The 144,179-nt window shown below is 45.8% G+C and overlaps 2 protein-coding genes across 5 annotated transcripts in view; one reads left to right on the top strand and one right to left on the bottom strand.

Annotated features, from left to right (window-relative positions):
- Positions 1-34,496: 34,496 nt before the first annotated feature.
- Positions 34,497-112,491, top strand: LOC142564070 (17-beta-hydroxysteroid dehydrogenase 13-like). Its single transcript, XM_075674900.1, has 6 exons — positions 34,497-35,027; positions 86,422-86,664; positions 88,671-88,777; positions 89,819-89,959; positions 101,237-101,362; positions 112,082-112,491. Exons 1-6 carry the CDS (start codon positions 34,800-34,802, stop codon positions 112,188-112,190), a joined length of 954 nt encoding a protein of 317 aa, XP_075531015.1. The 5' UTR covers positions 34,497-34,799; the 3' UTR covers positions 112,191-112,491.
- A 21,782-nt stretch (positions 112,492-134,273) lies between these two features.
- The window catches only part of LOC142564068 (sulfate transporter-like), a 74,355-nt gene continuing 64,449 nt past the window's right edge, over positions 134,274-144,179 (bottom strand). For 3 of the 4 annotated variants that reach the window (XM_075674893.1, XM_075674895.1, XM_075674892.1), the window contains 4 exons: positions 144,021-144,157; positions 142,282-142,378; positions 138,364-138,418; positions 134,274-134,503 (listed from right to left, as the gene is read on the bottom strand). In XM_075674893.1, the coding sequence (XP_075531008.1) occupies positions 134,352-134,503; positions 138,364-138,418; positions 142,282-142,378; positions 144,021-144,157 (441 nt within the window). In that variant the 3' untranslated portion in view covers positions 134,274-134,351. Of the gene's footprint in view, positions 134,504-138,363; positions 138,419-142,281; positions 142,379-144,020; positions 144,158-144,179 lie in introns of those variants that run through there. The other variant, XM_075674896.1, reaches the window with a different exon arrangement.

Below are 144,179 nucleotides of genomic sequence, written 5' to 3'. Positions count from 1 at the left end.
TAGCGTGTCGAATTAGTAAAGGAACGCTGTGTACAAGGTCAAAGCCAGGACCCCCCCCCCTTCACCCCAGTCTGTCAACCCACGCGCGTTAGCCGGCGTGTCAGGGACGTCTGACACGCCAGCTGACAAAAAAAAAGAAGAAGAAAAGGAGGGAAGAAAAAGGAAAAGGGGGGGGGATACGCCAAGAAATCAAACTAAGTGTTGTTGCCTATAGCTTAAGGTTTAGCATAGCGAATAGAATCTATTCGCTATGCTAAACCTCAAGCTGAATATAAAGCATACTGGGGACTACCCCATTTTTATCTAACGTAGACATTGCCGCAGCAAAAAGGCTAGTGAGCAGGCAGCAAGAATGAAAAAATGCAGCTTTACGGGATGGTTCGCTACGAGCAATAACAAAGACGCCTCACCTCGAAAACAAAGCTCTTTGTCGAAACAAAGTTCTTTCAGCCAATGTTATGCAGCCACTGCTTCCGTCCCAAACCGTCGCGCTTTCCTTGTGATATCATAAAGGTTGCATGACCATCTTCAGGATTCTTGCTGCAGCTATATGTGCAACAGCACGGCATATTGCTAGCACAGAGAGCAGGAAACACAGCTTCACAACTTTCCCTACGCCGAGCCAGCCAAGCTGAGGAGAAAAATGGCGCGAAGTAAAAAGAAAAACACAAGCAAAACGCAAGATCTGCGCGTTTCCCAGGGCAACGCTAGGGAGGCCAATCGCGGTGCAGAAAAACGAGGGCAAAACTGGTTGCCGTGGGGGTACACTCAAGGGGCGAGGAGGCCGCGCCGTGGCCGCATAGTTCGAACAGTGGCGGTACTTGAAAATTATCAAGGGACTTTAACGCCCAACAGGCTGTGACGGCCTCTCTTGGCCTTTTTCGGTGTCAGCCTGGGTTCTGTGGTGCCCTCTCGACTAGTTTTGCTATCAGCCTGAGTGCTGTGGCGCCCTACCTTAACCAGTGGAGTATCAGCCTGGGTGCGTGACGCCCAAGAGCCTGTGGCGCCCTCTCTTGATCAGTTTCGGTGTCAGCATGGCTGCTGTGGGGCCCAAGAGGCTGTGGCTCCCTCTCTTGACTAGTTTCGGTATCAGCCAGGGTGCGTGAGACCCAAGAGGCTGTGGCGCACTCTGACTAGTTTCGGTGTCAGCATGGGTGTTGTGGCACCCAAGAGGCTGTGGCGGCCTCTCTTAACTAGTTTTGCTAACAGCATGGGTGCTGTGGCGCCCACTCTTAACTAGTTTTGCGTATCGGCCTGGGTGCGTGACGCACAACGACTTTGGACGCAAGAAATGCCGGGCCCCTAATGTGCTCTGCACTTAATAAAAATGTACTGGTCATATTAAAACATCTTTGTTCTAAGAGAAACGTACCCATTTCTTGTTTGTATCAGCCGGAAGGCTGAATTTATGGAGGAAACGGCATTCTCCTCATGTTTCCGGAGAATTTCGATGACGTTCTGGGAACGTTGGAGGCGGTATTGTTTCTTCACCTGATCGCGTTATTTCGATGGCTTAGTGTTTTGACATACGGTGGTACGGGATAAATGACGAAAAAGGGAAACGCGACTAAAGGAAAGAAGTCTTCCAACACGGAACGCGTCAACTAAGTCAGTTTCTCTGTATAGGCACAGAAAGGGCAAACTTATAATTAAAGTACAAGGGAAAATATTCAAAGAAGGAGATTGCGAGTACGTTGGAGTATAGTTTAGGCTAATCACCTTCTGGTCACCTGTCGTAGCAAACACACCAGTCATAAGTAAATAGTCGTGGCACCCGCGTTGTGAACACCCAGCTTCAGCAAGTGGAATCCCAGCAAATGTTTGCAACGAGCAAACGCCGCCAATTACGCTCGCAGCAACAAAAACAGTAGCGATCAGTGAGAAGTGCAAGGGTGTTGGCGGGCAGCGTTTAGTCAACCCTTCATTTTAGCATAGCCACTACGAAGTTCCCATTAAAACAAGAAAGTTATGCAGATTCCACTCACAGGGAGAATCACTGCTTGGCGAAACATAGTATTTTTATTTATTGGTTCCATATATGGGCATTGGGCACGGTCGCATCGGAATGAATATGTGGCTGACAAACCCCTTTGTCTTCATGCTCCAGGCGCTTCCTGTATTCTTGGTGGCTGGACCGAGTGCCCTCGTCGTCTCCCGTCCAGTCCACATCGACGAGCCTCAAAGCAGTGACCACGCGTTCACGAACGATAACTGGGCTGCGCGACAACGTCTGCGCAACGACGCTCAGGCTTCCATTCCGTTCCGTTTGGATCACCACTTCTTCATGGCTGCAGCGACATCGGCAACCTTATCGACATCAACCGCTTTAAATAGCAGCTGCTTCCACGAGTACAGCATTGGGCACGGTCGCATCGGAATGAATATGTGGCTGACAAACCCCTTTGTCTTCATGCTCCAGGCGCTTCCTGTATTCTTGGTGGCTGGACCGAGTGCCCTCGTCGTCTCCCGTCCAGTCCACATCGACGAGCCTCAAAGCAGTGACCACGCGTTCACGAACGATAACTGGGCTGCGCGACAACGTCTGCGCAACGACGCTCAGGCTTCCATTCCGTTCCGTTTGGATCACCACTTCTTCATGGCTGCAGCGACATCGGCAACCTTATCGACATCAACCGCTTTAAATAGCAGCTGCTTCCACGAGTACAGCATTGGGCACGGTCGCATCGGAATGAATATGTGGCTGACAAACCCCTTTGTCTTCATGCTCCAGGTGAGCAAACGTTTTGGCAAATGTTACCGTAGTAATTGCTTGATTCTTCTTGTGCTGCCGTGCCCAAGGCAAATGTGTTCTTTGCTTCGAAACTGCATAGTGTCTTTAAGATACCTGTTGTTGCTGGGAGGGGATGTAGAGAGCAACCCTGGTCCCAACATGCAGGAACTTGCTGCTGAAATTAGAAAAATGGCTGCCGACATCACCGCTATCAGAAACGAAAATAAGGGTTCAAGTGAGTCGTTAGCAAGTATTCACTCCAAACTAGATCTTTTAGGACAGCTTGAAAGTCGTATGTCAACCATCGAGGAAAAGTGCATGCAACTGGAAAAGACCATGAAATCATTTCTGCGTCAAATTTACGACCTAGAAAACCGAAGCAGACGGTCGAACCTAATTATTTACGGACTAAGCGAACTCGAGGATGAAACATCGGAAATCCTAGAACACGAGGTTAGCACTAAACTAATTAAAGAAGTGCTTGGTGTAACGTTTTCCGGTTTCGAGCGAATTCACCGCTTGGGAGGGAAGAAGGCTAACAAAACGCGCCCCGTGATCTTCAAGCTGTTCGATTACAGAGACAAAGCCAAGATACTTAAGAACTGTTTTAGACTGAAGGGTTCCAAAATTTCTGTCAGCGAAGATTTTTCTCTGGCGGTACGCAATATAAGAAAAAACTTTGGGATAGTTGCAAACTTAATAGAGAAAAGCATGAAAAGGTCAGACTCGTTTACGATAAGATCAAAGTAAATGATGAACTCTTTGCATGGGATGAAGAATTAGGCGAGAAAATACCAGTAAAAAAAGTGTCTCCTCGAATTGCCGAACGGCAACCTACTAAGTTAAGAAAAAACTAACTATTCTTAATATCAACGCCAGGAGTATAGTTAATAAGACGGTAGAACTTGAGGCCTTGTCTCTTGAACATGAACCTGATATCATAACCATTAGTGAAACTTGGCTGTCATCATGTATCTTGACCAACAATATATTTCCCCCAGGTTATATAGTTCTTCGTCAGGATAGATGTACACGTGGCGGTGGCGTCGCGATTTTAGTGAAAGACGACATTCAGACCACACCGCTACCTAACATTACCGGCGCAGAAGCACTGTTTTGTAGGATCACGATCGGCGTATATTCCCTTTATGTTGGTACAATGTACAGAGCACCGAATTCTGGCCCGGAGCCATTACATATCTTGTCTGACTACATGCAGCGTCACCTTCAAGGGGACAAAAAGGTTGTCCTTACGGGGGATTACAATCTACCAGGTATAAGATGGGATTCGTACGATGCTGGTGTTATCGATAAGGACAGCGCTGAGGCGATACTTGATATGGCCTTCAATAGTGGTTTAAAGCAAATCATTCAGCAACCCACACGTGTCACTTTGTCGAGCAGCACAATTCTTGATCTAACTTTTGTGAGTGAAAACATTCCTGTAGAGGACATATCATGGGAAATAATTGACGGAATTTCGGACCACAAGGCAACCAAATGTTGTCTATCACTACCGTCGTCAGCACGCTCAGAAAAATTGATCACACGAATATATGATTGGAAAAACGCAGATGATGTCGGCATTCTTGACTTTTTTGATTATCACTACCCCAATTTTTCTTGTCTTTTCCATGATAATTCTGTGACAGTAGATGAATTATGGGCGAAATTTAAGACCTATGTACACGAATGTTTATCAAACTTCGTACCCATGAAAAAAAAGAAAGTGCACAAAGGAAACCCTTGGATCACAAGGAATATAATACATATGAAACGTAAAATGTCAAGGCTGAGGAAACTTAAGGGTAAGACATCAAATCCCTGTTTCTCTGACAAAATTAGAAAATTGGCACATGAGTTGAAAGTAGTGATAAAGCAAGCAAAACATACGTACATGAACGTCACACTTAGCAACTTCATCAAGACGGCTCCTCAAAAATTTTGGAGATATTTTAACGCGAACGTGCATAAGCAAAGCAATTTGCCGCAGAAGGATGCTTTCCAAAGAGCAAATCAGTTTAATAACTTTTTTAAATCCGTTTTTACACAAGACAACGGAATTTCACCAGATTTAAACCATCAGCCGAGGGGAACCGGCGACATACTTGGTGATATAGAGATAACAGAATCAGGTATACTTTCACTGCTGCTTAACATCGACATTAAAAAATCTTGTGGCCAAGATGGGATCCCCAATACTTTCCTCAAGAGATACGCAGAATGGGTCTCTAAATACCTCTTACTTATCTTTAAAAAATCTCTAGAATCGTCTGACGTGCCCAAAGACTGGAAAATAGCAAAGATTGTCCCGATTCTCAAATCAGGTGACGCAACAAGCCCATCAAATTATAGACCGATTTCGCTAACCTGCACATCTTGCAAAATTCTCGAACACATCATACTAAAACACATCGTAACCTTTGCGGAAGATAATAACTTGCTTAGCATCAACCAACACGGTTTCAGAAAAGGACTGTCTACTGTTACGCAACTGACACAAACTGTGCATGATCTCGCTCTAACAATTGATAACCGCGGGCAGACTGACATAATATTCTTAGATCTATCGAAGGCCTTCGACCGGGTATCCCATCCTAAACTCCTGGGCAAACTACAACACATTCTCGGATCTGGCAGCATAATAAACTGGATAAAAGCTTATCTTGCAGGTCGGCAACAGTACGTAGAAATCGAAAGTCAGCAATCTGATTGGGTAGAAGTGTCATCCGGAGTACCACAAGGAACAGTCTTAGCACCAATTCTTTTTTTACTATACATCAATGACATGGCAGATAACATAAAATCAACGATGCGCATGTTTGCAGATGATTGCATTATATATAGGGAGATTAGGAACCATAATGATCAAGTAATACTAAATCACGAGCTTGCGCAAGTAGCAAATTGGTGTCAGGCATGGCAAATGAAGATTAATTTAGACAAGACTTTTTATGAGAGTAAGCCGAAAAAGAACCCCACTAGAATTCACCTACACGATCGAACAGCAAAAATTAAAGATAGTCGATGATTATAAATATTTGGGCATTGTCCTATCATCTGATATGAAATGGGACAAGCATGTGTCACACATATCTTCTAAGGCATTTACAACACTTTGTTCGCTTAAACGCTCTTTAAAATCTGCCTCACCAGACACTAAGATGCTAGCCTACACCTCATTCGTTCGTCCTATACTAGAATATGGTATTACCTGCTGGTCTCCACATACCAAACAGTGCATAAAACGCCTAGAAACAATACAGAGAAAAGCCATCAGATTCATTTATAATAGGTACAACCGTAATGATTCTCCGACAGAACTCCTTGATAAAGCTTGTCTCCCGACTATTTACAAGCGTGCGAAATACTTACGCCTCAAGTTTCTGTTCCACCTCCTTAACGGGGTCTACAAATTAAACAGTGGTACATATGTATCTTTCACTGAACAGCGAAACACTAGAACTAAACATCATAAACATTTAATTGAATACAGGTTCCACACAGACACATTCAGGTATTCTTTCTTTCCCCAGACAATCAGAGACTGGAATTCATTGCCTAGTGATATCATAATTTGCCCACCTGACGATTTCCTTCCTATGCTGGAAAAATATGTCTATGAATGCGCATCTTGATTTACCAGTATCGCCTGCAGACCCCGCATTTTGTCTCTAATTGGTTTTGATGTACTTTTTTGTTGTTTATCTTATGCTTCTGTATTTCTGTTCATTAACCTTTAAGGCCTGACTCAGGAAGGTCACACCCTTTGTTGTATTACTCCACTACGTCTACTTGTAAACTACAATACTAACAAGTGTATAAGTTTGTCATTCTTATTTTGATGCAATGTATTTTCCCATGTCCTGCAACAGCCTCAAAATGGAGGCTAGCAGTATGTATGAAATAAATAAATAAATATGTTTGCGTATGGTACTCTACCGGTGGCACATAAGGCTATGAGCTAAAAGGGGCTAGTTGCGAGCTCAGCCCTGTAATTTTATTTTTATTAAGCACGCAGAATGAGACACCGTCCAAGCATTGGCATAGCTATATCAATACCCTCGTCAGCTCCACGCTGGAGCACACTCAGGGCCGCACGATTATGTAGTAAAGCCTTCTGGTCGATTATATGCCCTCCGTTCACATCGTTCATGGCCGGTTGGTAGCGTTCATAACGGGGGCGGGGCGTCGCTCTCACCACTGACTGAGCGCGAAAAGCCGGGAAAGCGAACATGCTAGGAAAAGGCGTTTCTACTAAAATTGCGGCCCGGGCTACTCCATGTGCCCGTTCCTGCGACCGACCACCACGTTAAAGAAGTCAGCCGATCCCACGCACTGTAGGAATCGATGTAAGCGAAGCTTTGAATGCTGTTTCGTTTAATTGACGATAATTATCGATGATGTTGGCGGCAAATGTGTTATTTCGTCAGCCTTTAGTCCAATAGGAAAGTGGTGAGCTTATGTTACACCTTACTTTGCGTGCGCGACTGCAGTTTGTCCGCGTAGTCCACAGAACAGCAAGCAACATGTTTTTCCTTGAGGCGTTGTTGTGCGTCATTGTTCATAATGTCTCAGAGGGTAGAGCATTAGATTGCATCGTGGCAGAAGGGTCCAGTTTCAATTGAAATATTAGGCTGTAAGTAATTAATTTATTATGATGAATCCATTTAGCTGGCGTGTGTTTACGTGTCTTTATGCATACGTGGCCAGCACGCTGTTGAGACGCCAGCTCTAAGTGCTCTCTTCAGTGTATGGACGATTGTATTGTTTTAAAGAATCAAAGCCCAGCACGCGACCTCTACAGCCAAGCACCTGCATTTTCGCCGCATAGGAAAGCTAGCACAGCACGTGCCAAATGGACAAACTGTGCAACGTTGCCGCGGCGCCGCCTGCCGGGATGGATGGATGGATAGAAGGTAGGAGCGTCCCCTTTGAAACGGGGTGATGGTAGTTGCCACCATGTTCCGCTTTTTATTTTTGGTTTACTGTGTTGTAAATTATTACAGTTCGCCATTTTCTTTAAATACGCTTTCCTACACCTTTAACCTTATGTCACCTCTCTGCTTTTGAGCCACGAATCCTCCAATCGCTTTTTGCTAATTTCCACCGCATATATATTTACATGACTAGTGTTATCTCTGAACGCTAGGGCCTCAGGAAACGTGACTATGCCCGCATTAACATCGGGATGGATACCATTAGATTTTAATATTAGGTGTTTTACTGTTTCTACAGATTTACCCCACACAGTACATGTGTCTTCTTCTTAGTCAAATTTCCCTTTATAGCTACGCGTTCTAAGACATCTTGACCTAGCATCGAAGAGTAGGGCACCGCCTCTTGAGTTAACATAAAACGTTTCCTTCCTGATCTACTGTTTGAAGCATGGATATAGTCCAACACTATGCTTGTTTTCCATTGAATTTATCCAGTTTTTACCTTCCGGGTTATTAATTTGTTGATTAATGCTCTGTCTATCGCCGTCCCCGTGTCTGGCATACTTTACTGATTAGCTTCCTAGTTCTTTTCCGCTATTGTGAGTCAACGCTCCTTCTGTATAAGTATTTAAATACGTTAGCTGCCCACCCGTTATCATCCCGTTCCCTCAGGCGTTTTTCGTATAGGATTTTACTATGAGCTTCCTGTGCTTCGAACGATGCCCAGCCCATATTCCCCTGTACTGCTTCGTTTATGGTTTTGCTGTGGGCACCTAGTGCCAACCTTCCGACAGCTGTCTAATTTGCTTCTAGTCTCGACTGAACTTCTGCCCTTAAGCACAAGACCGCATTCCCGAAAGTAAGCCCCGGCACCGTTACTCCCTTCCAGATACCTTACAGTACCTCATACCTGTTGTACCCCCCCCCCCCCCAATGCCCTATGTTTCAATATCGCGGCATCTCTTCGCCCTTTTTCTGTGAGACACTCTTCGTGCTTTTTCGTGTACATCTGCCCTTTGCTTATCCATTCCCCGAGATATTTGTATTCGGCCACTCGGGGTATTTCATGGCCTTGTATCGTAACCTCCGGATCAGTTGTATCGTTGAAAAACGTCCCACCGGACTCAGCTGCACTAAAACTTAAACCTAGACTGTCTCCTTCGTCTCCACAGTAATTAACAAGAGTGTGCAAATCTTCCCGGCTATCTGCTAATAGTACAACGTCGTCCGCATACATTCAACCCGGTAGTCGTTACTCAACAACTTTTATGTCTAATATGTACAACAAATTATACCCTAAACTGTTTCCTTGTAGCCTTCTTTCCATACGTATCATATAAAGCATGAACAGCAGCGTTGACAGAGGACAACCTTGCTTTAATTATCTGTGTGGCTTGACAGTTGTTGACTCTTAATTCCTTCCCATGTTATTTCAACATTATTTTCTCGGTATAATTCCTGTAGAAAATCAATTACCTTATGACCGATACCTTCATCTTTTAATATGTTCCACAGGAGTTCCCTGTTCAACTGTCGTAGGCACCGCTTATGTCCAGGAAGGCTAAATACAGAGGTCTATTTTCAGCCTTAGCTATTTCTATGCACTGGGTAGGCACAAACAGGCTGTAATCTAAGCGCCTACCAATTCTGAACCCGTTCTGAAGTTCTCCGAGCATTCTATTACTGTCTACCAATGACGGAATTTTTAATTTCACCGTCTGCATTGCCAGCCTATATCTAACTGATGTTATCGTAATTGGTCGGAAGGATTTTATGTTCGTCTATTTACCTTTCCCTTTATCAATACAATTCATTTCCAGCTGTGCGCAATTTTCTTATTCGTTGACTGCCTCCAATGCTTCTATCAGCGTTTTCGGGAGGGGGGGGGGGAGCGGAGGCGAGTGCCATCTGGTGGTGTTTGAAGAAACCGAGCGGCAAGCACGGCGAGATCATCGCAGCAGCAACGCCCGGAAGGTCGGGAGAAAAGGCAAATAAAGCTTCGCTTCAATAAGAATGAATGCTCCGCGTCTTACCGCCACCTTCAGTTGGTTACTCTATCTCCTGCAATAACAAAACGCACGCGGCATGCACAAGGTGAACCATCTCTCGCTGACCTTTCCACGGCTACGAGCATAGTCAGGAGACATAGAGGATAGCTTATATATGCACCGGTGCCGAACAACAGCAGTAATATATAGTGCCTTCCCCCCATCACAAGCTACCGCCTCCAAGAAAACGATGCACCGTACGAAGGACACCATATGCTAAACTTAAATGGCCACGACTAGCCAAAATAGGCTCCTCTATACATAGACAGGTGCAAGCGCAGCCCGGCATGTATAGACCTCTTCAAAGAGAGAGCCTGGGGCGTCGTTATGATGACCTGTAAGCTGTGATAATTCACGACCCGCAAAATAGTGCGCGCACTCTTCCGCGCAGCCGCAGAACAAAATCTAGTTGAAAAAGGAGGCACAGCCCTGCTATTGCTATCGGTGAATATTGACCGCTTCTCGTCCCATGAAGTTAGAGTCCATGCAGAGGTAGATCGAGTAATTTTTATTTCTTTATTACTAAATAAAAGCTGGATGGTGTCCGAAGAAAATTTTTATCTCCCGCGGAATATTCTTGACGTGATCTCCAATAAAACTTGATACTTCGTTCTAAGTCTAGTAACGCAATCACGTACGTCAGCACTATATCATTGTGGCAAAATTAGCTGTCTCAAGCATCTATGCTTGGAAAAAATATTTCTTGTCTCATGCGCAGAATCATTTTTTTTTCAAAATGGTTAAATCGCCTGTGATTGACAACAGCATAGCAGGCGCTGCCAAGAGAGCTTTTTCTATTGCCGCGCCGCAGACTATGGTGGAGGTTCTCGTCCTTTGCGTTGCAAACGCCAATAAAAAAAAACGCATCTTCTGTAGCCATCTTCATGCATCTTGTTTTTTTTAGCACGTGCATGTGCTTTATTTTTATTCACATAATCATGATTATACGGATACATGGACCGATAGCCAGGGAAGGCTAGTTTCCTGTGCAGCATCAAGAGTGTGAGAGAGAAAAGGATGCATAGAAAGGCAGGGACGTTAACCAGAGGCAGTTCCGGTTGGCTACCTCGCACAAAGGGGGAGGGTGAAGGGGCGATAAAAAGAGAAAAAGAGTGGAAGGGGGAGATAGAAAGAAATAGAGACGAGCACGACCAAACCGCGTACGCTACAGAGTGGTAGGGGGCGGCGTTCTTACAGTCTATCGTCAAGCCTCGCAGACCGCAGGAACCTTAATAACGCGAGTAAGGCCTTTAGCATGGATGTTCTGTGGGAGTACTAACCTAAAGCTTTCAGTTCTGATAGTGGACGATTGTCCAACTGGTTCAGTACTCTGCACAGCACTTGTCTCTGAGCACCTAATCGCGGGCAGACACAGATATGTGCAAGCGTCTCATAGATGTTGCATGTGGCGCACGTGGGGCTGTTGGCCATTCCAATAAAGAAAGCATACGAGTTCGTAAATGCAACGCCTAGCCACAGACGGTACAGCATGGTCTGTTCATGTCCTAGTAACTCTAGTAACCCAAGTTCCTAGTAACCCAACCGGTACGTGCATCCGTATGTCCGCAGGCAGAGAATGCAAACGACACATGGTTAAAGCGTTCGAGTCCCACAGAGGCAAAGTACACACTCACGGGACATCAGTTACAGCCTAGCCGCAGCGTCTGTTCGCGAAAGCGGAATCAAGACACGTGAACCACTTTCATGTGCAGATCGGGCGGCTTCGTCGGCGTGGTAATTCCTGCTGATGCTGCTATGTCCCGAAAACCATTGAACGATCATGTTGTGTCCCTTGTGATGGCTGCGATGATCCATGTGTCAAAGTTGTTCGTAGGGTCCGTGGCGCATTGGGCTTTGTATGCACTGAAGGGCTGCCTTGGAGTCACTAAGGACTGTCCATTGTTGCGGTGGTTCATGATTAATGAAATCAAGTGTGGCACGTAGTGCCGCAAATTCAGCACACATAATTGATGTAGTCAAACATAAAGTTTTTAATTTGATTTCTACAGATTTTGCCGGAATGATGACTGCAGCAGCTGAGCTGTTGAGTTTTACCAAACCATCTGTGTAGGCATGCTGCCGGAATCTTTGTACGTTGTGAATGTGTTCCAAAGTTCCCTGTTTCAAAGCTTGCAACGCCGCTCCAGCTTTCTTTCTAATTCCTGGAATCGTCAATTGCACTTGCGGCCGGTGCTGACACCACAATGGATCGGATAATCGTGTAGCGGGCGTAAATTCTGATGACAAGTAGGACTGATGCCTTACAACACTTTTGGCAACAGCAGAATGTGGCCCCTTTCCTCGCTAACACGCAAGATGGTCGGAGGGAATCCGAGTAAGGTGTCGGGTGTGTGCTCTCAGGACATCAGTATCTATATAGACAACATCAAAATTTAACAGACATGTCAAGCGTAGATTTTAACAGCACAGCATTCCGGAACACGTCATGAATTGTAGCAGTCAAGAAATATTCTGAAATACTCCTAATTAACCAATGCAAGTAAGTTAAAGATGATCCTTGTCAAGAGAAAAGAATTCTATAATCTGCTTGAGATTACGTGCGCTTCTAGCCCCTAGGAGTAAAATATTGCAGATATTTGTGCCAATGAATTCAATTACGCTTTCGCCCTATACATGGTAACACTTTGGTAAGTTGAGGTCACCTTTTCATGCATGTATAGTACTGCAAGTTGAAAGAAAAGACGTTTCGAGGAATGGGAATTGAGAGGAGACAATATTATATACTGAAATTGAGATCTTATGATTACATAGTGCGCTAACCGATAACAAATGTTGTGTTTCAAAATAATAAATGCATCACCGGTACAGCTTCAAGAGCTATTTCAGGGCATTTTTCTGATGTTTCTATAAAGGCTGTTTGTATGTCACGTATGTCCCGCCCCATGATTCTAGATGATATAATATGGATACGCCAAAAACCCATAGTAAAGGTATTTGAGTACTTCACGAGCGAAATATTGCTTTGCCTTAAATAGGGAGTAACAAACGTATACGACATTCTATATATATATATATATATATATATATATATATATATATATATGTTGTGCATGTGTTGTATATGTTGGTAAAATAATACGCCCAGATAATAAACGAATCAACTTCTTGAAAGGGGTTATTATTAACGTAAAATTTGGCAGGTTTCAACATCGTTTCTCCTCCATCGAAAAACTATATATTTTCCCGTATTGCTGTTTAATATTAGTTTGCTTTGTAAAAATTACGAGGAAATACATACAGAATAACTCGGCCATCAAATCTGATAGCAGTACAGATAGTGTGTCACATGTAAATAACAAAGCTGTGTCATCGGCATACATTAGAACATCTGAGTAAAGCATTGGGGAGGTCATTAATGTACGCCGAGAAAAGCACGGGACCGAGCACCGAACTTTGTGGTGCCCTAGTAGTGACTGTGCTGTATGCAGAATAATAATAATCCATTACTTACCGTTCTTTCGGTGTAGATAAATAGCTAGCAAAACAATCGAGTTAGTTATATATCACACTATATTAGTTGCAAATGTGTTAAGGCTGCAGTTGATGCCGATCTAGAAGGAACAAAGCCATGCCGCTGTGGACAAATTACATTGTTGTCTTTTAATGATTGCGACAACCTTTTGGTAATTAGTTTTTTTTAAAGACTGTGTTTATGTCACTCAGAACAGAATCAGGTCCATAATGCTCTGGTTGGCTCGAACCTCCGGACTTCTATACGGGAATGGCTTAGGCTGCTCCTATAATATATTCGGATGCGTCTGGATCAGGAAACGATAGATTGAATACCTGGCGTATATGAGTGCAGAGAATGTCCATACTATCTTTCAAAATTCTAGTAGGTTTACCATCATTACCAGCCACTTTACTGTTAATATAATTCGTTATGAGTTAGTTCCTATAGGTGAAAGTAGTTGTCAACTGTTCTAGGTAGAACAGGTGCAGCCTTACAGGATAGAAACTGATTATCTAAATTCGTTGCTTCGTTAGCAAAATTACAATTAAACTGATTAACTATTTGCATCGATGGTGTGTCAGGTTGAATTCTCTGTATTTTGCCTTTGCCTATAACTTCTTTTATGATTTCCCATACTATGTTCGTGTTAACACTCGCGTTCTTAATAAGGTTAGTATGGTATTGCTTTTTCTATTTTAGTCATACTAACCGAGATATTTCTAAAGTGTTTAAAACTCTCCCTATAATATGAATTTTCTTTATTGCGTTTGCATCTATGCTAAAAAGAATGGTTCTGTTTAAATGTTTCCAGTATTGTTTTCGTTATCCAAGGACACACTGATCGCTCGTAATTGGAGTGCACTTGCACCCTTGTAAATTGCTCAATGGCATTGCAGATACATTGAATAAGCGTTTCAGACTTAGTATGCACATCACACAAATCTATAAAAGTCTATGCATTAATACAATTCTCGCACTTCTGCATAATTTGTACTATTAGATCTTATTTCCAGTGTACTACACAAGCAGGACATGTACATAGGAGGCAAGAAGAGAAACGTGGGGTTGTGATATGCAATGGTAACATCGCAAACACATGATAATACGCTAAATTCAGAATTAAACAATATGTGATCATTTAGAGTTTCGAAGTGGCTTGTAATACGTGCCTGAGGAGATATTATATATTTTTAGATCGAGTGATTCAAATGAGAACACGTAATCATTACAATTGCGGATCAAAAGGTCAACATTGAAATCTCCACGAACGACTATGGGGTCATCTGATGAAATAAGGCGTATGATTATTTTTTCCATGCTTGTAATAAAATCACTTATGTTTTACACCCGCCGTAGTTGCTCAGCGGCTATGCTGTTGGGCTGTTGAGTACGAGGTCACGGGATCTAATCCCGGCCTCGGCGGCCGCATTTCGATGGGGGCTAATGCGAAAACACCCGTGTGCTTAGATTTAGGTTCACGCTAAAGAACCCCAGGTGGTCAAAACTTCAGGAGTCCTCCATTACGGCGTGCCTCATAATCAGAAGGTGGTTTTGGCACGTAAAACCTCATAATTTAATTTTTTTATGTTTGAAGAATGAGGCCGGTACACGACTCCTACTGTCGTGTCATTTCAACTGAACAAATATAATTTCAGCGCGTGATTGACAAATTGAGCTTTCTGGGAGGTTAACATACTTAATGTCACTTTTAATTGAGCGTGCCACTCCTCCACCTCAGGTTGTCTCCAGTCTTGCTTGCGACACTGTAACATACACGCAAACTGAACTGTTTCATCTGTTCTGAGCCACGTTTCTGTTATCGCTATAATATCATAAGTAAACGTATGCTGCGACAAGTAGGGTGGCAAGCTTTCAAATTTTTCCCAATATTTTCCAATGATCTTGTTTGTTATGTCAAGTTCTTCAAGGTTATAAGCCATTAAAACGAAATAACGGTGTTACCAGGGGTGCAAATTCCAAGTGTCTATGCAATCTGAACACAATATTCGGTTCAAGTAATATGTACAACACGTGAATTCTCGGATTTTCTCATACAATTTTTTCATCCGACACCCATGTGAATTGCTCATGTGAATTTGTCGTTTTGCTTTCAGTGCAAGACCCTAAAGTAGTTTATTTGCTTGCCACAAACGTTCATTTAGGAAGATCGGGGTGACGTCTCAATCAAAACGAAGGTGACACGTGTTGGTTCTTTGTTATATTGCCTTTTTTTAACTTTGTCCCTAATATTCCGAAAAACAAACTTGACATTGATGCTTGGTGCAGTTGTATTATTTTTGTGGAAACGCTGCGTATCACATCAATGTCAGAGTCTTTAATTTATACGTTCAAGCACGTTGAGATGGTTTGCAATACATTAGCGAGGTCCTTCCCAGCCTTAATTGAAATACCTTTTATTTCCAGGTTACAGTTACGACAGTAATGTACAAGGGCACTCACTTCTTGTTTAACATCCTTCAGTTCTTTTGACAGGCGGCTGCTCTTCTTTCTCATTCAATGTTTTCCGACTTCAGTACACTCACTTCCAATTTGAATTCTTCAAAATTAGGATTAATGACGTTCATTGCTGATTTCACTGATTCCATTTCGTTCTCAACCACTTTGATGAGATCACGTTTTAATTTTTTGTGATTCTTTTGAACTTGTGCAGTCAATTAAGACATTCCCTTTGCCAGCTCGTTTACAGTACTCATTTTGACAAGTTTGACAAGTTTCACCCAGAGAGCAGTCCAAGAGCTACAGTGCGCGCTGATAGAGGGTTTCAAAAGCAGATACCTGCGTGAAGTAAGCGTTGCAGTTAAATTCCGTCCTATCCTGCAGCTGCCTGGACTGCTCTCGAATGATGCTTTTCTCCGGTCAGTTCAGTGATTTCATAGCCCTGGGATGAAGTCACGGTTGCATGCGGAGGCGTTGTCTGCAGCCTCCAGCATTGTTGCCAACTCGATATGCGTATCGATGCGCTGACACGTGCGAGACAAGTCGCGTTGTGACGGTGATGTCAAGTAGACTGCATGGCTACAGACACCACTCAATAGTGATTGTTACTCCATGCCTACACTTATTTGCCTAATTGATGCACTCTTTATTTGAACAAGTCTTCACCTGAGAAAAATTATGCTTCAAGGCAGGCACTGAGGGCAGGGCAGCCTTATTCTGGAGCGGATGACTAGTCACCTGCGTCTTCTGTCCGCATCAATTAATTCTATCATCTCGCCCCGGACTCTTTGCTAGGCTTCATGAGTGAAGGCGTGCAGTGGCTCAGCCTCGCACATTTCTAGTTGCACATGCAGCCTCATAGCGTACCCAGGCTCACCCAGGCTCACCCAGGCTCACCCATGTTGAACAACAAAAACTAAACGCCCCTTTGCTACAGTGTTTCTTCGTGCAAAAGGCATAGGCGAGGACCTCACTCGCGATGTCATCGTCAGCGGTCAGCGTGCTTGGTGGCCGAAATTTCGCGATGTCAACAGCCATGAGTACAGTGTACCCTGTGTGTGCATTGAGGAAACTTGAAAGTCGAAGAAGACGCCCTGCCCAGGAGGACGCCATAGAAATAGCGATTTCGTTCTCCAAGGCACCACAATGAACTGTATGCAGCTGACTCTCAGGTTTATTGGCCGCGAGAGTAACCAAGGAACAACGCTCAGTGTTCGATGCCTGTCTCAGGATTCAGTGTCCAGTACCTGCCTCAGTGTTGAGTACATGCGGAAAGCTTCCGCAAGTGCCTGCGCCATTCCAGACAGCTGTGTCTTTAAATCCGTCCTGCATGAAGCGCCACGATCGCCCCGAACTAAAGTATTCGAAACCAAATGTCACTTTACATCCAGTTTATAGTCCAACTGCAAGGAAACTTTACTTTGGCTAAGTTGGTTACAAATGAGCGCCATATATGCCATCATAACGATGTTGCAAAAGATGCGATTTCAGCCCGCAAATAGCGCTTAACGAGACAGCGGGTGAACCTTGTAATTATCGAAAATGAGGCGCATCGCAAAGCGCGACCTGCGCTATTGTAAACATGCCCGGGCGATGGCTAGTCTCTTAGGTTATGGAAAAATGAAAAGCTAGATGGTTCTCAATGTTTCTAGTTCCATGTCATTTCACCAGGCGAGTGTAGTTCTTGTCAGTTTTGGTGTTAAAAACTTCTATATTTGTATCGTATCATAACGCACAGACTTTCGCTTTAAACGCAGTATGTTGCTCAAAGGTTGTTATTACCAAAGTATTCTGAAACTAGGCCATTTCTGCTGCCCAAGATTTTGATGCAGTCGGCCTTTAAATTAAATTGCAAATAGGTGAAACGGTGAGGCGCACTAATGTTTTGCTCGTATAAGAGGCAGCGAGCCCTCTTAAAACTACTTACAAGTCCTTAGAAAAGCGAATGCCTAACACTAATTTCTTATTTCTTCATCAGAGACTTCTCAATTTGGCTCAATTCTCCTCTCTCCTGCTCAAACAAATGTGTTTATTTCATTTCTCTGCTACAAATATACAAGCCTCCATAAGCCCCGTAACATCACTATATGTCGATCGTTTTCAGTGTCCTGGCAAAAGTGCAAATTTGAGTATAAAGGAACAAAAGTTTCTTTTTTTACATAGTAAAGGAACACGCGTATGCTTCTAGTTATGTTGTCGAATCAATAAGATTTGATTATCAAAGTGAAGACTTAACAAACGCACAACACACTGGCACTTCTTTGGAGGGGAAATTCCAAACTGTATTATTTAAAGAGCAAAACTAAAAAAAAGAAACTAAAGCTTGGGACTTTTGTTTCTTCCCTTTGTTGGTAGACTGTGGAACTGAGTTCCATATGGTTACTGCCATCCGCTACATGCTTAAACGTCGCTAAGAGTGAGCGTGATTAAACCAGTTGGCCAGTGCTTCCCACGAGTCAGCAATCACATGCCAATCGGGCCTATCAATTTTCCACGTGAATTTCCACGACTGTGCTTCAAAAATTCCTCTTGGGAACAGTGTAACGCTATGTGCGCAGAGTCGACAGGCATCAGTCTAAAGCTGAGTGTTCGGACTAAATGCAATGCTGCGGCTATAACGATAATGTCCTTAATATTTTTGGTTACGGTTCTTGACTCAAAAATCAAACTGAAGCTTTCGTCTTCTTTAACCTCTGTGGAAACAATATACTAAAGAGTATAGTCACTGCATTTGTCTCTTGCGACTTGCTTTTTTCGAACCTTTCTGTCACCAGCCTTTCTTCAATATCAGCCCTGTGATTTTAATTGTTTGCGGGAAAGCACAATCATTCTGTTGAAAACACGCTGTCTTCTCACCGCGTCCGCTTGGTGTCCAAGCTCCTCCGTACCCAGAAAAGCTGGAGATAACTGCTTTACTGAAGGTTCAGTTTGCATAGATTCCAACATACTCGTTGGATCTACATTTTCTTTCTTCAAAACTTTCAGAGCTTCTGCGAATAATAATCTTCTCTGTTATTGTAGCCCCATGTCTAAAGTAAGCTTGGAGTTGTTCATCTTGTATATGCGTAGCCAAAAACTCGGAAAGAAATTTTAACGTAAGAACTGTCGTATTTAAGATTCCCGCCTCTTTTATATAGCGAACGTGAAGAGGAACCATACGAGTTACAGAAATTTCTCATCAAGTATGATCGTTTTTTATTTCGTATCTTTTGTACGCTTGAATTAAAAAGATTGCTTTCTTTTAATTTATTTATGAACGACAATATAGGTACTTGAACACATTTGTCGGAAGTGTTTTTCTGGAGTCGTACTGCTGTGTTTACATCGTGAATAGAGGTTATCAATGAAAACGGCGCGCACATAGTTCTGAACTAAAGAAAGGCCTTCGCTACCGTCATCGTAACCATTATCATCAGCATGCTTAAGCCTACCGCAGGATGGAGGCTTATTCCGTAGTTACTGCGTAGTCCGGCCTGTACAAGCGCGAAAAGACGTCACTTAAGAAATGCAAGAGAAGGCGGCGCTGCCTTATTGAGCGACTCCATATATACCTATCTAACTCAAGAAAAAGTTTAGTTAACTTCTAATTATGTTGTTTTTTCAGCTCTTTTCTACAATAGCATCAACTAGAAAAAGTGTGGTTCCTCGAACGCATTTAGAGCGAGAATGCAACCAGAACTAACATGTACCAAAAACTGTACCAAAAAGAAATGAAAGTAGGACACACCAACCAATTTCACACATTAAATCTAAGGCAACTTAGCACAAAATTTAAAAATAAGAGCAGGCGACAAGGTGAGCGCGCACTTTGTCCCCTGCCTTTTTTATTTATATTTTGTGCTCAGTGACCATAAGTGTTGTGGTTAGTTGTTCAGAATAAACCGACAAACCCAGCAACACTTACTACATGGAACACACCTGCAGCATCTGTTAAGGGAATTTCATGAAAGTTTGTATCCTTACAATAAAACTCAAATTATTGTTCCACTACCATGCATGTTCGTTTAAGAAATATATCATGGAGAAATTGTTGGAGTTGTACAGGGGTTGAGATGAAGTGGTGAAAGCATAGAAAGAGTTGAAGATGCGGCTCGAAATTTATAAGACTTAATTGGGTGATGCTTGGGTAATGCGCATAAGCGCTAGACATACAACATAGCATTTACACTGCACATATAGCAAACCTGAAATTGTAATTGCTGGGGTTGACGCAAATTGACTTCCATGCAGTCATCTTTGAGGAAGCAAAATTACCGCGCAGCAACCAAACTCACCGGATATTTTCTCCTCAACCTAATTAACTTCAGCAACCTGTTGCACTGTAGGAAATCAACAATGTTGCGTTGGATTTGTTTCGTTCATCAAGTACAAGTACAGCAGCCAAATAGCGTATTTTGCGCGTGTCTTCAGGCTTCCCGTGGCCTCGAATAATAAAGCAACGTTATGCTACGTTTCGCGACAAATCGTTAATTATGCACTCGCAGCTATGACTGCAGGAAATTATTTGCCTACTCATTAAACCTTGGGCAGTTTCGCCCTAACGGCGAATCATTGCAAGCGCTAGCAATGTTCAGCGTTACGCTCAAGCTCTTCAGACAGCCTTGGAATAATACGCATATAGAAGATGCTGCTACGAGCCAGCACGCCAGATAATTTCTGATGTGGTCGCTGAACACAACCTTTGGAACTGTTGAGCCCAGATCACACTTTACGCTTGCTGACGTGCGCGAGCTCGCGTCAGCAGGCCGTTCGTTTGCTTGGCTCACTAGTCGCCGTTCTGACGCACCTCGTTTCACGCATTCTTATCGATAGTACTTCGAAATGCTCGACTATTGATAGGCACAACAGTTTTTTTTCTTTTCGGAGTCATTAGATAAGCTTCATTCTCGCACGACCTAAATCTGCCTCACTTAACTGTCGACTGTACGACGCCGTATCCGCGTGGCCGGGCACGTGCAAATGCGAGGCAGCCAAGCAGCGATGCCTGTACAGAACAGATATGCGTGCTCGCGCAGCTACTTTGGCGCGTGCGGTATGCAAAGCACCGTCTGCGCATGCGCAGGCGCGCCGGCAAGCGTACAGAAAAGCGTTTAGTCGTTATAGTCTTCTCACAACGCGGGCGTTGTCAGAATTGTCAGAAGCGCCGCCGCCATCGTCGCACCGCAATAGTGCACCATGAGGCAGAAGAAAAGACCGTCGACGTTCGCACGCCCTTAAGTGCACTGCCCTTTACGCTCGGACCCCTGCAAGCACCGCGGCGTGGCGTACACACCACTGCCCAACGGCGAACACCAGTGTTTGGAAGGTCAATCCGAATAGGTCGCGAAGGTTCGGGCAAAAAGACATTCAAAACAAATTGTCAGCAACATCTGCACGGTTGGTTATGGGAGCAGCCATTGAAGCGCGGCTATATTAGGAATAGTTGTTGTTTTGTTCCTTGACAGCAGCTATGTCAAGAAATAAAACACTCAGTTGTTAGTGCGCCTACGTGCTGTCTCGTGTCCCCCTTCTTCGTGTGTTGTTTTATTCGGCGACGTCTTTGTAATCAAATATATGAGGAGGGAACAAACATTGGGAAAGAATAAAGCGTTTTGTATTTAGAACGTGAGACGGCTAGATTAATTCCAGGAAAATAAAATTCCTATTCAAATGTAAACGCGCATGACGCGAGAAGGAAAGACAGCCATATTTCACTTAATCATCATCACTAAATACTTTTATTCAGCGCCTAGCACAAGAGCGGGCGTTGACGCCGCTATCCCTTGCACTGCGATGCATATCTTGAGATATGCATTACGGCGACGCGGTCTTAGAATTCACCCGTTACAATGCGACCCGTCACACGTTGTGTTGTTTTGCTTGCCGACGTTTGAATGTGATGGCGCGGGTACTTTCGTAGTTTCTAAAGCTGGTTCAGTCAAAAGTGACGAGTTATGATCTCCACATAATTGTTTACTTTAGCTGTTTTCGTGCGACTGCGGTGGCCATACGGGCTTGGTGTCCGGTGATGGTACCAGCGCTCTACACCTAAAGCTTTTGTCGGCATCAAAAGCAAGTATGCTCTCTGCAGGGATACGATTTCGACGCCCGTACGGCTGTCCTTTTTTCCTGCATCGCTTTCCGCGCACAAAACTCGGGACTCCCATAAAACCTTACGCCGGGGAATTTGAATACGCAGCTGTAATGCCACGTCGCCAAAATAAATTGTATGCTTTTGAGAACAAAATGACGTCACATCAGCTTTTAACAGATATTTCCTAGGCTTTTGGAAGGTTATCGAACGTTTCGTGAAAATTCTTCTCACCAGCAATCGAGGAAACCTACAACTGACATGGGGATACCGGATTTCTGGCAGTAGGCCCATTTTATCGATTTTTACGGACACTTGAAGTTTGAGCACGGCCAGCTGAGCACTAGGCCTAACCGAGCTCCGCACGTGAAGGGGCCGAGCCAAGGCCTAGGCGAGGCCGTGCGGCGCTCGTAAGCTAGCTTGAGCTTGGAAATGGAGACCGCGGACGATGCCGCTCCCCCCGACGAGCTGTCAAGCGGGGGAACTCGGTGTAAGTGGAGAAAAGGCAGCTTCCCGCCCGAGCAGGGCGACGCATCCGCTGTGCGCGAGCCGACGGGGAGTGGTACGAGCCCTAACTCCCGGCTGGGGGAAGAGCTGGCTGCAAGATCGCTCGAGAAGAAGCACGCGGAGGTTCCGGAAGGCGCTGATAAAATTGTTATTCGCCCGAAAGGGGGCATTAATCGCATCCTGGCCCAGGCAGCCGTATACCTGGCCCAGGCAGCCGGGGTTGACGCGAAGGCAGCAGAAGGAGGCGTAGCATCACCAAACCTGGCGCAGCAGTCGATCATCATAAACTCTAAAAACAGAGTTCCGGGCACTCTCTTTGAGGGAGTATCTGCTCGTCCCATATTTCAATCTCTTTTCGAGAGTAGAACGACCCTCTTTGAGAGAGAGTAGGTCAACACCTTCCGACAGAATTTTCTTACTCTACCACAAGGGAGTGCTAGTACTCGTCTGCAGAGTGCTAGTGCTATTCCGCAGTATGCTAATACTCTGCCCACAGGGGTAATAGTACTCCCCCAGACCGACTGTTTCTACTCCTCCAATCCGAGTATTTCTACTCCCCCAAACAGAGTGCTTGCACTCCTTCAGAACAGGGTGCTAGTACTCTTCCCAAAAGTGTGAAAGCACGATGTAGATCCATGGTCACGTTCGAAGGGATTCGCAATACTTGCATGTGGGAAGTATTTGATTCCTTCATAAGCAGCTTCTGCACTTATGCTTGGTGAATGGGATGTAATCTGTAGTTGCCGAGTCTCAAATGAAACATTTTCTTTCTCGAAAGGTCAAAATCTTATTTGATCAGTCACAAGACAAACTGAATAATTTGAGAAACACACTGACAAACACATAAAATCAGATTACAATGATGCCCATGAACTTCAGAACACATCTTGTAATAAAATATAAGTATATTCTGTAAAGTTTCATCAGTATTACAGTGTAGAATTACCATTTAATTTCGATCGGCTGCTTCTTTTCAAAACTAAAGTATACAATGGCAATTAAACATAGAATAAACGTGTGCCAACTCACAAAGTATTGACACTATTCCAGCAGAGCTTTTTGCTGTGCTAGTTGGTGCATGTTATTCAAGTACTAAAGCGCTAAACAGGCGAGCGCTCGTCCGTGTCTATTCTTATGTTGTCTGGCGCTTTAGTACTTCAGTATTGACACTGTGATTGAAGAGCAATATGTGCCACATTACTGACCAGCAATTGCATTTCTGGCACAAAACGCATGTACTTATATGGCAGAGGTTACCAGATGAGCTGTTAAGCACGGGCTGGTAATGTCGATAAATTGTTCAAGAAAAAATTTTTGTGAGCCATATTCTAAGACAGCAGCTCATTTGATAACGTCCTGTACAGCGTATGGATGTACCTGACTGAGAGTACAGTGCATTTAGAAATGTGTTGTATATCCTCATGTGAGGCCGAAGGTCTAGCTGGCTTTGCTTATATTTCACATAAAGTTATTCATGTATGGGCTGCACCCCATTGTTTCGAAGTGTGTCTTTTCGCGGTTCTGCAGCAATATCCTACCCAGTTTCAAACCGGTGCAGAGGAGTATTATATTTCCTATTTGGTTGGCCTCCTCACGAAAGTAGTTTCCTGGTGCTGTTGGGATTCATCCGTTACTCTCACAAATAAAAAATTTAATTTGCAATATTATCTAGTGTGTAGCAAATGCGTATAAAACTGCAAGGAGCATTGGCATTAATATCTTGCGCATCAAATTTCTTGTCATACATGGTAGCTTTCATTTCCATTACGGTAGGGATGCTATACTTCTGAGGAGCAGCTTGCATACTTACATGATCAATTATTGTGACTCGTTGAATATGCAACCTAACTAAAGTATAGCATGGCTTCAGATGTGAACCAAAAATGAGATGTGATGAATATGATACATCAAAGGTGACATAAGCATAAGTACAGGTAGGGAAGGGCACGAAAAAGACAAACAAAGAAGCAAAACAAACTGAGAATAGCACCATCCTGTTTCTCATATCCCTTCCATGCACATAGATTTTGCAAGCAATTATGCAGATACTTGCACAATGAACCAACTACCTGAAACCAAAGCTTTTTTTCCTACTGAAGTGGTTAAGATGCGCTAAAGAAAAATTATTTCACTTCACAGAATCTTCGTCTGAAAACAAGTACATATGTCTAGGAAGATTAATACATCGCGTCACTGTGCACTCAATCATAAGTCCAGAAGAATTATGTCTACAGAAGGAATGAAACTAAGGGGATTTTTCTTGACACTGTATGTTCACATCTGCCAATTGATGAGCAAGTGTTCTAATCAGATGCTCTCAGTTGTTTGCATTGAAGGTTTCTCTACATTCACTAGCATAATTTGTTGGCAAGTAGATTGTAGAAACCAGTCTTACAATTTTAAAATAATTTTCAATTCCAAGATACTCTCTGGCTTCTAAGACGAAAGGTGTGCAACACGGTGTACGCAGTGAACGGGCTTAATTGCTGCTTGCTTTCGCTTCGGGAGGCACGAGCAGTTCTAATGAACTGGTTTCGTGAGCATGCACCTAAGCGATAATGACTTCTCAAACATGACATTCTCTTCCCCCAGTGCCTCCCCTTTCTGGAACCTGAAAGGAAGCCATAATTCTAAACTTAGGTCTAAAAAAAATAGATAAAAAGGAGGACAAGAAAATCTGCCTGCTTCATGTCAGCATTTAGAAAACCGAATCACAGTGGTTTGTATTTGAACCCTTGCATTCACATGCTGTTAAATGTAAGCTACTAAAGCTGTTAAATGTATGTAAGCACCTAACCACGCATGTGCTATTGCTTTTTATAATGAACACATGCACCGTGCGCATTGCAAGTAGGTGTCATGTCACTAAGCAAATATGCAATTTCATTGTAGAATTATTTTTTATCACGTGAATATTCTGTTGAGGGGCAAGACATAAAGCAGTCACTAAGCAAATATCATGTCACTGTGCAAATATGCAATTTCATTTTACCACTATTTTTATCAAGTGGATATATCTGTTGAGAGGCAAGATATAAAGCAGTCACTTCTCACAACTAATCAGCTTTTTTAAACACATTTCTAACTTTTCAATAACACTTGCTCCTATGTGTTTGTCTCTAGAGGGCATACTTGATTTTGACTTTCCCACCAGAGACATTACATAAATATACCATGTTAAGATGACTGCCTAAACATCGTGAGAATTTTTATCTTGGTGTGATATACTGTATTTTGATTTTGTTGACATTTAGTCAAATGGTACACCCAATATACCCACATTCTAGTTACGATGTCCAAATTGCATGGCAATATATTTTGATTCTTTGGCGTGCGCTCCTCTGCACTACGTGAAGTCATGCTGGGCTGGCTCTTTGACATCATTGTGTCCTTGCTGCTGCCTTCTTTCGCTATATAAAGTGGGTGCCTGAAAAATATAGTGTGCAAAAGTCAACACGGAGGACATGGTGTAAAATAACATCAAGACAGTCAAGGTCATGGCACTAAAAGAAAGTCATAGCTCTTAGTCTTCTTACTGAAATGCATGCAAGACATCTAAACGACTGCAACGGTCAACTGCTAAACTAACTTAAATTTTTGTATTTAAAAAAAGAAATAACCGACCGTTCATCCTCATTCGGCACCCATGTTAATATACTCCTCCTAATGAATAGAATGTTGGTCATTGTCAGATGTCATAGGTCTGTCATTAGTCCGGTGTGTTGCAAACACCGCTTGTGACACATCCTAAGCACGTGCCCAGTCTGCCTCCCGCACTAACTCTAGTTGTGCCACTGCTCAAGCCATAATTTGAGGACCATATCTGCAAACATGATGCTCAGTAGGGATGAAAATATGGGCCTCCAGATCAATGGATATGACTGGATGTGCCTATAAGAAAGAGCAACAATGCTTGTTATGGTACGCTTACCCACATTTTAATAACAACAAGAAAGTTTACTGCGGCCTGCATTTAAGCTTACTAAAAGGCATGAACTTAATTTCATTTATGAGGGGCGCAATGGAGTTCATTTTTGACAGACTCAACTACTGCTGCAGTTTGAAGTCTAGCATTTTACATTCTTGGAGGCATGAAAAATTTGCAGTTAGACTGCAGTTATTAGTTTATTAGACCAACTCTTTGTTTTGTGTACGACAGACGACTGGTAACACAGCATAAAAGCAACATTTTATTTTTAGACTTTATTTCTCAACTAAAAATATTAAAGCGATGCACACATTTTGACCTGCCATGCAGTATCAAGATGCACACATTACGCTTGTAACCCCCAGAGGAAGGGTGATTTAGCTTTTCATATGACATAACTCTGAAACGCCAACTCATATTAGCAAATGCCCAGGCATGTCCAAAACAATAAGCATATGCAAAGTGCCCCTGCAATTGTAATTCCACACAGCAGACGTTATATTCGATGCCGATGAATCACTCGCTGCTTGACAATTCACCGAGTTCGTAGACATAAGCACCCTTTCAGATTCGCACCGTGCTCGAAAACCGAAACAAGAGACATAAAATCAGACATATAATCACACCATTTCAATACATGAGGAAAAAAAGTTCAGTCTTAAGGCTAAACACCATGAGAGCGAATCGTCCCTCGTCTTCCGGAAGTGCTATGAGCGACTAGCCAATAGCGCGAAGCCGGAACTGGATGTGCATCGCACAAATACTACCGAATGTCGCGCGGAATGAGCAAACGATTGAATTTTCTTACGTGCAAGGATAAGAACCTACTACAAGGACTTTTGAAATATCTTATGCTACTTTTTATAGTAAAATACATAAACCTTAATTACTAAAGCATGTGTCACGCTTGTTTCGACGCGTGTTTGCAGCCCTCATACTGGCAACACCAGGGAGGCGTCGCTCGAAATCGTCGCTCGCACGAAGTACGACTTGTAGGCGAAGAGCGAGCGCGACAGCCATTTCCATCGCATCGCTTGTAGCTGCCGCGTGCAAGATCGCTTATATGGGGTTTATACATTATTCGGCATAAAACATGGCTTCCTCTTGCGTTTTCAGTAAGTTCAAGATAACGCGCCCAATTGACCTCTTGCAGCATGCAGCTGAATGCCTGCGGCAATGTTTCCAACCAGCACTAGCGCTGCACGTAACTTAAGCGGACGCAGATTACCCATGGGCGAGACACCGTCAAACGCGCTGCTTATTTAACGAAACCATGCCGCCAGCGAAATCACGCCTTCTCTTATGTGACTCCTCATTTCCACAGCGTTCGGTACACAGTAGATTGACAAATTGAATAAATTCAAACAAACAACACGTACGCTAAGCATGCTCCGCATAGGCTCGGAATCAAGGGTTGGCGAAGAAACCATTTTAAGCGTCCTCTGGCCTCACGTCTTATACCAAGGTTCTGGCAGCGTTTGCGATTTTCAAAGCTCTCACGGATAGCGGAAAATGCTAAAATCGCATGCAGTTATCGCGACGACTGGCTTTTTCCATTGACATTCGAGAGGCAACGCGCTTGCCTACTCCGTTGTCAATCGCGTCAGCTATGCGCCGCACCGACTTCCTGGCGATAGCATGTCATATACGGACAATGTGCACCTAAGCTAGAATTTACTTACCGTGGAGGATTTGTTGTTGTATCCAACGAATGACGAACGACTGTCGTGTTTTCGCGGCGACGCGAGATGACTGACACACGCTCTCCCTTGGATGGCCTTCGTTGCTGCTCGCTGGACAGAACAGCTTTCTCCGGAGCTGTGCTCTTCCGCGATGTTCAGCGCGCGCGGTGGAGCAACTCCGAGTGAAAAAGCATAGCGCTTGCTGCGCGTTCCGTTGAACTATGGCTGCCTGTTCTCTTAGAAACAAAACGGCGTGTTCTTTGCTCAGCGTTTGTGAGTGATACATCGCCATGCTGGGGGCCAGCCTCCTGCAGTTGAAGCAGAAGATTATGCTAAGTTCTGTTCTCTGTTGCCGCAAGAGTAGAACGGGCATTCTACTCTCTCTCTCTCTCCCTCTCTGAAGGGCAGAGTGAAAAGCACATTTTATTCTCTCGTTGGTGACGGAGTAAACAACGCATTTCCCTCCACTCGACATTTTGCGAGAGTAAAACAACGCTTTGAAGAGTAAATCGGCCGCTTCACTCCTGCGATACCCTCTCTAGTTTTTAGAATGTAGCTACGCTAGATGCGGCACGAGCAAAGCAAGTACGCTGCGATCACGGCACTTCGGGTCGGTGGATCGTTGGTCGAGAGGAAGGCGCATATTGCCATTCCGGAAAACGGAGGGAAAGGAGTGATCCACGAAGTTCTGCTGGATGCAACTCGCTGGGAAATGCTCGATTCACATAGAAAAAAATAAGAAAAACCCGTCGATCATTGAAGTCAGAAGACTTGAGGCGAAATGCATCTCTGCATTGACCCTGTATGAAGACCGGAAAGTGCAGATGGAAGTTTACCTCCGCGCTTCCCTGCACGCTCCTACCTGTAAAGAAAAAAAATATGAAGTGTGCGTCACCTGCGGAAAACTTGGACATGGGGCGGACGTTTACCCGAACACCGAAGACGTCAGATGTAGGGGGAGCGGAGCCGCAAACCCGGAACCAAATCACAGCTGCCATACCGATGCTTGCTATGCAAGAAAGCCCACCTCCTAGGCGACAACAAGTGCCGGTAGATATATTGCATGCCGTACATCATCAAGAAAAAATTATGAGAGAAGGAGATGAAACAACAGAAGCTCCAGACGCAAGCCCCGACTCAAGGTAAACCCAAGGCCACCCCTTCCGCACCTATAGAGGAGCACCGAGGCAGAACAAGGGATGCTACCAGAGGGCAGCATTTGAGAGCGCGATTAAGTTCGAGACCCGGAAGGAGGTCTAGTTCGTGGTCCGGAGGGGCCCGCCAGTATACTCCAGCCAAGGGGCCTGCTGATCAGAGCCGAGGACCTGCTAACCAGGGCCGGGGACCCGGCCTGCCGGCCAGGGACCCCAACGACCCGCGAGGGGAAAAGGAGAAAGAAAATACCCAGTTGGTCAGCTTTGGTAGCAAGGGCTAGGTGTGGTAGAAAGAGGTAGGTGTGGGACATAGGGCATATGAACACATCCCATGCATTCTGTCACAGAGCGAGGCGAATATAAAATTTCTGGATATAAAGTCCGCTCCCATCACACTTGGGAGCAAAGGGGCCCCGCAAGGGGTGGTGCTATCACCCTTGCTATTCAACATAGCGATGAGGGGTCTCCCGGCGGAACTCAATAATATTAAGTCGATAAAATCTAGCATGTACGCGGATGATATGAAGATCTGGGTTAACAGTGGGAGTCACACAGCCATCAAACTTAAAAAACAGATAGCGGAGAATATCGTGAAAGAGGATGGGGCCAGCAGAGGCTTGGCATGCTCGCCACAGAAATCAGAGCTTTTAATCATTGAGCGAATGCATCAAAAGGGGCACGCTGGGAGCAGCATTCCCATCAGTGTTTTCGTAAACGGAACTGAGGTTCCCAAGTTGGAGGAAATTAGAATTCCGGGCATGTATATCCAGAGAAAGAGATACAACTCCACGACAATCAAGAACTTCGAAGGATACACGGCGCAGGTCACGGGCATCTTTAGAAGAGTTGTACTCAAAGACAGGGGCTCAAAGAGAACAGCCTCCTCAGACTCATGCAAGCCTTTATTACTAGACGAATAGCGTATGCCACACCGTATCTTGTGTTTAAACAAGGAGAAAAAGAGAAATAGATGCGATCATTAGGAACAGCATTGGGAGAGCCTTAGGGCTCCCACACTCGACCTCGACAGACCTCCTTCTCAAAATAGGAGTTCAGAACACGCTAGTTGGGCTCACTGAGGCAGTACGAGTGTCTGAGTTGGAAAGATTAGGGCAGTCCATAACAGGGAGAAAAATCAAGGAATGTGTAGGAATCCAATGCGACAGGGGTGCCGCGACTGGCAAGAAGGACATTCCGTTGGACATGCGCGAACGCTTGGAAATTGTGCCCCCCCCCCTCCATCTAAAAGTATGCATCCTATCTACAACAAAGAGAGGAGAGCTCACAGGGCTAAGGCTATAGTAAATAAACTTAAAAACACACCGGCGCGTAAAGTAGCGTGCGTGGACGCCGCTTGCGGCAGATACGGGGCTGCGCTAACGACGGTGGTTGATGGCGACGGATGCGTTAAGATAGCGTGCTCCATGTACACGAGGCACGCCTGTACAGCCGAGGAGGTTGCAGCAGCGCTCGCTTGTGCGGATACAAAAGCGGGAGTTCTATCATGCGATAGCAAGTGAGCTGTCCGAAATTTTAGCAAAGGGAGAATCTAGCAGTAGGTCCTCTAAATTCTACTCAGAAACCTTCCTAGGAGGGACACAACTTTAATTTGGGTTAAAGCCCATGAACAAATCCCAGGTAACGAAGCCGCTTACGAGCTCACCCGTGCACTCTACCACTTCGCAGCTCCAGAGCAGCCAGTCCCAGGGGTCAAAGATAACATCATCTAGCGGAGGGAAATCGTAGATCATTACAAAACCGCAAGAAGAAACTTTCCGCCTCCTCATCGGTCTCTCTCTCTCTCTCTCTCTCTCTGGAGGACGCTCACATTTGGCGGCGCCTCCAGGGAAACAATTATACATTCTATGTTGGATCTGCTTAACTCAGACGAGGGAGTATAACGACGCCCTCTGCAAAATTTTTAAGGATAAATGTACACTAGACCACGTCATATGGGAGTGTGCTGGCTGCCTAGGGGCCAAGGAAAAGCTTGACAGTAGAGAAGCCTGGGACACCTTGCTTGAGAGCTAGGCTGAAGACGACCAGCGTCGAGTAATCCGCCTGGCCGTTCATGCCGTGAAGACTCTCCGTTCTCAACGCGAGGAGACTGCTTCGTCCTCCCCCTACCTGCGTGGAGGGTGAGAGGCGGGTACCCCAGCTCGGTGGAATAATAAGGTTTTCAATCAATGAATCTATTAGCGGATATCTTGTGACATTATCTTTTATTCTGCCCGAAGTGCTACCCCTCACACAGGTGGCCCTAAGCCCCATGAACAGCCGATGGAACCACCATGTTTTGAACGTATGGGCTACTATAGAAGCTTCGCTACCAGGCATATTTACCTCGGTAATTGCACCACAACGCTCATGTGAGCAGCGGAAGGCCGAACGCTTCCTTGGCTTCACTGCATGCCCAGCCGATTTAGTAGAGAGAGATGGTGCATTCACTAGGCTTCGTCGTGTTTCCTTTAAAAATCGTTTTTGTAGCCAGACGTACTGCGCGTCCCTCGCAGCACGGCGGCAGTGGTGCGAAGTATCCAAGTAAGTGTCCTCGAAGATCCACATAATTGCCATCGCAGTGAGATTGCTTGACTGGTTGGTTAAGTTTTTAGGACTAACCTGCCCTTATTATTGCAGTAGCGATTAAACAGACCCTCGAAGCGCGCTGACGCCATCGGCGAAGCGACAGTCGTGCTCTCCTAGTATTTTCGGCACGTACGCAACCCGCGCCAAGAGAACTCGAATCCCTCGACAGACACGCCGTGCGGTTGGCTGTAAAAGCCACGAATTCAAGTCTCCAAGGGAACCGAGACTCCTGCATATAAGTTAGCAGAATCCTCTGAGCTGCGCTGGAGCGCTTGAAAGTACTGCAGATGCAAACGTCCCCTTTTCAACAGCCGCATATTCTACCTGTAATATCGTTGATAAGGGCGTTGGGTATGCCGTACAGTTGCAGTGGCTTGTTAATACGTCAGATTTTCCTGGACCATCTCTCTGTGTATAGGGGAGTTGGTTCTTAATTTGGGGGCCCTATTTTTTTTTCGAGAGCTCTGGCAGGCAGTCCGACCACTTGAAGACGGTTTCACGGCAAGCGTAACTTGCGTGGTTCTCCGCTGCCCGGGAACACACCACTGAGCCTCTACAGTTATAATCCTTCAGGCGTCCAGGTTTTAAGCGCTTGCGGCACTGAAATTGTTTTGGAATAAATAGGCGAACGGCGTGCCGGAAGTAGCCGACCTTGACGAATGCTGGGATGGAGTAACCCTTAATAGTAGCCATGACAAGGAGCGCGTTCCCAGGCGGCCGATATGCGTTGTGTCGACGCCTCTGATAGCAGGCTTTATGTGTACTGGGAGCTCAGCATTTCGTATATCCATGTCACTAACATAGATGACGCCGGCTGTGGTGGCACTGTCTTCACGTATACGACACCGGACTTGGATGTTGTCGGAATGCGTTGTATTGCGCAGTGTGCCCAGTCAACTCCTGTTGATAACATCAATGGCCAGAATGTTTGTTCTGGTGTTTAATGCCACAAAACTAATCTGATTCGAAGCAAGGACTTTCATGAATAATGGTAGATCTTTCCTGTTAACGACATGCAGATTGCGCGTTGAATCATCAGGCAAGAACAAGGTGGCATACGCCCAACGTTGAGGGCACGTCGGAGACCAAAGCCGACAAGGCTAACTGTTCAGGAATATGGCCTGCTCTGTCGTATGCGCAGATTGTCAGGGAGTCGCAGTGTGCTGCCTCTTCATTGGCATGCACAACACTTGCTGATGAGGTACCAGAGGTAGATCGACAAGTCATATCCATGCTACGGACAATGTTGGGCGTCATCTGTGTGCTTTTAATCAACCACGTGCTGAAAATGCGATGTACGTGCTGCATTCACTGAGTACAGACAGTGCTGCCATTCCAGGAGTAGAAGAGGAATCCTCCACAAGCTATTGTTATTTCGTGCATATAAAATCCAAAAGTGGTCTCTCCGATTATAGTACAGAAGGTCATGTGCTTCCTTCGCACAATTCTTGGGCGAACAACAATAAACACTTCAGCGTGTCCTGGCTTCACTCATGTTTTGGGCTCTACCTAATTTTTTTTGTACACACTCTTTCGCTTCGTCTTGTACCCCTCTTTTTTTCCCTCCCCTAGCGCATGGTCACAAACTGCATATGTTGCTGTGGCTAACCTTTCTTCCTCTCCATTTATTGCTCTCTCTCTCTCTCTCTCTGCATTTCCATAAAGATATGTCCCTTATTTTTTCCTCTTCAACCATAACCTTCGTCACGACCTGCTCCATAGGCTTTGCCGGAGTCACGGTAGCGTGCTGGCTTCAGCTGCACTGGCGCGAGCTCTGTGCATACCACAGCGTAGTGCATACACTGGTCTGAGCAGAATGAGCCATACATGTCGAGCTACATCTACTTAATGCTTTCAGTAAGCACTAGCAAACGTTGGCGCTGTTCGATCGGCGTCGTCTCGTGCACCGTCGTAGTGCGACGCCAAGTGATCCTGTTCGCGTCCGCACTGCGGCATGACTGATATCGAGCAGTTGCCTGGCGTGCCGCTTTGCACCTTGTCGCCTCCGAGTATTGTTCGAACGCCTTGTGAGAACGCTATGCCTTGGTATTGCTTGAAATGCTTTGTCTTTGTCCGAAACTGCCAAAATTTTCTTGCTGTCCACTCTGCTTAATAGTTATTTGGACTGCTTATAGTTACTTGGACCTTCGTTGGAAGCACAGCATGGGAACCTCACGGAAGGAACAGGCAAACATTCCTATGAAACAGAACTATTTTGTTGAATTATAGCGTACACGGCCTGCAAATGTGTATCAGTCTAGAACACGAAAGGGGATGAAATGAAGGCACCAGAATGACTAACGAAGCACAAAGGGGGAAAAAAAGAAATATCAGGAGAACGCATCGCTGCGGCCATGCCGCGTTTCGCGTCGGTGAGTGCAGGCTCCTTTCAACTGCGCCCGCACATAGCCGACAAGGTCAGGAACGGCATTTATCAGCCAGTGAGGCCGGGCCCGTGCTGGTTGTTTCCTCATTTCTAAACTTAAACGTTCGTCGAGTCCGCAGCGAGCCCGACCACTGCGCGACGACTCCGGACAAAACGCGGAGAACGTTTTCCCGACCCGCGAACCCCCCTCCCCACCCGCAAAATTGCACCATCTGGGCAGCTCCTTCCCGTTCGTGGACCCCTGCCGAAGCATCGCATCGAAAGCGAAGCGAAAACGGACTACGTGCTCAGCGATTCTTTTCCCGTTGCTGAAGGCGCTGATCTTGCGCGCGCCGTCAGACCGCTTTTGGTAGCGGACGAACTGCGCGCAGCATGCGAGAGAGACTTGTATCACAAAGGGAAAGAGAAAAATTGCGCGCCTCCAGCGTGCGTTCTCCTCGCAGATGCGTCACTTCCTGGCAGCCTGGCGTTGGCTCGTAACGTGACGTCATGACCCCGATTCTCCCTCTGCGAACTCTTCTCCTCTTCCCCGCACAGGCAGCGCTGCGAGGAGGTCAGCGGGCGGCGGCGAAGAGGGAACCGCACCGCGTACGACATGGCTTCCCGGTTCGAGATGCGTCCGGCGCTTCGCTCGCAAAACATCGCCATCACACGCATAGCGGAGAGTCCAGCTGCAGCCTCCGTCAAAGACACCCAGCGAGTCGACTGCAGCGGGTAGCAGACGACACTTCGCGTGCGGCACCTCGGTGAATAGCGGGGTCCGAAGGGGTGGGCGAGCGTCTGCTGGTGTGCACCCGAAGCAGACGACGCGGGCCTTGCGAGGCGAGCCAACGCCATGACGCTCGCCGACTTCTTTCTCGTGCTCCTCGAGTTCGTGCTCCTCAACGTGCAGTGCCTGTGGATCGCGCTGCGCGAGGCGGTCCACTGGACAGCGCCGCCGCCCCCCAAGTCGGTTGCCGGCAAGGTCGTCTTGATTACGGGATCCGGCCATGGCGTTGGCCGCGAACTGGCGCTCCGCTTCGCCCGGCTAGGCGCCCGCGTCGTCCTCGTCGACATCCACAAGGTGAGACGAGTATTCGGCCCGGCCGACCTGGTTCTTGCGGTGCGAAGTGGAGAAGCGAGCGGTGGTGCGAAGGCGAGCCTCGCACGCGTGAACGCGTTTCGCGCCAGCGACGCGCATGTTTCGCTCTGCGTTGTATATCGCGGTTGGTGCGCGTTATCGTCATGCTCGTTGGCGAGCTCCGCTCGACCAACCAGAGCAGCGGAGTCGCTCTCCCAGCGCCGTCGCGGAGCGTTTTCATGACGTTTTCCCAATTCGACAAGGGACGCACACTCCTGTGCTTCGCGACTGCTTTAACTAGCGTGGCGTCGATTTCAATATAGTGGGCAGCAGCTTGTAGTAGTCTGAAGTCGCTATTTTGGGTTGAGAACTCGCGTATAGGAAGGAGAAGGGCTAGATCGATGGCTCAAAGGTTATAAATGCTAGGACGTCACTAAATGTATTTGATAGATGCCACAAATACCTGAATACATGACTACCGCGACAGTAAAGCAATAAGGGGACTAACTTCAAAGCATATATTCGGGTGAGATGGCATAAGAAAAGAAAGTAGAGGCCGCGAATATTAAAAAAAAGAAAAACGCCCTACTTTGCACACACACGCAGTGCAGTTGATTCGTTAGTCAATAGGTAAAGTGTAAGATAAATGTTTCAGAAAATGTGCATGCTACCATATGTGCACAACCGCGGTAGCGCAGTCGCTGAGGGATTACGCTGCTTCGCTCTAGGTAGCGGGTCAGCGCCCAGTCGTGGAGGCCGAATCCAGATGGGGCGAAATGCAACACGGCTCCTGTAATTGGATTTAGGTACGCGTTAAAAATAACAAAGAACATGTCCTCCAAATTATTACGGAGTCCCCCACTAAGGCGTGCTTCCTATCAGATCGTAGTTTTGGCATGTAATACTCCACAGCTTTTGTTTATAATTTCCTGCCAGACGTCGTATTGAACTCAAGGCGGCCGCGCAGGCCACATTCTTGTGCTCAATAATTCTACTACTATCAGGTTTTATGCATAAGCCAAGATAGAACCCCTACCGGCTATGATTGAACAGCCTCACATGCATTTTGTGGAAGCTCTGCTGAGCTCCGGTGGTGCAGTCTTCTAATAAGAATGCTGAATGGAGCGATAGGCACCGATTCATAAACTGTAGCAGCGGGACATTGACAAAGACAAAAACAGAGGTGATACATACACTGCGCGTATCACAGGAAAGCACGTGTAATGTGTCCCTTTGTCTGCGTCACAGCCGTATGGAGCCAACAGATAATCAATCCAAGGAAAGCAAAAATCATTCGCCAACCTGGGAGTGGTAACACTCCCAGGGCCACATCTAGTGCACATAGAGAGGCAGAGAGAGAAAATGATAAAGGCAGGGAGGCTGACCAAGTCTGAGCCCGGATGGCTACCCTACACTAGGGGAAGGGAAAGGGGAGGGAAAGATTAAGAGAAGAAGAGAAAGTCGACTGTGGATATCGCTGACTTGGTAACAGTTTTCTGCTCTGTATCACTGACGGTTACTGAGTCCGGTAGCTTTCAGAAATCGCAGCAGCGCTTTTGTGTCCTTTTACTTGCCCGATCGATATGCGGGGCCATGGCACCACGATCTTGTTTAAGGTGGACTGTTTTCTATCTAGCCGATTTGGAGCTGTGTGAGGTCATGTCTTTGATATTAAAAAAGAAGGGGGGGGGGACAGTAGCACAGTACGTGTACTATAGCCATCTCGAAGCGACAAACAATATACTCGGTAGATCAGCCGTTCCAATGAAACACGTATATGCATTGGTGAATGCGGCCCCCAAACGTAAGGGGCACAGCATCGTTTTCTCACTTCGCGGAAGCCCAGGTAACATCCGCAGTTGCATAGAAGGATCGAGAGAATGCACACGTTGCTGGGTGAATTCAGGCGTGTGTAATTCATCCAATGTCATACGGTGCGCTAGCTTGCTTAAGTGTTGGGCTGCGTCTGTCCTCTATGAAGGTACAGAAGCAAGGTTCGCTGCTTGGTGTGCTCTGCTAGCAGCTTCGTCGGCGAGGTCGTTTCCGGACATACCGCAATGACCTTGGAGCCACTGAAACGCGACGTCGTGTGCTTTCGCCATGATGTGACGGTGCGTTTCTCGTACCTCCGATACGAGTTGTTCGCAGGACCTGCGACGAAGAGCTGACAAAGGGCATTGTAGGGCCGCTTTTGAGCCGCCCAGTATTGCCCAGCGATTAGCCGGTTGGATGTTAATATAATCAACGGTACCTCGGGGGAGCAACAAGCTCCGAACTGGTCGATGTTGTGACGCATACAGATGTGTCCAAGCATTGGACGGGGGGACAGCTGCTACCCTAGTCCCCTTTTCTTAGGGGGAAGCAAAACAAAAGCATTTACACTAAACGCGTAGTTCAATGAATCGGAACATTTAAACACAACTCTGAGAGGGGAAACCACGGGCGAGAGTCGCCAGAACACTCGCATGTCTCGCGAATTTGATTTATTTGTTCCTGGAGGATGTTCTTCGTTGCTGAACTAATCCTTGCCCTCCAGAGTCTGTGCAATACAACAAGGAAAACGGGATCGTATGGTAAGGTTATGCACTTTATGTCTCAAAGTATCTGATAGAGATAAGATTAACTTATTTCCTCAACAGCTCGATATAGCGCATCGCGCGTCTCATGCGGAAGATGTGTGTTCGGATCCAGGCAGCGGCACTTTTTGTTCTTGTCTTTATCTATTTAGCTTATTCGTATTATTTCCACATTTAATGTGGATGACTTCATTAACTAGTGTCCTTGGCTAATATCAAAAATCGAGCCTCTCGGTTCCCCTTCTTTTCGTACTTCGGCTGCGTAGTGTTCTTAATTAATCCCTCATCTCAAGCACAAATTAGACAAAAGATTATAGCTTTATGAGGTTAGGTCTTTCGTTCTCGAATGATCTTTACCGTTGGCCTGCCGCCTTCTTTAAGAATGTACCTAGCATCGGGATTTGTTCTCACGCGCTCTTACGAAGAAATATAGCGCAATGTTTTTGAATACAAGCCCTGGTGAAGAGAGAGGTAGCGTCCTATCGGCTTTAAGTCTTGCATGTGAGTGTGAACGTGTTATTTATTTATTTATTTATTTATTTATTTATTTATTTATTTATTTATTTATTTATTTATTTATTGCTCAAATGTCCTTGGAACGAACTTTATATGAAGCGTGGGTTTAAATTTTGAATCGCAGTATCGCAAGCGGCGTTGGACTGGGTCACTTATTTTTGGCACATCGTCTGCTCCTTTGATTTTCCAACAATCAGAAATGAGGTCTGAAATGCTACGAGCAAGCAGCGAATGCGCGCTTTCTCGGTGATTTGTGCGAGAAGAGTCGCAATCGACGGGAGAAATTACGTGGTTATATAAAAGACGCGCATTAAAATTTCTTGTCATCAAACTTGTCGCAATAATTCGGTGTTGGGTTAGCTAAAAAAGTTAAGATTTTACATAAGTGAGTCTGCCGTGGCAAAAGAATTCGCGTACACAAAACCAATAGCCCCACTATTATGCACTTATGTCCGGCGCGCGCGTTATGTCGATGGGCATCCCAACCTGTGCCATCCTGTTGCTGCACGCGCAGCAGGACTGTTGAACACTTGGACATGGTACAGTTCAGCGGAAGCGAGCGTCGGTTTCATGGAGCCCCGTAAGAAACGGGCAATGCGTTTGTTTTTTTCCGCTCTACTGTAGGTGAAATGTGTGACCCTATTCTTTTCTTGTGTCGTTTTGGTCCGCATTTGTGCACCTGCCGAAAATGGACACCACTGCAATATGGCGCTCGCACGCGTTCCCTGGCTTTGCCTCCGTTCCGATGTAAACTTTCTCAAACCTACCTATACGCGTCTATGTGCGGCCACACGTCATATGCGATGGTTACGCTTGAGTGCGCGTCCTGAAATAACCTACTTGCCCTAGATACGCGGGTAGGGCCCCTTTGAGAGTTTTTTACCGCTTTGCACGGTTTGAGAGGCATTCGAGGGGGCGTGAGTTGGAGTACCTCACCTCCCCCAACCAGATAACTTATCTGTGTGTGTGTGAGTGTGCGTGCGTGCGTGTGTGTGTGTGTTTGTGTGTGCGTGCGTGCGTGCGTGCGTGCGTGCGTGCGTGTGTGTGTGTGCGTGTGTGTGTGTGTGTGTGTGTGTGTGTGTATGTGTGTATGTGTGCGTGTGTGTGTGCGTATGTGTGCGTGTGTGTGTGCGTGCGTGCGTGCGTGTGTGCGCGCGTGTGCGTGCGTGTGCGTGCGTGTGTGCGTGCGTGTGCGCGTGTGCGCGTGTGTGCGTGTGTGCGTGTGTGCGCGCCTCCGTGTTTGGATGCCAAAGCATTACAGTTGTGAAACGTTCTTTTTCTTCGCGCCTTCCTCGTCCGCGCAAGTTTTCGCCTGCGTTATAAGTCCGCCTCCGCAGTACCAAATGCAAACGCGCCAAGCATTTAAATGCGATAGCCTTCCCGCGAGGAGTTAACAACTCGAAGCACCACTCAGCGCCGTCCCAATGGCTGAGAGGGGTGTATCTCGCTCTTTCTGATCCACCAGAGTGCATTTCTACGCTTGATGATTTGGTCTCGCTGAATATAAACAAATACGCCGCGTTAGCCAAGGTGCGGTCGGGACGTTTATGCCTTGGACCCCGTGACTTTAAATGTCGAAGTCTGCAATAACGAAAAAAAGAAAAACAGGAGCCGCTGCGACATCGGAGAAGGGTGCTTGTTCCGCACTCTGGAGGCCCGTGTTCGATTCCCACCCAGACCGAAATTTACTAGATTTTCTTTTTAAAGCCATTAATTTACTTTGTTCACAATAACCTCCCTGATAAATTTCACGTCAAGCCGAGCATTCCTGGACGTCTTCTTACTCTTTGCCGCCGTCAGCCGTTTCCGGTACTATCGTTCGGTCAGACCGACTACGCCGCCAGATTTGCGCGTAATGGGGCATATAATGCTGTCACATTATAAAACAAGAACAAACCAACGCTGGTGTACCTAAAGCTTTATGCAGAATAATGAACTACAGGTCGATGGAAGAATTCGGACCATTTTGTTACGTCTTTCGCCGTAGGTCCAGCGTTTAGTTGCCATGTTAAACCAGCGGAATCAATCTTTTTTGTTCTCTTTCTGCTGCGACGCCTCACAATACGGCATCACCAGCGTCGAGCACCGCCGGCGTCCTGTGACACGGTCGTTTCGCTCATCCGTTCGCACACCTGAATAGCCGTAATACGACGTTCCTCTCGCTGCGCTTGGTTCCATTTCTCCAGAATATAATTCTCTCGCTGTGTGGTTGAAGCTTGGAGGACACGAAGCAACTACTCCTTGTCATTGCGCAACAGTAAACTCGTATGGGAAACAACAAAACCGAAAATTACGTCATACAGGCTCGTTTCTTGATTTTTGCTCCTTTCTCTTCCTTCTATCGCGCACTTTGCGGCAACAAACTCGAGAAGATCTGCGCTAGCTGCTGTTCTGCAACATTCGGCATGCAAATTAAGCCACTCAGCGCGATATATCGGCAACCGAATGCGTTTCCCTGATTTTGATGAGTGTTAATTGAATCCCAATAAAACAATAGCAAAATCTCGCTCAAGGAGAAAGGCGATGAAGACTTGTGCCCCGCAATTACATTTCTTCATCTTCTGATGCACAAGCTAAAGCATCAAATTTTTAAATGTAAACACGTTGGTAAACATTGTTGTAAAACATTCGTTAGTGGCTACAATTAGCGGCTGAAGCTTATCGTCTTTTCTTGTCGTTGACTTATTTCATTTTTTGAAGCCCGAAAGAACCAGTAGTAGGGAAGATTAGTATTGGGCTACTTGCGTAGGAAGCACTTCCTTTTACAAATTTGTGATAAACATATTTTTATATTATGCTAGGCAATGCCTGAGGAAAGAAACTGAGAAATAAAATATATAAACACCATATAAAGTGGTTTCTCATTATGTAGACGCCCAAATACGGACCTAACGCTGTGCTTTGCAACTATGCACTACACACGTTCAGCCCGATTCTTCCCCATAAATTTATTGGCGTAGAATTACTACCGAGAATTATTCGTAGATATCATTACGGCGCAGATAAATGCGATGTGCGGAGAAGCGCGAGCCGACACTTGGCGCTGCATTGCTCCCTCACCCATCGACGCGCATGTGTTATTCGGCAACCTCTTTGACCGCATCAGGTGACAAGCAATTTCATGTTTTCTATTTTACTACACCTGAATGTGTATCAGCAAGAACTATAGAGGAATAAGATTCGGACATACGCGTTTTCATTTCGTTTTTGTTCACTGATTCTTGCCGAGTAGTAATGAGTACGAGCTTTGCGCGAGACATATCTGCTAAAAGGCCGCGTGACTGACTTTTGAAGTGCAGGCAAGCACGCGCTGTCGTTGTTGCGTTTACGGAATTTTCAGACACGGCCATGTCTGCATATTTCAGGCGAAGCATGATAACAGGCACCGAAATATGTGCGAGTGGCGTGCTTTGTGCATGAGGTAAGCCTTGACCAGACGCTCAGTAGTCATTGTAACTCATCTTCTCCCCCCCCCCCCCCGCCCCCGCTTCCCCATAGTGATCGTAAACAGCTTCGCAATATGCGGACACTGAGTGCTCCACGGACCGTTTCGTCGTTAAACACGCGGCACCAGAACTGCGCATGCGCACGTGAGGTTAAACCTAATAAACGCAGGGCTGTTATCTAGTGACGTCAGATGCGTTCAAATAATATTTGCGCAAATTCTTTGTACTGCTTTCCTAACGTGTATGATCGTATTCAAATTGGGGAACTGAAAAATAAAGATCTGCATATTTATCGATAACCAATCGCTCAGCTCACGACCCCGAAATACAGTCGGATTTTAGAGACGCCTGCCTGCAGCATCTGAAACGAAGAGTTCAGGGGGAGCCAACATCGCGCTTTCTTTGTTTCCCGGCAGCGCCGACGACAAACTTCACAATGACACAGCAGTCGGCACTTCGCAATGTTTGTTTGCGTGCAAGCACTTGAAAAGAGCAGCAACTGGAAAAAATGCGCTTATTACGCCCGATTAGTTCAACATATGCGTGATCGCGGCCGTATCCAAGCGCTAAGCCTGATCTGGCCCCGTAATTACGCCTGTATCAACGACGGCCTGGCGTCTGGGTATCATACCCCAGTGTCATGCATAAGAGCACTCGTGGAAAAGAAAACATTCATCTTTTAATTTATTCTGTTACGGTGGCCTTTCATTGATTGCGGGATGACACAAGCTTACCTTTAGGTACGGACGAGCTAGTTTGTGATCCATGCTTTTGGTGAAGCTGTGCACATGAAAACAAAAAAAAAGAAAAAAAAACAATAAAGATACGTTCACACACGCTCAGACGTGCTTGTTCTTTTCTTTTTTTTTTTCAAGCACACTACTTCGCCAAACTCATTTTAATAGGCCCTTGTTGAAAATTAAGGCGTGAGAGAGAGAGAGAGAGAAATTTATTTACAGAAAGGCAGAGAGGTCGGCCTGAGCTATAACTTGCTCTGGCCTGCTACTCTACTCTGGGGAAAAGGGACGGGGAGGGAAAGGGCTGATGAATGATGATGGTATAAGGAAGAGATGCGTATATACAAATTCACAGAGTTGTGGTATCTCTAAAGGCGTGCGTCCAGCCCAGTGGCTTGGAGAAAAGCTACAGCGGCTCTTGTTACCAGGGCTGCGCTGGTTGCATTAGGCCAAGGACCTAAAAGAAACTCGTCCGATAGCGGTCTCTCATGGATGTTTGCTATGGAAGAGACAAGTTGCTGTCGTTCTTGCGCGTACGCGGGACACACGCAAAATATATGTTCAAGTGTTTCTGGCACCTCACAGCATTCACAGTTTGGGCTAGTATCACTGGCACCTATCATATTTCTATAACGGTTGGTGAATGCGACACCAAGGCGAATCCGGTGCACCATGCTCGTGTGGTTTCTATTGAACTTGTGAGGCATACGAAATCTCATTTCTTGGTCCCATTTGTGTAATCGCTTGTGTCGTCGATCTGGTTGGGCCCAGTGTTCCAACGTAGAGTTGCGGTTTACGCGACGAAGTAGGGCGTTTGTGTCTGTTCGTGAGAACGGAATGCGTACTTCACAAGCATTATCTAAAGCAGTTTTTGCTTCAGCGTCTGCCTGTTCGTTCCCTATCACGCCACAGTGTGATGGTATCCACTGAAAGGTGACATTGTGGCCATTTCTTGTTGCGTGGTCGAGATACTCTGTAATTTCTATAGCCATAGAATAATACGGGCCCCGTCTGAGGACACAGTCAATCGTTTGCAGAGCTGGCTTGCAATCGCAGAATATCGTCCATGCGCGAGGACGCTCCTCGGAGAGAAATCGAAGTGCTTCCCGGATAGCAACAAGTTCTGCGGCAGTTGATGTTGAGCTATGGTCTAGTTTAAACCGGCGAGCGATGATCATATGTGGAATGACGAAGGCCGCAGTGGAGGCATATGGTGTGACAGAGCCATCGGTATACACATGTACAGTATCTCCGTACTCTGTAGAAATGTGCAACAGGGTGAGTTGCCTGAGGCCAATAGATGGAACGAAAGACTTTTTAGTAATTCCAGGGATCTGCAATGTAACGACAGGTTTAGGCAGAACCCACGGGGGTGTTCTCGGAATACAGTCGGGAGAGAATCTTACCGGCAAAACACTCTGATGCCGCGTTATAGTCGTTGAAAAGCTGGAATCTGGGTGTGTGGTAGGGAGCGATGACAGAGGATGGTGCCTGTGTCGGGTCAACACGCGGAGGTACATTCGAAGAGGCTCGCAGAGCAAGTACACCCGAATAGGACAAGCACGAGCTTCCGCTATTGTTCCATTGGTTGACGTGCATCGTGGGAGGCCCAAACATGTGCGCAATGCTTGAGCTTGAATGCTCTCCAGCGCGCGCACACAACTAAGTCCCATGCTTGAGAGCGCCGGCATGCTGTACCGTATATACCCTACGAATAGTGCTCGGTACAATTGGAGTAATGACGACTCCGAAGGGCCCCATCTTGTTGCTGCCACGACGCGAAGGACGTGAACAAAACTCTTCAGCTTTGACTTCAGTGCGGCGACGTGTCTTGACCAAGATAATCCCCGGTCTATGACTAAGCCAAGGAATCTGTGGTGTGTAACCGTAGGTATCGCTACGCCGTCAACAATGATCGGATACATGCTCATTCGTTTTCGCGTGAACGTAATCACAGAACATTTTTCAGTTGAGAGTCGGAGGCCTTGACGCCGAAGATACTTAGCTGCGATTGTCACTGCACGTTGAAGCCTAGCACGCATTTGGGGACGGGTGGCTCCAGATGCCCATATGCATATGTCGTCGGCATATGTGCTAATCTTTACCGTGCTAGGAAGTTCGGATGCAAGGCCAATCAATGCAACATTGAAAAGAGTTGGACTGAGAACTCCCCCTTGTGGAACACCTCGATGTATATGGTACTGTCCGGTGTCGCCATCACTTGTCGACATATACACCGTGCGGCCACTGAGGTAGCTAACAACCCATGTATATAGTCGGCCACCGATGTCTAAATCTTCCAGTGCATCAAGGATTGCATAATGGAGTACATTGTGAGGACATCAGGTTTAGATGTTCACTTTTGCCTGAACTGGTAAACCGTCGCTGCTTCTGCACAACGAATTGTACAATTGCCAGTCTAAGGCGTACGAAGGTAAAGACGGCATCCGAACCGCCGAGTGATGCGAAAGCGTGCTTCTAAGTGACCGGTGCGTGAGCAGGGCCATTAGGCACAGGGTGTGGCCCTCCTAATATATCCCATCGCATCCCTTCCACCCCTATGTCCCAGGTTTGCATGCTTCGCGTGAGAAAGCACTCTCTATAAACAACAGAAAACATAGACATGTTACGCTGAACGTCTGCGATAATAAGTGCACATGAATGCAGCCGTGAACGGAATTAACGTTGTTCTCAAGTCTGAGGAGGACGAGAGAAAGTGATGGCGCAGTCCTCAGTATCTAGCAACTTGGTCATACAGTGACCATCGGTGCGGGTTCGCGGTACAGAAAACACGCGGTGCAATGACATACCGGTCCGAACGAGTAATTATCTATCTCTATAAAAATAATTTGTTGTGAGACACTAATTGTAGCCAATAATTTTGAAGCTATCTGTCGCGTAATTTCACAGACGTTTGAAAGAATGTGCATGCAAAAGTGTTAGTTTGATTAATTCTAGAGCATGCTGGATGAACTCTGGCGGGAACGTAACATTTTAAACACTACTTTTGCTACATGACAGCGGCTCCTTTTCAATATGGCCTTCATGAGTAACAATACCTGAAAACTAATGCTTCGATAAAAAATTTTTATTTGCATCACTGCCCGTCAATGAACGCTGCAACGCGCTTCGCAACAGCAAGCTATCGGAACGAACCATGAAACGCAAAGCCACCATTTCGGAAGCGTCGTTCGCTGTCATATATTTGTCTCTTCGCCTACAGTGTACACACCGCAAGCTTGAGGATTGTATATCGCCTGGTTACCGGGGTGAGACTTCATCGCATGTCATGTTGTCCAGCAGCGCCCGACTGGTCATTTTCCCCTACTCCTTGGTCTGCGTCCTTAACCGCGCCAGCCAACCAAATCGGCCAACTGTCGGTCCTTGGGAATGCCGCACAGCAGTGTCACTCCGCTGGAACAATACGCTTCGGCGCTTCGAGTGAACAGCAGAAGCACATCCGGGGACGCGTAATCGGTTGCACACTTTCAGCATGCAACGCTGTGGAAGCTACGCAGAAGTTTCGTCATAAAAGTGTATCACTCCGCGGGTTTGGTTGCCGAGTCTCGACGAGGCAAGTGGTTGTGCGAGGCTGCCGCACAAGTGGGCTGCTAATGAAAGCCCGAAAAAGAAAAGAACAAAGTGAAAGTGATCTAAAAGAACGTTATAAGCGCCGTCAAAAAGAGCTTGTTAAATTTTAAGGATTGAAGCTTTTGATTTGTTTATTTATTACTGAACCTAAATAAAAAAAAACAGTTTCATGTAATCGCTGGCAAAAAAACGGTAAAGTACTTCCGGTTACGAACGTACGTAGCTGCTACAATCAGTCTTGTTAGCCTGCACAGCTTTTCACGCTTTATATAAAACGAAGTATAGTGTCCAAAATGGAAGCCTGCGGCCTACCGAAACGATACCGCTTGTGGTGGGGAGTCAGCTCGTCTGTCGTTGTTTTGTGATCGGAGGGAGCAGACGGGCAGCGCACGTGTTTCTACTATCGTTGGGGTCAACGTTCGCGCGGACGGGGTCCGTTGGGGCGCGACCGCTGTACGCCGAGAGGACGGCGTTCGAAAGCGAGGGCTCTCGACAGCCGCGTTTGGTTTCCTTCGATGACCGCGCAAAACTAGCCTGCGCGAACCGTCGCGCGCAGTGGAGGACAGGCACAGTGTCCGGCACCGGATGTGGGGGCGTACTCGGAGTGCGGCGGACAGTCGGCTTTGCCGGACGCGACAAAGACTGCGTGCCGACGGCTGACGTGCGTCAAGCTAAACACGGGGGAGCGGGAGGGGAAGAGCGCGCTAAACCTTCGGCCCCTTTTACCACTTCGACAGCTTCCAAAGGCGCCTCTGTCGCATAGCGCATTGTGTGCTCTGTCGTTCGTTGCACATCCGCGTCAGTTCAGCCGGCAAATAGCAAGGTGGATGGCAGCGCCAACGTCTGAAGGAAGTGTACCATACACACGTGGCCGCGCACCTAACGCGAGGGCAGTAGATGATGAGGGTACAGTTTCGGCTCGAAATTCGAAATTAATTGCCGTTGACGGGTCTCAGGCTGAAGAGAAACTTCTGTTGCCGCTGCACTATTGAAGAAGAATGAAAAGAAACTTCTCGTAGGAAGTGGAATTAGGTAGGATAGGCATGCGGGGAAATCCGGAAGTAAATGACAAAGCGCACTCGAACCGACGCGTCGTTGCCTGCAAGGTTGGGCTACTATAGTTGCGTGCAATGCGGCACAAAGCATCGCCGATGATTCTCATCTTGGTGCTTTCGGAAATGCGGACCGCGAGCCCGCACTTGTAGTGTGTGTTGAAATTAGTTTAGGCATTCAGACCTGCCAGCTCGGCATCTAGAGATCCTCCTATTCTCCCCGGTACATAAAAAAAGCAAAAACACTCCTGGATACCTTTCTGCAGTTCGCGTCATATTCATGGCTCAGAGGTATCGATTTATAATACGTTCCTGTTTTCGTATAGCTGCTTTTCTTGCACGCAGTGCGTCGGTTTGATAAGGAGTGCACGAGAAAGTCTGGCGAAGACTGGAAATCAGCCGTCTACCGATAATAAGAACGCAATAACAGTTGCGTGCACCGCAGCACTTATCGCAGCTCCGTACAGTCTCAGTAATACCGTTCACAAGAAAATGTAAAGTAACGTTGTAAAGTAACGAAAAAGTATCGTTTTTAGCATTGCGCATGCGTCACACCCCATTGGGTTTCTCTTGCTTCCGTACGCCGTTAATGTTATTTATTTGGCACGTTTACTTAGTGTAATCTCTGCGTATGATAACGAATACCGCTGTTAAGCAAGGACGCACACGTTGCTCTCGCTACTGTTCAAATAATCAAGATGGATGACGTGTCAGTAGTGCGAATGGCTACTAAGTGGTGACTTAAGCTTTCGCTTCTGCTGAACTCACCTGAAACAAAAACTATGCGCAGCTAACGCGTCCATTTCTTTAGATCATTCGGCATTTCTTGCATCCCTAAGCGTGGCTAAACGTGCCGACATAGCAATGCCTTGACGCGTGCGAACTCATTGTCTTGGCATGGAAAGATTGGACACAAGGTACCTATGTTGCACATTGTCCGCTAATATTTTCCTTTAAGCCCGCTTCCCCTCCTGTGTAGGTAACATACAAAGCGCGGCGTTTATTATGCGCTTACGGCTCCTGCAACAGTTTTCGGCGTTTGCAGCATAGAAAAAGAAAGCATGGCCTTGGAGACCCGGTTTGTTACTCCAAAATATACTGCGCCATTGACCTGATGTGTACACAGTCTGTACTGAATCGTTTCAAACGATGCTCAGGTGCGCATCTCACAACGCGCTTTAGTTTAACGTACGGTACTTGCATCACGATATTCTTAACCTGTTACGTGTCCAGCACACGCCGGCACAGATATACTTACAGGCAGTGAAAACGCAAATGCACTGACTCGCTTTATCTCGCGTACCGCACAGATAAGTGCAGCTAGTGACACTGCAAAGCACCATATCACAACGGTAGCCAGTTCCTTCAGCTCCTTTTCTCCGTTCGCAGTGTTGAAATGCCGTCACACCATTCTTGCCTGCCTGCAAGCCGAATTCTCCTTGTATCAGCGAACACAAGTCGCTAACTGCGCCAGGTTTACTGCAATATGTTGGGCAGAACCTCCTTCTACTGTTCAAGTCTTACCTTTGTAGTCAGTGCATATAGGTGAAATGTCTAGGTAGCTATCTAGCATAAAATTTTGTATACGCAAGCTCTCTAACCGTAATGTTATTCGCTTATACGTTATTTAGCAGAGCTGCTTGACGAGGAATACAAGCAGCGTGCACTACATCTGTGCCCTACCGTGGTTGTCAGGCCTCATAGCAGTGCTGAGAAAGCGACGTTTCGTTTCTATCTCTTGTTTGAGCTTGACTTTCGCTTGGCGCGCATGTGTGGTACAACATAGATATGTATGAGACATTTCGAAGAGTCGGGGATATTGTCACGCAGAAGGGACGGCGGAAAACGCAGTGGAGAAACTGTGAATCCCGAAACTTACTGCTCCTTGGGCAAACCTGTGCCCAGAAAAATAGGTTACACTCATAGCACGACGATTGTGGTGAGCACAGTCGGCGGTCGTCGAAAAGCTCAGCAGCGGGTTAAGCGCGTCGACGTTTAAGGGTTATTTGACGGAAGTTTCGGCGTAAGCGCTGATGCTAGCGTGCCTTCCAGAAGGTGCTACAAAGGTTACGTGGCGTATGCAATCAGATTACACAGGATTCGGTGGCAACAGACAACGGATATGACTATCGACAACATTCGAGAAACTTACGATACATGCAGGCGTGTCCTGCGCCGAGCGATTACGTTTAACAATTCTTTGCCATTGAAAAGCGGTCACAGGAAAAGAAAGATAAGCAAGTACACGTGACAATATGCTGCGCTTTCAACATTCTAGCGAGACACGTGCTAATCCTTTAGCTACGTGTTGTTCGGAGTTCTGAAATGATATACTAAAAATAGCCCGTCGGAGATAATGTAATTCCGCGCATGTAATATATTTTCCTGAATAGCTGAACTCTTCCATGCACGACAGATGGCCACTTCAGTTAATTGCTTTTAACTAATTCAGTTTTTATTTACTTACTCTATTGCACATGTCGGAGTTGCATTCTACATTCAAACAAATTAGCGTGAAATAGTTGCATGGATATAGCAGGGATGAGGTACTAGTTAAAATGATGTTACTTCTTCTCCAAATTATGTATTAACGTTGCACGGACCTAATTTTTGTAGTCCGCGACGGAAATAAAGAAAAAAGAAACATGATCGAATTTTTTTTTCTTGGGTTCATATAGGGTTATGCAGGATAGCTTATACGGTTCTTGATATACAATAGGACAATTGGCTACAAGTAGTAGTAGTAGTGGCTACAAACAAGTAGACTAACACGTCTACTTGTTTATCTTTCTCGCTGGACGCGCACACATGTATGAGAGGTTTCTCGAATGTTATCGATGGTTCTATCCGCTGTCTGTTGTCACCGAACTTCGTGTAATCTGATTTCACGAACGCGCGACGCGAATGGGGTAGGACTTTCTGCAAGACAGGCGGGCACCAGCGATTACTCTGCAATCTTCGATGGCTCGTGTATAGAAGCCGACGCGCTTGACCGGGAGATCAGATCTCCGGTGATCGCCGACCGTGTTCGCCGCTATCGCTGTGCTGTGTGTGTGGCCTCCTTTGAGGGCACAAGTTTACCCAATAAAAAAGCCAGTTTCATCATTCACTCACAGTTTTACAACGGTATTATTCACTGTCACTGGTGCGTGACAATACTGCCATGTTTTTCATAGTGATTGCTTTGCACTGATGCTGACCCCAAGCCTTCTTTTAAACAAACGTGACTTCAATTTCGAGTCAAAAATAAAAAAAAATAAGAAAGCGTGACGTAATAGTTTACACGGAATGAAGGCCCGCTTTTGTCACCTTTTGCCAAAAATGGATTAGATTCCAAAAACGGAAGAACTGGTTCTCCCCACATTCGGAAGTATGTGGGGTTCCGCAGGTCGGTTGATACGTAAAGAAGAAAATTAGTCCTGTTTACGAAAACAGTATAGATGCCACAGAAAAATGTCCAGGTATCGACGAGAAAAAAATAAGTTGTGTTATAATATTTGAAAATCTTGACGCAATTGGATGCCATTAGCTCATGCGAGACAGGGGACTGGAGAGTTGCCACTGTGATAAGCCTTCCTCTGGCAGTGAATGTAATGATTGCCACTTCCGTAAACGAAGCCAGTAGATGCAACAGTCCTTTTTTTTTTCGTATGTACCTCCAATCATGCCGCCAGCTGCGCAGACATGACGGTGACCGCGGATACAGAGAGGTCATCGCCTAGTTTGTGTAGAACAAAGAATAACACCAACGTAAGTTCTTTCCATATGGGACGCATGCCAATTTTCGCAAAGCGATTCCTATGTGAGAACATTCATTACAATAGATATCAGACATTCAGACCAGATAACCTGTTATTGGTAACCATCTAATAACAGCACACAAGCGAGGGACGTTTCATAGAAGAGACGTATACAAAGCTTTGTGTACGTGTTTGTTACGTCAGTCGTTTCAGGCACTTATATTAGGTAACCTAAGATAAACAACTAGCCCGGATTTCCGCGCTAGTGAAGTTACAATCAGCGAATGCTGTCGTGTAACGAGAGATGATTCATATGTAAGCAACACCTTTGCGAATTTCTTCATTGGATACACTTTCCCCGCGTACTCATCGCAGCTTCTTCAGGGGCAGCAGCAAAAACAAACGTAGTTACCAGCCGTGCTGGCCGTAAGCCCAATTCACTTCCGCTTTGTGCTATTAGCTTCGTTGTCATTTTTTTATAAATACAACTTACATGAACGCGTCGGCAATTTGCCAAGGTCTCTGGTGAAACACACAAGCCGGCGGGAATGTGACCTTGTCTGTATTTGTGTCTCTGTCGACTAGGAAGAATCTTCGTTTTCTTTTTTGGAGATTTCGTCTGGTAAGAAATAAGAGACAGATAAGATATTAAGAGACAGAAAGAGAGCGGTGTGGATAAGAGAGCAAACGTGCATAGCGGATATTCTAATAGACATTAACAGGTCATGTAATGCGTAGGTTAGACAACCGGTGGACCATTGGGGTTACAGAATGGCTACCAAGAGAAGGAAAGCGCATTCGAGGACGGCAGAAGACTAGGTGGAGCGATGAAAGTAAAAAATTCACAGTCGCTAGTTGGAATCGGTTGTTGTAAGACAGGGGTAATTGGAGATGGAGGGCGAGGCCTTTATCATGCAGTAGACATAAAATTGTCTAATGATTATGATGACGATGACGATGATCATGATGATGACACGTAAACTTCAACCAGAATGTGATCAATTCTGTCGATGTCAGAGCTACGCGATCTACATCTGTTGCTGCACAGTGTCATCAGCTTCTAGTAAGCCTCGTGAAGTGTCATGTATGTGACACGCAGAATTTCAAATATTGCGCAGCTCTTACATGCTTTTAGCAGCCCTCTGGAAACGTGGTTTCTGTGTATGATGCAATGGCCCATCAATAGAATAACGTGAAGAAATTACAACCTATATAGTTGGTTCTTTAACTACGTATATACAACGGCTGTACGGGATGCTCGAAATATCTGTTTTGTGAAACTCTTGACATTGTGGAACAACAGTAGCACATCGCACAGGTGAAGTGTGGCAATATTCGAAATTACACCATCTTTCTGTTCATTGCGCGGTCGCTTTCTTCTTTTCAGCCTTGCGAATAGTAAGCAGTACGCAGAAGCACTTGCGTAAAAGTCAAGCGAACTGCAAAAAATATTATGCATTGGTGTATATGTTGATGATCATATAATGTGTTGAATTCATCGAACTTTCATTATGAAGGCGTTCGCTTGACTAGCATAGGATCGTTTCGTGTTTATGAGACGTGCTTACGCTATCCTGCATACAACGACGGCAAAGTTCAATGTGGCCATCACTATTTTACTTCAGCTTTACCAATTCACTTGACGTAATGCATATGCCCCGAGATCACGCATGAATTTATATTCTCATTATTTCTTTCTCTTTGATTCATGTCGTTGTCAATAAATATGTTTCCTGACCCACTCGCATCACCACGCATCTTGCCAAGACATTTCTTCTAGGCGTAGCGTATTCTCAGTAATCAACACCTGACATCACTTTAAGCAACACATCCGCTTCATATGGATCCACAGTGAGGGCGCAGAAAACAAGAGATGTCGCTGTCGTCCCCACGACTCTTGTATCAGTACGACTGTACTGCGCTGCATTTGATTTGCACTCCTTTCTCCACTGACAAATTACAAGCGCGCACCAAACACTTCGTGTGCTGGAACAGGGAATACAGCTGAAGTCGCTTTTGTTCTCTAATGTCGCCTTAAGGACTTCGCTATCGTGCCGCGTGGTCTCCAGCCACGTGGCGTTAACGCGAACACTGTGCAGGGGTGGCGTCCGCGCATCTACCTCGGCGACCACTGCACACAACGCAGGCGAAAGATGTGCAACGCAAGCAGGTCACTCTTGAAACCTCTCAGTGTCAACGTAACGGCAGCGTTCGCTGAGATAAAGCCTGCAGCTGTCGTGAAGGAGCACTGAGCCGAATAAATGCTTTTATTCCACGTTCATTGGGTCATCGTGAGCGGGCACTATTTCTAACGAAATTCTCCTTATGGTTGTTTGTGGAATACCAAGAGAAATAGCTGTTTCAGGCGCAATTCAAAATTGTTATGTTAAAACACAAAAAGATGGCCTAATGTCTTGTGAAAACGTCTCCGAAAAGATGATTGACAGCAGAATTGTATGCCAGTGCAGAAGTCATATTTCTAATAATTCTAGCTGCCACTCTGAGAGCGATCCTAGCTTTTCTTGCGCAATACGAATCTTTTGATCCGTCCAATATCTGTCTCTGTTATTATACGTCTTATCTTGCAGCAGGGCTTTTCTTGGGGAATGGTGCTCTTCATCTAATGCGACTAGGAGTGCCAACAGGCTTGGCACAAAAAAATATACTGTAGAAGGATCGACATTTGGGCGAGTTGGTACTGGTTGAACATCTTGAAGGGGCAGCGCGAAAAAACGACGACAGAAGGCAGGAACACACAGGACAGCGCTGAACTCACAACTAACTTTATTCGAAGGCATACATACACTTAAGTACACAACCCATAGCCACGTGCTCTCCCATCCATGGCGTCATATCAGTGCGCAGGCAAAAAACAAAAAAACACACGAAACCATTTAATCTAATACTACGTTATGGAGTTGCTTAAAAATTCAAATTCACTATCATGCAAATTTATCGATGGCATGCTTACACAGCGCGACCCTTTTTTTCTGATATAGAAGGCCTCAATAATCTCCCTCGTGATCTGATTTTTGTGCGTGAAAAGTATTGTGGTGTCTTTATATATTGGAGTGCACCCATGCTCAGAGCAATGCCGCGCGACATGCGAGTAGGCATTACCCGTTAGTGAGCGCCTATGTTCAGACAATCTAATATTAAGGCAACGACCTGTTTGACCGATATATGCGTGACCGCAGGAAAATGGAAGTTCGTACACAACTCCCATTCTACAGCGCACAAACGGGGACAAATGCTTAACAGTACAGCCTTTCCCAGCATGAGTGGAGGCAGCCTGGGCCAATTTCCTATCGATCTTACCACAAATTTTGATCAACTTGTTAGGGGCAGAAAAAACAACCTTTATATCAAATCTGCCTGCTACATTCCTGAGATTATGGGATAGTTTATGCACATATGGAATTACAACCAGTTTTTTCTTCTTGTCAGCAGGCTCTGGATTATTTATTCTTGAGGGTGCTCCTAATTTCACACGTTTAACCAGTTTCTGTACTGTCATGCGGATAGCATCCTCTCGAAAACCTGCCGCTCTCAAACGCTCCAGTTGTGTTAAGAAACTCTTAGACGTCTTGTGAAAACACGATTTCGAAAGTGCGGAAAATAAAACCGAAAACGCAATGCCGTTTTTTACAACCTTGGAATGTGCGGAGTGAAAATTTAAAATTGGTTTTTCTGACCTTGGGTAATACATCCCAAGGTAGCGTAGACAGAAATATAGAAAGTAACCTAGATGACCGAACATTGAAAGTGTTAAGATATGTTGATGATTTTCTCATCTTTGTGAAGAGTACTAATCTCCAACAAATGATTCATAATGTACTTCAAATATTCCACAAATGTGGCTCAGGACTAGTTTTCACACATGAAGTGCCGGATAAGAACGAATTACAATTTTTAGATACGAGGCTCAACTTAACTGATATGCATGTGTGCTGGATGTATTACCCAAGGTCAGAAAAACCAATTTTAAATTTTCACTCCGCACATTCCAAGGTTGTAAAAAACGGCATTGCGTTTTCGGTTTTATTTTCCGCACTTTCGAAATCGTGTTTTCACAAGACGTCTAAGAGTTTCTTAACACAACTGGAGCGTTTGAGAGCGGCAGGTTTTCGAGAGGATGCTATCCGCATGACAGTACAGAAACTGGTTAAACGTGTGAAATTAGGAGCACCCTCAAGAATAAATAATCCAGAGCCTGCTGACAAGAAGAAAAAACTGGTTGTAATTCCATATGTGCATAAACTATCCCATAATCTCAGGAATGTAGCAGGCAGATTTGATATAAAGGTTGTTTTTTCTGCCCCTAACAAGTTGATCAAAATTTGTGGTAAGATCGATAGGAAATTGGCCCAGGCTGCCTCCACTCATGCTGGGAAAGGCTGTACTGTTAAGCATTTGTCCCCGTTTGTGCGCTGTAGAATGGGAGTTGTGTACGAACTTCCATTTTCCTGCGGTCACGCATATATCGGTCAAACAGGTCGTTGCCTTAATATTAGATTGTCTGAACATAGGCGCTCACTAACGGGTAATGCCTACTCGCATGTCGCGCGGCATTGCTCTGAGCATGGGTGCACTCCAATATATAAAGACACCACAATACTTTTCACGCACAAAAATCAGATCACGAGGGAGATTATTGAGGCCTTCTATATCAGAAAAAAAGGGTCGCGCTGTGTAAGCATGCCATCGATAAATTTGCATGATAGTGAATTTGAATTTTTAAGCAACTCCATAACGTAGTATTAGATTAAATGGTTTCGTGTGTTTTTTTTTGTTTTTTGCCTGCGCACTGATATGACGCCATGGATGGGAGAGCACGTGGCTATGGGTTGTGTACTTAAGTGTATGTATGCCTTCGAATAAAGTTAGTTGTGAGTTCAGCGCTGTCCTGTGTGTTCCTGCCTTCTGTCGTCGTTTTTTCGCGCTGCCCCTTCAAGATGTTGGCACAAAAAATTCATAATCATCCTGTTTATGTGCATGTTCGCGTTCCGCTTGGCCCCGCTGATAATAGGCGCTGATGCCGCTTCTAGCATTACTTAAAGCTACTATTAGTGGGTGGTATTTATTTGTATTAATTTGGAAATGCACGCAGACACTGTGTCCCCGTCTTCACCACTACCAAACTGTCTAGTGATCAGAGGAGGATAATATGAAGTGATATGAACAAATGTTCCGGCATGGAACACTTTAGGGAAACACGTTTGCACAGTCAACGGAGGAAAAAAAAAGTGCTGCAACAAACCTATACGTTCTGCATTTAATGCAATCAAACAGAAGTTGAACAACCAATTCAAAAACTAACAAGCAAGAGTGCAGAAATACACACTATGTGTTGATAGACAGATACAGTGTCGTTTTCAGTAAAGAAGGTTACTAAGGCTTTCATAGCTGATGACTGTAATGTAGTATTATCCCTACCTAACCATCTTTCTGATGCTGAAAAATCAGTAATCAACGCGTGTCTCACAACTTTATCTTGAAAAATAGGCAAGTAAACGAGACTAACCTCCAGTGTGATTCGTGTAAGCTAGGTTTTTCCTAGATGCACCTCAGGAATTTTCAAAATTTTGCTTGAGTCGCCAGCGCGAAGATTGGAGCCTACGAGATGAGGCTCATCAACGTGCAAGCAGCGAGCTGTCTACGCTGCCAGGGGCATCGTATTGCCAGCTCGACGAAGCGACTTTCTGTATTTTGCTCGAGTGGGTGCAGTTTGTAGATGTGAGCGTCGTGCTCAGCATTATCGACCTCCAAGCGGCGTTGTATGGACGCTGGCAAGTGGTTCTTATTGCCAAGTGGCGCTCACCCTTTCGCCGTTCACGTAGAGGAAAACAAAATGGCGATGTGCCGCCGGTGAACAATGTTTAGCGAAACGCGCACGTGATGCCGCAGAAAGCAAGCGCCGATCGGTCGGTCTTGGCGGAAGGTCCCGTGAAGAATACACATACAGAGCAGCGATGCGGCCTGAGTCAAGGTCGGCGGAACGACGACGAGGTTGCGTCTGACGAGGCGATCGTCAGCGCATTCTTCGATGACAACAGGATATGGCGCTCCTCCGTTCGCGAGTCGATGGTGTCTTGGTGCTCGTGTATTCGATGTCAACCAGTGCCGGAGCAATCCATGCACGCTTTTGACGGTGTCGATGCACTGTCGGATGCTCTCACTATTTGTTTCCTTTATTTCTTTAGGTTTATATATATATATATATATATATAAAGCCTTAGGAGATATGCAAAGGGGGAAGGCAGCTGGGGAGGATCAGGTAACAGCAGATTTGTTGAAGGATGGTGGACAGATTGTTCTAGAGAAACTGGCCACCCTGTATACGCAATGCCTCATGACCTCCAGCGTACCCGAATCTTGGAAGAACGCTAACATAATCCTAATCCATAAGAAAGGGGACGCCAAAGACTTGAAAAATTATAGACCGATCAGCTTACTGTCCGTTGCCTACAAAGTATTTACTAAGGTAATTGCAAATAGAATCAGGAACACCTTAGATTTCTGTCAACCAAAGGACCAGGCAGGATTCCGTAAAGGCTACTCAACAATAGACCATATTCACACTATCAATCAGGTGATAGAGAAATGTGCTGAATATAACCAACCCTTATATATAGCTTTCATTGATTACGAGAAAGCGTTTGATTCTGTCGAAACCTCAGCAGTCATGGAGGCATTACGGAATCAGGGTGTAGATTAGCCATATGTAAAAATACTGGAAGATATCTATAGCGGCTCCACAGCCACCGTAGTCCTCCATAAAGCAAGCAACAAAATCTCAATAAAGAACGGCGTCAGGCAGGGAGATACGATATCTCCAATGCTATTCACAGCGTGTTTACAGGAGGTATTCAGAGACCTGGATTGGGAAGAATTGGGGATAAAAGTTAATGGAGAATACCTTAGTAACTTGCGATTCGCTGATGATATTGCCTTGCTTAGTAACTCAGGGGACCAATTGCAATGCATGCTCACTGACCTGGAGAGGCAAAGCAGAAGAGTGGGTCTAAAAATTAATATGCAGAAAACTAAAGTAATGCTTAACAGTCTCGGGAGAGAACACCAATTTACAATAGGCAGCGAGGCACTGGAAGTCGTAAGGGAATACATCTACTTAGGGCAGGTAGTGACGGCGGATCCGGATCATGAGACGGAAATAATCAGAAGAATAAGAGTGGGCTGGAGTGCGTTTGGCAGGCAGTCCCAAATCATGAACAGCAGGTTGCCGTTATCCCTCAAGAGAAAAGTATATAATAGCTGTGTCTTACCAGTACTCACCTACGGGGCAGAAACCTGGAGGCTTACGAAAAGGGTTCTACTCAAATTGAGGACGACACAACGAGCTATGGAAAGAAGAATGATAGGTGTAACGTTAAGGGATAAGAAAAGAGCAGATTGGGTGAGAGAACAAACGCGAGTTAATGACATCTTAGTTGAAATCAAGGAAAAGAAATGGGCATGGGCAGGACATGTAATGAGGAGGGAAGATAACCGATGGTCATTAAGGGTTACGGACTGGATCCCAAGGGAAGGGAAGCGTAGCAGGGGGCGGCAGAAAGTTAGGTGGGCGGATGAGATTAAGAAGTTTGCAGGGACGGCATGGCCACAATTAGTACATGACCGGGGTTGTTGGAGAAGTATGGGAGAGGCCTTTGTCCTGCAGTGGGCGTAACCAGGCTGATGATGATGATGATGATGATATATATATATATATATATATATATATATATATATATATATATATATATATATATATATATATATATATATCAATTTCTTTCAAGCCACTCAAGGCATCGCGTAAGGAATGTGGGACGTAGAGAAATTGCCATGACACTGATGTCTGGTAAATTAGAAACACATTTCGCGGCAACAATTTGATACACATGAAACGTAACAAAACAGGAAGAAAATGCATGGGTCGCTCAAGACACATAGGCTAATACCGTAGTTTGCCTGTGTTACATTAAACGCTGCGCAACTATTTCGGTCAACACTTACAAAAGAGAAACAGAAATGTCTCCTAACATAAAATATAAATGATCGTGGACCAATGACTCGCGACACAATAGAAGTGGAAATTGCTTCACTCGAGAAGGGCCTCCTTGGTAGGCGTTTTAATTAAAGCTATCAGCCCCTCTGCACTATCGCATATAAGTTCTTGGAGAGCTAGAAGAGAGAGCGTCGTTTGAACTGCACGTGAGACCTGAAGAGGAGAATTATGTGTTTGCTATTTAACTAACGATACAGATAGGCATATGGTTACAACGGCACGCTCTCTTGCAAATCACTTCAGGAGATGGCACTAAGTAATGATGGTGGCCAATTGAAAATTTTGCGGGACGCGGTTTCGCAAACAGCATTCCGCGTATATTGCGCCTACGATCGGTGAAACAATTGAACACCGATTCAGACACACGTACAGAGACAGAAGGCACGTTGGAAGCAACCTTAATCACCTTTCCACTCAAGATCCTGTTTCCATATAAACGTATAGATTGCGAAGGTTAGTTTTTCCCCTTGTGTTCGGGTCTCGTTTTAATTGCACTAATTATTCTCGCATTACAACTTTCATGCATCACCCAGGCCTGGAATGCGCTTTACTAAGGTAATTTAATAAAATAAAGGCGATATACGTTCTGGTTAATGTTATACAACTTAAGTTAGCGCGAGGAAGTTTACGCAAGTTGAAGGAGGAGTCATAATAGGTTGATTATTTTTTCAGATATTCTTCTCACACTGAACATTCGCGTAGGGAGGAAAACGTTGATTTTACAGAAAGAACGTCATCCGATGTCATAAAGTTGCCACTGCTATGGCAAGTGTGGTAGACAACGAAATGACTCCAAAGCCGCTTCATTAAATGTGCACCTGAATACACTTTATAAGTACGCACATAAGCATAATCTGGCACTCGGCGTTTGATGATACGTCGAAGTATTGTCTCCGTAAAGCTTCTTCTTGAGCAAGTCGATACGATTTCGAGAACATGATTTAGGGAGATAAAAAGACACGCACAAAGAACACGTATGCGCACAGAGCGCTAACTAGCAACTGATTTAGCGAAATAGAAGATTGGGTATGGTGTAATTCCTGCGCATGCGCAACCCAAGATATATGACGTGACAGTGAAGTATTATCTCTGCCATTACATCTGCGCTTCAAACAAGCGCATCCTAATGTCAAACAGCGTGACTGAGGTATCGCTCACACGCGTGCTACCCCTATCTTTGATGTAGCGAGCCTCCAGGAGTTCACGAACAGTTTTATTACGGCTTCCTACCCAGTACGGGAACGCCCGTAAAGTGTGCCTCACACTCGCAGTCATTGCAATGCGCGCTAAGATGTGTACCATGCAATTTGGTCAAATTCTTGGAATGCTCCCTCGTTCGATCATTCAGGCATGTGCCCGTTTGGACTACGTATAAGATATTCCTCAGCTGAGACGAATTTGTGTGGCGCTTTGTGTTTCGCTGGTATCCCTTCTTCAAGTTCGTCTCGTACCAAGTGGCCCAAGAGCTTGCGCTAATGCATCTCATTTCGGGTACCTATTTCAGACACGGTTAGCACCAGCTGGCACAAAGATTCTCGCCTCTACTGCATATATGAGACCAACTGTGTCGTATTCCAGCGTGGGTTCAATATATGCGTTATGTATTATGGAGACACTGCATTCGGCAGTGCTAACTGCGTTCGGAAGCGGTAGCTGAAACCAATTATTAACAGCGGCTACGTGGCTTGCTCTGTCCTCTTACTAACTCTACCGTTGCGAACCGCATTTATATCAAAGAAGAAAATGGCGTAACACTGGGCAATAAACACTACTGCCATTTTTTCCTAAGAATGAACACCCACGTTCACGCCGACTCGACTGTTTGGCATGCATGTGCCGTTGATTAGGCATTCACTCCATTTTAAGATTTCCAGTCTTCAGACCAACTGTGCGCATAGATATACACGTGGCTATATCTGTAGACCGCGCGCGCGCACGCTCTGTCGCTCACGCTGCGCCCGCGTGACCAGTTATATTGTTGCCTACAAACTGGAAACAACACAGCTGACAGCACATACGTCTCTAATCTGACAGCAGATACTAGAACAAACCAACGGTTCTAGATTAGTGGGGGTGCGCGTTGTTTGTTTAACTGCGCGAACTCTCTGAGATGTGCCCGTTTGCTGTACAGCCGCAGTGCAAAGGCCGTTATGTTCAGTATCGAGTGTTCCTGCGCTAGTTGGTTGATCCTGGGTGAAGTGATTACAGCGGAAATAAAACTCAACAGAAACACGAAGCGGGACAACATGGGCTCTCGCAGTGTCCGGTTTTGGGTTGCTTCTGTAAGTTTTATTTGCGCTGTGATGGATTCACTCCGTTATGCCCCTGCCGTAGGGCAGAGAACAGGTAAGTCAAGGTTTAGGATACAGTGGAGAAGGGTTAAAGTCTCAGGCGTGCTACCGTTGTCCGTCTGCGCGTGACCTCTTCAATAGTTGTCTCGTGGCAGATACACGGGCCCAAGATTTTGCATGTCAACAGATGCCGACGGTACACGCACGATCCCAGCCGAAGCCAATCAGAGAGCGAATACAACGCCACGAGCGCACCACCGCTGCAGGGGAGCCTGCAATCTGTTCAGACCAAAGAGCCAGCCACGCCTGGTCGATGGTAATATGGGGACGTCCCTGGAGGTGCCCAGAGCAGACTGTGGAGAGCCGAAGTGTATACATAGCATCAACATGGTATTGATTCAGTGGATATGACAGGCTAGTTGCAGTTTGAAGGTGCTGAATATCACTTAAGAAATGTAAGCTATTAAGGCAAAGCGTTGCTTGCCTTTTCCCGTGCTTCGGATGTCTTCGTTGGTGCGTCGCTCCGAGCCGGTGGTGCATAAAAAACTTAATGTTGGAGTAGTGCCGGGGACCGTATTTCTGTTCTACGCAATGAAACCATAAATTACAACGCAAAACCTGCACGGATAATGTCGGCTCATAGTTATCTTAAGACGCGCAGAGTTTTAATGGTCTATACCGCATAATATTTCAAAGGCTTCTATGATTTGCCCAAGTATATTATGTTCTAGCTACCCAGTTTTCTTACCATTGGGCGCATGTCACTAGGTACATACCTTGTACCGCTCTAGAATGGGCGCATGTCACCGCTACACAAGTACAGTATGTTCAAGTGTACTTATAGGGCCGTGGAGATTTTTTGCGTACACCTAGAATCGCCGCGGTTCGCGTTTAATTCAAATAAATTTATTTATTTTTACAAAGTGCCCACGAAGCGTTGTAAGGCCAGGTAGTGGTGCATTTGTGAATTCGCAACGCCTTCGTCAAGGCGATATAATTGCGTCGGCGCCTGTCACTGCGCATCAGCATGATGGGGTACTTGCGATTCGGCAACGTTTAAATGTGAACTGCGCGTGGCAGAAAAAATAAAATAAAGAGTGAATGCCATTAAAGTGCTGACCTGTACTCAAGGTTTCATGAGGTTACACGCTGTGGGCGATGAAAATAAGCAGTGTTGCAATAATCGCATCTGATCGCAGAGCATTTAGTTAACCGCACCGCACGAGCTCCGATTTTCATCGATTAAAATACGTGCATTGCATCTGCATGCATTTTAAAACCGAGGCTTAATAACAAAGCTCTCTGCGGTTGGTGTCAGACAGTTCACCTCTGTCCGTCGCATGAACAAACGTGGTCGACGATACTCGTACCACTGCAGTCACTGAACTTGGCGCTGTAGTCAATCATTCGTCCGGTACCGTTACACGCTGCCGGTAACAGAGATGATGCTCCTCCCTTTGGAGGAAAACGCAGTTTGCGTTTCCCGCGGCGGAAATATGCGTGCACAAACGCTACCGCGGTTACAATGGCGTATCGTTGATTATATGTTTCGCGTCGTATGTTTGTCCGTGCTAAGGAATAGAAATCGAGGACGCGGCTCCGCGGAGGCTTCTCTACAATTAACCGCTGGGAACTCAGCTAGGCAACCGTGCGTAGGCTGCCATTATATCAAAACCGGTTTCGCTTACGACAGTATAACGCGTGACGACCACTTTGTTAGCGTCCATTCCTTCTTTTTATTCTGTATTTTTATTGAGTCATTTGGCCTCTCATCTTCGGACTGCCGACCAGAGCGCGTTTTACGCAGATCTCATGTGATCGAAACAGCAGGCAAGCTGGCTTTACCTTGTCAGCCGTGAGGTAATCACTGAAATACGTCAGTGGGCAAACCGCCTCAGTTGGCCGGAGCACCTGAACCAGCTGGAACATTAGCGTTACCAATGTCTATCTGCGTTCGGCACTGACGCCAGAAAGTCCTGGCTGCCTGGCGCGGCAGGCTCTGTACCTTTTGGAACAGTCAGGGTTTATTTGCACTATCCTTTAGTAGCGTGGATTCTACATGGAGCCACCTACGGAGCCGGGGTAATCTAACGATTATTTTCCAAATTGGGCGCCTTTTAGAGTTTTGGCAGTAGCTCTGAACGACGCCTCGCGTGCGTCATCTGCGCGATTACCAAGTTTCGAGCGGCGCATGACTTGGAATAGGAGTTACAGAACCGATGCAGAAGGAATGGGGGGCGTTATACCGGACCGGTTGTCCGTATAGTATCGACGGTGATCCCGACCGTATTGCTTCACCTTGCACAAAGTCGTAAATCCTTGCTTCGATGGCTGACATGATAAACGAAATTAGAAACCGACGCCGTATTCCCGTATGGCCAATGTCCGTAGCTTCTTTGACGGCTTTGCATGGTTAGGTTGAGATGGTTGCAGCAGGTGTTAAAGGGCGAGCGCAAGTTAAAACGGAGACGGCGAAAAACTTGACTTACAACAAAGTTTTTAATTCGAAATCAATCCCATGAATTTCTGCCATGCACGTGCCGAAAAAAAGAAGACCGAAAAATTACACAGCAGGAAAAAAGTGCATCTGTAGCGTTTGGTTTAAATATTCGCACTCTTAATTCACTCACGCGAAGTGTGCCGTTCGGCGCGACCCCCTCATTGGAGCGGCAGGCTTTGTGCCCATCATAGGTTAGGTAATCGAAATTCAGTGTCAGCGGCGTCGTAGAAAGCTGTCGACCTAGAATATGAGCCAAGTAGGTGGTATTTGTGAAATTTTCCGGCACTGAAGTTCCTTTTTTTGTTTCCTTACTTGGTTGCCATTGATGTGAGGACTGGATCACCGCACCTATAGATTTCATCAGTTAAAGCGCGTGAACTGTACCACGTTAGCGTCAGAGTATACTATGTGCTAGAGCATTCCTTTTTCTTAGTGCAGATGACTTATGCGTCCAATGGCAAGGCGGCCTCAGTAGGTATTATAAATCTTCTGGTTTTCACTCCTCTGTTTTCTCTCCGATTTCTCGCCCGTCGCTTTCTTGCTGAGTAAAAGGGGCCGACCTTGGAGACGGTCATAAACTGGGATACACCGGGAGATATTGCCTGCATCATGGTCATCATCATCATCAGCAGCAGCAGCAGCAGCAGCAGCAGCAGCAGCAGCAGCAGCAGCAGCAGCAGCTTAATGTTATGTCCACTGCAGGACGGAAGCCTGCCTCTGCGATCTCCGATTACCACTGTCTAGCGCTAGATCATCACAAGGGGCATCTGCAAATTTGCTACTTCCATTAGCCCACCTAATTTTCCGCCGTCCCTGACTGCGTTTCTCTTGGGTAGACGATGGCACTTCTTTGAATTTTCCTTCGAGCCAGTGTAGCACCGATTTTATTAATGGCGACCATTTCGAAGACTGCAACCAAAGGTGCTGGCTTAGTTCGTCTCTTCGTAAACCAGAAGTTGATTTGTTTACACGCGAGTGTGTTTGTCTGCTGTGGTAACGCGAACCAATACTATAGGGGCAGGACCGTCCCGATAACTCCATCAATGCTATCGCATTGCAGCTGCTCAAATGTGGCAATGTGACACGCTGCCCAGAATGCCTCTGGGCAGCGGTCGTCTGATAACCCGTCTGATAACGGTGGCATGGTCGCGCCCCATGCGGCGACGGAGTTTGGAGCGAAACAAACGACAGGGACCACCACAAAAATACCACAAGTGATTTCGATTCACTGGCAGTCCGAATCGTTAAAGAACATTCCAAAATCAAGGTTTCACGCTGTGTCTGAAAGCTGTGTGGAGAGAGGACAACCGGGCCCCCCCTGGCGACTCGTATCGCTGACCCGGCGAAATGGAATCGTCGGCGTGTTCGGGAAGTGGGCGCTACGGCAAACTCACGCGTGCGCGCACGCTCCCCAAGACGGGGCTGCGAGTCACTGCGACTTCTCGCGCGTATTGCTGTGACGGAAGGCAAAGAGCGGTGGTGTGCGGGTAGGGGCGGTGCGGGCACGGACGGGTGAGAAGGACGGCCGTGACAGCGGCGAAACGGTGCCACGAGGTCGTGCTACCTCGGCGGACAGCCCCACCGAAGAGCGGGCACTTTCACTGCTGCGCCGGGCCGACGGCGAGGTTCGTTGAACCCGTCTGGCGACGCCGTGTGCTTTGCGGGACTTCGCGCGCGCGTCACGAGTGCGCACGGTGCCCTTGCGCTGGGGTTGGACCTGGACGAGCGAGGCACCGCGACGGCACGATCCTATTCGTGACGCGTCGCGTGGATCGTGCCATCTCGCGCCGCGGCTTCGTTCGCAGAAGCCGGCCACGTTCGAGATAAATCTGCCGTGCCGGCCTGGGCCGCACTTTTACCGATGCCGAGCTGGTCCTTACGCTGTCTTGCGAGCTTTGTAAAAACAAAAACGGGAAAGAAAGAAAGAGCGAACAGCCTACAAGATTCGGGGTTGCGAAACGGGAAGACTACTCATACGCAAGTATTGAGCCGCAAAGGCTGATTTATTCCATGAAAAGCGGTTTTCACCCGCATGATACCTGTCGGCAAGGAAAAAGAAGTCGGCTAATCCGCAGCTGAAAAATGCGTGCTCTGCGCTCATGCCGCGACACTTGATCCCAGGGGTGAAATCACCTTTGCCCGAAACGAAAACCCTGCGTGCAAGTGCGGTTCCATGATTGCGGATGTGCTATTCTCTTGCTTCTTTTTTCCGCATATATGCTCGAGTATTCTTATGAAACATCTTTTTCCCCTTGAAGGGAACTTCGCAGTATGTTGCTGTCGCGTTCTTTCCCGAGTCTTCGCAAGAAAAGCGTTCCCGACGGTGAGATTCGACCAGGTTCAGGATAATCCAACGGGCCGTATACACAATAGCCCATTACGGACACGGATACGGACAACCAAGTATAGATAACCTATACGAATTACTAATACAGATAATCCATCACGCCACATACGAAAGCAGGTTATGCTCGTGCCAAGGCCAGCTAGCGCGCTGAAAGGACTTGGTGGGGGCGCCAGATCAGGTAGCAGCTATTTGCTTAGAAGAAACAAAACAGGGTGCGTGAATAATTATTAGCCTTACGAATGTCATTCGCGTGCGGCTTGTCGCATTCAAACGCGTTGCCTACAAAACCAGTTTCCCCCACACTCGATCGTTTGACACGCGCAATGGCTCAGGGTAGTACGGCGACTGCAATATGTATCGCATAATACCCTCTTCCTTCCGCGGGATGTTATTGAATTTTATCTTGGAAATCTACAAGTTTCCACATTCCATATTTCGAAATGGAAGTTTTGTCCGGTAATTTGCTCCGGCACGAACTTATGAATCCATTGCATGCATTTTCGCCTTCCTTATACGAAAACGTGAGCGATTTCTGAGCTTCGTATCGGATGTTCAGCAGTAAAATATTTTACCAATACCAATAAAATTGTATAGCAATATATTAAATACAATTAATAATTATAAAGAAATAATCACTTAATAATAATTTATTAATAATATAATACTGATAATATACCATTATATGTTTCTATCAAAGGATCCGTAGGGGGCCCGAAACGTCGTTATTTTCCTTTGTATTCTTGACGAGTACATGTCTTGTTTTTTTGCCACCACGAAAATATATTTTTACGACTACTTTCCTTGAGGGAGCGCGTCGCTTTTATTGTAGGTAGATCGACGAATCGGGCGTCAACACAGCGTCCGCTCGGAATAGGATACACGGGCACATATTTAAATAATATGGGAGATACGCGGGTGAGAAATAAGCGCATAATCATTGGGCATAATACTGTTCTCGCCTAACGAGCCCCGTTAAGCAGCGTTCTCAACTTTTTAAAAGTTTTTGTCATTGCACTGGAATCAGCACTTGTTCCGCCGTGCTCTTTCTTCAGGTAAAATAAGTTTGAAAAAAAAATACATGCACTGCCGCTTCACTCATTCAGGTATGTGGAAGCGAAAGAAAGAAAAGCATAAAGCAAGAAAACGATTGAAATTGATTGGTTTAACTAGGTAAATTCGGAGAATACGCATATTAAATCCTACCAATCCGTGGGTTCATCTTCTCATTGTGAGTTAACCGAGTTGGTGTCTTGCAATGCTTTAGCGTTAGGAGTGTCACAGTGATAAAAAAACTACGTTATCGAAGTGTGCGAAGCCGGTCTCGTAGCAGAGGGAAAGAGGGTATGGGTGAGTTTAGAAACGCGCGCACGCACGCACGCACACACACACACACACACACACACACACACACACACACACACACACACACACACACACACACACACACACACACGATATATATATATATATATATATATATATATATATATATACATACCAGGCCGAATCAGAAATGTTTCGCCCCGATATTTTATATGCCACAAAATAAGGTAGCTCCAGATAATCGCAAATATACCTACTATTCTACATAATGTAACAGATACGAAAGACACGGACAAGAAGAGAAGGAAGAGAAGACGAAGAGAACGAGGAGTTTGAGAGGCCGGGCTGCGCTGCGATCACGCTACGACCATCGTCCATCTCCTGTAAATAAAACCATACCTTCGCAACTCATCGTAACAGTTGTGGTGGAGGTGCGGGGTATGGTTTTATTTACTTTTTTATTTTTAGAGCGCAGCTCTTTGGCGTCCGTTCCTGGGTTTCGCGTCGTCGTCGTCGTCGGCCTCGTAACCAGCTCCGCCCCCCTTTCATCCCCCCAGCGCTAGCAGCGACCGACTGATACCGCTGGATGCCGCTGACGCCGCTAGAGAGTCAAGATAACGTGACTGCATAGAACACCGTCGCCGCCATGCAGAAAGAGGAGGAAAGGGTCCCCCCCCCCCTGTTCTTGTGTGGCGGATAGGGTGCTCTTCAGTTGCCGACGCGCCGGTTATTCGTTGTCCCTGAAACCAACTCCGCAGCTGGGGTTGACTCACTATCGGCGTCAGCGGCATCAGTCAGTCGCTGCTATCTCTTCCCTCCTCCCTTTATCGTGTTGTCCGCTTGCTGCGCGCGCTTCTGCCCCCATCGTTTGCCGCTGGGTGTACACGCCGCCCCCCTCCCCCCTCTTCCTGCGAGTCTCCGGTTGTCAAAGCGCCGGCTCGAACTTAATTCCTTTCTTCGCTCCTCCTCCAATGCAACCCCTGTGCGGTGGCAATCAGAGAGCCAGATCGGTGGCGGCTTGACATAAAGACAAACAGCAATTTCCTAACACTTATGCGGGAGAACATCCCGTTACTCTCGCTCGTAACGCGTCCCACGGCTGTGACAACCTCGCGAGGCACTTGTATAGATCTCGTCTTTGAGAATCAAGCATTGGTGTACCAAGTCGAACATATATCAGTCTTATTTCTCCGACCACAAAGCTTCCTTCATGACTGTCAAGAACTGTTAGTGGAGTCTTTGTTAAAAGAATACGTGTGAAAAATAAAAAAAAATTCTGTGATAGCGCATACATGTGTTGCGCGATTTCTTTGCCTCAATCTATCGAAAAGGTGAAACAGCTTATTTGCTGCGCTCAAACTTCGCATTAGGAAGTAACGTAATCGCCGGTAATTTTTTTATTTCAAAGAACGATTCGGCGACTCCGCGACGAAAAAGAAAAGGGCAGAACAGACGCTACTGCAACGTGCGCAAGTGCCAGGCGAAACCTGCACGACCTACATGGAGGCAGTAATAAAACTGTGTAGGATGGTGGACTCTGGAATGTCCGAGGAAGACAAAGTCGGGCACATCCTAAAAGGAATTGCCGAGGATGTTTATAACTTCCTCATCGCAAAAGACAAGCTGGCTTCCGTCGCTGACATCATTCGGCACTGTCGTACTTTCGAGCAACTGAAGACAAGGCGCGTCACGCCGAAGCTTGGCAGGCTAGCCAATGTGACCACAGTTGCTAGCGTGGGCACCAACCAGCCCCTCGATCTGGCATCAACGATCCGACAAATAGTTCGGGAAGAGCTAAGCCTGCACGCGCAAGTCACACATCCAGGCACTCATAGCTGCCGCCTATCACCAGATTTCGAGCCTAACGTAGCATCCTTCTCCCCGTATCCTGCGGCGAGAAGCACTGAGGATTATGAACTCGCGCCCCGACAGCAGCCACGTCTCTACAACAGAGGCCCTACCTATGACGCTCGGCCACAACGAGAGCAGCCGCGTTTTCACCCCCGAGGCCCTGTGACTTCTGTCAGGCCGCGACAAGAACAGCACCGACCCTATTACCACGACGCGACTTATGCACGATATAACGGACCTCAGCAAGCAGCAGAGACACGTTATCCACATGACAACGAACTTTCTCGCCGACCGCAGCCGCCTACCATTCGTTTTAAGGAAGACGCTGTGAACCGCGACCCTCCCGTGTGCTACAATTGCGGTTCCACAGGCCATATAGCTCGGTATTGTCGCCAAGGCCGTCAACCACGTAGGACACCACCGATGTTCTCGCCACCCAGAACCCGTACTTCATATGACTTGCGGACGACCGATTTGCCCCCAATGGACCACTTCTTACATGAGACCAGGCGCAGCGATTCGCCAGCATCTGAGCGGAGTTTGACGCCACCAAATAACCGTCCCCGTCGCTCTCCGTCCCCTCGGCGCCGTTCTTCCTCACCGCCGCCGGGAAACTAGCATCCGCGGCCAGTGGAGGTGTGGTCGCCGGAAGGTCTTCGCAAGAAATACCTCTGCCTGTTCTGATGTTCAAAAACAAAGTGAATGTTTCGATTGACGGAATACCGACCATGGCGTTAGTTGATACTGGGGCGACTGTGTCTGTGATGAGCCTCGCTTTCAAAAATCGGCTAGGCCACAAAGTTATGTTTTCTTGGAACGACGGTATTACCTTTCGTGGAGTAGGCGGCGAGTGGCTTCATCCCCTTGGTGTTTGTGCTGTGAGTGTTTTTTTGGCTGGGAAAGTGTTTGTGTCGGAATTCCTTGTTCTTTCTCATTGTTCGCACGACGTTATTCTTGGTATCGATTTTCTTGAACAGTGCGGCGCTTCCGTGGACTGTGGTTGTGGCGAAATCTCATTCAACAAGTTATTTATATCAGCACATTCCGAACAAAGCTTGGGTGGTGAAGACGGGGACACAGACACACACTCAGTGTTCTTGATGAAGTGATTGCACCATCGTGGTGCCTTACGCCCGTTCGTGTTTCTACAACTACTGTTGATGCTGATTGTGTTGACCTTGTAGTTAGGCCTCTCCGCGTAAACTGTGCTAAAAAAAATATACTCATGCCCTGCTCTGTCGTGTGCATGACGAGAGGAGTCGCCACATTGTGGGCGCTGAACTGTTCCGCCACGCCGGTTGTCCTTCCTCGCGGTATGAAAATCGCTCTTTTCGATGAAGCCGCACGTAGCTCAATAGCGGCACTAACTGCGGACGTCTCTGCAGCTTGCTCTCCTTGCGATAATCGCCATTCTGAAGAGCTAATGCTTGGCATGATCAGCAAGGCTCTCAGTACATCGGAACGGCAAGCACTGGTACAAGTCCTTGCCAGGCATGAGGCTGCATTCGACTTCACGCATGGAGATGCACCCCTTCATTTACCGTCGTCCCGCGCTCGTCACAGAATAGACACCGGCTCAGCACACCCCATCCGCCAGAAGCCCTACCGAGTGCCATCGTCTGAACGCAAAGTTATTGCCGAGCAAGTCAAGGAGATGATGAACAAAGGTGTCGTTCAAGAGTCGTCTAGTCCATGGGCAGCCCCAGTCATCCTGGTCCGAAAAAAAGATGGCTCCTGGAGATTCTGCGTGGATTACCGACATCTAAACGCAGTGACGAAGAAGGATGTCTATCCACTACCGCGAATCGATGACGTCATTGATTGCTTACACGCTGCTTCTTACTTTTCGACACTTGATTTGCGATCGGGGTATTGGCAAATACCTATGGACCCTGCCGACAAGGAAGAGACCGCTTTCGTGACTCCAGATGGCCTATTCGAATTTAATGTTATGCCTTTTGGCCTTTGCAATGCTCCTGCCACCTTTGAAAGATTCATGGACACAGTACTACGTGGTCTAAAGTGGGAGATATGCATGTGTTACCTCGATGATGTTGTCATCTTTGGTCGCACGTTTGAAGAACATAACGAATGCCTCAGCCTCGTTCTCGACTCCATTGAGAAAGCTGGACTGGTCCTAAACTCAAAAAAGTGTCGGTTCGGTGAACGTCAAACACTGGTCCTGGGACACTTAGTCGACAAAGATGGCGTCAGACCCGATCCTCGTAAGATTGAAGCAGTGAGCTCCTTCAAGCCACCGCAGCCAGCACGAGAACTTCGCTCATTCATTGGCCTATGTTCGTATTTTCGTCGTTTTGTTCCCCGGTTTGCCGACATCGTTTACCCGTTGACAAGTATTTTGCGACAAAATGCATCCTTCCATTGGACACCAGAGTGTGGCGCATCATTCTCTCAACTGAAGTTTATACTAACGTCAGCACCCCTCTTGCGTCACTTTGATCCATCTTGCCCGACTGAAGTTCACACTGATGCTAGTGGAATCGGGATAGGAGCGGTGCTTGTACAACGTCACAGCGGCGCAGAACATGTTGTCGCATATGCCAGCCGTTGTCTGAGCAAATCTGAACGCAATTATACGGTTCAGGAACAGGAATGCCTGGCAGCCGTTTTTGCCGTACAAAAGTTTCGCTTTTATCTTTACGGTAGACCATTCAAGATTATCACCGACCATCATTCTTTATGCTGGCTGGTCGGTTTGCGTGATCCCTCTGGTCGCCTCGCACGTTGGGCGCTGCGCCTCCAGGAATACGACTTTGTGGTATCGTACAAGAGTGGCCGTCGTCACGCTGACGCAGACTGCCTCTCTCGGATTCCTCTTGCGGCTACCGACTGCGATGCTGAGAATTTTGACGACTGTCTCGCTGCTGTTACTCCTACGTTCCCTGACGCGGCAGACTGAGCGAGAACAACGGGATGATGTTACCCTTGATCCGCTTTTTGTCGCCGCCCGTACTTCTAAAGGCAGCGGTCGCTTTACTGTCCGTGATAATTTGCTGTACAAAACTAATTACTCCGGGCATGGAGCGCGTTTTCTGCTGGTTGTCCCCGAGAGTCTCCGTTCCGACGTTCTCCGCGCCATGCATGACGATGTGACATCCGGCCATTTCGGTTTCGTACGAACGCTGCACCGCACGCAGGAGCGCTTTTACTGGCCCAAGATGTACGAAACAACCAAGCGCTATGTCGCTAGTTGTGAAACGTGCCAACGTCACAAGCGACCGACCACCGCAGCCCCGGGTCTCCTTCGGCCATTGACACCGCCCAGTACGCCGTTCGAGCAAGTAGGCATTGACCTTTTGGGTCCATTCCCGTTGTCCAACAACAAGAACCGCTGGATAATTGTCTGCGTAGACCATCTTACACGGTATGCAGAAACTGCAGCCATACCGTCTTCCACTGCTGCTTGCGTGGCGGTGTTCCTGCTCCGTTCCGTGGTCCTTCGTCATGGCCCACCACGTGTCATCATCAGCGACCGTGGTCGCCAGTTCACGGCTGATGCCATTGAAGAGTTGCTTCGTTTGTGCACTTCACAGTTTCGTCATTCCACGCCGTATCATCCACAGACCAATGGCCTCTTTGAAAGGACAAACAGAACGCTGACTAACATGCTTGCCATGTACGTCTCCTCCAATCATAAGAACTGGGACGACGTGCTGCCTTTCATCACCTATGCGTACAACACCGCGAAGCACGAAACCACGAACTATAGCCCATTTTATCTCCTGTATGTAAGGTTACCGCGAAGCCCTCTGGACACTTTCTTACCCTTCGTTCTGCACAGTGATGATTCTGTATCGGAGACTTTGTGTCTCGCCGAAGAAGCGCGTCGAATAGCTCGTATTCGTACTCTGGCCTCGCAAAGTCGTTCGAAAGAGCGATACGACGACCTTCACGTACAAGTATCGCTGCAAAAAGGTGACTTAGTCCTTCTTTGGACACCGCAACGCAAGCGTGGATTGTGCCAAAAGTTCCTGTCACAATATTCAAGCCCATATGTAGTTGTGGACCGCCTGAGCGAACTCACTTACGTCATAGCTCGCCTACTGTTCAATGGTCGGCGATCACGCAGAACTCAGCTGACTCATATTGCTCGCCTGAAGCCTTTCTACCCTCCTTGTCCATCCTGACTCGCCCCACGGGCTTCGTCTGCTTGCGGGGAAATGTAACAGATACGAAAGGCACGGACAAGAAGAGAAGGAAGAGAAGACGAAGAGAACGAGGAGTTTGAGAGGCCGGGCTGCGCTGCGATCACGCTACGACCATCGTCCATCTCCTGTAAATAAAACCATACCTTCGCAACTCATCGTAACAATACACTAAACTATGTTGCGACATAGTCCCTACACCGGTTCAGATATTTGTCCCATCGCAGAGCTAAACTTGAGATGCTCCTGCGGTATAATTCGTCCGCTTTACCGTGGAAACACCGGTGGACTACTGTCTTGGCTTCATCGTTGCACGTGAATCGCAACACCACCACCTCACACTTCTAAAATCGATAGACCTCTCCCCATACGTTGGCTGCATTTCCCTGTGGATTTCGTTGGGTGTTCGTACTTTGCTCCATAGAAACCGAATCACACTTCGTTGCTCGTACGCCGTAGTCGTGTGCAGCACAATCGCCATCTTCAACAGCAGACAGCAGCGCCGGGCCGCGGGGCCACCGGCAGGTAAGACCGAGCCGGTCCACGAAAGGTGCATCGCTGGGAATGGATATGTTCACTTAGCAATTGGAGCCCTAATTTATATATATATATATATATATATATATATATATATATATATATATATAGACAATACCGTCACCGTAAGTTGCACTTCGCTCCTCGCAGAGGCAGGATGCGTGGACAGTGTATTGCAGGGCGCGCGGTTTCAATCAAGGGTCCGGGACTTCAGAAAGGTGCCGCGTGATGCCAACGCATTTCTCTACCCTTTACCGCTACATCGCCGCTGAAAGTTTGTTATCACTGGGCGCTCGAAGAAGACAGCTGGCAGAAGTGGTGCGCATACATCGCGCATGAAAGCAACTCGTCGTGCGAGAAAAATTGCGAAAGCTTTGACAACGAGTTTCTATCTCCATTTTCTACTTCTCGCAGTTCACATGTTTGTTGGCACCGGGTCCGCACCAAGCGCTGCGCAAAGTACGACCGACTTTATGAGGAGTGGTGTGAGACTCCGGAAAGCGAAATAACTGCGCGGTTTTATGCACGGCGAATGGAGAAGGTGATATTGTGTATGACAACAGCCCCGCATATTTGAACGATTGCGCTCTGCAGAATGACAGAGGAGAAACCGACAACAACATCCGCATTAAGGCAAGGTCGGACGTGAGCGGCAAACGGTGTGTTGCTATGGCGTTTACTTCTGGCTATTGAAAGGTTAAGTAAGGCACACGCTTAACTTAGAACTTGGCAACAGCTGCGAAGGATGCGCAAAAAGAAAAAAAAATGACTTGGCCACTGGATAGAAACATCACGACCTGAATAGCCTCCAAGGCTAGCGTGTTATGGTTTCAAGCGATTGGGCTTTTGTGTAACCACGGCTGCTTTTTCGTTAGCCAATAATGAAGACTTTACCCCTGACTAGATTTCCTTAAGTAATTATTTGTGACGTATTATGCACTATCGCCTCAGAGACGAAACGTTGAAATATGCGTGCATTATCGGTGCTAGACGTCGGGTATGTTTAGCACTCATCAACCATACTGTGTATCAAGACTAGCCATATAAAGAAGTAATGTAGGTAGCGACGATTTACTTTTTAATTGCTGTTTCAGCCTATAAAAATTCTGATTGCAGCGTTGGTAATAACTTCATACCTAGGCCTTTTTGCTGAAGACTCATTTGCTCAAATCTGAAGCGCCTTCAGAAAATGACATCTACAAGATTTGTCAAGGACCACTGACTGCATTCCGTATTGATTTATTTTTTTAATGCCCACTATTCGAGGAAAAATCGATACAGGGAGTGCGTAAAAACTGATGCCATAGTCCCCAGTAGCGTCTTTGCTAGTTACCCCGATGAGGAGCAGTACAATTACGAGCGTAGCAAATTTACAGCGAAGGAAGTCGCTCAGTGCTTAGCGTACAAGCGACAAGCACTGTCCTGCCCAATACAGCCCTCGCCGCCCACGCACTGAGCACTGCATTTTAAGATCAACATTTACAAAGACTTGCTTATTCCTCAGCTTCACCGTGTAACTGAGGTGTATTCGGTGGTGCATCGACCCACTGAAGAAAAAAAATATCTTAGCATTGAGAGCACCGCTTCGATAAGGTAGAGGCTATTACTGAAGCTCTGACGCAAAATTTATAATCTTCCCCAATAACATTTTGCCGTTGTAATGAAAGAATTGTCTATATTACTAGTCAGTTGCACTGGTTTCTCCTTTCGAGATATAAGCCATATACGTCATATCCTAGTTTGAGAATTCCCTCAGAGACGTGCTTATGGACGATAGAATAGTTGTAATGATTACAAAAGGTAAAACAATTTTAGGAGGTTTTGAAGATTTTACTAAAGTGCATTAATTCCGTGACAGTTACAGCTGCCTTTAAGGCCCACCACAGTGCTTTGCGCTTCACACTGTAACTTCCTATGGTTAGATACGGGACCTTTTCCTGAGCCTCCTTCGACTTCACCAGACCACATCGAATCGCGCCACAGCTAATTAAGGAGCGCAGAAGCACGTATACCACATTCCCGAGGCGCGGCACGTGCAAACGAGTTGGCGTCCCCCACCTCGTGTGCCGCAGGTAAAGCTATTCACTGCTTGACTCTTCCCGAAAGTGAAGCGAGAGCCTGGCACTGTTCCAGGTAAAGTGGGCCCCGAAGCAAGATGGCTGTAACGCACCGTGAAACCCTGGCAGCATCGCCCCATCCGCCTATTGTGACGGCGCATTACAAGCCGGGAAGGCAAGACCGCAGAGAGGCGTAAGCACTCCGACAATTGGTGACCAAGGAGCGACCCTCTCCGCCTGGTGTGACACAATCGCACGGGCGCCTACCATTGGCCGAAAATGACGACACCTGAGCGGGCTCACCGATTGGCCGAAAATGGCGTCACCTGAGCGGGCTCGCCGATTGGCCGAACGTGACGTGTCTTCGAGACACCGAAGGGCTTAAAAGCGAGAGACCGGGAGCAGCAAGAGAGCATTCCTTGAGTCATCTCTGTCGAGCTTCTTGCCACGGGCCGCAGCGTCCGAGTTGCTGCCGGCCCGTAATGACACTATGACTGTCAATTTCTTGGTCGTCTCACTGCAAATAATGTAAATAAACCTCCAAGTTCTTCATCCCGACGTCCTCCTCAACTCTTACACTATAGATCAGTGCATTAGCCTTTCGTATACTGAACTTTCTACAGTAATGAGCTCTTCTACTCCGTCTATTCATGTACGACCAAGCCTCTATTATAATAATAACAACTTTGTATATTAGATACTGTTTCAACGTGCAAAATCGGTGCTCCAGAAGCTAAAGGAATACTTGTGGGGCAGTACCCGGCAGATGGAAAAATGAAACCCAAGTAAAAGAAGCATGAAACTCGCCCGCCTAAATACTGTAAACGGGCATAAGTTCCCTTTTCCCAGCTTTGTGCACATTAAGAGAGAACATTTGTACGAGCAAATTACTAAAAATGACTAGAATGCAATATTCGCGAATGCGCTTCCCGTATGTGCTGCACACACGACGAACAACAAAACGCTTACGTGTGCGGAGCGCTTGTTGAGGCCTATAATCAAGGAGGTTTTTTAAGTCGATAGCATTAAATGGCTTTTGAGGGGGAAAATCCGGCTTTGGCGGTGTGACGACACGATTATACGAAAATGCTACGAACTCTCGACGCTTGGAGGGACTCGAACCTAGGATATTTAATTTTAAGGCGGAGGTAAGTAAGGCACTCGAACCCAAGACCTCTGGTGAAAATTAAGGCGAAGGTAATTACAGCACAGTGAAATAAGGTAGAGGTGATTAGGACACTCCAACCTACGACACGTGTTGGGAGTCGAACCCATGGGGTTTGGTGGGAGCGGAACCCACGTCTTTCCATCGCGGCATAATGCCTGAGCATCGCGCGATGGTCGCAATGCTTTCTCATTCATCCACGTAGCGATAACTAAGTAGCCCTTGAATTTCTGTCGAAATATGCTTGAGCACAATTGTGTCCCCTGAACGATAAATCAAATTGAGGCATTTTGAGGTATAGGAATACAATATGGACATGGCCTTTGTGTGAGCGCTCCAGAAAAGATACTCCTAAACAGAGAATCAACCGAATTGAGCCAATATTTGAACATAAATAAACGCAAAGTAAACGCTACTTAAATTGACGACGCAACAAGCTATGGAAAAAAGAATGATGGGTGTAACGTTAAGGGACAAGAAAAGAGCAGATTGGGTGAGGGAACAAACGCGAGGTAATGACATCTTAGCTGAAATCAAGACAAAGAAATTGGCATGGGTGGGCAGGACATGTAATGAGGAGGGAAGATAACCGAAGGTCATTAAGGGTTACGGAGTGGATTCCAAGAGAAGAGAAGCGTAGCAGGGGGCGGCAGAAAGTTAGGTGGGCGGATGATATTAAGAAGTTTGCAGGGACAACATGGCCGCAATTAGCACATGACCGAGGTAGTTGGAGAAGTATGGGAGAGGCCTTTGCCCTGCAGTGGGTGTAGCCATGCTTAGTGAAGTCGCCGAGTTCTTTTGCACACTTCACGTGACGGAATGTGCGAGTGTGGCCAATTTTACGTCATCGAGGTTTGCGCAGGCTCTGCCATGCACGGCTGCAGAGCGTCGAATGCCGTATTGCCGCCATTGTCGAGAAGTTTTTGTTTTTTTTTCGTCTGCACACTCTTCATACCTGGTGCATTCGTTTTCCTTTCGTCACTCACACGTCCTTGCTGGCTTCGACGTTATTGTCAGTCGTCAGTTCCGAGACACTCATGTGGTCGTTGACCCCGACCCATTCGTCGGCCGCCACACTCGCTGCAGCGTATAAACTCAGTTGAGCAGTATTCCTTCAGCTGTGCAGCAGGATTAACATATTCGCTGCGAACGGCACGCATGGATGAGGACGTCGCTAGTGTTAACACTGACCGCGACTGCGCGGTGGCTGCGAAGGGCAGCGGTGGCACCGCTTGATGCCCTCGGTGTAAGTAGACCAATTAATTAACTAATTAATTAATAAATATAATTAGGCGTCGGGGAGGACTAAATTGCTTCGTTGTACACCCAAATTTGTGGCCGTTGTCAGCGTCATTGAGACATTCGCAATGCATATGAAATGTAGGAGTTGGTCTAGTACACACACAATCGTTCGTTCTTCAAGCGATTTCGTTAGTGTCGTATTTTTATAGAGACATTCAAGTGTGTCAGTATTATTAAAACGTAAAAAAATTACATTACAGAACACGCAGGTTAGACAGGTTGACAAGCACAACTGCTACAAGTAGTCAAATCGCACATAAGCGAAACGTTGTTATGGATCTTTATAAAAAAATTACTGCCCATGCACCCCGTACCGATGGTAAACCAGCGAAACAGAAATATGCGGCCCCGGTGTTTATCGCTGGGTTAATTCCGGCGGCTTATTCAACTCTTTCTCAATTATTGGTTACGTTTTCGCGTTTCCTAATGAGCTTACGCACACGTTTCGCTTGGGTTTATCACATTATTTACTTGAAATGCCACACATTGCGCTTCACATAATCACCCCCGTGGACGGGTGCAATGAGCGGCTCATTATGTTGAGCCAGTAGGTTCATCAAAGTCTTTCTGAATTGTGTAACCCATTTGGTTTTGTGATGGGTTAATCATAGTGTTTATGACTTGGTTATGCACCGTAGTAACCAAGTGACCCACCGGGGCCACACAGGGACACATATTTAAGCATATTGCAAAGAAGGAGAGAGACTGCATGAACTTAAACATAGTATCACTAAAGAAAGACGAACGCAGCTTACACCCACTAAACTATTTCTATGCCTACCCATCGAGAGAGAGCGAGATAGACGAAACTTTAATGTCCACAGGTGTGACCTGCAAGCCCGTGCCAGTCACGGCCCCACTGCGCTCAGAGGTCCGTTAGCCCATGTCGCTTCACTATCACATCTGCAGTCCAACGAGAAGTTTGTTCGTCCGCCACGTATCATCATCATCATCATCATCATCATCATCATCATCATCAGACTGGTTACGCCCACTGCAGGGCAAAGGCCTCTCCCATACTACTCCAACAACCCCGGTCATGTACTAATTGTGGCCATGTCGTCCCTGCAAACTTCTTAATCTCATCCACCCACCTAACTTTCTGCCGCCGCCTGCTACGCTTCCCTTCCCTTCGAATCCAGTCCGTAACCCTTAATGACCATCGGTTATCTTCCCTCCTCATTACATGTCCTGCCCATGCCCCCCCGCCCCATTTCTTTTTCTTGATTTCAACTAAGATGTCATTAACTCGCGTTTGTTCCCTCACCCAATCTGCTCCTTTCTTGTCCCTTAACGTTACACCCATCATTCTTCTTTCCATAGCTCGTTGCGTCGTCCTCAATTTAAGTAGAACCCTTTTTGTAAGCCTCCAGGCTTCTGCTCCGTACGTGAGTACTGGTAAGACACAGCTGTTATAAACTTTTCTCTTGAGGGATAATGGCAACCTGCTGTTCACGATCTGAGAATTCCTGCCAAATGCAACCCAGCCCATTCTTATTATTCTGATTATTTCCGTCGCATGATCCGGATCCACTGTCTCTCCTTGCCCTTAGTAGATGTATTCCCTTACCACTTCTAGTGCCTCGCTACCTATTGGTAATTGCTGTTCTCTTCCGAGACTGTTAAACATTACCTTAGTTTTGTGCAGATTAATTTTTAGACCCGCTCTTCTGCTTTGCCTCTCCAGATCAGTGAGCATGCATTGCTATTAGTCCCCTGAGTTACTAAGCAAGGCAATATCATCAGCGAATCGCAAGTTACAAAGGTATTATCCATTAACGTTTATCCCCAATTCTTCCCAATCCAGGTCTCTGAATACCTGCTGTAAACACGCTATGAAAAGCATTGGAGAGATCGTATCTCCCTGTCTGACGCCTGTCTTTATTGGGATTTTGCTGCTTTCTTTATGAAGGACTACGGTGGCTGTGGAGCCGTAATAGATATCTTTCAGTATTTTTACATACGGCTCGTCTACACCCTGATTCCGTAATGCCTCCATGACTGCTGAGGTTTCGACAGAATCAAACGTTTTCTCGTAATCAATGAAATCTTTATATTAGGGTTGGTTATATTCCGCACATTTGTCTATCACCTGATTGGTAGTGTGAATATGGCCTATTGTTGTAGCCTTTACGGAATCCTGCCTGGTCCTTTGGTTGACAGAAGTCTAAAGTGTTCCTGATTTTATTTGCGATTGCCTTAGTAAATAGTTTGTAGGCAACTGACAGTAAGCTGATCGGTCTATAATTTTTCAACTCTTTGGCGTCCCCTTTCTTATTGATTAGGATTACGTTAGCGTTCTTCCAAGATTCCGGTACACTCGAGGTCATGAGGCATTGCGTATACAGGGTGGCCAGTTTCTCTAGAACAATCTGCCCACCATCCTTCAACAAATCTGCTGTTACCTGATCCTCCCCTGCTGCCTTCCCCCTTTGCATAGCTCCCAAGGCTTTCTTTGCGTCTTCCGGCGTTACCTGTGGGATTTCAAACTCGTCTAGACTATCCTCTCTTACATTATCGTCGTTGGTGCCGCTGGGACTGTATAAATCTCTATAGAACTCCTCAGCCACTTGAACTATCTCATCCATATTAGTGATGATATTGCCGGCTTTGTCTCTTAACGCATACATCTGATTCTTGCCAATTCCTAGTTTCTTCTTCATTGCTTTTAGGCTTCCTCCGTTCCTGAGAGAATGTTCAATTCTATCCATATTATACTTCCGTATGTCAGCTGTCTTACGCTTGTTGATTAACTTCGAAAGTTCTGCCAGTTCTGTTCTAGCTGTAGGGTTAGAGGCTTTAATACATTGACCTTTCTTGATCACGTAAGACGAATGCAATGGTTCATACGCCCCGAAACAATAGCTCATACCCCCACAGTAGGGTTTCTGTGGTCGAACCACGAGTGTTTTTTCTAGGCATATACAGCTTCGCTTTAAAGGGATCCGAAAACATACAATCTTCGCCTTACTGCTGTTTACATTATGTTATTGGGAAGCCATGACAACCTGTTGCAAATGACCTTGTAGGTTAGTCAAAGAGTTTTTATGAGTGGAACGCTTAGATATAAGGCGAGCGTACGGGGCATATTTGAACACTTCATAGTCGGAAATGTTGCCAGAATCATTCGTGTACAAATTTGAATCAGAGAGGTGCCCAGCTGAGGATAACTGCTATGATTTTGCCGCAGTGCAACCATTTGTTACCGCCCATTTGTTCAATTTATGATAAGTTAAAGTGTCAAAATGGTCCCATGAATCCGTAGCAGTATAATTTCTCTTCATAGTAAGTCATAATTAACCATGTGAAATGCTTTCGACACTTCTTCAAAAAGGGCGAACACAAATTTGTTGTTTCCATTTTCGCAATTTGAAATACCACAGGCCTAGCCAAGTGCTGCTATAGTACCGCGCCCTATTATAAAACAAAACATTTTGCAGCAGAATACATTATGGGTGTTAATTAAGATGCCTAAGTATAGCTATTTGAAGACACTTTTTCCAGACTCAGTGAAAATGAAACTTGTGCGTGATAAAAAACAAAAGTTCGGCAGCAGGTTACACCTGAAAGCCTCTAACACGTGAAGGCCAAAGCTGGCTGCACACTTGGTAATGTGTCAAGTTATACGATCGGAACGCTCAGACTTCTTGCAAGACATAACGAGCCGCAGTGTGAAGTACACGTGTGGCAAGCCATTGTTTACGAGCTTCGCCTCCTCACAACGTTGGTGTCGCACATCGTCGCGCCGCTGCTTTCGCAGTTCGGCTTCTTCGGGGCGTTTTCGACGCTTAGCTGCGGCTTCGCGCGCTCATCTAGCCGGGTCAGACTCGCGCCAACGAGGTTTCTCTTCGTCTTTACGGTGCGTCCTCTCAACAGGAGAAAGCAGCACTGGCGGTCGAACGCCTTGCTCCCGCCGTTTCGCACATCGCACCGCGTTTCTTGCTTGGCGATCATCCTCGGCCGTAACGTACTTCCGATGGGGACACGCAATGCTTTATTGATAGTTCCGATGCTTGTTTTGAGCTTGTCCTTTATTAAAACGTATGGTGTTCTTGTATTGGCGGTTTCAATGAATCTATGCACTGTTCCCTTGACTTGCTCAGCGCTTGTAGCCTTAACTTTAGGGGGATATCAGCTATTGCATCTTTGCTTGCTTAGGGCGGTACGAGCCATCGCTGATGGTGATATTTTGGTAACACTTGGCTACGCGCTGCGTCTCTTTTTTTTTGGGGGGGGGGGGGGTACGAGCCATTGCGACGAGCCACTTAAAGCTTTCGCCTTAAAATTAAATTCTAGGGTTTTCCGTGCCAAAACCACGGTATTATTATGAGGCACGCCATAGTGGAGAATTCCGCGATAAATTTGACTACCTGGGATTCTTTAGCGTACACCCAATGTACGGTACACGGGTGATTTTGCATTTCGCCCCCAGCAAAAAACCGGTCGCTGCCACTGGGATTCCATCCCGCAACCTCGAGCTTAGCTGCGCAACACCTTAGCCACTACACCACCATGGCGACTTTTGTGGCTGGTAGAGTGAAAACTTGGTCTTTATTGTTTGGAAGCGTGTACCACCGCTGCTTTCTCCGTGTTACCGTGTCTTGCTAATTTGCGCAGCTTTTCTTTTCTTGCTTCATCCACAGTGCGATCACTCGTATTCCGTGGTCTCTGTTACGATCTGTTATGTCAGTTAAGTTTTTTTTTTCTCCTGGCTCCTCTCGCATGAAGTTTGCAGCACGATTTGAACAGAGAGAGCCACAATCCACCATTGAGAAGTAATTCAGAGCAAGACGTGTAAGCTTGTATGAGGTGCCAAAATGACGATATGATCATGAATTACGGCTAAGGTACTGGGGAATAATTTCAACATCCTTTGGTTCTATAACCTGCAGTTACATGGAAGTTTACGAGCGTGTTTACATTTCGCCCCCATCCAAATGCAGCCACTGCGGCCAGGGTCGAAAGAGCGACATCACGCTCGGCAACCAAACACCATAGGTCATGGCTATCTCGGCATGTGACGACATATCTTCTGACTTGGGGGGGCTTGCCGATATAAATTCTGCGGAGTAATACAGTCAACTTAATCTACTCACCTCACAGCAAGCATTAGAAAGGTTACCTTTTATATATACTTTAATTTTCGTTTTTTTTTTCACACTCTGCGAGCGATCATGACAGCCAGTAACTTTTTTCCTACGGTGACTGGGGCTTCAAGCAGGGACATTTGAATTTCTACAAAGGTCACCCCCAGGCACACAAAAAAGAAGAAAAGAAAGACATAGCGACAGGACAATCTGGTACCGAGTCGGGCCCGCTCGCATGTGGACAATACAACAATCGCTCTCGAGATTCACCGGTGGTGCCCCAAAGTCAGCGGCCAACTATTTTCAGTCTCGCGACTGCGGCCATTCACTCTTCGAGTCGCCACCGTTCGCGACCGCACCGGCGTATGGGCACGTGGGGGCGTACGTGTACTGGGTTCCCTTTCTCGCGGGAGCAGAACCAGCGCCGAGAGATGGAAGTAGGCCACGCCGAGCGCCCGTTCACCAGGAGCTAACGACTCAGTGAGAGTGCTTCCTTTTTCCTCGTGGAGGCCCTTGTCCGCGTTTCACGGCCGCACGTTGCTGCTGCTGGTGCTGGGATCGCCCCCCTTGGCCTGCACTACCGCGTTCCTCGAACGACGACGGATAAGGATCGCCTAACACGCGCATTCGCTTTTGCCCAGATGGGTATCTTTTGTCTTGGTCCTGGTCTGATACAATGTTTGGTGCACTTTGTTGTATACAGAATGACACGATTGATAACACTTTCGTTTTCTTTTGAGCTAGGTAGGGATTACAAGGTCGACTTATATCGGTCCCGAAAGTTGAACCGAAAAGCGGTCCGGAGACCTACTGCAGGAGACGCCATGGAATGCACCCCAATTTAAGCGTCACTAGGTGCTGGGGTGAAACGCAATGAAGCACACACGCGTGCACACGCACACACGAAACAAACAACGTGAAAGAAACGTTCGGAAATGAAGAATATAAATTTTATTCCATATCAATGAAGAAATAACATACATTATTTCTGAGTTATGGTTAACAGCCCATTCAATCTACCTTTGGTCCTCACCACTTCCTGTTTTCCTTTAATGAGTGCTCTTCCAATAGCCCTCCAATGAGTTTAGTATACATATAGCTATAACAAAAAATAGAATTAAAACAGAAGTTAGTCTAGTGCCATGAACAGTGTACGAATACGATGCATTGTTAGAGTTTTGCTGCTGTAAGATACAATAGGGCGTTCTTATTTGGCGTTTGTTTCAGTAATGTAACAATGGCGCCGTTCATAGGGAAACCCCAGGACGTTATGCGGAAAGTAACGACCTTATAGTTACTACCGCTTTTGTTACATGCTTTGATTAGGCTCAAATTATGAAAAAAAATTTCCTTGTGAAAAGTCTTTACGCATTTTATCCGACGTAGAAACTCGTGCGTGCGTCCCAGGAACACTATAACGACGCAAAGGGAACACGAAGCCACTTATGTCTTGCTAATATCAGATGTCTCTTTGGTGAATTTGGGCTTTACCCAAACGTAGCGTACATTCTCTCTGCGCACTTGTTTTCTCAAGGCCTGCATGTCTGCGCTTTCTTGTAGTAACAACTGTAGACAGCGTTGATTTGATGCCACCGAACATCTTCTGATAAAGGAAGTCATCAGCGCTAAACCTGTCGGAATGCATCACATGGTGGAAAGTAAGACTGTACTTTTTACGAGCTATACTGTGAGCGAAATCTGAATCGCCTCTTTTTAGCAACGGTCTAGTCTTGGCATAAAAAGTCGAACACTTCTTCTGGTTATAGCAGTAGTTGGGTGTTTGTCAAGGCCGCGATGTCCTTGCTGCTTAACGGTCCATTCGCCCGAGAAAATTCAAGAAAGCTGTGGAAGCATGACGCCACGATGAAAGCATACGGTCCTGCTGTTCTCTTCTGTGCCGTTTGGGCAAGTGTAGCATAGGAGGCTTGTAGTGGCGTTTTATCAGGCACCTTCCTTTTTCTAGACAGAGAATTTTAGATTGATTGAAAACATTGATGGCCTCCAACAAGTTTCGACAGAAAAATCTTTGTTACCCTCTGATATAACAAATTTTTCCAATGCTAACAGGAACAACACCAGCCGAAAAAGAAAAACATAAAACATAGCAATAACATAAAAACATAGCAGTTCCGCTGCTAAGACTGAGGGCGCGGGATCAAGCCTGTCACAGCGGCCACGACGGCTGCGTTTCGACGGAGGCGAAGTGCAAAAATGCCCGTGTACTGTTCATTGAGTGCACGTCACACAATCCCAGGTAGTTCAGCACAATGCGTTGGCGGGCTAGTTGGTGCGAATCCATGAATACTTTGTTTAGCGCAAAAAGACAGACACAAGAAAGACGACAGGACAAGGCGCCTTGTCCTGTCGTCTTTCTTGTGTCTGTCTTTTCGCGCTAAACAAAGTATTCATGGAATCCCAGGTAGCCAGAATTAATGCGCAGTCCACCACTAAAGCGTTTCTCATAGTCATATCGTGGTTCTGTCACGTAAAACACTAAAATGTAGTCTTTAACAAAGAAAAACAGACGTGGTTTCCTGAAAAGACCTACCAGGTCCTCGTTAAAAGAAAGTGCGCATGCCTCATTGACGGCTAATCAGCGGAAAATGTTGAAACTTCTGGATATTCCAAAGCGTTTAAAAGACATTTGGTCATAAAACACGTTATGGAACAATTTTTTTATGGAGGGACGTAGAAGCTTACTTGGCTGACACCTAAGCTGAGCATAAATAATGCATGCACGATCAACCTTACCTTCGTCTTTGAAACGAGTGAACATTATTGCGGTTCTGTTAAGTGCAATCGCTCCCTTGGCAATACATGGAAATGTTTACAGTCGTTCTAACACTGCAGAACGACTGCTACGGACGCACCTTCCGGTTGTGCAAATTCTCGTTGAGCCACACCTTCAAGCCTCTTTATCCAAAATACCAGTGGTCACAACTATAACGAATCTCGTGGGAAGCGCACTTGTGACAATTGAGCACACAGAACTGTTTCACGGACCGTTGCATCATGTGAGCAGCACGCCTAACTTCCTCGCAGGAGAACAACCAGTCGGTGGCCGACGAGATCAAGCTGGATGTGGGCGTGTCGGCGCACGCCTACCAGTGTGACGTGTCCGACGAGAAGCAGGTGCGCGAGCTGGCGCGCCAGGTGTCCCAGGAGGTGGGGCCCGTCGCCATCTTGGTCAACAATGCCGCCGTCACTCAGTGTCAGCCACTACTCACGCTGAGGCCGGAGCAGATACGGCGCACCCTGGACGTCAACCTGCTCTCGCACTTCTGGGTAAGGTCTACTGCGATGCTCAGATCGTCACTTGTGCGTCTTTTAATGCTGCGACATTTATGCTAATTCGAGAGGCGCGTTGGCGCCACCGCCGTGATGTCACATTCTCCCTGATGAACACACGGCCGACGTGTTGAATCTTAGGAATTCTCCAGAGGCGCGAGAACCACGCAGAACGATTGACTAGAAAAAAGTCGCAATTTCCCCAGAAAGGCGAAGCATCGATTGCGATAGCAAATTAGTACACAGTTATACGAAGTGAGGATAGTAGTTTTATCGGTCATATAAACTTATAAACATTCGATTAGTAAGTGAATAAATCAGCACAGTGTCTGCACGCAGAAGTAAACACGAACACATCACACTCCATGAGCGCGGACACTCGCTGTCGGAACGCTGGTGTGAGCAAGGGCGGCAGCAGCAGCGAGCGAAGTGGCCTCCGGCTGTCTATCGCTTCAACGCAAGAGTGGCAAGAACACAGTCCGCAAAATGAGCCGTCTGTAGAAGAAGTTCAAGAGACGACGCGCCCGACCGAGTGCGACCGTGCAAAATGTGCAATTGTTGGCGGAGTTGAAGCCGCCCCCCCCCCCCTCCCTAGCGCAATGCCTCCCCGCTTTGCTGCCTATTGTACGCGAGATTGAGCCAAGATCGTCGGTTGCCATTGCGCCCGGTCGCGAATAGGCGGTTGCTGCCGGAACGAAACGTTGCCCTCCTACCTCCCTCCCATATCTCCCCACGGCCGTTAGCGCGACGGAAGACGGCGCGTTTGCTCTCCGCTTTCCTCCTTCGCGCACGCCAGATTGAGCCGCGATCGTCGTCTTCCCTCGCGTGCTTTCACTTGCACATACAGCGCAAGACGCGCGTCGATGGTGATGTCGACTTTGGACCTTATACGGAACAAGACGACAACGCCGATGGCAAAAATGCGCCAGAAGTATCCACATAATTGTTATCGCAGTAAAATGAGGAAGACTACTGAACGCATTTTCGCGCAACGTTCAATTGGTTCTGCAGGGTCGCCAGCACATGGATTTCTGCCTACCGCTTCTGGCATGAGCACTGGGCACATAAACAGTGGCGCTCGTGCTGAGCAGCTGCGTGTGTACTTTCACCGTGGTTCCTACAGTTGTGTGAGTTGAACGGGCAGCACACTTCAAGGGACAAAGCTTTACTGTTTATTTCTGTTTCATTTTGCCCACGATTGAAATGTGACGGCTGCTATGCCGGTGGCGGCAACCACCATCACGCCAGCGTTGTCACATACCTTGGTGCTGTTTTTGCTGCGTCAGCAATTGATTTGCGTGACGTGTCTCTGCCAACGGGTTGCCCCCGCGTACTTTTAGAATACCGCTTTAGGAATTTTCCCTTTTGTTTTCTTTTTGAGAGAAACGCTCGCTGCACCCATGCCCTTTTACATGAGGTACGTTTGAGGTTCTGGATTCTGTACCCGAACCTTAATATGCAGAAATGGTTTACGGGAGGTACAGCGGTACAAAATGGAAAGACATGGTTTGGAGACTGGGATTCGTACCTTGTAACCTCGCTCTTCAGTGGGAACGATTACATGAAGCTTTAGACAAAGAAGCGAGGCAAATCGTCGGGGCAAATAAGTGTTTTTAATGTAGCAATTATAAGGAAATAGTAAATGTAGGCGAAGAGAACGCGCGATCAATGGTAGCTGGGCCCACACCTTGCTAATAAGGCGTGCGATTCGTTAGCAGTTCTGCTACGGCGGCGTTTCCCCACGCGTACTGGACATGGAACAGTATGTTCCATGCCTTTATTAGCAGAACAATAGGTAGAGTTAATATGCTATTCCAGTGAAGAAATATGAAGTCTTTAGGAAGATCTCTCCTCTGCGAAAGTAAACATGGTGGGTAGTAGGCTGCTTCTCACTCCGGAAGTTATTGGCGTAACTTCAGGGGGTCATCGTGTCGTACAGTTCTTTGTGGTTAGGAATTGGATATACGTAGCTGTTTAGCCATTTTGCGTTACCATCGTTGCAGATGATACAGGAGTTCCTGCCCGGAATGCTAGTCCAGAAGGAAGGCCACGTCGTCGCCATGTCCTCCATAGCCGGCTACGTGGGCACCGGGTACCTCACAGATTACTGGCAAGTATAGCAGCTTGAAAAAAATGGCTTTTCTTTATTCCATTTAAGTCATTGCCTCTGCCTTGAATTTTTGTAACCGTTTTAAGTATTACTAAATGTGGGTTGAGCCGTATTAATCAGTCAGCACTCTATAGAACCTTTAACTGCGTGTTGAAATTCATATTTTTTTGAAGTTGCCCTATATGTATGAAAAGATGCTGTATACTCGTGGATGGAGTGCCAGGCTGTGCCATGAGTAAGTTCTGTCCAGTCACGACTCATAATTGAAGTACGTAAGCAATTCTTTTGATTGACATATCGGGGTGGTTTCAGAATTCTCAAATATGAAGGAAATACTCGGTGAAGGAAAGTGTGCTGGTCACTAGCAAGCAAGCTGATACTGCAACATGTTCCAATCTTAAAAAATTGCAGGGATATGCTCTTTGTTTAATTGCAACAGAAGTGTACGACGTTGGACTACTTGGTTTGACATGGGCTTTTGACGGATGGGACATTGCAGCTCAGTAGAACGTTGTTTGGAATTATGTGATCTTGCATAGACATCCGTTTTCGTTTTATGGGGGTACCGTTCACATTTTTTTACATCTGCGCTATTACCACGCTTTCAATCTAGACACCACTGTGCGCTATCGTAATAAAGGAATTGCGACTGTAGTGGCACACAAAGCGACCCATGTAAACAAGCTTCTGCACATGCAAATGTATATATGATAACCGACTCAAATTATAGTCACAAATTCTACTCAATGTAATGTGAAAAGTTGTAGGTCCGAATACTATCCGTTCCATATTCAAAGAACTGCACAATATCTGGCATAATAACGCCCGAACTTCGACATAATGTATTACAATCACCGAGCAAAAAATACATAAGCTTGGGTGAAGTTTTTAGCTGGGAAGAAAAGGGAGCCAGCTAAGACGTTCAAGTAGGTTTACTAGTAGTTGGGTGTTTGATAGTTTTTGCGCGTATTGATGTTTTTCCTTTTTTGAAGCATGAAGCTTTTACAGGAGCGTGGTACTCATGTGGAACTTTGCTTGCAGTGCGTCGAAGTTCGCCGTCCGGGGCTTGATGTGCGCCCTCGACGAAGAACTCTACCAGCTCGGCCTGCTCGACAAGATAAAGCTGACAACAGTGTACCCCATGGCCATCAACACTGGCATGTTTAAGGAGCCAAAGTCAAGGTGGGTCCGTCAGCCTGAGGGTATTAGTTGGGAATAGTAGTTAACCGCGTAAGTTGGTACAGTGATGTAATGAAAATGGGGCACAAAGGATAAGAGAAAGCAAGGGGCGTACGCCTCGTACATTTCGTTTCTTGTACGTTTCACTTTACACCAAGAAACACAGTACACGACTCCACGGACACGATCACATGGGGGTTGGGCTATCCTGAGTGTAGCCGTGCGTAGCCTAGCCTTGTGCGGGAATCAGGGGATTCTGTAGGTTGAGACTGTGCCGGCTGTTTGGATCCTTGTGGCTCCTCGGCGGAATGAGCACACCTCTTTGGAATCCGATTCACGTAGACTGCACCCCTCGGACTGACCATTCGGTGGCAATCGGCCGTCGCCTTTTTCTGTCCCCCCTCTACAACCATTTCTTCCTCCTACTTTACCATCTTATATTCGCTTCTCCCCACTTCCAAATTTCTAGGCGGCAAGTGTTAATCCTGTGTGTCTTAACCACCTTTGAAGACCAAGAGTCCCGATTTTTTATTAATCATACCATAAGAAGCCAACAAGCACTGACACCAAGGACATCAGGGGTAATCACTTCTGCTTAATAAATGAAATAAGGAAATGCTAAATTAACGGGAATTAAAGTGGATGAAAAAACAACTTGCCGTAGGTGGGAACCGAACCCACAAGCTTAGTATTTCGCGTGCGATGCTCTACCAATTGAGCTACCGCGGCGCTGTTTCCCCATCCACTTTCTTGGGTATTTATGTGTCCTAGTAGAACCCTGGGAGTGTTACCCATCGCCACCACTCGCATACATTCATGGCGGTAACGTCCTTTTTGCCACAGGCGTCACGAGAACGTGATCTTTTCGTGTGACGGCAACTGGTAAATAAACTCACACATGCTACCTGAAGGCATCAATGCTGCCGGATTCGAGACCCTTGTTATGTAATAAACGAGAAGAGAGGGGGTTAACCGAGGGTCCCGATTTTTTATTAATCATATCATAAGAAGCCAACAAGCACTGACACCAAGGACAGCATAGGGGAAGTTACTTGTGCTTAATAAATGAAATAAAGAAATGATAAATTAACGGGAATTAAAGTGGATGAAAAAACAACTTGCCGCAGGTGGGAACCGAACCCACAACCTTCGCATTTCGCGAGGTCCTTGGTGTCAGTGCTTGTTGGCTTCTTATCGTATGATTAACCACCTTTGTTACACATATTGGCTCATAGCAGAGGTGTACAACTGGCCCACACAGAGCATAGTCGTCACTTTCCCTTTCTGTTTAGGCTCCATGCTGGGTGGCAGGCTTCTCTGGTGAACACAACACTATATCTATGGCAGAAAAATTTCCTCGACGCCGCGATCATGCACAGACAAGAGGCCACACCGATGAAGTTTTCCAGTTCTTAGGCAAACAAAAAGTAAACTTTCCCAGATATCACGTAGCACACAGTGACGAGACAGAGTTATTACTTTCCGATTGTTCTGAGGCTAACAAAACCAGATGATGCTTCCCGCAAGTTGCCAAATGAAAAGTTGATTCAGTCAACTGGACGCTATTTCGCCAACTTACGCAGTTGACCTAGGATGATGCCTATGCCCTTTGTATTGATGATGTAGTGGTATACCTAACAGCGTTCATAGTTCATGCGGCATCAATATGCATTTCACAAACTAGAGGATTGGCTAGAGGATTCGAGGTGGAATCTTGGATTTAAGGAAGCACGCAGCAGGTAGAACAAGGCGTGTTTTCTGCTACGTGACTCTGCAGTGGCAGATAATCTCATACGCTTTAGACGAATCAAATCACAAGGCAGGCGAACAGACGTATTTCTGAAAGGGAGAGCTAGCAAAAGTACAACTCAGGAATTCATATACGGATGAACCAAAAGTATGGAACAGGGTTACAAAATTATTACGCTGGCCTTCTCACCATTTCCCGTCGGTTCATGATCGAGGCCAGAGTTTTCAAGACCAGGCTAGTACCATTGGAGAGCATTTCGAGCATGTTTCTAGATCAGAACATAACTCCGAAGATTTCCTGAAGTACAGGAATACAGTAGAAATTAATGCATTCAGTCGCAAGTGCAGTGGTTGTGAACAGTACAACGGTCCTTTTGGTTTAGCTGAGCTCAGAGCGGCTTTGACTACCTGTGAAAAGTCTGCTGTGGGAACTGATCGAATTATGTACCTAATGATAAAACACCTTTACCACGATACACAAATCGCTCTGTTGTTCCTTTTTCACACATGGGCTCCAGCGTAAATTCCGTTGGCATGGCAATAAGCTATTGTTGTCTATATCGTGAAATAAGGTAAAGATCCATCTTCTGTAGCAAGTTACAGGGCTACAGCGCTAACAACCTGCTTGTGTAAGCTATTTGAGAAGGTGATCAATCGCCGGCTATCACACTTCCTCGACTCAAACAAATTGCTTTACCCTTATCAATATAGATTTAGAGAAGGTCGATCCACAACTGACCACCTCGTGCGACTTGGGCGTACATTGGTGAAGCTTTTGTTGAAAAACAGCCCTTCCTCTCGGCGTTCCTTGATATAAATAAGGCATATGACGCCGCCTGGTGTTACAGAATTTAGCGAGATCTCTGGAAAATAGCCATTCATGGCAACATTGTTGATATAATAGAAAGTTATCGAAGCGCACGTTCTTTTTTAAAGCTGGCAATGCTCTCTCCAGGCCATTTATGCAGGAGAATGGGGTGCCCCATGGTGGATATTTATTTGTACGGTTCATAAATTAAAAATAAATTTGTTGCATTCATTTATTCTACAAGGTATGGCTTAATCTGCTTATGTTTATGACGTGCAGGTGGGATTTATATCCTGTAACTTCACAATCTACGAATGACAGGGTCAACTTAGCCCAAACAATGTGTCAAAATGGGCTCAGCAGAATGGATTTTACTGAAATTCCTTGAAGAGCTACTGCGTCCCTTCTCAAGAAACAGATGCCGGCTCCTAGACCGCCATATTGAGCTACATGATCAATGCTTACCTGAAAACAGAGAGCATACATTTTTTAGGCATCATGTAAGACACGAGATGAACCTTTATTCCACACCTGAAGTGCGCTAAAAAGAAGTAATGCATGACAAGCATAAACTGTCTTAGGATTCTTCTACACACGACGTGGAGTAGTGATGGGAAGCGCCTCATGAACCTTTACAAAAGCCTCATTCGAACACGCTTAGATTACAGGGCCATATTGTATCAATCGGCTACTCCTAGCGCCTTGAAGACGCTCGATCCTGCCCATAGCCTAGGTATCCGCCTGGCCACTGGTGCCTTCAGGACAAGTCCTGCAGAGAGTCTAAAGCCTTGTACCGAAAGTTTCATGTACTTTCTGAAAGTGAACGCAAGCCACGATCATCTCTCCTGCGTAACCATAAACGATGTGACATCTGCTAGGCTTTTTAGTAATCGACCTGCAGCTAGGGAACCATTCTCTCTGCGGGTAAGGAAACTTTCTGAGTTAACGGGAGTTCCAATTCTTTACCTAAACCTGATAGTCCCAGCGAAGCCATTGGCACCACGGCAGTGACACCTATAGAATGTGATACAGCGTTCGTAGAAATAGGAAAACACGCTCCAGAGGCACATATTCAAATCAATTTCCTAGAATTCCACTCGAAGCACTCGTTCACAGAATATTACATTGATGCCTCTAAGTCACATGCCTGCATGTTTTCTAAAGCAATCGGTCCATCCTCCGAATCCGATGTATAGCACTTGGAAACAAGCGTCTCTGCGGCTGAGACCTATGTACTATTGGGAGCTGTAAAACATATAAGGAACTTAAAACATAAAAAAAACATTTATGTTGACACCATTTCAGAAGCGTCATAATAGCTTGAATGTTTACTGAGTAAAAATAGGAACCCTGTACTTAGTGAGTTTTATTCCGTTCGCTGACTAAGAGTAAGGCACCGCTGCAAGTCTTTATATGACTGAGAGTAAGGCACCGCTGCAAGTCTTTATATGATTGGAGCTTGGCCATAGGGCCGCCGAGGATAATATGCAAGTTGACCGAATTGCCATACCGATTGCATCGCAAGCTATCAATCTTACCGCTGTTATCCCTTACTTAAATCTAAAGCTCCCCTGCGAAAGAGACTAAGAAGCCACTGACAGCGCTTGTGGGACGCTAAAAAAATGACACGCTTCACGTAATTAAGCCATGGTTATGATATTCCTGGCCCTCCACAACAAAACAAGACGAACTTCTGTTGTGAGCTGGGAGCAGGCGCTGGGAGCGTCTTTCCTCTCCTGGTCTCCTTTTTTCCGCAACACTTCTCGCTCCCCTTTGCAAGATATGTCCTAATCTGTCGACTCAGGATAGGACAGACATATGCACCAACAGTTTTCTCCTGACTGACAATGAATATCCAGCTTGTGGTAGATGTGTTGAGAGGCTGGTCGTCATCCACGTCGTGCTGGAGTTTTGGGAATAAGAAAATGAGAGAAATAAACATTTTCCTCTAGCATGTTGGCAGCGCCTCTTTCTCCATCCGGCAATGTTTTTTGGCACCAAAGCAGCCCTACGTTTCTTTGAATGATGTAGTGTTACAGGTTATTAGCCCAATAAATCCATAGCGCATCCTCGCGCCAGAGGATGCCGCTGTGACAGTAGTCTTTTGTAAAGTACATGCCTCCAAAGTTCACGCGTTTATAGGGCCCTGTTGGGGCAGTAGTGCTTCTCGCGAATATGTGCCTCTGACATGTTATATTATACCATATCGTTCTTGCGGTGTGTATCTTTCGCCTTCATAGTACACCTCATTAGTCATTGCTATTCTTATCACATATAACTTTAACGCTCTTTGCAGCGACTTCATTTAGGCCCCTTTACAGCCACGTCGCAGCAACTCCTCGTGAGTCGCCGCTCCACTGCGAACGTATTAACACTGGTATGGAGCTTTTTGGTAATACTTGGCCTGTGCACCACAAAACGCCACATTCATCAGAAACGGAGTCGCAATCTCAGCGTCTAGAAATCACAAATAAACTCCACCAATGCAGCGCTCCTCTGCGAACACAGGACGTCTAAATCTCAAACATTACAAAGGACAATAATAAACCAATCGATGGTCGAGGACATGAGAGGGTGCATGAAAAAAACGTGCAGTTAATCAGCATCTACCATAACTTTCGCGACAACATCCCCTATGTCTTGCTAATGTTATGGTTAGTATTTTCCCTCTTTCTTGATGACTTCTCAATTTCCCACAGAATCGAGGACAGCCCGAATTGTGCCCATCTTTAAAAAGAGAGAGCACCTACACTAGAATATTACTGTCTTATTTCACTAACTTGTCAACTGGTAAAATTATCAGACATATCATTGCTACCAATATAGCTATATTCCTGGCAGAGTGCTTGCTATGGATTGACTAAGTTTTAACATGGGTTAGGAGACTAACGGTAGCTCAACTCGCCACATTGTTTTATTATCTTGCATTAACTCTCGATAGAGGAGGTGAGATAGGTGTGCTTTCCTTTGATCACTGTTAAGCTTTTGACAAAGGTCAACGCAGTAAGCTAATTTTCAAACAACGACAGGTATTCCAGAATTGTTCGTTTCTTGGATTTCAGCCTACTGAACTAATCTCAAGCATTACGTATGTGTAGGCGTAAACTCTCGGATTGTCTTCCACCTACATACGTTGTACAACAGGGCAATGTGCTAGGCCAATTGCTCTTTCTATTGTGTGTTAACGACGTTGTCATACGGCGAATTTGGACAGGACAGTGCGTGCGAGAGAGAGGCGACTAGAAAGCGATAGACTGTCGCGTGGAGCTGGGACCTTTGAACCAGCCTGGGGAGGTTAGCTGTTCCCCACTTGGCTTTTTCCCATGTAAATAGTTGTAAATACATTTATGCAGCGGGCTTCCTCTGAACAAAATAATGTTGATGTTCTTAACCCTAGTGTAAAAATTAGTGTTTGTTTATGACTGTGTATTATTTAAGCAAATTATTTGCACTAACAATTACAGCGACCTCAACACAAGCCGGGTAGTATACATAAAAGGTGTAAACAACGGGGAATGTCACTAAACACGAACAAATGTGCCTTCCAATATTTTGAAAAAAGAAACCACTTTCATGTACTTATTTATTTGGGTATTCACCATTACAACAGTAACTTGCTACAAATATCTCGGTGTGACACTGACTTCTATCTTGGAATATTTATGTTGACAATGGTTGCTCTTCTGCCTACCGCACGCTATATGTTCCGAAACGTAAACTTAAAACTGCTTTTGCTAAGGGTAAACTCCTCTGCTACGCTGCTCTTGTGCCACTAAAGCTAGAATATGCGTGCAATTTATGGGACTCTTTTGCTAAACTTAACACGAATATTCTTTAACGTATTTGGGGAAAGGCTGTAAGGCTTATATTTGACAACGTTACCGCGTTAGACTCGCCGTATAGTTTAATCAAACCTAATTGCATACCAACGTTACAGACACGAAGTAAAAATTTAGATTCGAATTTTATTCCAATATTTTAACAACAAACTAGCTCGACATCTATCACCGTATCGTCACCCTCAACTAGCAGGCCCACCCGACACCGTCAACAAAAGGCGCTAACGCCATATTTGGCTCGTACTGACCTGTTTAAAATTTCCTATTTTCCAATGAACAAACATTATTGGAATTGCCTTACTGAAGCTAGTGATCAGAGGGTGAATCAACGTTTGTGAGCGTGTATTGGTGTTCTTTCGTTGGTGTTGTTTTGCGTTTTATTCATTTGTTTGATTTGTATTGTCCACCCTGCTCGGACCTTGACTCTGCAGTATTGAATAAATAATAATAAAAAAATTCACCGACAGTTACGATACCCCTAACGTGAATTGTGAGCGCAGCTGTTCGCGTGCTTTGAATTCGCAATATAATGCTGCAAGAAATTAGATTCTGAACGAGAGGGTCCACTCGGTGGCCGCTCTGATATGCTGCTTGGGCAGCTGCTTTAGCAGCAGCAGCAGACGAAGCATTTCCAATGGTTCCATCGCTCGCTGCTCAGAAAGACAGCCTAAACCCGGAAACACGTGCCTCGCGCGGAGCTCAATCAATAGTGACGCTAGGTACAAGCGAAGTAGCGCATGCGCAGTGCTTCGTTTTCATATGTGCTATCGGTGGACGAGCTCGCTGCATGCCTGGCCGCTCCTGTGGACAATGTCTCGTGAGGCATTACGGTTTTCTCCTCACCCTTTCGCCATACTCTCCTCCTCCGCTTTCCTCCTCATGCTTCTGCTGCATCCTCCTCCTCCTCGGCTTTCCTGCTCGCGATCTCTTCGCTAGCACCGTCTTTTATGCCCCGCTGCGCTCTGCGTTTGCTCTTTTATCCTTCGCTGTGCTCGTACGTTCGGTTATGCCGACACTTCATGCAGGAATGCGCATCTTAGAACAGCGCTTCAAAAGGCACAAAAAAAGACACTACGGAAGCCACTTGCGTATCGGTATTTAAGGACCATTTAACCCGCTGTGCGAGTGATAAGAGCATTATCTGTGCTGATCATGAATTTGCAGTCAGTTTAACAGTGGTCAAACGGTATTTGTAAATTTCTATTTCACGCTGCCTCATATTTATCTCTTTTTGTCTTTCTCCCTCTATTTCGTGATGAAACAGTCTGAGGTGCGTTTCAAGTGAAGAACAATAATCGTCGATGCATAATTTCTCGTCTGCGAAAACATAGTTAACCTCTGTCGGAATAAGACGCGTTTCTGATTAATTTCGGATGCTATTTTATTCATTCCTATCGTTTGGGCGTTATCACTTATCCGTATAGACTTCTTCAGAAATGTAACTCTTCTTATCAATTTGTGGGGCCTACTGTTGTACCTTGAATATCACTAATTGTATATAATAAACGGCCGCCGAACTCTTTAACAAACCTTGCTTTATCCTCGTTGTCGAAGATTGACATTTGACGGAAATTTTGCTCTATTGTTGCTTTTACATGTACACATTAAGGTCTGTAGCCTACCTACCCATGGTCGTCTGAATATCTGTCAGTGCCGCAATGAGCGGCACTAAAGCAGTCGTGTGATCTCATTCTGGCCAGGTCCTAGTCTCGAACGAAACATTCTAGACCACCTCAAGCCATTCGTGAGGCCTCATTGTCAGCCTTTTCCCTGGTCTATAATGAAAAAAAGGTCGCTGTTCAAAGCTCATGGTGGGCAATCTTTACATGTCATCGCGAATGCGATCTTTTCGTCGTACTTGAGCCATAGCGATGAACATCAGGAAACGCGTATGACCAACATCTGCTTCTTTCGCCGTTACGATGGGGCAGACAATATGCGAGCTGTTCATTACCACTTGTGTTTGCTTTCATTCCAAAGAAATGGTGGGCAAGTTATATACGTGGAAAAAAATAAAAACAGAAACTCCTGCCCTTCAGATAAACCGCGGTTGCGCGCACCGCAATAACAAATTGTTGCTTCAGTGTTGACAGCGGCATACACTTTCTGTGGACGTGTTAAATCATTTAGTAAGGCTTCCAGCTGGTGAATTTACCAGTACAGCGATATGTGCAAGGTATTAAATTGTTCCAACTTCCTCAAAGGAGGTTGTCCAGCAAAGTATTGGTGAAAGTACAAATAGCAAGAATTTTGCGTGCGACCCACCGTGTTAACCTAATGGCTATGGCGTTGAGCTGCTCAACTAGATAGGTATCGTTGCACGTACGATCCAAACGCTATTGTTTCGCGTGTTCCCTGAGGAAGAAAGTACCAGAAAGAGCTGTTTTTGGATATTAAGTACAAGAAAAGTAAAAAAAAAGAAATAATTGCGAAATTCGACTTTAGACAAAAACTGTTATACTACTTGTAAAGCTACAAATGATTAGAACTGAACCAACTACTGAGAGCGTTTTGAATATGGCACATGTTCTTTGTAACACAAAGAAAAAAGCAAATTCCACTTCGACAAAAAATAAGTTTGTCCTCTTTGTTCCACCTGCAAGCCTGCATCGAACACCATTCAAAATATTTATTGAACAGTCTTGGCGTGAGTGCCACGGTAGTCGTCTTGCTTTCATCTCGAGGGCGTAATGTTCCTAACAGTCGTTCCATTGGGATACCGTTATTGAGGGCTGCCCTCATGACCGCCACATTTCGATTGTTCCTGACTAGTATTTTGCCACACGAATTACACACGTTAAGCTTAGAAATTCCCGAAACATCCGAAAGGTGCTTCTGTCGATTTTTTTTTTAGTTGACTCGATAACCCTATCTTTAATGCTTTGTCCGTTGCTTAGGGACAAATAAATCTCCTGAAGACGCTGCTGCCGTAATCATACACGGCGTCCGCTGCACTTGCTCTGTCGACTTGCGAATTTCACGGTCATCCCTAATGAACCAGCTCTCAGAGTGGCCGGCTGACATTTCACACGTTCTAATATTGACAAGCGTGCACTGTTTATGTATTTACCGTCACCATTTTGCCTATAAAGTGTTAAGACCTTAGCGCACTTTTGACGCAAGTGTCCGGTTCTGCACCGACAGTACAACGTGACAAGAAGTCGCAAAATCGCGCAATTTCAAAACGTGACACTCTAATAAAATTCATCGAAACCAACATTCATCGAAGAAGCCAAACACAACCTTGCGCAATAAATTTTAGGCCATCATGTCACGTGCACCGATGCAGAAGTTTTCCGGAAATATCGTGATGGGCTTGCGCAATATACCTTCGCAATTATCGTGATGGTCTTGCCTTGATGAGGAGTACACGAGCTTGTCCCACGGATTTATGAAGCTTGACGTTACTGCCATCCACAAATAACTAAATGTAACTGCGGCTAGCGGGGGTACTCGTTATGCATGCCGTACCTATCCAGAATGGAGTTTTTGCTGGGAGCGTAATCCGCAAACGACACATTGGTAGCCGTTTTCTACAGTATAAAAATGTAACTTCTTGCGTAAGAGACATTGTGCGTCTTGCGGTTAGCACGTGGCAGATGGTTCGGGGCAGTTACGCACAAGAATCGGCGAGGAATAGCTTTCTGTGAGTGCTTTCCCTGTTCACGTCACTAGAGGAGCCATTTCATACGTTTGATGTCACTTAGAATGTTACCCGTTCAAAGCATCTTGTTAAAAATGAAATTAAGGCACAATCACATACTCTTTCCTGCTGTCTCATTTCACTATAATTCTTTAAATGATATGTGAACACGAGCAGCCGCAGTGCTGCTTGCTGTGCTGGCCTCTGTGTGCGTTAACTTTCTATTGTCAATCACGAAAGAAGTGAGTTCGTGTTTGCTGAAACGTCCGTGGGCGTGAAAAGCAATTTCGTGAACTAAAGAATTATAGCGCAGCCCTTTTTCACCTGAAAATAAGTGTGCTTGTGGATAAAATTAGAACACCCGCTCCACATCCGTAGAGTTAGAATGTTCAACCTATATCACATGCTTTTTCTAAATGTTTTTCAATTACATTGCAGATGCGTCCAACCGTGATGCTAGAGAGGAAGCCCGACACATGGCTCATGGGCCCAAAACGCAACAAAAACCTAAATGAAGCTTAAATAAACACTAAAGGAGAATATTTTTTTGGAGCTTAGCATGACCGGTTTCTAGTGTAAATGGCCCTGAGCTCTGGGAGCAGTACAATGAAACGTATTAGAGTATTATTGTTTAACCAGTGTCGCACATTATCTCTATCGGCCTGTGTGTGCGAAAGAATCAATAAAGTTGAATGTATGTTAACTACTTTAAGGGAAACGAGACCAGGAAATATGCAGGCGCTCTTCGCCACACCGGTCCTCGCTCGCTATTGAATACAATGTGTCCTGAAGACCATAAAGATACATGGTCTGCAACCTGCCATATTCTCGAGTCGTGTAGTTTTGAAGTGGTCGGATACAACTATGACATGCAGTACGAAATCTCTCCGCGCGTCTCATTTCATTTTGTCTTGGTGGTTCGAAAGTAAGATTCTGGATTTGCTTTATCATCATGCTGCGTACCATAGAGGTAGTTTGATGCAATTGTATATGAACGTGGGGCACGTGAAACTATTCAATTTTCAATCCTCGCTAGATGGTACTGACAATTCCGTTATTTTTGAAGTTACTTGACGATTAAAATGCCATTATAACATTTATGTACCCATGATCCACGTGCCTTATGAAGGATGCACCTTGAAGGTAGCAGTCTCATCTCTTCAAAAGTGCCAAGGCTCAAAGGGCAGATACCACGCCATCTTGCTCCAATGCTCATCTCGTGTACCTTCAATGCCTTCCAGGTTCCCATGGCTGGCTCCCATCCTGGAAACGAAGGCTGTCGCAGACCGGACAATGGACGCAATTCTTCGAGAAGAGCTCGAAGTAGTCATCCCGCACAGGATCCTCGTTTTGCACAGGCTCATGTTGTGAGTACGGATGCCTGGTTCTCTTCCCACTGCATCCTTCATTTAATACTTTTGCAAGCTTGAACTCTAGACGGACAGTTGCGCTTGGTTCATTGCGCATGTCCTAATGATCGACCTCCCTGAGCCTAAACAGCATCGCGTAGGACGAAAAATTCGAACATGTTGATCTTCATTTCTAGCCATAGAGAAATCATTCGTATCAAGAAAAAATGAATACTAATGAAGTAGTTGCAGTCACTGACCAAGTGAACGCAAAGAAACACGGTAACAATTCGGTGACCGTATGGGTTGCTTGCATGCGGAATAAGTTTGTACGGGCTACGGAACGCCTCTTTTTCGCCTACGCTTGGCGAGTGATCACGACTTCGTGATTAGATTACTTGACATCATCATTACTTGACATAATTTTCGCGAAGCCTTTGCCACCAATAAAATGCTATTTCATAAAATTAATTTGGGCGATGTATATTCGTTTAATAAGAGATTTTCTGAACTCGCCATAACTGACACGTATCAAAAACGCCGGAGGGGTGCTTACTGCGTCACAGGATATTTTTTAAGTATCGGGCCCAGCGTACGAAATATGATTGGTTGGAATTTGTGTGCTTAAATGAACTCAATTGTTTCACACATCTCGTTGTTTCTTTCAAAGGAAAAGAAAGCCTTGTAATACAGAAAGAAGGCGCGAACTACTCACTGTGAAAACGGGGAATAGAATAGGACCTCTTTTCGCATAACTCGTCTAAACTAATGTCCTTGTGTGTAGCATTGTTTTTTAATATGTATTGTAGAATAGTTAAAACTGTTTGAATCAGAATGCACTAAGCCATTTAACGATATGTGAATTTGAAGAAATACAGTGTTGCAAGTACATAGGAGTACGTACACTCTAAGCAAGTGTGTATGAATGCTCTGTCTATGGCATATGTGAGATAAATTTAAGGTGTCGTACATAACGCCTCACCCTAACGCACTGCACTCTTGCCTGGCTGTTCAGCAAGAAAAAACGTTGTGACTACTATTCAATAAAGGTAAATTAAAGGTACGTTTTGGGCAGATATCTGCGTGGTTGGGGACAACTGAACGAAAGAAAAGGAAAGCTCCAAGCAAAATTTATTTTAATATCCGAGCAAATTTTGGCTGGAGTTTTTCTTGTCTTCCAACAAGGACAGTTCGAAGAAGAAACCAAACAACTTTAAAAACAGATGCTTAGAAAAAAAAAGTGATGTTAACAAGTACAGCAGAGTTGCTTGACCTTGCAGAATCCTAATGCGATTTCCAGGGAAGCTAGTTGTAGCCGTTGCAATAAGAGTTTCAGCTACCTGAAATTATATGACATACTTGAATATGTTGCCCCTATATTAATTACTACTCACTTTGAAACCTTGCCCGCACATAACGCTTTTCAGCACTTGTTAAGAAATCTTTACAAGGTCCCACTTATTCATCCAGGCACAGTTTGCTTCGCCAGAACATTGTCCATATTTCCCCTTCCTTGGCCCACCCATCCCCACCCCGATTTTTGCTAAATTTGATCTTAATTGCGATCGCAGTTCTCCAAACCAGGTTCATAAATTCAGGGTTTTTGGGAGGCTCTGCTGAAGTGTCACGACCCTGGGGACCAGCTTCTACTGGTGGACAGCGTCAGGCCGTCGTCAGAGAGCCATGGCTTCTTGGAATAAGGAGGCCAGCAACCTAGGGCAATGCTAGCCTGGTCGCCACAATACAGTTTATTCCACCCATCGGCAAACATTACATGGATAAAGCTGGTTATCGCTTGCACTTGTAATTTACTGCTAAGGCAGTAATTATTCGGCACGCTTTGATACTTTTCTTACACATTACCCACAACGTGGCCCTTTTTAACAGTAAATGTAAACAAGGTATGTCTTGATTAGTTCACAGAGTGCACCGGTGAAACCAATTGCGGACGTCGTATGATCGCACTAAAACATGAAAAAAAAAACAAGGATTCCTTATTTATTTGTGGTGGTTACAATAAATCCAAGAATGTGAATGCATTATCACAAACTAACCTTACCGTGACCTCCTTTTCCAAGGCATATAAACGTACTGCAACCTACAGTTATGCACTGACATATAGTAATGGCGGCCATGTAAGAATTTCTAACACTTGAATGAAACATTTCTTTACAAGGGTTTTATTTGTACCACAATCTTTTACCCTAGCGAAAAGATTTGCCATAGCCGTCCGCCAATTCTTGCTATATTTGATCTCTGTGTTATTTGCATTTATGCTAGAGCAACAGGCTAAATTCTGCCCCAGTTGGTAGTCCCTTTTATAGCGTTACCGTGCCGTTAAATGCGTAATTTATTCTCAAGGACACATTTAACCCTTTTACTCTCAACTTTGCCTAGACATAACTATTACCTGGTCCTTGCTGTCAACAAACAGAAAAAGGCTGCCTTCTATATTTCACCGATGGCATCAGGCGATATTCATATCACGCAAGAAAAACCAAAGAAAAAAGACATGCCATAATTTGTGTTAACCTCCAAACTAATCCAGGAATATAGAAATTTCGGCGCAGATTGCTGTTAACATGCCCCGCATTTCAGTTCCACAATATTTTTTTCTAACGCAGAGTTCTGTTAGGACATATGGAAAGGTAGCTCAATGCAATGTCGTGACATTTTTGAAAACTAGTCAAAGGAATTTGTTACAGGGGCAGTTATTGATGCACATGGCTTTAACTTGGCACACAAATGTGCCTAACGTTACCGGGAGGTCAATGAAATTGCTGTTTCTGGCATCTGTAGTCACGTCATGGCAGCTGGAAAATGTTTCCCCTTGTTGTAAAACATGCTCATACAGCGGCCCAGGACTTGGATGGCCAACCAGTTCTGCATAATACTTCGATGGGGAGGAATTATCATGAAAGGGACAGAAAATGTCATCCTCTCGAATGTAGAGCGGCCACACCGGAAACACGTTGGTACCAAGCTCGAATGCCGGAGCAGGACGAATTTTTCCTCGATTGCGAAGCTTTCTGAGAAACGCGTATTGGCTTTCCGTTGTAGTTTCGCGTTACATTCGGGTAGATGACAATTTTCCCTTTCATACGACTTGCATAAGTAATTTATTGCCAAGGCCTCAATAAAACTACGCATTGCAAGCTGGCGTACACATTTATCAACTCCTCCCTCCCCCCACCTTTTTCATAGCTTTCTCAAATATAAAGACTTGGTTCTATAGTTCGTGCAGGAAACCCATAAAATCGAGAACATTGCTCGTATCACGTAAGGTAAAAAAAATATAAAAACGGGTTCTATAATTAATTCCAATGCTTCTATTCAAGTCAAAAAGAAGAAAATTTTGCCCTACACTGCACTGCACATTCAAGCTATTTTAATTGAACTTGAAGTTCTTGTCTTTATCTGTAGTTTCTTGAACGTGGCAAACGTCACGGATGACCGCTGTGTGACACTCTGGAATGCTTGAATAAGTAACTTTGTAGAATGACTATAAATAAGTTGCACAGGTTAAGCGTTCGGCATACGTCAATCGCAACAAGCAACAAGCTTCCTACTTCATTGAAATATGAGCACCGTTCTTCGCATAGTTAACCCAGGAAACCAAACAAAAGTGACTACGTGCCATGCATAACGCAAAGAATTCGGGTGAAGACGAGTATATATAGTTATTATGAAAGCACATGAGTAACGTATACACCCAAATCTTCCCGGGGAGAAGAAGACGAAGTGCTTCTCTTACGGAACGCAGCTCGGCCGTCTCTGTGCTTTTCTGGACTTCTCACTGCACCTGTGGGGTCTACTGCCGCCTCCATCGCGGTGATAGTTGTACAAGACCCTGAGGACCCTCCCGGTTCCCGTTCACCCGCGGACATCGGTTCGAGGAAGCGAGGAAATACGTCGAATGATAGCGAGGACACAGAGCTGTACTCCGGATCAGGTGACGAGTCCTCGGAAGACAGCTTTCGACTTGTCCAGTACCGCAAGGCCAAACGAAGAATTCTCAACTCATCATCAGCATCCAGCTCGATCACCGTGAAAACAGCGCCTAAACGATGGCCTCACTCCTTCCTGTTTGTGCCACAGAACGCTGCTGACAACCTGCGTGTCCTCAACAGGCAATCACTCTCCGTGTAGATAGAAAACACCGCGCCGAACGAGATCAAGGATGTTAGGATGAACACTAGGCCCAACATCCTGGCAATCGATGTGATGAACCCGAGCGCGCTGAACATACTACAACATGTAACGCAGCGGGGAAACATCAAGGTCCGCGCCATCGTGCCATCGAATGGTGCGACAATGACAGGAGTCATCAATGACACTGACAATGAAATACCTAATTAGACCTCCTAGTTCTCACAAAACCAGCAAGTGAACACAACGTCATTGGGCATGTTGATCGCCTCGGCAACGCACGTTGTGTGAGGATAACGTTCAAAGGCGACTGCCTTTCATCATGTGAAGGTCGGCCACTTTCGCCACCAGGTTTACCATTTATTCCAAGACCAATGCAATGCTTCAATTATCAGAAGACTGGCCATGTGGAGGGTGTTTGCAGAAATTCGGCCGTGTACCCTCGATGCCCCGAACCCCACTCGGAAGACAACTGCAGCGCAACCACGTTGAATTGTCCTAACTGTCAGGGTGATCACTGCGCCTCTTCCAAAAGCTGTTCCCAGATCAAGAAAGAGATCACCATTCTTGAACAAATGGTGAGAGAGAACTCTACCCACAAAGAGGCCGCTGTGAAAGTGAAGGTCGTCGTGAAGACCGTCGAAGGTCTTCACGACGGAAAACATCAACTTTTCAGGAAAAGTCAACTCGTCAAGCAGCACCATCAGAGGAAGTTTCCAGCACGCAAACACCGATGTTGGAAGAGAGAAAACTCCCAGATCTCTCTCTACAAAGCAATGGCCGCCACTTCCGCGTACAAGACCGCCAAAAGAGCCACAAAGAAGTAGCCGCCCCCAGTACAGCAAGGTGCTGTATCCGAGGAGTCGTGGAAAACAGATGAGCAAGTGAGAGCTCTTATTAGGCCTTTAATGAATGTCATTCGTGTGTTGCTAAGCAAAATGCACACACCGTCTGCCAGAAGTGCGCTTCAAGTACTGGGTGCTCTGAGTACGGTGCTGGCGGCCCTTGAGTAGATCGTGGCTCCACATCCACAGTCTTTTAGGGATGAGGTCCGATAAGGAGCTATTTTTCAGCCCGTGGAATGAGAGCGCGCCTTTCGGATTTCCGTCGTTTCGTGTATGCCCCCCAATACGTTTTCCATTATCATAATTTGCGAGCCGAACTTATCGAACATGATCAGGCTTTCTGCATATGAATCGTTTATGTCGTCAACTGTTGGTGAAAACAGTAAGGTTTCGGTGTTTATTAGCCGTGACCTCACCTACATTCATCAACCTGTAGCACCTAATGACGATAATCAATATATATGCCTAAACACAGGGAAAAAGAATTTGGCCTTTACTTCTGTGGGCGCTTACCTATCTCCGTCAAGTCGATTTGATCACAAAGACTACGAGACATCCTTTCTTTAACTCCCAATCCCTGGGTCATTATTGGAGATTTCAACGCCCGTCATACACTCTGGAGAAGTCCAAAGATCAACGCAAGAGGCAGAGCTCTGGTATCTTTCGCCTCCAGTTATGCACTTTGGCGGCGGAATGATGGAAGTCCTATGTTTTTACGTGGCTCCACGTACAGAAGCTGTCTTGATTTGGCTTTCGCCTCATGAAGGCTTGTCAGACGTGCAGAGTGGTTTGCGGACATAGAGACCCACGGAAGCGACCATAACCCCACTTTAATCAGAAGATCAGAGGATTGTCCCCTTCCAAAATACGGGATACGACCAAAGAGGGGACTGATCTAAATTTAGTCTATCATGGAAGAACACTGCGACGTCAATCCATCTTCCGACTTTGAAGAGGCAATCAAGATCGCGGTGCAAGACACCATACGCACTCTGACATGCTCTTCGAAACGGACGGAATTTGATGAGGAACTAGAACGACTTCGAGCAATCCGACGACGTGCTGAACGAAGATACCGATGTACGAAGACAATGGACGATTTACGGACCGCCAGACGCACGCAAAAGAAGATCCAACGCAGGTTAGACAAGCTCGAATCGTAACGTTGGACTGCCTTCTCTGAGTCGCTAGATCCACGCAAGCCTTTATCGCAAATATGGAGAACGGTGCGCGGTCTCCGGACACTCCCTGCACAGCGATTCCCATTCCCATTCAAGGCTCTTGCCATCTCTCAAAAGAGATCGGAATTGACGTGGCAGAGGATTTCTGCGCCAGATTATCCGGCCAACTCACAGTTATGTCCATTCCATCGCCCTCGACTAGTTGTCCGCCAACACGTGATCACTGCATGGATCTTCCATTCTCAATCCAAGAACTTAAGGCAGCATTAGCTTTGTGTAGCCGCACATCAGCGCCAGGACTTGACGGAATTTCCTACCGAGCTCTGTGTCACCTGGGGGAGTGAGCGAGAGTCGTTCTCCTTGAGTTGTAGAACGAATCATGGAGAGATGGCACGCCACCAACAACCTGCAAGACAAGTGCCTTGTTCCACTGCTGAAGCCTGGCAAGTCGCCATTGGAACTCTCATCATATCAACCGATTGTCTTGGCAAGCTGTGTGGGCAAAGTATTGGAGAGGATGGTCCTAGGACGCCTCGAGTGGTACTTCGAGTACCACAACACCTACCAGGATGCCATGGCGGGCTTTCGACGTGGTCAATCATCGATCGATAACGCCGCCAACCTGGTCACCTACATTGACCATGAGAAATGCCGTAATCGTCTCTGCGCTTCTTTATTCCTCAACGTTAAAGGAGTGTATGACAACGTTACGCATGAAGCCATCCTCTCTGATCTCCCAGAGGTATGAGTGGGTGGTCGCATGTTTCAATGGATACGGAGCCATCTCTCCATGCGATCCTTTTTTGTAAGCACCGAGGAAAGCCATACTTGTCTACATTATAGCTACCGCGGCGTCGCCCAGGGCGGTGTACTTAGCCCTGTGTTATTCAACCTAACACTAATTGCACTTCTTGAGCCCGTGCCAGCCACAGTCAGGCTATTAATGTACGCGGATGACATTTGCATATGGACGTCTGCAGTAACACGCCTACAGTTGCGAGCGATAATTCAGAGAGCCGCCACACAAACTGCTATCTACCTCCGTAACTGAGGCCTGGAAATTTCCTCCGAGAAATGCGCGCTAGTCCATTTACGCGCAAACCCATGACAAACTACTGCGTAATGATAAATGGCCAAGTTATACGACGGGTCCGATCGTACAAGTTTATAGGTGTCATAATCGACAGGGACTTGTCATGGAGCCCCAAGTATCATACGTGAAAAAACGGTTAAAAGGCATCTGCCACCTGTTCAAGTTTTTCGCTGGCATGACTTGGAAAACGTTGACAAGTGCCATGTTACAACTGTACAGGCTGCTTTTCTAGTATTTCTGCAATACAACTTGCCAGCAATAACCAACACAGGTAAAACGAATCTACGCAGAATACAAAATCTTCAGGCTCAAGTGCTCCGGATCTGTCTAGGCCTGCCTCAGAGTGGTTCAACAGTGGCTACAATAGCAATCGCTAGAGACCGCCTTGTCAGGACCCACATTGAAATTGAAGTACTCAAGACCCATATAAGGCATCTAGCCAGGACTCCTCGTCACCACTTAGCCGCTCTAACAGCGGACAGACCACACACATCTTTCAGCCAAACGATAACCGCATATGATGAATGATTGCCCGCTTGTTTCACTCCGGCTGCGAGACCTTCGATTCCTCCATGTGCCTCGCTCAGCCAAAAATCAACCTCACAATACCTGGCATCTCGAAAAAAGCTGATCTATCATCACCAGCCCTTACACAGCTCACGCTACTATATTTGTACGAGAACTACCGTGACTCCACGAATATTTACACTGATGTATCTGCCCTTGCAAACAGCTCCGCTGCGGCGTTCGTCATACCAGCGAAAGTTACAACAATCAAATTTAAGACGACCTACGCGACAACATCGACGGAAGGAGAGCTCGCAGCGCTCTTTACTGACCTTCATCACATTGGTGATGAACCGCGATACCAGTGGATTGTATTTTGCGATTCAAAGGTGCCACTGCAGTCTCTACTGTCACCTTTACGACGCGGACCGCACGAACAACTAATATTTCATATTACAGAGACCTTACACCATATAAGTGTTGCAGGCCATGAAATAACCTTCCAGTGGCTTCCAAGTCACTGCGGGATTATCGGAATGAACGGACGGATCAAGCCGCCCGCTCAGCCCATACTGAGGAACACCACGTCCCAATTTCACTTTCTAGAACTGATGCAGCACGGAAGCTCCGCCTACTTGCTCGGCATTGCACCGCGTCGCAATGGAATGAGCCACATTTAAGAAATATGCGAATGCACTCACATGATCCCACATTAAGTCTTCGAGCGCCATCACAGCTTGGCCGTAGGGACGCCACGCTTTTATATCGACTGTGGCTGGCCGTTGCCTTTACCAAAGTCTATGTATTCCGCATAAGGATGACCGACACCGCAACGTGTGACGACTGTGGCCATGAAGACTAGACTGGCCATATTTTGTGTGCCTGCCCGCATTACAGTCCGCAGAGGGAATGCCTTGGCCACGAACTTGGCCAGCTGGACGACCAGCCGCTATCGGCTGGTCGTCCAGGTCGAATTTTACACCATCGAAAGGACCTACCGTCACAGAAGAAGGCCGTGCAAGCACTATTGCGCCTTTTGGGATCTACCGGCCTTCTTGAACGTCGTTAACTGAAACGCCTCTAGCGTGTGTGTGCCTCCGTGTGTGCGTGTTTTTTTAACGGTTTTCTCTCGGTCCTCTTTCCAATCCCTATCTCTCATACCCAGTGTAGGGTAGCAAACCGGAGACAGATATCTGGTTAACCTCCCTGCCTTTACTCTTTATCTGTCTCTCTAGATCTTCCGTTGTATGTCACCCATAAACTGACTCGAATTTCCTGATAATGTGATATCTCTGCTGTATCTAGTCCTGTCAGGCATGTGGAGAAACCTTTGAAATGTTTCATATTACGCTTCTAAGCCACAGAAAACAAAAATATCGCAATTTTCCTTCGGCATCTAATCGAGAAAGAAATTTTAAAATTTGTCTGCATAGTATCCTGATCATTCGATACCTTTTCTTAAAACATAAGCATCGTGAGCGACATAGTTTTCTTTTCAGAAAAGAGTGAACACTAGCATATAACGTTTGCGACCGCTTTCTATAGTTGCATTTACAGCTCCGCTTCCTTTCTTTACAATGCCCAAAACATTTCACGTAGTGCCTTTTTGCGTGCCTTTTGATTGGAGAAGCGCGGATGACATATCTGGGACTCAGTTCAACGTCTCTGTTCGTGCTATTTGTTCTGTAGTACGATTGTGGCATATGTCCCACATCCCATTAATAGTTGAGTGGTGTAATTCGTAGAATTCCGTATGTCGTATGCTGGACACTGGGGCTGCATGGTGGTAATACGGACAATACACGCAGACGCGTGGAAAGGCTACCTGAACGGTGCCTTGCACCTGCAGAATAATTTTGGTTACACGTAAATGACATCGCTTTTTCTCAATTTATTTCCTGCTTTTCCAAAGTTTAAAAACGCGGATAAAATGGAGAAAACAAAATCCAAGAACACCTTAGCACTACTTGTCACATGTAAATGCGAAAGCATTAATGTCCAATTGAAGAACCCTGAGCGGTCCTTCTAGTTTTGCGCTGCGAGTAATGATTCCGGGTTTTGCTGAGGGGTATGTTATCCAGTCTTGCGAATAAATTGGTGCGAATTATTTTTTTTCCGTGCAGTTTTACGTTAGCATATTAGCTGTAGGCCGGAATAATTTGAGCGATATTGCTGAGAAACCAAAAATGCGGCATGCCAGAGGCCTCCTGGGCGACGAGAGACCGAGGAAGCAGCAGCTACCACAAACGCCGGCATGCACGCACAACTGTTAAGCACATTGTGGTGAGAGAGAAAGAGATACGGACGCGCGTCGGCTTCCAAGAGCAAGACGGAAAGCCCCTCACCCCGTGGTACCGCGTCGCCGAATCTGCTCCGTCGAGCCGCGCTCTTGACGTGACGTCACGGCTGCGCCCTCTCCTGTCATGAAACACCTGGCGCGCTATTGCAGCAGGTGTTCCGATTCGCCCGCGCCGCTCCGGCGAGGCGAGCTCGGGATGTGGCATCGCAGCCAATGGGAATTTAGGCGTCATTTCCATGCTACAGACGCCGGCTTTATCGCTCAATGGGCCATTTGGTCCTCTCGCACCCACACTCTTTTAAGTTTGCATAGTTTGTTCGCCAGTACCTTGAACTTCGTGTGTAAAGCATTTTTGGCAAACGAACTGCGTTCCTCATCTGGGAAATGCGTGTTGGACGAGCTTGTGATCACATCTACAAAGGAGGAATGCCGGAACGCGAATACGTTTTTGCGCGTTACTCTCCATCATGGTTCGCGGGAGAGAAACAGATATGCAGGGTTCTGCTGCAAAGAATATTACACAACTCTTTTGCACACCTCTCGGACCGCTACTGAGAGCTACTTAATGCCTAGCAACGTTCGTAAATAGTGATCCTTGGACTATCTTCCGGTCTTGTTGTGTGTGCTTTGAACTCATTGCCTTGTCCCACTTCTCGAACGCAGTTTGTTCCCGTCAAAAGCAATGAAGCTCATGCAGCGGTTCATGGGTTGCACCGTCGAGCCGCACGAGGGCGCTGTCTCGACCAACGCCACAACGTCGGCCTTCGGATGAAGACAGGTCCTCCGGCTCGCGCCAAGTACGAGCCGAAGGAGCCACCAGCGGATGGACTCGTTCTTGTTTTTCCCAAGTTTTGTGTTGTTTGTTCGCTTGTTAGCAGCAGTGGACGCGACATGAACTTTCGAGACGCTAGTCCCATGGCGTTCGTTCTAGGACTGCTTGGACGAGCGGCGTCAAAACGGGTCCTGCTTGCAGGCAAGAACAAGACGGTCGAGCTCTACGGAATGCATCGAGTCTTGTCAGTCATGAAAAGAACGATACGTTGCCACAAGCAATAAATACTGTCTGTTTCAAATGTCGTGTTCTCGCCGTGTTGAAAAGCAGCGCTCGACACCGGATATATCAGGCTGGAGCCAGTTTCGAAAGAAAGGTAAATGTATATATATATTTTCTAATGTAAACAATTCCCTAATGAACATAGGGGGGTTGGATATTAATATATGAGATTAGGTGATCCCAAATGAAACCGCTATTTTCCTAAACATTGCATTGGGCTTATAAATGCTCGTATGTTCGAATGCATAATTTAAGGCTTACCGCAATAAAATTTGTACGTTCACATATATCACGCGGGAGTTTCCCCCAAATCATATATGGGAACGCAGAGGTTTTTATAAGCGCCATTTGATGCATGGGAACATACCGGTGTTTATATGAGACCCCTTTATGTTCAAATGTCGATCACATGGAACATGCCCGGTATGATATATCGAGACGCCTATTCGATTAGCATTCTTTGAATACTTCAGATACTTTTCGGTCTTCTGGGTTCCAACCTCTTTCACGGCGTCCTTGCATTGGTGCGAGCACACTCCACATATGCACGTCCGATTAATAAAAATAAGAACGGCTGTTCTTCTACCTGACAACGAATGCAAATTGTAGGGCTGAAAAAGAGGCCTATTCAATCGCGCCGTACTTCATTCAAAGTCAGGTATCCTGCACCCCAATTATACAGCGCCAGTCATACGAAACTGAATGGGGTTGGGAGGCCGCGTTAAGTGAAGCTGTCTTTGTAGCATACGAAGATGTACGCAATGTGGTCTGTGTTGGCTGAATATTTAAATATCGCATATAGCACAGTTTTAGTGCGTTAACTAGATTAGCCGAAGAGGCGGACATCATTTGTTGGTGAAATCAAAACATACTATCGATTAATTAACAAAATACCACGTATAAGCTTAGGGTACATGCTTTAGGACACATACTGCAATTACAAATTGGAGCTTGTTTCGTTGAGTATCTAAGTAAGACACGAACGGGCCAGCTCCGCGGCAGTAAAAAACAGCTTGGTTTATTGAGCGACCGTATGTAACAGTACAAACGGAAAGAAAGCAACGGTAATCGTAGAGTTGTGCCGTTATATGTGCCTGTATTACTCGTATTACGACAAGTCTAGATTAGCACACGGATACACTTTCCTTCTTGTGAAGGAGTGAAAAGCAAAACAAGAACTATGTAATATGGTGGTTCGATCAGCACTACGGGAATAAATGTCATGGGGCCTGATCGAAATCCTCGCCGTATGCTAGGCTAACCGTTCCGGAGGCACTCTCTATTGAGTATATCTTCTCAGCGTATGGGCTGACGTGGTCTGGTTGCCTGCTGGTAGTTCATATTGGACTGGTTGCACGTCGTCCGATCCCTCATACAACGCATTTTCCTCAGAACTGTCGAATAGTTGTTTCACCGCAAGCAGATGTTGGTGGTTACTTCGTATAACTTTGCCCTTGTCTGTCGTTACAATTTCAGACATAGGCCGCATCCTGCTGACTTCCTTCACCTTCGTTGTCCATCTGTGCCGTCGAATGCGTCGCCCAGATGTACCCTCGTTGATGTAGTCTGCTGATGTTTTTTCATAGCCTCGCGTGTTGTTTCCAGTAAGTGCGGTGTTGGCGTATGCAATCGTCAACCATGAAGCATCGCTCCTGGTGACCGACCGCCTTCCAGGGGGCTGAGCCAGTAATTGTGCAGTCCTAGCCAAAAAAAGTTTTTTTTTCCTTCGGTTTTCTCGAGAATTCCTTTCGCGACTTCAGCCAGTTTTAACGTGGAAACTTAGGGCTTGGAATAGTGTGCTTAAACTCAGTTTCTTGCAAGGTTTGAAAATTATCGGCTGGTTAATTGAGGCCCTCCGTCAGTACAAACCTCGATCGTAATTGCATACCTTGCGAGCATCGCGCTTAATTTTCAATGAATGTAGCAGACGAGGTGTCGCGCAGCAATTACACTTTTGGAAAAATTGACAGCGCAATGGTATGCACAAAGATAAGAGCTCTCGGCATACTAACGTGTCGACACCGACTCTCTACCACGCGTGCTCAGGAACAGAGCGTGTCATTATAGGCTCGTCTGTTACTTGTAGGAGTATTTTTTGCAAACTGCATGCGTGCTCTTAAGATTGTCAATGTCCTTATTTATGCCTTGCCAGAAAACGACCAGTAGTGCTCGTGATTTACACTTGTTGAGCCCCATGTGCTAGTCGTGTATTCTGCGTAGCATCACCGGACGCATACTTATTGGTATCGCTTCTTGCGCACAGTAAATAATATGCCGTACACGACAGTTATTCCATTTGAGAAGGTTTTAAGCTGTCCGCCTAAGGGCATGTTCCTTATGGCTTCGATAACGTAGTTCAAGTAACTGTCATTGTTCGTTTCTTGCGACAATCCAGGTTAATTTGCTTCGCTAACGAAAGACGAAACGACTCTTACGGCATGGTCGTTCACGTCGTTGTTGTCTTCTTCTGCGTCAGGTCTGCTTAAGCCCCTGACATCATGTCCGCCAGCGCTAGCCGTTTCCCTGAAATTAACTGTAGTCTAAAATCATATTTCAGCTGCCAAAGAAAAAGAAACGCAGCAGTCACGGTGGCATTTCACCAATGGGTTTCTGCGCGATGGCTATTAATGGACGGTGGTTGGTTTTGAGAACGACATTACGTTCGTACACGAAGTGATGGAATTTTTCGCATCCGAATGCCACGGCCATTTATTCTTTTTTTTAATCTGCGATTATCTTTTCTCAGTCTCAGTCAGGAGTCGCGAGTCGTTACCCACAGGTTTCCATAATTCCCCGTACAGGTGCATTGGAGCGGACCCTATGCCCTTTTGGGAAGCGTCTGAGGTGAGTTTGGTGTCTCTTTTGGAGTCGCAAATTGCCGACAAAAGCTGCATGCTAAGGCACTTGCATTGCTGATTCCATTCCCTGGCGTGATTTTCACTCCACTCGAATAGATTATTTCTCGTCCCAGCGAGGGGAGACTGGGACTAAAGGCACGAAGGCCTGACAGAGGTGCCAGACCCCACACCGTTCCCAATACCGTGTCCTTTATCAGCTGGCGCATTAGTTTGACAACGCCTAGTATTCGCGGTACTCCAAGCTTGTCGATGAGCGCTGGCGTTCAAGCACGGAGCTCACAGTGGCGGGATTTGGCTGTATGCCTTCCATCGGAGACAACGTCGCCCAAACCCGAAATTTTGGCGCCCCGTCTTTCCCATTTTACTGCGTTCAAACTAATGTCGGAATTGCGCGCTGCTTCAAGGACAGCCATCGCCCTTTCATAGAGTTATTTCCTTGCGGGAGCGCATGTCAAAATATCATCTACATAAGCTCATACTCCCGGTATTGCGTCAACTATTTGACGCATGGTCTTTTGGGAAACGCCAGAGCCGACGCGATCCCGATCGGCAGTTTCAGAAACCGATACAGTCCGAAAGAAGTAGTAAATATGCATGTACTGGTAGTCTCGTCATCGAGCCATATTTGATAGAAGCCCGACTTAGCATCAAGAGCGCTAAAAATATTGCGCTCGCGATTTCTGCACTCCATGTCTTCTCGTCGCGGCATCTCGTAGTGTTCGCTCTTTAAGCTTTCATTGATTTTCCGGGCTCCGAAGCAGACTCAGAGTTAGCCATTCCTTTTTCTTACAATCACTAGGGGACTCACCCAGTCTGCCGGATCCTCTGTACTGGAGATGATGCCTGCCTTTAGCATTCTGTCGAGTTCCCCCCGTAGTGACTCTTGTAAGAAGTCAGGTTACCTGAACCTTTCCGTAGCACCATTTTGTGCAGTCGTAGAAGGCACAACGTGCCCGTAAAACTTGGGGGAACTCTTTCATCACTTCATCGCGGTTGCTTGCCGTTACAGCTTTGACAGGACGTTTGAAAAGCCCCAGCGTATCACTGGCACGGAGCACTATTGTAGGCTGGCGTACCTTTATTGCAGCAAAAAGGTCAATTTCAACTGACCTGTCGGATATTGTGACTTGTGGCGTCACAATTACAAGATGTTTCATGACCCCTCCTTCGTACGAACGTAGTACGGAGCAGCTAGGCTTCAGCTGCATCCTCGGTTGTAAGCGTTGACACATGCAGTTCGGTAGAAGATTGGCTTGAGCGCATGTGTCCACCTTGAGTTAGAGAAGCCTATTCGCCACTTGGGCTTGGACCAACCAGTCTTGTTGGTTCACAATCCTATTGACCGATATGTCTAGGATGTTGAAACCTTCCTCGCTGCTTTTGATTTCTGCAGCTTGCTTGTTGCTGTTGCCGCGAACCGCAAAATGATTTTTGCCCCTGCATCGTGGAAAGGTGCGTCCAAATGCTAGGCAGTTCCGAGATGTGTGTCTTAGCCCACACCTACAGCACCTGGACGCTGCTGGGTCACCACCGTTACTTGACCACGCCGTTGCCACATCGACGCGCGTTTCTAGCGTTTGGCGTGGTCGTCCTGTGCTGAGCTTGGTTCGAGGCTCGGCGTCATCTTCAGTACGTCAAGTTGGCGTTCTCATTCTCAGAGTTCTCGTTCCCAGGCAAAAACTGCCTTGCATACCGGTTCCGCTTTCATCAACATAAACTTGTTATCGCGCTGCACGTTCTCCCGCACTTTGCCGTTGTTGTTGCGAAAACATTTTGATCACGCATCATGGAGTCTGGCAACGTGAGGAAGTTTTATGACTGTGCTAGCTTCTCTGGTGAACTGCTCTGGTGGCTCACCATGGCCTCGCACTCCTTTGTGAAAAACGTTGGTGCACCTCATTCAGCTGCGATGCGCAGTATTCGCCGAACTTTTTGACGAAGGTGCGCCTTCGTCAAAAACTTTGACTACATTTGACTACATTTGACTAATTTTGACTACAGTCTTTGACTGTAGTCAAAATTTTTATTTACTTCCAAAACCGTCGTCGCCGGCTGAACTGAGTAGCAGAGTGGTGTTTGTGGGTCCAAGAAGCGTTTTCCCTTTTGGCGTTGATGCACGTACAAACAGTTCAAGCTTCTGTTTCAAAAGGCGCCAGTTTTTTCCGATGTCGCCGGCTAGCCGCAACTGCTCTGATAGATTCAGGAATTCTATGCCAGTTCTTCCGTTGCAAGCCGCGGTGCTCTTGATTAGTAGCGTACGGAGTGCGTGGGCCATTGTGGCATCATGTTTGGTCGAATATCTAAGCAAAATACGAACGGGCCAGCTCCGAGCAAGCAAAGGACATCGTGGTTTTTTGAGCGCTCGTATTTAACCGTGCAAAGGGAAAGAGTGCAAAGGAGAATCGTGCAGAGTGCGTGGTGATATGTACCGCTATTGCTTACGTATCCCTGCAAGTCTAGATTAGCACATCCATACAGTGCTGGTGAGCTCGCAAGACACGTGGAATGGCTTCTGAGTATGGCACCAGTATGAAAACAATAACTTCCGAAACTGGAAACTAAATATATTGGCCGTCCAGTTACCTTGGTGCTTCAATGCACAAAGCCATGTGTTGAAAAATAAAAGGTGGCGCAACACTATTTTACACCGAGTTTTACGTCGCATATCTCCAATACGGGTACAATTATTAGAATTTGTTGGAAGTGGGTAGGCTTCACAATGTAACCGCCTACAATTCGTAAATTTCAACATGTATCGGGAAGAAATAGGTGGAAAGTTTGATGAAATCGTCTTAATTTGTAAATGTGCACATAAATGTATTGCGCAAGTACTCTGCCGTTTTAAAGAATGCAGTACAAGGATTAGAATTGCGCTATCTTGCACTAGCCAAGTTTTACAAATTCTGCAAAATCTTTTAAAAATTGTCTGTTACAGTGAACGTATAACGGTTTCCAGCAAGTAAGGACGCGTGCACAAGTAAGTAGAAACGGACAGGTCAACGCTGGTTCCGTGGTACAAAGTTCAGTGAAAAAGGGAATACAATGTGCAGGCGCAAACATTTCTTCACTGTCTTAACCGAACGAAGGCTTCGCAGCTTAAAGCGTACTACTGAAGCGCACGACTTCATCTATCACGGGAGGCAAGCATTTTCTGTTCCTTCGCGCGATTTCTTGCGACATGCAGCATTCATAGCGTTGGCTTGCGTTTTATTGTGATAGCAAATATGTGGACACTCCAATGGAATTTTTGCCGCCGTTGTCCCCGTCAGCACCAGCTTCGCCGTGAGGGTCCGTGTAATTGTAACGAAGCGTAAAATAGATAAAAGCGAAGCACGATTATAGGCAGAGATTATTTACAGGGACGGCCAAGGTGACTGAATTCGTGCAACGTCCCGGCCATCGTCGTCTTCTACGTTAGTCCAACGAAGTCGCTCATAAGATCTAGAGAAAGAGAGATAAAACACCTTTATGGAAAAGTTCCTGCTAGGTTGAAAAGGGGAATGGAGAAGCTGGGAGGCTGGCCCCGTAAAGCTCCACATTCCGCCAGACGCAGGCCAACCTCCCCGACGTGCGGAGTGCCATCTTGACGCAGACTAATTACACAAGGAGGAAGCAGCGAGAAAGTATGGCTTCAACGGGGATACTTGCACGAGTTCAGAAGAAGACAGGGTAGATAGGGAAGGACTGTCCAGGGAGACGAATAGTGAAAGTCACTAATCTGCTGTAAAATCTTGTAAGGTCCGGTGTAACGCGACGATAGCTTTTCGGAAACACCTACCCGACGACATGGAGTCCAGAGAAGTACAAATGATCTCGGAGAAAAGCAGAAGTGGTCCAAGTGGTCATTCTGAAATAATTGCGAGTCTGACAGTCGCTCATGGGCGATCTGACGTGCCAGGTGGGCTCGAGCGGCAGCATTGCGGGCATATTCTGTGCTATGTGTACGACAGAAGGTAGTAACGTGTCGAAAGGCAGTACTGGGTGGCGGCCAAACAGTAGGTAAAATGGCGAAAACACGGCGGTGTCGTGACGGGATGAGTTGTAAGCGAACGTGACGTATGGCAACGTGCTGCCCCAGTCTCGATAATTGTTACACATGTACAAGGCGAGCATATCGGTTAATGGGCGATTCAGCCTCTCGGTGACCCCGTTGGTCTGCGGGTGGTATGCAGTAGTGAGCTTGTGTTTCTCAGAACAGGAACGAAGGCCGTCATCGATAACTTTGGACAAGAAGTAGAGGTCTGTGTCTATAAGCAGTTGCCTAGGGGCACCATAATAAAGGATAACGTCATAACGTAGGAAATCGGCGACGTCAGTGGCGCAATTGTCGGCAAAGCTCGCGTGATGGCATACCACGTGGCAGAGTCGGTCGCAACTGCGACCTATTTGTTTGTTCCCTGAAGTAGACCTAGGGACTGGGCCGAGGAGGTCGAAAACGAGGCGGTAGATCGGCTCCTTCAGTATGTCAATGGGCCGGAGAAGATCTGCAGGTAATGTAGAGGGCCGTTTACGTCTTATGGCAAAGGCCACACGCAGCAATAGCGTCGAACAGGTGGGTACCGACCAGGCCACAAAACTGTAATATGTAATATGTACCGGGTACTCCAAGACGGCCAGCGGCTGGGACATCGTGGAGTTCTTTGAGAACAGGAGCACAAATTTGCTTGGCGAGAAAAAGCAGAAGCTCCGGCCTGTCGGGAGTGGTAGTACGACGGTAAAGAACATCGCCGTGGAGGCAGTGCAAGGAGTCATCGATTCGGAGCAGTGGATAGACGTCCTTGCTCGTGATGTTGTTAAAGTGTCAGTAGTCAACAGAAAAGCGCCAGCAGCCGTGTTTCTTTTTTGCTAGCGACACAGGGATGCCCATGGACTGTGAAAATGTTAGATAACGACTTATGTAACAGTTTGTCAACTTCGCTTTCGATCACCCGACGTTCGACGAGGACGACACGATAGAGACGGCGGCGGCTAGGGGTCGCGTTCTCTGTGTCGACTCTGTACTGGACAACAGACACTTGGCTCAAAGAACAATCGTTGGAGTAGAAAATATGGTACGACTCCAGCAGGTGGTGACTGTCGGTAGCTTGAGTAGGAGAAAAGTCAGCAGGGATCTACCAGACAAAGGTATTGAGCGGCTAACTTGTTGTGGTACAAACGAAGGATGAACCGCATAGACTAGTGGGATCCAACGCGCAAATTTCGCAGTCTCCGGCGGTAGTGATGGCGGCTAGCGACAGGCCTGCTAGAATGAGTTAAGGGGTGGCACTGAAGTTTAAAACGGGAATGCAGATGCGATTTCCGGTTACAGTCACGACGGTGTGAAGCACGTAATTGACATCATCCACAGGAAGGCTCGAGGTCATGGAGATATACATGACGGCTTGAGAAGGCATGCGTACATAGTCAAGAGAGCACAGACTGGCCGAAGGCGTGATTGGAGCATCGGCTAAGTGACGTACTTGGAACTGCAGAAGGTCACTCGCGCAGTCAGTTGGAGAAGAATAAGTTATCAGAAAATCCGTACCAAGTACAACGTCATAAGGACATTGCGAAAGAACGGCTAGGAAATCCCAAATTGGGTCACCGGCGAAGGTGACAAGGGTGGTGCACATTCCAAGAATGGTGGGAGTTCCTCCATCGGTCACTCTTACAGTGCGGGATACAGCAAATGTGATGACCTATTTTAGGCGGCGGAGAAGACCAGAGCTCACGAGAGAAATATGAGCCCCGGTGTTGACAAGTGCAAAGATGGTCATGCCGGCAACGTCAACATCAGCATACATCGTCGAGTGCACACAGTAATTAGTGGATATCAGTTCGGGGTAATGGATGCAGCGTCACTTCCGGGCCGCTGCATTGTCTAGCTTTCAGGAGTGAACGAGCCACGGTTCCTCGTCGAGCTCATGCGGCGAGGTGGCGGGAGGAGAGAGGGCGGGAAGGATGCGAACGCGACTGGTGACCTGTAGGTGACGGCGAGACGCTGAACCGTGTGGTGACAGCGTGCGGCTCGCATGGGTATGCCACAGATGGCGGCTCAAAAGGGCCGCGATCAAGGCGGCGAGCATGGGCAAAGGATGGAGCACGTGGCGGGAACGACCAGATGTTGTTGCAGTAGCGAGCAACGTACCGGACACGGCGGCATTTGATACAGATAAGTCGATCATCTTCAGTTCTCCAATCAGCAGGGCTCCGAGATTGTGGAGCGAACTATTGATAACGAGCGAACGATGTCAGGGTCCCGGAAGCGGACGTACGGCTGTCTACGGCGCAAGCAGCGTGAACCCCGAGACTCGCGAGTTCGGTGCGCACGTTGGCCTGGACGAGTGAAACCGCTAATGCGTTCTAGTCGCCAGCGTGGCAAAGAGGCTAGATCGAGCCATCGTTTCGACTTCGCGGCGGCTAATCCTCGTCCATTCAGCCGAATGCGGTAAAAGATGAGATGGCGGCTGCTCTGCACACGAAGACGTCGTGGCAGTGTTAGGAAGCTGGGCGAATGGTCGCTCAATACGACGGCTTTTGGCCTGCTAGAAGCATTGGCACTCCTCGATCACGGCTTCGACGGTTGCACAATTTTTGCACATGAACAGATTGAATGCGTCGTTCGCTATACCCTCCAGGACGTGGCTAACCTTTTCAGACAATGGCATGTCGCTGTCAGCTTTACGGCAGCGCCAGCACATCTTGTATGTACGAGAGGTACGACCAAGTGGACATTTGGGCTTCAGTTGATAGCTGTTTCTTAGCAGCCATTTTGCGATTGGACGCCTGACTGAACAGGCCAGGGAGCTTTTGCTTACATGCATCCCAGCTGGCCTCATGATTTTCATACCACAACTTCGCCGTTCCACTCGGATGACTGCATGACTGCCAGGTCCTGGCGACTGTGATCGCTCACCCGTTCGTATTCTGTTAGCCACTCCTCAACGTTGGTGTCATCGGTCCCGTTGAACGTTCTGGGGTCTCGATGGTGGGTAAAACAATGCGGTTCAGCAGCGCAGACGCAGATTCTGGCTTGTATGCCATGATAGTCGCACGGCAGTGCCAACCGCTTCGGCGCTCTGTCGTGTGGCTAGAATGCCCCGCAACTCTACCAATGTGTGGCGGGGCGTTATATAGGTTAAAGCGAAGCATGGACTATTTACACGGATGCCCAAGCTGATGATGATGACGAAGCCTCAATAATTGGCACAAACCCACTGTGGGGGATAGGCCACGAATAAGGTGGTATTATTATTGAAAAATAAAATAATTTAGTTACTAAAGAAATGGGTATCATAAAAAGCAAAATAAATGGTTAACCTAAGATGCGGAACAAACTGTTATTAAATGATATAAAGTAGTGTTTTATACGATAGTCAGCCTTGCCTTCATAGGAGTACATATAGTAACAAGAACTTATTACTAAAACAAATAAAGTAATTTCTTCTCGTGTAGGAATTATCGTGCAAGGATAACACGTTTTTATATTCTTTCTTCCCACTCGCAATGCACGAGCCGAACAAACTGGATCCGGTAATTACTCAACAGAGCTCGCCTGAAATGTTTGTGCCGCTAGTAGAAGAAACACTATTCTGACCGAACGCAAAATAAGCAGTTTTCCTGATGTGACGTCCTATTTGTATTGATACCTTCTTTTCTGTGGGTACTGTTGCATATTGTTCTGCATCTATATTAAGCGCCTAATTGTAGCACTTGTGTTAAGTACGTACGTTGATACACAATAAGAATTCTGCTGCTTGCCTATTCTTGCGTGGCTATCCTTGGAATCGCACTGTAATTATCTTGAGCAGTCGTTTGTGCCGCTCGGTCTCCTGGTATATTTGGTTGATCGAAACTCTGTACCAACAACTTATTGTACCCAACCCTGTTACAATCCCACCAGTGATGAAGAGTATCTTGAAATTAAAAAAAATGAAGGATATGCTGAAATAAGAGCAAGTAAAATGTTGAATAATAATATTGATAAGGTTTTACGTGAGAATTTGTGTTATTACTTTTTGAATTTTCTAAATTGATGTAAAGGTAAATCAATTATGTAAATTACGAAGTAATAATAAGGCAGTCTTCTTGTGTCATATACGAAATTACAAGCGGCTAGGCAAACGTTCCTGTGGCCGTATTCTAATATCGTTCCTCCACAGCAGAGTATTAAAGTACTGCATAAAGGCAGTCCTATATTTCGAAGCGAAATTTCTAGACATCGTTTTCGATGAGTAGAGAACCGCTGACACGATAATAAAAAATGATTACTCAATTCTGCTTCATTGCAGAGGTAGCATAGAGGGGCACCGCCAGGCCACATCTGTGCAAGTACAATTTAAGTCTTTGAAAACAGCAACACAGCCTTGTGAATGAAACTTTGAATTGTCGGTTAGGACACCATTGTCGGTTAGAAGAATAATTTAGGTGCTTAAAATTTGTAGATTTTCCTAATATCAGGGCTTTTTGTCTTCGGTCTAAGAAAACTGCCTATATGTGGCTGCAGAGATGAGCGCTTTTGCCGGCAGCACAAATATCACCGGACCTGTTAAAGAAGCACGTGCTAAGGAACCGGCTATTTCATTATTGTGAGTGTCTCGCTGGCCTGGGACCCATACTAAATAAACTAAACTTAAATAGGGTGGAGCTAATGTATGAAACGTCTTCAATGCTATCGACTTTGTAGACGCGTTAAGCGCACTGCATACAGATAGGTGACGATAATAACTTTTCTAGCAGGAAGGAGTAATTTTCGCAAGGCAAGAACTATTGCCAGAAGTTCGACATGAAAAATTTGTGTAATCTGGTAGGCGAATTGAGAAAGACCAATTGAGTGATTGTGAGTAGATACCCACGCCTGCCTTCTCTACACACGAAGAAGCATCAGTCGCTACTACATTTCTTTTGAAACGGGTCAAACATTCTTGTAAACGGTTATTCAAATATGTTTCGGGCTGAAATTTCGCATTGTTTGGAAATAAATGTCTGCAAATATTATTTTGAGCGACCCTGGAGATCTATCAAGCGGAATTATTTGTCTAAGACGAACGTTCAAAGGTGCTAATTGTGCTTGCACAATTACAACCTAAGGGGTATGCAACCGTGACCACGTGTGCTCAAAATATCAATTTGGTTGGCTAATAAATGGCTATTGTCTACGTTGTAGATGACACTCATAAGTTCTTGAGTAGGTTTGAAACGTAAGCATGCGGAATCGCCTGTGAAGAGCAGGTAGGGACGCTTCCTGGTATGATGCATTATTAACAACTTAATTTACGAAGACCTAAACATAGTCGAAGAGCTTTCCTTGCTAAAAGAACAAGTGGTCTTATTTTATATTTTGCACTTCCGGAGAACAAAACACAGCCAAATTCTAGAAACAGTCGCACATGCATACGATAAATAATAATTAGTGTGTGACTTCGCATATCGGAACGCCGATTATTGATTCTACGTAGTAAACCTACGGCTCATGTCCCTTTCGTTCCAATATTTCCTATGTGAGTACGCCAGTTAAGTTTTCCGTCATATGACATGCCTAAGTACTTAAGCTACTCTATCTGTAGAATGGTTCTCTGATCATATTGTTACGCCCACAAAAGGCGTTACTTTGAAGCCGGGAAGAGTTAGAAGCGATGACCTTGATCAGCTGAGCGCCTCTCAAGATTCAGCCAGCCAGCCACACGTCGTCTTCTTCGTTCACCACTCTTCGGTGCCCCCGCATACTATTTGTTGAGGCGTGAACCCACTATGCACCTAAGAGCGTCACATTCGTGAACCCACTATGCACCTAAGAGCGTCACATTTCCCTCCGCGCAGACGAAGCCCGCCGGGCAAGTCAAACAGGCTGTCGAGAAATAAAGGGCTTTAAACGGGCGACATGCGAAAGTTCAGTCTTTGCTGACCGTCGGCCATTTGATGTGAGACGTGCTATGCGGTAGGTTAATTCGCTGATGCGCTCCGTAATAACATAGGGTCCAACATAGTGGGCCAGCAGTTTTTCACATAGTCCACGTTTCCTGGTTGGTTTCCAGAGCAACACTAAATCACCAGGGTCATATATCACGTGTCGGCGTCGGCGGTCGCAGCGTGCCTTCGAGCGGTCTTGTGAAACAAGAGTGCGTAAAGAAGCAAGTCGTCGGGCTTCTTCAGCAAGACAGACTGTCTGTGATATACAAAGATTATCGTGGCTGGAAAACGGGAAGATAGTGTCTAGTGTATAACGAGGCGGACGAGCGTAAAGAAGAAAGAAGGGACTGTAGCCCGTAACTTCATGCTTTGAGGTGTTAAATGCATACGTAATGAAAGGTAGCACGCTGTCCCAGTTCTTATGATCTGACATGACATACATGGACAGCATGTTAGTAAGAGTTCTGTTCGTGCGTTCCGTAAGGCCATTTGTTTGGGGATGATACGGGGTGGAATGGCGAAACCTTGAAGCACATAGACGAAGCATCTCTTCGACCACGTCTGCAGTGAACTGCCGCCCACGATCGCTGATAATGACTCTGGGAGGTCCATGTCGGAGAATGACAAAACACAGCAGAAAAATACACACTTCGGTTGCAGTAGCCGATGGTATTGCAGCTGTCTCACAGTAGCGTGTCAAGTGATCAGCACACACGATAATCCAGCGATTCCCATCGGATGAACGCGGGAAAGGACCGAGGAGGTCGATGCCAACTTGCTCAAAGGGAGTGCTGGGGGGTGGCACTGGATGGAGTTGACCAGGAGGAGCACTCGTCGGACGCTTATAACTTTGATACTCGCTGCAGCTGGACGTATACTGGGCGGTCGTCTGGCGCATTTTATGCCAGTATAACCTGTCTTGAAGGCGGTAGAGAGTTCGCGCAGAATCCAAATGTCCAGATGTTGGATCGTCATGCATAGCGCGCAAGACGGAGACACGGAGACTCTCCGGTACCACCAGAAGATACCGTGGGCCTGTAGTAGAATAGTTCTTTTTGTAAAGAACCCCATCACGAACACAGAAACGAGTGGATGGTGCTGATTGCCTTGCAGTAATGAGCAGTGGTTCTAAAGTTCTGTCTTTTTGTTGCTCGACCTTGAAGGTATATATATCAGGAAATCCCGGCTCCAGTGATGCGATATAGCAGTCGAAGTTGTCCGCGTCGCAGTCCGTCGTTGGAAGCGGCATGCGCGAGAGGCAGTTAGCGTCGGCGTGTCGGCGGCCGCTTTTATAAGAAACGGTAAAGTTATATTCCTGTAAACGGAGTGTCCAACGCGCAAGCCGGCCCGACGGATCACGGAGATTAACCAGCCAGCAGAGAGAATGATGGTCTGTCACCACAGTGAAGGTGCGCCCGTACAGGTACGACCGGAAGCGCTGTACTGCGAAAATAACTGCAAGACATTCTTGCTCTCTAACGGTGTAGTTACGCTCGGACTTACTTAAAGGACGACTCGCATAGGTGTCGATGCGTTGAATAAGGACAGCGCCGATGCCAATACCGCTAGCGTCCGTATGAACTTCTGTGGGAGCCGCATGGTCGAAGTGTCGGAGAATGGGATGAGACGTCAGACGAGACTTCAGCTCACGAAAACTAGCTTCACATTCAGGAGTCCATTCAAAGGGAACGCCCTTCTGGAGGAGGCATGTCAGCGGATACGCGATGTTGGCAAATCCACGAATAAACCGGCGGAAGTACGAGCAAAGCCCTAGGAAACTGCGTAGCTCTTTTACATGGCGAGGTTGCTTGAAGGCTTCCACCGTAGCAGCCTTCGCTGGATCAGGTCGTATCCCGTCCTTATCCACTAGGTGTCCCAGAACGAGCGTTTGGCGCTCTCCAAAATGGCACTTCTTCGAGTTGAGGACCAAACCCGCTTTGTCCAAGCAGTCTAGCACAAGATTGAGACGTGTGTTGTGATCACTGAACGTGCGCCCGAAAATCACTACATCATCTAGATAGCACATGCATACTTCCCACTTCAAACCACGCAGGATGTTGTCCATGAAGCGCTCGAAAGTTGCAGGCGCATTACAGAGCCCGAACGGCATCACATTAAATTCAAAAAGTCCATCTGGTGTTATAAATGCCGTTTTCTCCTTGTCTGCCTCGTGCATAGGAATCTGCCAGTACCCCGACCTCAAGTCAACAGACGAAAAGTAAGACGCTGATGAGAGGCAGTCGATAGCATCATCAATACGCGGAAGAGGATATACGTCCTTTTTAGTGATGGTGTTGAGGCGGCGGTAGTCGACACAAAATCGCCATGTACCATCTTTCTTTCTAACCAGGATCACTGGCGCTGCCCACGGACTACAGGATTCTTGGATTACATTCTTATTTCGCATTTCGTGGACTTGGTCATTGATCACCTTGCGTTCCGATGGTGAGACTCTGTGTGGTTTCTGTCGCAGCGGTTGGGCAGATCCCGTATCTATGCGATGGTGTATACGAGAAGGAGGAAACAATGGTGGTCCCTCTTGCTGGAAGAAGTCAAACAGTCGGGCATGCTTTAGCAGAATATTCGCCACTTCGTGACGCTGCTTAGTGCTGAGCGACTTGTTTACCATAGTCAGAAATGAGGAGTGCGCCGCAGTGCAGACATTAGCGAAATGGCCCTAATCCGAAGAATGAAGGGCCTCTGTAAGAATGGCGACCGATAGCACGTGATCTTCATGGTAGGCGGCAAGTTTCAGACCCTGTGGTAGTATTGCAGGTTCACTCGAACAGTTTACGGCCCATAAGTTGGTGCGTCCCTGAACAACTGACAGCGTGCAATACGGTATCAGTACATTCCTCTTGACGCAACTCAGGTGAACGGGCTCCACGGTAGCGTCAAACGTTCCGTCGGTGGCGGGGAAACAGGCGACTGAAACACACGTTGCGGATAACGGAGGCACAACGGTATCCCGGGATACACAAAGCACACTTTCACGACACGGTGGGCCTTCCATAAACGCAGCAGAAAAGCTCGTACCTACACTGATTTCACCCGTTTTGCAGTCGACGGTGGCACCACACAGTTTCAAAAAATCAAGGCCCAGGATTACGTCATGCGTAGAATGAGGTAGAACAGCGAACTCCGCGTTAAATATTTGACCACCCAAGGTTACGTCTACATTACACACGCCCACAGGATACAACAACTCCCCACTCACTCCGCGAAACGTATCGGCACGGTCCCAGCGAAACATCACCTTTCGTCCTAGAAGGCTTTTAAACGCCAGACTCATCACTGAAACGGTTGCTCCCGTGTCCACTAAGGCCATAGATGAAACCCCGTCAATTAATACAAACACCTTATTCTTAAACATCCAAATGGTTGGAGGTATCTCTGTCGACATCGAAAATTGTCCAGCGACCTCACCTCCAACGTCCGCGCTGGCTAGTTTTCCGGAGGTGGCGACGGGTATCGACGCCGCGGAGAGGGCGATCGGCTTACACGAGGAGCGGGTGGTGGTGTCAAGCTGCGATCGGATGCTGGAGAACGGTTCCGCAGCGGCTCCGGGTGCTGGTGAGGCAAGCTTCCTAAATATGTGTGCGAGGACGAATATGTTTCGCCCAGAGGAGCGCGGTACCGCCTAGACATCGTCGATCGGTCGAACCTCGGTGGTTGGCGGCGATTGCAGTACCTGGCAATGTGACCCAAGTCGCCACAGCTATAACACACAGGTAAACGACGATCGATAAACTGCCCTTCGAAGCGCTCAGCCGTGGGGGGTCGTGTAGCAGAGCGAAGCGGCTGAGCCTGCTGCACAGGAGGAACGGTCGGTCTGCGTGCAAACCTGCTCGGGCGAGGGTGTTCTGCAGGTCGGTGTTCAGGCGTAAATGTGTCCTCACGTGGCCATGGAGCACCTCTGTGGTTGACGTCTGTGACACATACCGCCGGTTGCCAGGAAGCGCAGGGTGCGGCAGGCGCCATGTGTTGCGGGTAATAAGCGTCAGGTTGTCGTATGACGTCGCGCGCAAGTTCCTGGTGCCGCAGCAGTTCTTCACGCACTATCTGCCGTATAGTAGACGAAAGATCGGCAGACGGGCTCTTATCGACGCTGGCAATGGTTGTCACATTCGTCAGGCGTCCAAACTTTGGCACAATGCGACGTGTTTTCAACGTCTCAAACGTACGGCAATGACGCACGACATCTGAGACGGAATCAACGTGTTCCCGACTTATGAGGAAATTGTACACATCTTCTGCAAATCCTTTGAGGAGATGTCCGACTCGGTCTTCCTCGAACATCTGCGGATTTACGATTTTGCACAGCTTGAGGATTTCCTCTATGTATATAGTGCATGTTTCTCCAGGAGCTTGAGCTCTTTGAGGAAGTGTTCTCTCGGCGCGTTTCTGTTTGGCATGGGTGTCGCCAAAACACTTCTTAATTTCCTCGACAAAGTGCTCCCACGTTGTTAGGGAGTCTTCGTGGTTCTCATACCACATCAGCGCTGTCTCATTCAGAAAGAGCGCAACATATTCAAGCTGAGTGACAGAATCCCAACGGTTGTAGCGGCTCACCCTTGCGTAGTGCATCAGCCACTCGTCGACGTCTTCGCCCACTTTTCCCGCGAACGAGCGTGGTTCTATGTAGTGCCGCAAAAGTCCAACTGGCGCTGACCTTTGAGAAGGTGAAACTAGAGCTGGCATTTGTCCACCTCCGTCCTGAGCCATTGGGAAGGTCGTTGGCAAGAGACCGGCAAGACGACGGCTCCGGCGAAGTTCTGGATGTTGTGACTCCGTGGTACGTTCTGTCGCACCCCGCACCTCCACCACTCTGTTACGCCCACAAAAGGCGTTACTTTGAAGCCGGGAAGAGTTAGAAGCGATGACCTTGATCAGCTGAGCGCCTGTCGAGATTCAGCCAGCCAGCCACACGTCGTCTTCTTCGTTCACCACTCTTCGGTGCCCCCGCATACTGTTTGTGGAGGCGTGAACCCACTATGCACCTAAGAGCGTCACATTCGTGAACCCACTATGCACCTAAGAGCGTCACAATATACTAATAACTGTATCGGCCTGATAAGTGGAAATCAACGACTTCACTTTTGTTTACCTTTACTGACAGATGAAGATTGTGAAGCCATGACTCCAGGGTACAGAGGTACGTTTGGAAAGACAGGTGAAGGGAATTGATGTATTTTGCTGTTGTGAAAAATGCGATGTGGTCTGCATAGACATACAGATTAACATCCTGGTGCAGTGTTATTCAACTCATCAATAGGTTAAATAGGAGACAGAACAGCCCCGTAGGGCACCCTTCTTGCCTCATCCAACTTTCTTGATGAAAAACCGTTTTGAAAGCAATGAAATTTTCTCTTTCTAAGAAATTCAAAAATACATGCTGTTATATATCTTGGAAAATTATAGGACTGTAATCTGTCCAGCAGTAGAAAGTACACGACGCTGTCATAAGCTTTTGCTATGTCAAGAGTGACCAGAACACTAAATTATTTTTTATGCTGAGCAAGTTGGATGGGGCTTTCCAAATTTACATGTGTACACCAAATGGAGAGAGCGGGCAGGGAACCTATTTGACTTGGGCTTAGTAACGAATTTTCAGATATATGATCCATCATAGGCTCATATAAAAGTTTTTCAATTACAGCATTGACATTTGTTGGGCGTGCTGGTAAACTCACTTGGAAAGCATATTTAGCGCCAGCGAACAAGAACAGAAAGGAGACGACACCACAATGAGTTTGTGTGTCCCATTGTGGTGTCTTCTCCCTTCTGTCCTTGTTCGCTGGCGCTAAATATGCTTTCCAAGTCTTCCAATTAGCTTCACCATATTTCACCTGCGAAATATCGCTCTAATGTTTTCAAGATTCTAGCCAGCTGCTCGTTTTTTAAGCAATGTATTATTTTGGATGTCCTCCATTCTGGTGGAACCCAAGCATTTTTTAGAGAATAATTAATAGTGTTTAGAAGGTCTGGAGGAGACATTGCAAAAAATTTTTTTTTACCATGGCATTAGAAATGCACTGAGGACCTGGGGCTGAGGCAGGCAGTGATCTAAGGATATTAGAAAGTTTGGCGCTTGTGACTTCCAGAAAGTCATCTGTGACAGGAGACCTGAATTACCCATTCGGGAAACGTGATGTGTACGTGATGAGAGGCAGATGAGAAATAGATACCTCGCGTGGTGAAAGAATTATCCACTCAATAGAGTCGCTGATGTCGGTATGAATTTTCTATATTGAAGGAATCTGAACAGAGCTTTTTTGTTGCTAGCCTTAGAGAGGAAGTCATGATGTTTTGCATCGTACTCGTCTTTGGCATTGGATACTATTCTCTTGAATGTAGCAGCTACAATTTTATAATCACTTCAGTTACTCAGACACTGATCGTAAAGTCGTTTCTTTCAAGCGGCCTTCCGTTTTCTATAACCCCGCGTGCACTCCGAATTCCACCAAGGAGAGCCAGTGCTTTTACTTATGTTAACATTAAATTGACACTTTTTAGAGGAACTTTTTAATAACAGAGCAAAGCCGCATGGCTTTGATGTCATTGGGTACTGTTATCTGGGAGTTGAGGACACTTTTCAAGACACTCTGAAATTTCTCGTAATGAACAAAATTTCGCGCCAGAGACTCTAGGAGAATAACAGGGCATACAATATCAAACCTAATAGGTAGAGGGTCACTACTTGAGGCAGAGTTGACAGTAGACCAGAAAGTTACAGAAATCCCTGACCTGCCAAAAGTTAGATCCAGTGCTAATTTAGAAAGAGCCTGAATAAACATACCTACTTTCGTGTTTAAGCAACAAAAATTCTGATTAACTGCTCAGTACGACAATCTCTTTCCACATAAGTCCGTTTTGAAACCCCGCGACACATAATGCGAATTAAAATCTCCGTCTACCACAATTTCTTTCCTACAAGAATTGACAACGGTATCAAGGTCACGAATAACCTGAACACCTGTGGGAAAGTATGTATTAACTAAGAAAAATGAGGAATAATGAAGAATAGTTACATCTATTGCTACTATTTCACGCTCAGTAGACTTATACTGGTGGGATATTTTTAAATTGTGGCATATCTTGGTTGTTATCAAAAAAGCAAGTTCTCCATCTCTCGATGAATAGTCCAGTCGAAATAAGCGATAATTTCTTATATGAAAATCTTGGACTTATGTCTGTCTGTCTTACGCTGACTCACTGAGCCAAGTTGAATGATTTCTTGGAGCGCTAGGTACATGCTCCTGGTCGTGATGCCACCGTGGTCATTCTATGGTTGTTATTCCACCTTCGTGGTCTTACCCTCGTCATGCTGTCGGCGTCACGCCTTCAACCCCGACCTCGTGGCCCAGGTTGTCCAATGGACTTGGGCCACTAGATATGGTCTTGTGGTCATGATACCTTGCCTATTCGTTGTGTTGTACTGATTCTATCTTTGTTATCCGACTCTCATCATGCCGTCATCTTTCCGCCATCATCTACATGCAGTCGTTAGGCATTCCTTGTCACACCTCCGTCATGATGACGACTTCGTGGTACAGTCTTTGTCATTAATGCTTCGTGATCTGACTCTCGTCCTGCTGTCGTCGTCACACCTTCTACTCCAACCCAGTGGCCCAATTATGTAATAACTTGGGGCACTAGTTGAGGGTTCTTGGTCAGGATGCCGTCGCGGTCGTCGTATCATCGTCATTCCAGCTTTGTTAACCAACTGTCGTCAAGTCGCCATTATCACACTATCTTCATCACATAGTGGTCATCATGCAGCCGTTGTCACGCTGTCATTTTGTCATTGTCAATATTAAAGTAACGCCATCTCGCCGTCGTCATCATATTTTCTAGCCACTTACGTCCACACGGTGCCCCAAGTCGTCGCCCTGCTTGGGCCACTATGTATGTCCTCTTGGTCGGGTAGCCGTCATGTTCACGCCATTTTCGTAAATCCAACTTCGTCACATGTTACTATCTTCTATATACGCACTTCGTGATATGTTAATTTCCACTCGGAAAAATCGCGAACGTAACATGAACCAGTCAGCATCAAATGTTTACAAACTACAGACGCTCAGAAAAAGCCTAATATTGACAAAAATCAGGTATTCGAATATCCAGTCTTGAATTATACCGGTTTTTTATTATGTTAGAAACCACTTATGGCAAATATTCTTGTTCCGTTGGATTATTCGAATAGACAACATTACTTACAAAGGAAATCAAAATGCACGGTTGTGTTACTACCAAAACTGAAATATTGGACATTTTAACTAACTACTGCAGTGCAAATATTGCACTAAAGTATTCAGTGACTTCACAAGGTACTTCCACTTGAAACAAATTTTGAAACAAATGTGTTCTGAGATAAGCGCATTCTAAATTTCGGTAAAAGTGTTTCAACTTGCTTTATTTAACGAAATGCTTTCTGCACTGAAGCTGAAAAATTCATGGAACGCCGTTGCATTTCGCTGCACACTTCGAGAACGTATATCTAAAAACTCATATGTTCGTCAGAATTCGTTGTAAGTGGATATAACATTCAAACCCATCGGATGCAACTGGTAAATTGCAATAAATATCTAAACTGATTAATTAAGATTTAAATTAGCCAAATTTCTTGAATTAGATAAACGCTCCTTTTCATTTGTCGTGCAAATAATGTCGCCTCATACAGTGATTAGTTGAAAAATGTTCCATGGGTCCGTTTTTTTAACGACTCTGTGTATGATTAAAAAAGGACCTCGGCATATAATTTTCTCCCTTCTTTAATGCCGTAATGGCACTGAATTTCGAATAAATAAATAAAAAAGTAAATAAATAAATAAATGAATACGCCAACAATATGGTGTAGTACGTTTTCAGGCTTGCCTCACAAGTTGCTGCCAAATTAAATCTACGAAACGCATATGCTGTAAACAAATTTTGACGCCGATTGAAGAAGTAAATTTACCGTGATGTTTATGAATTTGATTTATTTCAAATATGACCGGAGATTTTGCATCCAGCTTTGGACGATGCAAAAAAACTTGATTGCACTGCCTCAAGCATTGAGAGATTGTACCAGCTTTTTATTCATTTTAATTTCTTCCGACGCTGAAACAATCGACGCAAGTTTGGCCTACAGTCAAAGATGCGTTTGCAGCTGAATACCCAGTAATCTTGGAGGTAACTCGTAATTAGCCAGCGCCACTGCATCTTGAATCGTTGGAGTGATGTGGTCGTCTCGAATTTTCTCAAACAGGGCTTTTTGTGACTTGATGGTGCGCAGCGCTGAATCTAGGTAGGAAGAACACATACAAACACACATGTCAAAGTGCATGGTTTGTCTCGTTGGCAAAAAGTGCTTCTTTTAGCGCGACACATTCCGGAAACGAAGGTAAATTGCTACTAAAACATCATCAGATAAACTAAGACTTATGTGCCGCATAAAAGCACAATTAACGGGAATAGCTTGAACATTTATTTCCAACATGCCTTGAGTCGCACCTCTACGCCGCCTTCACGCATGCTACACTGAAAGAGTTAAATGTCTGAGCTAGTAATAACAAAATCAGGCGCTTTTAAGATTGCTACTGGTACTTAACGCCAAAAAGACACGAGGGCGGGACTTCCTCCTGACATGTCAACATTGAGTATTCAATGTTGAAAATGAATGCAGTCCAGAGGAGTCGGGATACCTCCATTAGAAACAGTAAGGAACAGGATACAAAAACTCCTCTTATAACTAGCGATGAGGTCAGAACGGCCTTGCAAGACATGAAACGAGGAAGGGCGGCAGGTGAAGATGGAATAACAGTCGATTCAATTAAAGATGGAGGAAACACTGCTTGGAAAACTGGCGGCTCGTTTTACGAAGTGTCTATCGACTGCAAGGGTCCCAGAAAACTGGAAGAATGCAAGCATTGTACTAATCCACAAAAAAGAGAGACGTTACAGAATTGAAAAATTATAGGCCAATTAGCTGACTCCGAGTATTATATAAAATATTTACAAAAATAATCTCCAATAGAATAAAGGCAACACTGGACTTCAGTCAACCAATAGAACAGGCTGGCTTCAGGAAGGGAAACTCTACAATGGATCACATCCATGACATTAATGAGGTTATCCAGAAATCCGCAGAGTACTATAAGCCTCTCTATATGGCTTTCATAGATTACAGAAAGGCATTCGACTCAGTACAGATACCAGCAATCATGGAGGCATTACGAACTCAAGGAGCACAGAATGCTGACGTAAATACATTAAGAAGTATCTACAGAGGTTTTATAGCTACCTTAATTGTATACAAGGAAACCAGGAAGACACCTATAAAGAAGGGTCAGACAGGGAGACACCATATCTCCAATGCTATTCACGGCGTGCTTAGAAGTATTCAAGGTATTAAACGGGGAAAGCTTAGGAGTAAAGATCGACGGCGAACATCTCAGCAACCTTCGTTTTGACGATGACATTGCAGCAACAATGCATACGAGTTACAGCAAATGATTGAGGACCTTAACGGAGAGAGTGTAAAAGTGGGGTTGAAGACTAATATGCAGAACACAGAGATGTTAATGAATAGGAGCGCAAAGGAACAAAAGTTGAGGAACGCCAGTCTGCCTCTAGAATCTGTGAAGGAGTACGTTTACATAGCCTAGTTAATCACTGGGAACCTTAATCATGAGAAGAAAATTCATAGAAGAATAAAAATGGGTTGCATCACATACGACAGACATTGCCAGCTCTTGACTGGAAGTTTACCATTATCATTGAAGAGGAAGGTGTGCAACCAGTGCATTTTACCAGTGCTGACATATGGGGCAGATACTTGGAGACTAACAAAGAAGCTTGAGAACAAGTTAGGGACCACGCAAAGAGCGATGGAACGAATATTGCTAGGCATAATGTTAAGAGACAGAAAGAGAGCGGTTTGGATCAGAGAGCAAATTGGCATAGACGATATTCTATTTCACATCAAACGAAAAAAAAATGGAGCTGGGCAAGTCATGTAATGCGCCGGTTGGACAATTAGGGTTAGAGAATGGGTACCAAGAGAAGGAAAACGCAGTCGAGGACGGCAGAATAGTGGGTTAAGCGATGAAATTAGGAAATTCTCGGGCACTAGCTGGAATCTGTTGGCGCAGGACAGGGCTAATTGGAGATCGCTGGGAGAGGCCTTCGTCCTGCAGTGGACATAAAACAGGATGATGATGATGATGATGATGATGATGACGATGATGTTATGTAAGATACAATAATGCTGTAGCCGGATACTGACTAACAGCTTAATCGGCTTGGGACAACACGGCTTGCGAAAGTGGATTCCTAAATTTAACCAACATCTTCAAATTACGTGTGCCTTTACCGAAAAGGTCTGTTGCTGTCCCCACAACAAATATTTATCAGAATCGCCAAGGTCTTTGCTCATGGTATGCACAGCAGGTCACTGACTACCTGAATTAATCGGAACTGAAAATAAAACAATTTTATGTATAGCGAGCTACCGCTCTAATTGAAGTCAATTTTAACAATCAAAAATGCAGACTGATATCAGCATCAAGTATTTCCGGGATTCGAAGAAAGCGGGCAGTCTTGAGACGTTTCCTTTTACTTAATATATGCAAAAGAACCTGGTATAACAGTGTGACTGTTGACCGACGACTGTGTCGTTTCTACGGCTGTTGGTGAGACACGGGAGAAAATCAGCCTGTGTACATTGTTAAAAAATTACGGCGGCCTAGTGTGACAGAAGGGGTGACATAAAGAAAAGAAACTACGTGTATAATTCTAGCCCCAGTAGAAGGACTACTGGTTTTTGTACTACAGCTTCATTAGCAATGGTGTAAATTGCGCTAAAAGTTTGAAAGGTATGGGACTCGGATGATAAAATGGGATAGAACAAATTGGCTTTATATGTACAAAGGCTTCTCATCAATACATTTTACTGCGGCTGAAGTTATCTGCCACTCCAGGTCACGTTAAGATAACAGCACGCAAAACGTTAGCCAAGCCTATAGTAGAGCAAGAAATCATTGCCCAGGGCGCCCATGAACCGTTCAATTTAGGTCAATTAAAAAAAATAAACTTTTTGTGCGTAAACAAACAGGGATGAAGAATAGAAGAAACACAAGGACGAGCGCTGTTCCATCTAGGCCGACTCGAAGTTAAGAAAAGGTACTTAGGTTTATTCAGTCGAAGTAATCGCGGCATGGAAGCGTTACTGTTCTCAAATTTCGAGCCGGAAACCTTACATGCGTGCAAGGCGAATTTTGGTTTTATGGAGAACTTGTACTGACTCGATCATGGAATCATACATATCGATATATCTATGTACATGAATTCATCGATTCGCGGTTCAACCAGAACGAGTCATGACAGCTAGATACGACCATTCTTTGCTCGTTGTGATAGTTTATAGCATGCAAATTTCGCAAAAATTGTGAAGAAGTGGAAATGCCTGCCAGGTAATGGTGCAAACTCTTGAGTCCGCGACAACGTTTTCTGACAAACAAGAGAAGTCCGTATGTCTAGACCAAACCCGCTGAGGTTATATGCTGTATGCATTGTTGTATGTAGTATGTACTTATGGCTAGCTCGTTTGTTCCATTTAATGCTTTTCTGCAGTGCATGTGTGCCATACATTGATGTTCCTTGCCTTGCTTGAAGATATGTTTTGTGTGTTCAGTTCTGCTTGGAACTACAGCACTCCCGCGTTAGGAATAAATAAACGTAAGTAACCGGCCATAATATTTATCTTCTCCTAGACTATCATAACCACAGCATTACATAACGAAGATTGCAATTAATGAAAATAGCAACATGCAACCGGTTGGGGATTTAAAGTGAAATGTTAAAAACAATTAGGTGCGCAGTAATATTAGACGAGAAAGTAAAGGACGAGAAGTAACTTTCGATGACTGTTTAAGATGCAAGCATTGATCACCTGTATTCAGGAATAAAAATAAAAAAATAACATTAGTACTGAAATAATGTAAATAGCGCAGCATCTGTGTTTTGCCTCTTGAAGAGACGCTGCTTTTGAAGCAGTAGCAGCATCGATTGATCTAAGGAAAATGTACCCTTAAAGCACATTTTAATAGGAGCTCGAAACTTCTTGTGTGCTTAAGCATTTCGCATATCACAACGCCACCTACCTTGTAAGGAAGCCAAATACAGGATGCAGTTGTTTTGTTGGCACATGTCCAAAACCTAGAACGAGGTATATAAATATGCGTGTTATTCTTATAGGCTTAATAAGAATGCGCAATGCTTCATAAAGTGCACTAAATTTTTAATTGTTTTGAAGTAATTCACAAATCAAAGTGGAATAAGGAGTTTGCAGGCACTCTATCAAAGGTTACCGCAACAAAAGGCTAGCTGTGAGGTTATTGACAAAAATATATCTTGCAGTAAGCTCATTATTGAAAGAAACATTGCGCATATGCTCAAATAGTTACAAATTTAGGACTCACTGTGAAAAAAATTGTAAGAAAACACGTGGCAACAATATGGAGGGCAGGCAATCCGAAAACGAAAGGTTGCTAAGAATTCTACCTTTACTGAGAAATGACATTAATGTGTTACGCAGAGAAATTTAGAAAGACAGTTATTAATACAGATATGAACGCTAGTAGGTGTTCACATGAAATGCACACATTCGCATCTTAACGTTGATCATTGCTAGAAGAGTAATTGATTAAACCATGTGACCTATTTAACGAAGTACACTGTAAAGTACAACTGCATCTCGACTTTGCAGCCGGGGACGGGCCTTTAAAACGAATGGTTTTACAGACTTAGCGATGGTTGTTTGATACACTTCGGGTACCGTCTTGGTGTTACATTGCGCAAGTAGTTTTCAACAAAAAGTTGTGAACAGAATTACAAAAAAAAGCAAAATAGTGAGGACGCAGAGTAAAAGAAGATGTAGCAGAAGAAATTGTTAGGATACAGGATACGCTTCAACCTCCTCACAAGCCAAGACACCAACGTAAGGCGTGATAACAGACACAAGGAAAGCGTATATCCAGCAACAGCAATTACGTACACACAGAAGCAATGGCTGAAGTACGGTAACATAATCACAGAGCCACGCTTTTCTGAAGCCATGGTGTCTTAGGAATACAAAAAGTCGCAGGCCTGCGCGGCGCACGCAGCAGTCAATGCGCCAGCTGGAAGAGCGCCTCCATGGGAGATCCATTTTCGGCAGCACGCACCAGAGGGTTCGTGCCTTGCGAGGAGGCGCGATCACGCGTACCCAAGAGTGAACACAAGTACCAAGATTGCGCGGTGGACATGTCACATCCCTTAAACCGTGGTACGATACGATGCTGCTGCTGATGATCACTTATTTGTATCCCCTTCGAAACAGGGCGTTCACATATAGTTGCCTAGCCTGCCTGAGTTGACGAGGTCCAGCTCCATGCAACCGGTACATGTCGGGACATTTGGTGGAAAACAACGCAACTGCGCGGCGCGCAGGTCAGGTTGTCACAAGGGGCACGATATGATGCTAATAATGATGATGACGAGGATTTTTTTGGCAGCGCCGTTGAAATGGGGCGGTGAAGAACAATTACCCAGCCTGCTTGATTTATTCACTTAAGCTATACATGTTTTCATTCCAGCATTTTAGAATACGTCTGCTCAACCTTCATTTCCCTCTTCAAATCTTTTCTAGCTACCTTGTACCGCTACCTATCCAATTGGTACAATGCGAGCCGCCTGGTGAAATATTATGCAGCCGCAACGCTAAAGGGCGCACGCCTCGACGCTACGCGGCGTGCATCTCACATCGCGCCTCTTTGCGCGCTAGTACGCGTCTAAGCACGCAGACCATTGCGCCTGCGTTGCGCAACTGCTCACAAGAGTTATGTTTTGTAGCGGGCTAATATCTCCAGCCCTCTCTCTCGCTTTCCTTTTATAATATATATATATATATATATATATATATATATATATATATATATATATATATATATATATATATATATATATATATATATATATATATATGATGATAACGTTCCGGTATCGCTAAGCTCGTTAGTTGTTTCTTAATTCGAGAATTGGGGAATATTCAAAATTTCGAATAGGAATTGAATTGACAAACTGACTGTTCTTGTTCATCTGCGAAAAGAGACATCGCACCTTCTGGCGCGCTAGTACGCGTCTATAGCACGCAGTAGTATTTTCGGATATGTGAAATTAACTAAATATTTCGCATCAGTCGACTATTATAGTCTCCTTGCTGTTCTCCATCTGCGAAACAAAGTTAGCAAATTACCGTAAGTGAAACAGCGACAAAAGCTTTCAAAGGAATGCAGAAACAAACTCGATACCGCGTTTTGTTTTCGAATTAAGAGCGAAAGCCTACGTGAAAAGCTGTGAGTATTGCTAGGGGTCTGTAATCTAGTATTTTTGGCAAATCGAGTATATTGAAGTTATACTTTTAGACTACAAACAGTGATGTTTTTCTAGCAACTGGCCCATATGCATGTGCTTATGGCACGCAAGTCCTTAAGAAGAAGCTCTAGCTCGGGTGCTCCTATCTAAATACATATAAAAGGAGAATTCGTTTCTCTCAGTAACCACTCTACTAAATTTGAAGAGGTTTGTTGCCTTTGAAAGAAAGACTTAAATTGTAGTGACTATACGTTTCAAGTTTTTTATTCATGTTGTCATAATTTTATTAGAAATTGGCAAACTTTTCAATTTTTTAGAACGCGAAACTATCAAGCTTACAACTCTGATTCAAAATATCACAATCCTATTAATTGCTTCTATTAGTATATCTAAAGCGGGCAAAATTGATATGGTGCACATGCATGTCAAAAAACTTAGTAATATGGAAATACAGATTTTGCAGAACCCTTGTACAGAACGTAACGAATTCATGTAATATACAAATTGGCATATCGAATTTGTTCGCTTTGAATTATCTAATGGATGCCGTTATTAGAACCGCGATATCTGTTTTTGATGCTGTGCTATTAGTTTGTAAACTTCGTGCTCCTACTGGTTTCGAACTTTCGAACGGTCGAAAATAGTTTCAACACAATTCTGGCCCTAAATCGGAATTCCACTTCCCACAATCACTAGAATTTAACTTTCTCCTTCGAATGCAATAAATTTATTTGAAATAGGTCCAGGGGTTATTTCAGAAAAACGTTTCCGCATTTTACATGTATTCGAATAGGGCCGCATCAGAGTTGGGTCCGAGCTAAAGCTTCCTCTTCAGCACTTCTGATCTTGTTCCGCAACGATTTATTTAGCCTATTTGTATAGCTCTAATCCATACAGCTTTCATTCATTCTTGGAAAGCTTGTTGCAACCAGGATGTGAACATGTCGAGAAGCAATTTGTGTGTTTCTATGAACGACTAGTAGCATTGTCTGAAGAATGATTCCTAATTTTATAATAAGCAGATTTTTTCGTGGTTCCTTTTTGGACTTCACAGTGCAGGCGTTGGGCTGAGTTATGCAGAAATTAACACTCCTGGTATAAATGCGTGCATGCATCTGCGGTTGCCTGTTCTATATTCGATTCGGCGTTTGAAACTTACTATTGGTATTCGATTGGCATTTTAAAATTTGATATTTGCTCTCATCTAGTTCGTTTACCTTTCGCCTGCACATGCGCATTGCAAAGGCTGGGTGCAGTCAATTACATATTTCAATAAATCGCCCTCGTACTGTCAGTATGTCTTTGTGTGGTTATGTTTTTATGCCCGCAGAATTATATGCTATAAGATTGTATAAACTAGTCCACCAAGAAGCTCTAGTTATGAAAAATAATCCCTTAACCATCTATTAGAACATAATGTGTTCACCAAAATCAGGGACATTTCGGCTTTAGGTGCCTTACCAGGAAGTAGAGAAATTACGGCATTCAACAACTGCTCTCGGAAAAAAAAATTAATCGTAACATGCGATACGCATCGTATATTGTTGCTCCTATTCTGCTCTACCGCGTGCCAAAGCGAACCTTTCCTGTGGCTAACAAATGATAACTAAGTTAGCTCCCACTGCTTCCTCTGGAACAAGAAACAAAGAAACTAAAATATTTCTTACCTGATCGAGTGCCCCTACACCAGCAGAATCAAAGAAACTTAAGGCGGAACAATCCATCACTACCACCCTTGTGGTCACTGCTTCGGTATCGGCTTCTCTGAAACAAAATTCGCCAATGAAATTTTTTCGCATATGAGAAAAAGAGAAGTTGAAAAGGAACTTTCTAATTAAGCAGAGCTATTCGAAATAAAAACACGGTCATGGTTATAATATTATTGTTTAAACGGGTTATACAGGCATGCTCAACATGAATGCAAGATTTAGCTAGACATGTAAATTATGTTTTGGGCATGTTCAGCAGATCTTAATTGCGCACCTGAATACGACCAAGTGAAAATCAGACAGGGCAGCGCTTCATGATCTTGAAGCGCTGCGTTGTCAGTTTTATTCTAAACATAAAACAAAAAAGAAGAAGAGAGAAAAATTATCTCTCTTTCGGTGCTCTTGACGATCTGCTCACCCTAAACTTTAGCCAACTATCCCGAATCGCCACCTTGTCGAATAATATTTTCTGGGCACCCGAAACATTAGCATAGACTTTACTATAAATTCTGTGGGTTTCAGTGCCAAAGCCACTATTTAAATTTTGAAGCACGCCGTAGTAAGAAACACCATATTATTTACCACCCAGCAATGCTTAGCGTGCGCCTAAATCTAAGCGGAAGAGTACTTTTGCATATCACCCCGAAAGAATTACGGCCGCCGAAGCAGAGATCAAAGTCACGGCCTCAAGCCAAACAGTTCGACGCCGTAGCCACTAAGATATCGCGGGTGCCTGTGTCTAAGCATCCGTGGAGAGCTGGCTATTAAAAAAAAAAAGCGCGATGACTAAGCACGAACGGCGACGCCACAAAGCACCTGCCCAGAAGCGGCGGCTTGGGGCAAATTTAACTTATCAATAAAATAGACTACCACGCATTCGAAACGAGCCAAATACTCTACCTGCCGAGCTTGAATAGCTTTCTCCCCACAAAACAAATCCAAACAAGCGAAAATAATTTATGGTCTGCGACATATCAGGGGCATACAGCTGGGCGCTTAGTAGGCACGATTAAACAAATGAAAACATCGGTTTTCGTTTTCTTCCCCACCCTAATCAACCCTATTTAACCAAATATTTTAAAAAGGTCTTGAAAGAATATATATTTCAATTCCGATGCGATTGAGTTCTATTGCTTGTGGTAAATTAAAACGTTATTTGTGCCATGTAAAAAAAATCGATTGGTGTTTCAAGCGGACACAGTTTACTGAAATACTCGTACATAGCCATGAACCTGATGCGAGTGAATGATTGTGTAACAGTGGCCTAACGTAAGCACATAGTACCAGCGGCATAACTCAGCACATCTGAGTGGCGCCGATTATTTAGTGTAGCGTTTATTTCAATTGTAAGTCCCCAAAAAATCATTCTAAATACAGATAGATTATTAGGTCTAATAAGTACAGCGCTCACGGAATGAAATGGGACACGGTATATTTAGTAGAACCCTACGTATGTGCAAAGCAGGCGAGAGCACCTTGTCAGGTCGCTAGGAATTTGGTCCCCAAACATGACGAGGACTTCGATGTAAGTGTACGCGCCAGAATTACGTCGACGTGACACGAACTGCAGCCGGTTGAAACGAAAGTAGGCGCATTACTTAGCCCTAAATTGACGCGTTTTATACCGTGAGCACTGCACATTTGCCAAGTAGCAGATCCAGGCACGGTTACCTTCAAATGAGTGCAACTTTTCTTACATGTCGTGGAGCTTCCTTTTGGACTTCGTTCGCACAGGATTCTTGTCCTTGAACAGTTCCTCGAAATCAGCGACGATGTTATGATGGGTTGCGAAGCAGAAAGGACCACCAGAACGATATATCTTTAGAGTGTCTGCCTAGTAGGTGGCACAAAAGAAA

Source organism: Dermacentor variabilis, chromosome 11 (genome assembly GCF_050947875.1).
Source record: "Dermacentor variabilis isolate Ectoservices chromosome 11, ASM5094787v1, whole genome shotgun sequence".
Lineage (NCBI taxonomy): Eukaryota > Metazoa > Arthropoda > Arachnida > Ixodida > Ixodidae > Dermacentor > Dermacentor variabilis.
This window is presented reverse-complemented; position numbering and strand designations above follow the sequence as displayed.

Bases quoted from the DNA above. Each gene is read 5' to 3' on its own strand.
- LOC142564070 (XM_075674900.1), top strand. From the start codon at position 34,800: ATGACGCTCGCCGACTTCTTTCTCGTGCTCCTCGAGTTCGTGCTCCTC. The intron at 35,028-86,421 runs GTGAGACGAGTA...ACTTCCTCGCAG, and splicing joins TCCTCGTCGACATCCACAAG to GAGAACAACCAGTCGGTGGC. The intron at 88,778-89,818 runs GCAAGTATAGCA...CTTTGCTTGCAG, and splicing joins GGGTACCTCACAGATTACTG to TGCGTCGAAGTTCGCCGTCC.